The sequence below is a fragment of the Bombina bombina genome, chromosome 4, assembly GCF_027579735.1.
Source record: "Bombina bombina isolate aBomBom1 chromosome 4, aBomBom1.pri, whole genome shotgun sequence".
Taxonomy (NCBI): domain Eukaryota; kingdom Metazoa; phylum Chordata; class Amphibia; order Anura; family Bombinatoridae; genus Bombina; species Bombina bombina.
This window is the reverse complement of record NC_069502.1, coordinates 641857897-642002075: the sequence shown is the minus strand read 5'-3', so window position 1 is coordinate 642002075 and position 144179 is coordinate 641857897. Positions and strand designations below refer to the sequence as shown.

The 144179-nt window shown below is 38.2% G+C and overlaps 1 protein-coding gene across 2 annotated transcripts; it reads left to right on the top strand.

Moving 5' to 3' along the window:
* The first annotated feature begins 31430 nt into the window (after nucleotides 1–31430).
* LOC128656660 (uncharacterized) lies at nucleotides 31431–142325 on the top strand. 2 transcript variants are annotated; one of them, XM_053710683.1, is made up of 11 exons: nucleotides 31431–31460; nucleotides 42801–42881; nucleotides 50876–51142; nucleotides 64414–64560; nucleotides 68151–68284; nucleotides 74681–74817; nucleotides 76776–76936; nucleotides 92557–92669; nucleotides 93484–93631; nucleotides 138228–138392; nucleotides 138487–142325. In XM_053710683.1, the coding sequence occupies exons 2-11, from the start codon at nucleotides 42875–42877 to the stop codon at nucleotides 139326–139328; spliced, it is 2121 nt and encodes a 706-aa protein (XP_053566658.1). In that variant the 5' UTR covers nucleotides 31431–31460; nucleotides 42801–42874; the 3' UTR covers nucleotides 139329–142325. The 2 variants fall into 2 exon arrangements, with proteins under 2 accessions (XP_053566658.1, XP_053566659.1); XM_053710684.1 differs by lacking the exon at nucleotides 31431–31460 and having other exon boundaries at nucleotides 42801–42865.
* Nucleotides 142326–144179: the final 1854 nt, after the last annotated feature.

Genomic DNA, 144179 nt, shown 5'->3' with positions numbered 1-144179 from the left:
CTTCAGTTCATAAGGATTTCGTTTCAAAACAAGTGTAATGTTTAAAACATACACACCCAAGTGCATGATAGAAAATGATGGAATTATCTGTTCCTAATTCTAATGAAAGAAGGGGAAAATGTGATTGCCAAAGATTCATTCTCACTCAAACAAAGAAAAAAATGCATCAAACTGTCTCTTTATGTTTCAAATTTCATTTACAGTGAGAACTTAAAGGGATAGGAAAGTCAAAAGCTAGTGGGTGGACTACAAAAAAGCTTAAGATACCTTTGTAATTAAAATTAGTTAGAAGTATATAGAATCTCAGCAGATCGTAAAAATCTCAGCAGTTTATAAAAATGGAAGTCTCCCAAGCACAATGATATCACAATAAAAGATAACACAATAAAAGATAAGTTTCTCAGGGACGCACCGGAATTGGGTCCATCATTTTCTGATATCCATTTTGCCACTTTTACTGTGTTTATCGTAATTTTATATATTCATTTTATTTCAATTGGTATTGCCTTTTACTGTTCAGAAACTTATCTTTTATTGTGTTATCTTTTATTGTAATATCATTGTGCTTGGGAGACGTCCCATTTTTATAAACTGCTGAGATTCTTTATACTTCTAACTAATTTTAATTATTAAATATCAATTATCAACTACAAAGGTATCTTAAGCTTTTTGTAGCGCACCCACTAGTCATTTCATAACTAGTTGTATCTTCCCTAATAGAGGAGTTAGGTTTTGTGAGGTGTGTGATACCCTCAGCTTAGCAAATTCTCTACTTTTTTTTACGAAAGTCAAAATCAAACTTGCATGATTCAGATGAAACATGTAATTTTAATACATTTTTAAATTCACTTCTATTTTCAAATGTGCTTTGTTCTATTGGTATCCCTTGTTGAAAAAGAATACACACATATCCTATACTTGTGGGAGCTAGCTGCTGATTGGTGCCTGCACACATTTGTTTTGTTGTGATTGGCTAACTAGATGTGTTCATCTATCTGCCAGTAGTACAAATTAAATTCCTTCAGCAAAGGATAACAAGAGAATTAAGCATATTTGATAATAGAAGTACATTGGAAAATTGCTTAAAATTGTATGTTCTATCTAAATCAAAAAATAAAACTTTGGAGTTTCCTGTCCCTTTAAATTCTGGTATTAAAGGGACAGTATAATTGAATATGTGTATTGTTTTGTCTGTAGAGCATGGCTTTACATGCATCCTGGATCCATACATAATATGAAGCACTAAATTGTAATAATTAAAGATCACCTGTAAGTATGCCTCTTAGCAGGCTCCACGGCTGCCCCCATGCCCGCATCATTTTTCCTTCATCTTTGCTGGCAGTTGTTCAGACAATAAAAAGTTTACCAGTTGCTGCGGTCTTGGGGGTGGAGTCTGCTAGAAGGCATATTTCATAGGTGATTATTTTTTATATAATAAAAGGTAGCTCTTCATATTAATTATACATCCCAGATGCATTTACAGCCATACACAACAGAAAATAATTACTTCAAAACATCATGTTTACTGTCCCTTTAATGTCCCATTAAATTTCTGTTGTTTTTAAAAAAGATATTTAAAAACAATAATCTCCTAATGTTCCTAATGGCTTGCGTGCAACCCATTGCTACATAATGCTTTGTACCCTAGTGTAAGTGACATGAACCAAGAAGTTTCTATGTATAAACCACAGAATTAAACACTTGCACTACTTTCTTTGAAAGTTTGGGGATTTTTGTATATCTGAACAATGAAAATAAACACTGTATTTAAAAAACAACAACATTTATTATACTTGCATTAAAAACATTATCCTAGCAAAACAATTGGCTTTATTGAGCGCTATCACCATCAAGTTAAATCAGTAGAACTCGTAATACAAATTGATAGTATAAACTTTTCCCAAGAGCTAACGTCTGGACCTTGTAACTCCCTTTCCCCATAGAAGTCTGCACTATAAAAGTCTCTTCTGATTTTAGCTCATGCGCCACCCTGAAGGTGCGCTAGGACAACGAAACCCAAAGGGTGCGTTAAGAAATACTTGAAATATCTTTGTTCTTCAGTTAGAAGAAAACTTTATATTTAATCTTTAATTTTAAAAATATATATATTTATATAGATATAATGTCAAGGTATTTGATTCAAAGGTGCATGTATATAGCTGTATATATATATATATATATATATATATATATATATATATATATATATATATATAATACACACACACAGATATATATATATATATATATATATATATATATATATATAGCAGAGGGGAAAGGAGACTTCAGTCCACTTCCCCATCACTGGCTTTAGTCAGAATGCCCCCTGATGTCACCATGTGCATGGCTGACAATGTGACAGAAACCAGGAAGTTACTGCAGAAGAATGATCTCTCTATACCTCCAACAATGCAACAATTATGTGCTGGAGAAATATGGCAGCTTGTGGGCCCACCCCAGCCTTCAGCTGGGTATCCAATACGTTGTGTCTTCAATGTCAATGGGATTCCGCACATGTGGTGCTTCTACTGATCAGCTGATACTACATAGCTTCATAATGGGAGCCAAGATCTCTGGTTTGATGTGGTCAAAGTATCTATAAAAAAGAAAAAGAGAGAATGGGACTAGACAGTTTCAGTGTCTTTCTTTAACTATCACATTTTACATTAAATGTAAAATATATGTTAATTAATCAAATAAATGGATAAAAAGGGGTTTAAACCGATAGGATCCAGATTGGAAGGGATACCCCTAGGAGGATGATAGTTTGTCATCTGCCACACTGAATTTAATGTATTTATAGAGCTTTAATAAAGGTTTGTATTGTGTTCTCTAGATAATTCTAAACAGTCACATGTAACATGTCCAATAACGAGCTAACACCACTAGAAGTAAGCTTTTTGCACGCATCAGGTAGTGCTTATATTACAAATTGAAAGTAAAACGTTTTTACACAAACAATAACCCATCACGCAAAAAAGTCGAACTTAGAATATTGAAACCTCTCTATCGTATTCCCCCATAGACTTCAACGAAACATGAAAACTGGGGAAAAAAATTACACCCTTACTTGAGCGTAAACCCAAAACATGTTTTCTCACGTGTGCTAACACAAAATTAAATTTTAATATTTCACAATCCAATGTTCTTCACGTAGAAGAATATGTTCTATTTATTCTTAGAAGAATATGTTCTATTTATTCTTAAACACACACACACACACACACACACACACACACACACACACACACACATATATATATATATATATATATATATATATATATATATATATTATAAAAGATAGAAAAAGAAGAAAGATTAAGATTAGGATTGAATAGGGATAAAGATTGGGAAAGGGAAAAGATAGCCCTATCCAGCACTAAATCATTAGCCCTTAAATAAGCTATATACTTAAAAGTTTTGGATTAGTATCACAGATAATTGTACACAGAGGATTGCTACAAACTAAACAAACTTAATACACTTGTTTCATCCATTAGGCTTAGGGCTTCTTCTGGCAAATCAGTTTGTGATGTCATCAGGAGGATTCCCTTTTATTCCATTTTTAGAACCTCCCTTGTCACTCTTCACAGTTTTGCTATTTAGGAAGCGGGTAAATTAGTTTTGCTTCTGTACATCAATTCTATGTTTTCAATTGATTCGTTTAATCATCATAAGGATATTGTGAACATATTTATTAATTAATCTCCACACAATTGATCATTATAATTACCATTACAACATTTATATATAATATTAAGAAAGAATATATATATATTGATTCTAGTCTCCCCTAACTATCATACTTCTATTAGGAAGAAATAGAAACTATATTTTTCCCTTAATATAATGGAGAATATTGAAAAAATGTATTTTTACTAGTAGAATTGTGGGGGACTACAGGAGTAAACACTTTTGGTTAAGATATTATGAACAGACCTTAGGGACAGCCATGGGCACCTGTTGTGCACCAACCTATGCCTGTCTCTACTTAGGCCATTGGGAAAATAATATAATTTTGGATAGTGAATTAAGTGAAAATTTGTTTAGTGTTTGGATACACTATATAGATGATATCCTGGTGTTATGGCAGGGATCAGTAAAGGAATTGGAAATGTTTATGGAAAAATTAAATATAAATGATTACAATTTGAAATTCACTTTTAATTACAGTACCAGTGAGGTAAGTTTCCTAGACTTAAACATAATGAAAAATGAAACCAAATTAAATACTGCCACACATAGGAAAATAACGGCAGGTAACACCCTTTTAAGAGCAGAAAGTCACTATACACCCAATACCCAATACCTTAGGCACAAAAGAAATTGCTCTGAACACAGTCAACTTAAAAAGGAGCTAGAGATTTATAAAATAGATTCAGAGAGAGAGGCTATAAGGATAGCCAATTAAAAAGGCATATGTAAAAGCAAGGCACATTAGCAGAGAAGATTTACTTTACAAACCAAAAGTAAATGAACGAACAGAAATAATAAGATTCATAACAACTTATAATAATAATTGGGAAGAGCTCAGATTAATTTTAAGTAAACATTGGCACCTTTTAAAAATAGATCCAATTTTATCAAAACTTATAGGAGAATATTCACAGTTAACAGCTAGGAGGGCCAGTAACTTAAAAGACAAACTTGTTACAAGTCACTACATGAAAAAGGAAACAAACGGGCTGAAACAACTAAAAGAACAAAATGGTCATTTTAAATGTAGGAAATGCTCAGTATGTAAGAACATACTTACAGGTAATTCATTTTTGGATAGAAACAATAAAAAACAGTTTGTAAAAGGGAATATTAATTGTAGAACAGAAGGAGTAGTATATCTAGTGACCTGTAGCTGTCCGATGTATTACGTAAGGTATTTATGAAATATAGATGATGTCCGATTTTCCTTTTAAACTCTATGTTTTGTTATGGCCGGCTTCTGTTGTAGACAGGCTTCTGTTGTGGACAGACTTCTGTTTAGGACAGATTTCCTTCAGTTTCCTTCGGTGCTGCTCTTACCCAGCCAGGTGATCCCTTGCTTGGCTCAGTTAATGGACACTGTAGAAGACAAAAGAGAGACAGAAGCGCACACAAAGTACCAGACAAGGGGGTGAAACGCGCGTCAGCATTGGCTGACTGGTCTATGTGATGTGTGCATCAGACTGCAAAGTACCCCTATGAAAACTCTGGCGTCCTATGGAGCAGTTCTCCTTTAAAGCTCGGCTAAAGACAAGAAAAGGATTTCTTATATGGATAAGCAAGGTTCCTTTCGTCTAGACAACAGACAGTAAGGTCGTATGCACCTCTCATATGTGAGCCACTGACTGGTTTTTGAAAGTTGGAGTAAACTTTGTTTTTTCACAGAAACAGGCATAAGTATCCCTGTCGAGGGTTTGCTACTACGTATATGTTTACAGAACTGTGATTTGAGTAAATACCTACTACTAACTCACGCTAAAAACCCAGCTTAACTCTCTGCATAACTGTGCATACTAATGCTTTGAATGCCACTAAACCATCATTATGGCACCATTACTAGAAGTTTGCTTACTAATCCTTGTATGCCTAAGTCTTGTATGCTTTACTATCTGTTGGCTCATTATAAATAAAGAATAATAATAATAATAATAATATATATATATATATATATATATATATATATGAATATCTATTTAAAAAAACCATAGAACATATTCCCTTATGTTAAGAACATTGGAATGTGAAATATTTACATTAAGTACATAGTTAAACACTTTATTAAATATGAATATTGCATATATATGATTTTTCATGTTTTCAGCTACTTGACTGCAAAGTGCTCCAATGCACATATATATGTTTATATATGTTTACATATGTATTGTGTGGTTCCCTTATTAACTGTTTCACTGCTGGGCTGCTCACAAAACTGGCCTTAGAGGGAACAATAATTGTGACAGAGAAAAGGGAATTGTGAGTGACCAGCTTAATATTTCTCCTACATTGTTGAAATGTGTATTTGATTTCTAAATCTGAGGGAAATGTATTGTGTAAAATGTGGCTAGGAATGAACTGCTGTATTTTTGGGTCCCTGGAGAGAGAGAGGGCGGGCCAGTGTTCCACTCCTCACTTGTGTTCAATCAAATGAGTTTAATTAATTATCCAACTGCTAGGTGGAGAGAGAGCCTCCAGAGTGTTTCTGACTTTGAAAGAAGCACATTGCTGTTGAGTTGAGAAAAGCTGCTAAATAGTGAGGTTGGTAAAAACAGCATGTTTTAATAAGTTTAGTTTACCTTGGTTTAGTAATGTATGAAAACTATGCTAGTTAGAGCTCAAACTGAGCTAGGATTTTGTTTATAGGATTAGGTTTGTTGAATTGTTATAAACACATTGCTTTTGTTTATAGGATCAAGTGTGTTTAACCTTTTAATGCTGTTATGGCATTCTATTCCATCCTAACTGTGCTGGGCTTTAGCGCCGTTAGGACGGAATAGAACGTCCTAGCCGCTTGGCTGTCCTGAAGCCAACGGCGCTTCCTGGATACGATCGCGGTCTGGAGGGCTTGCCTAGCATCATAGGGACGCCCCCTGACCCAATCCCATAACTAAAATCTCGCGATCACGTGCATCATTGCGGGATTTCAATTTGTCTACATCAGAAAAACTGACAAATTGACCCTGTCATGAAAGGGTTAATTGTTATAAACACACATTGTTGTAATCTGCACTTGCACAGTGAAAATAAAGCAGACTGTTTAAATTTATCAAGGATGTGTCGTTTATACAGAGGACCGTGCTATTTCCCTGAAACCAGGAGTGGGTGCTGGATTACAATATATACACATACATATTTAGACATGTATATATATGTTACCTTTTATTTCTAAGAGGAGAAGTTTTACAAAATAGAGGAGCTGCTGAAATCTTTGGTGCAAGCTACTGCTGTACAGCAAGAGACAAATTGCTTACTGACTGCACAAGTTAGCAGCATAATGGATGCCCAGTGTGAGGATAGAGCTACACTTGTTAATGTAATGCAGCAAGTTCTAAAGCCATCTGCAGCTACCCCCACTGTGGATAAGGGGCGCTATATCCGAGCAAATTACTTTCTGCATTAGTTGTCAGAGATGGATGATATTGAGGCTTACCTCACAACTTCTGATAGGATTGCTGCCAGGGAAAAGTGGCCACCTAACCAGTGGGCAGAGCTACTCACCCCATGTCTTAGTGGAGAAGCACAGAAAGCATATGAGGATTTGTCTCACAGCCAGGCTCAAGATTATAAGAAACTAAAAACTGAAATTCTAACACGCTTGGGAGTAACACCTGCAATTCGCACCCAACGATTTAACAATTGGGTGTTTGAGATGGGAAAAAAAGAGCACAAATGTATGAACTGATGAGACTTGCTCAGAAATGGCTGCAGCCAGACATTAATTCAGCCACAAAAGTCATAGAAATGGTTGTAATGGATTGTTTTTTCAGGAATCTGCCAACTGGACTTTGACATTGGGTTAGTCAAGGGGATCCTAGAAGAAATGATGAGCCTGGTTAAGAGATATTTGACTGCTAAGGAATTGCACAGTAATGATTCTAAACCTACATTGAAGCTGCTTTATAAAAAAACAAGTGGAAAAACAGAAGCACAGAGGTCTGTACATAATCAGGGACAATATGACTATTGTGGGAAATAGCTACCTAGGGAACCATTATGGCTAAGAGGCCAAACTGATGTTTTAAATGTCAAGAGTTAGGACATATTGCACGTAAATGTACACAAAGTAATGCTTGTAGAGAAGACATAGAATTTGAGGATCTAGGAATTAATTCAGGTAATTTTAGAGCTGCCCAATGGCAGGACCCAACCTTGATAGTGGCAAGGGAAAATATTATAGATCCTTTAAAAACAATATGTTTTCCATATTTTAAGGTGAAAAATAACCTGCTTTATAGAATAGAAAAGAAAGGTGTTGAAGAGGTGGAGAAATTAGTGGTTCCAAAGTCTTATAGAAATACAATTTTTTAAATTAGCCCATAGTCATGTGCTATGGAGGCACCTTGGTATTGAAAAGACCAGAGAAAGAGTTCTTACACAATTTTATTGGCCTGGTATTTTCATTTCAATAAAGAGATTTTGTAGATCCTGCCCAGAATGTCAGTTGAAAGCTCCATTCAAATGTTACCATAATCCACTAATACCTCTTCCTGTTATAGAGGTTCCTTTTGAGTGAATAGCAATGGATTTGGTAGGGCCTTTACTAAAGTCTGCTAGGGGACATGAATATATTTTAGTTGTGGTGGACTATGCAACCCGCTATCCTGAGGCAGTTACTTTATGATGATGTTCAGCAGGGTGGGCATATTAAAGGAAGTCCTTACAGATCAGGGGACCCCTTTTATGTCCAAAATTATGAAAGAGTTATGTAAACTTCTTAAAATTAAACAATTAAAAACATCTGTGTAGCACACCCAAACTGGCCGGCTGGTTAAGAGGTTTAATACAACTCTAAAAACATGTTACGTAAAATGGTAGACAAGGATGGAAAGAACCGGGATTGTTTGCTACCGTACCTTATGTTTTCATTTAGGGTAGTGCTCCAAACTTCCACAGGATTGTCACCTTTTGAATTGTTATATTGTAGGCTACTGAGGGGTATACTTGATATTGTGAAAGAAACACGTGATCAGGAAAATACACCTCACTATAGTGTTATAGAGCATGTAGCACAAATGCAAGAAAGAATGGAAGCTATAATGCCAATAGTAAGGGAAAATATGCAGAAAGCACAGAGAGATCAGGAGGCCACTTATAATAAGAATGCAAGGCATAGGGTTTTTAAACCTGCAGATAGAGTTCTAATTCTTGTCCCTACAGTTGAAAGTAAATTCCTGGCAAGTTGGCAAGGGCCGTATATGATTATTGAACAGGTCAATCACGTCAGCTATAAAGTGAGAAGGAAGCCAGAACAGAATATATAAATAAATTTACTTAAACCGTGGGTAGACAGAAAAGTCTTTTTTTTTTTATTTATTTATTAAATCAAATAAACAATTTTACAATAAGAAAATACATATTAATTATAAGCACAAAATAGAGGCTTCAGACAATACATGTATGATATTAAATCTGTAACAGCAGTTGCGCATCTTATTAGGGACATACAACATATTACACTGACATATAGACATATGCAGATTACATAGATATGTCTTAATGATAATAAAAGATAATAAAATATAAATTTACTTATGCTACAGTTGAGAGCAAAATAGAAAACAACCTTTTTTACACCTGAGGGCCTATTTCAATATAAAGTATTCCCATTTGGTTTGCATGGTGCCCCAGCATATGATGGATAAAATACTTAGGCCTCATAGAGCATATTCACAGTGTGGACTGGAAACAAATCTTCCCTGTGTTCAGACTGTTGTGGATGCCAACCCTGAAAAATGTGTTCTAGGATTAGAAAAGGCAAAATATTAGGGCTACACAATAGGTAGGGGGCTTCTTAAAGTTGAGTAAAGTTGAGGCTATTGTCATGGATCCGATCATTGCCGTGTTACCGTGGCTCCCGGATCTGTCTGCTCTCCTCAGTAGTGACACGTTGCCTAGCAATGTTATGTGGTCTCTCTTTATATCTCTTTATATCTCCTGCAGGACTGTACATCTGGGTCCATTTGTTGGGTTGTTCCTGTTTCCTGGGTTCGTGCTTTTGTCCTGTGTGACTGTTCTATCTGCCTGCATTATTTACCGACCTCTGCTTTGCCTGACCACTCTATCGGATTACCCTCTGCCTGCCTAAAGTGACTCTGACCTCTGCCTTGCCTGACCACTCTATTGAATTACCCTCTGCTGCCTAAAGTGACTCTGACCTCTGCCTTGCCTGACCACTCTATTGGATTACCCTCTGCCTGCCTAAAGTGACTCTGACCTCTGCCTTGCCTGACCACTCTATTGGATAAACCTCTGCATGCCTTAAAGTGATACTGACCTCTGCTTTGCCTGACCACTCTATTGGATTACCCTCTGCTTGCCTTAAAGTGATACTGACCTCTGCTTTGCCTCATCACTCTATTGTATTACCCTCTGCCTGCCTTAAAGTGATACTGACCTCTGCTTTGCCGGCTCTCAGCTTCCTGTCTCTTAAAATACAGTACTCAGCTTTCCTGTGTTCCCGCATCTTCTGTATGTACTCAGTTCAGTGTTTTCTACATTATTTATTCTTATTTCTGAGTGGGTCACATCCTGGGTTTCTCTCAGTGTGCTAGTGTGTGTGATATATTCACTCTAGCAATTGGGCCTAGTCCAGGTCCGTGACCCACCAAGGACAAATTGGACCAGATTGCTGCTTTGCTACACACTTTGGTTGCCCCATTGCAACCCAACCTTGCCACAGTGGCTTCTTCCAGTTACAGTCCTACCATCCCAGCTGTCCACCCTGAAGGGCATCCTAACCCCAGGATACCCCTTGCTGACAAATATGATGGCAACCCTGAGGACTGTCATGGTTTTTTTAACCAGTGCCACCTTCATTTCTGTAACAGCCCTGCACTGTTTACTACACCCTCTTCTATGATCACCTTTCTTATTTATTTAATGAAAGGTAAAGCCCTGGCCTGGGTATCTCCATTATTGGAAAAAGATGACTCTATTCTTCAAGATGTGGATTCTTTCCTTTCCACATTCTCCTCTGTTTTTGACAAGCCTGGTAGATCTTCTGCTGCTGAGGCTGGCTTGCTAGATTTGCGTCAAGGTACCCTTTCAGTAGCTCAATATGCCATCAAGTTTTGCACTCTAGCTGCCAAGACCTCATGGAATGAGGGAGCCCTAAGAGCAGCTTTTCGTAAAGGGAGTCTCTGAACGTCTTAAAGACGAACTTGTGTTTCGGGATCTCCCGGAGTCCTTAGAAGACCTAATCAACCTCTGTATCAGACTTGACGCTAGGTATAGCGAACGACAGCAAGAAAAAGAGAGAAGTCGCAAACCTATGTCCAGGACATCATTCCTCCTTGCTCCTCATTTCTCCAATCCAGTGTCCTTTTCTACCTCCTCTCTGGAACAAGTAGAACCTATGGAAGTTGGAACCATTAAATTGATGGAGACTGAACGCCTGAGAAGACGGACACTTGGTCTGTATTTATATTGTAACCTTAAGGGTCATTTATTGAGGGAATGTCCCAGAAGGCCAGTAAAAGCTAGGGCTTAACTCCTGTTCGAGGGACTGAGGTAAGTCAGATAGAATTTTCTTCCCTCAACAACAAACTCTTTGTGCCTGAAACTATCACCCTCGGAGATCGTAAGATCCATTCCCAAGGCCTCATTGATTATGGGGCAGGAGGAGTTTTCATCGACTCATCCTTTGTATCGTCCTACAAAATACCTCTTCGTTCTAAAGACTATTCTGTCAAGGTTTCCACAATCAGCGGTGATCCGTTGGGTTCAAGACTTATTCAGTTTTCCACTAAGCCTCTACGTTTTTCTGTTGGAGTACTCCACTACGAATTAATTAGCTTTGACTTTATTCCAACTCCTTAATTTCCCATAATCTTGGGTCTTCCCTGGCTCCAATTGCACAACCCAACGTTTTCCTGAACTCAAGGTAAACTTTCTTCCTGGGGTTCTACATGTTTTCACAATTGTTTACACAGTCCTGCCAAGCCATCAGTCACTGTAGCACTTGCCTTGGAAACACCTGATTCCTTACCAGTATCTTATCAGGACTTTCTTGATGTGTTTTCCAAGAAAGAGGCTGAACGCCTTCCTCCTCATCGTTCATTTGATTGCCCCATTGACCTCCTTCCTGGAGCACCTTTGCCCCATGGCAACACCTATCCTCTGTCCAGGCCTGAAATCCTTGCCATGGAGGAATATATCAAGGACAATCTGGCTAGAGGTTTTATACAACCCTCTTCTTCTCCAGTCAGGGCTGGGTTATTTTTTGTGGAAAAGAAAGACGGGGGCCCTCGTCCCTGTATTGACTACAGAGGTCTGAACCAGATTATGGTAAAAAAACAGCTATCCCCTGCCGCTTATTCCTGAACTGTTCATTTACCTTCAAGGAGCTACAATTTTCACCAAATTGGATCTGTGGGTGGATACAATCTCATCGATAATTTGCAAAGGGGACGAATGGAAGATGGCTTTTAATACTTGATTCAGACACTATGAATATCTGGTCATGCCATTCGGACTCTGCAACACCCCCGCAGTATTCCAACATTTCGTAAACGAAATATTCCGTGACTATTTGAACACCTCTGTAATTATATACCTTGATGATATTCTCATTGTCTCTCAATCTCTTCAAGACCATATATCTCATGTCAGGAAGGTACTCCAATGTCTCAGAGATAATCATCTCTTTGCCAAAATAGAAAAATGCTCTTTTCATCAGGATACTGTCCCCTTCTTGGGTTACATTATTTCCAAGACAGGTTTTGAAATGGATCCCACTAAATTGTCAGTCATTATCGAATGGCCCAGACCGACCTCCCTTAAAGCTCTCCAACGTTTTCTGGGCTTCGCTAGTTATTACAGGAAGTTTATCAAAGGTTTTGCCACTATTTCTGCACCCCTTACTTCCTTGACAAAAAAAGGACAGAATTGCAAAGAGTGGTCCTCTAAATCCATTCAGGCTTTTGATACCCTCAAAGTGCCTTTTTTTTCCATCCTTACGTCATCCCGACCCTGAACTTCAGTTCATCTTGGAAGTGGATGCTTCTTCTGTAGCTGCAAGAGCAGTTCTTTCCCAACGCATCCCCGAATCCAGTAAAATCCGTCCAGTGGGTTTTTTCTCTAAAAAATTCAACTCATCCGAATTAAAATATGATGTTGGAAACAAAGAGTTGTTAGCTATCAAGATGGCTTTGGATGAATGGAGGCATTGGTTGGAGGGTACTACTCAGTCTTTCTTGATCCTAACTGATCACAAAAATGTACTCTACCTCCAAACAGCCAGATGCCTGAACTCTTGCCAGGCTAGGTGGTCGCTGTACTTTTCCAGATTTCATTATGTTCTCTCCTACATCCCCGCTACCAAAAATATCAAAGCTATTGCCCTTTCCAGACAGTTTCAACCAGTCAACTCTGTACAACAAGAACCAGGCAGTATCCTCCATCCCTATGAAATAATAGCTCAGCTTTCAGTCTCTACTCTGCAAGATTTGCATGCTGCTCAGGAGAATCTTCCATCTCATTGCAAACCTCCTGCAGGCCTTCTTTTTATTCCCGAGCACCTCTGCTCTAAACTTCTTCATTGGGCCCATGACAACATCCTTGCTGGACATACAGGAATCAGCAATACTTCATGGAAACTGAAGCAACATGTCTGGTTGCCTTATTTAGAAAAAGATGTTAAGGACTATGTTTCTGTCTGCACTGTATGTACATCCAATAAAACCTCATATCATTTTCCTTCGGGTCTACTTCAGCCTCTGCCCATTCCTCATCAACCTTGGACTTATTTGTCCATGGATTTTATCACTGACCTTCCACTCTCAGCCAATAACAATACTATTTGGGTGACAGTTGACAGATTCACTAAATCTGCTCATTTTGTTCCTTTATCTGGATTACCGTCAGCCAAAAAACTCTCCAAACATTTTATTCAGCATATTGTAAGATTGCATGGTTTTCCACTCGATATTGTATCAGACAGAAGTGTACAGTTTCTTTCCCAGTTTTGGAGATCTTTTTGTAAGCAGTTAGGTACTACCATATCATTTTCTACATCTCACCACACTCAGTCTAATGGTCAAACCAAGAGGGTCAACCAGTGTTTGGAAACATACCTTAGACACTATTTGGATCATCATCATTCAAATTGGGCCCAGTTGTTGCCTCTTGCTGAGTTGGCTCATAATTCCCATTGTAATGCTTCTCTGAAGACCTCACCCTTTAAAGCGACTTAAGGATTCAAACCCCGAATCTTTCCTCCAACTACCTCCAATGCTTCGAAATGGTATAAATTCTATGCTGATCGCAAAAATCCTGCAGAATAACATCTTGAAAAGCCTTGTCAAATTATTTAATTATTACTATATGGAAGGAGCGAGTTTCTAGAAAGAGTTCACAAAATCAATAATTACCTTAATCCCTAAAAAAGGTAAAGACCCTGAAGCTTTAGACGCATACCGCCCAATATCATTGCTCAATTCAGATTATAAAATCTTAACATCAATAATTGCGGCGAGACTACAGAATGTGCTACCTAAATTGATTCACCCTGATCAAACAGGGTTTATGAAAGGCAGATCGTCCTTCACTAATTTAAGGAAACTGCTCCTAACAGTAGACTATTATCGTACTCAGGAGACAGAGATTATGCAACTAGGTAGTGATAAGGCAGTGATCACTATCGATGCCAAAAAGGCATTTGATGCAATTGATTGGCATCATCTTTTTGATTCCCTAGAACGATTTGGCTTAAAGGGTTATTTCTTGAAATTTATCCACAAGTTATACGATAAGCCATTCTCGGCCCTGGTAGAAAATGGTCTACTTTCAGAGAATTTTCAATTAAATAAAGGGACTAGACAAGGGTGCCCGTTGTTGCCGTTGCTCTTCAATTTAAGTATTGAACCTTTGGCAGTTGTCTTGAGAAATAATTTGTCTGGTATCAAAGTAGGCCCTAAAGAATTTAAAATATCCCTCTATGCGGATGACCTCTTGGTGTTTATTAGTAATGCAAGCGAAAATATTCCAAAACTTATGAAGATCCTTCATAGTTTCAGTACTTTTTCAGGGTACAAGGTGAACTCACAAAAATCTGAAATATTATGGGTTCAAAAGACTGAACATTATAGAGGAGAAAGTCCTTTTAAGGAAGTTAAGAGCCTAAGGTACTTGGGTATTAATGTTAACATAACTCCAAAAAAGTGGTACGATGAAAACTGGGCAGGATTAATAGATAAGGTGCAAAATGACCTCCAAAGATGTATAAATTTCCCCCTTACTTTAGCAGGTAAAATTAACTTGGTTAATATGATAATTCTTCCCAAACTGTTATACATTATGCAGAACATGCCATTGTTTCTAAAACCCACCGATATAAGAAGGCTAAATAAAGCCTTCAAAACTTTCTTATGGGGGAAAGAGAAAGTTAAACTGTCCCTACATAGATTCTCCCAAGAGAGTAAATCGGCAGGCTTTAACTTCCCTTGTCTTCAAAAATATAATTGGACGTGTCTAATGAAAATCATCCCAGATTGGTTGTTAGATGTGGGTCACTTTCAATTAAAGGACTTGGAACAGGATCTCTTTTCTCCTCTTTCTCTTAAAGCTGCAATTCACTTAGAGTTGCCTAAGCTACCGGTATTACTGAAGAAGATGGTCACTTTTAAAAACCCTATTCTTGCCTGGCAAAAAGTCTGTAAAACCTTAAAAGTTGACTTTAGATATTCTAAATTTTTACCTATTATAGGCAATCCTGAGTTCTCAGAAGGAATAAACAGCAAGGTCTTTAAAAATTGGAAATCAAGAGGTCTAGAATACTTATCTCAGTGCATAGATTCAGATAGTGGTAGCATTTATTCATTTGAAGACATCAAATATAGATAATAAAGACTTTTTTTTGGCTATTTACAGATCAGACACTTCTTGAATACTAGGAAAAATGTCCTTTTCGTTGCAAATTTGGAGGGCCTTTCTACAGGGATTGCCCTTTTTCGCGCTGGTATGCACTCCATCTCTTACTAGTACAAGTTAATATTGCAAAGAGAGGGGGAGGATAATTTTGCATTATTGACACAAAGGTGGGCAGCTGATATTTCAGGGATTAATAACAAGGCGTTAAACAAAAGTATTATGAGAGCCTGGTGTGCTACACCTTTACTTGCCTGGAGAGAGTCACAATTAAAACTGATTAATCGCACTTATGTAACGCCCCACGTCTTAAGCTTATGGAATAAAAATCAAAGTTTTGCCTGTTTGAGATATAACTTTCCAAGTGCAAACTTAATCCATTGTGTCTGGAGCTGCCCAAAGGTGTTTTGCTTTTGGGCCAAAATATCCTTTTGGCTCTCAAAAATTCTTAAACAACAGTTGTATCTAAAGAAAGAAGATATAATTTTGCTATATGAAAATGTGCCTTTGATACCTAACCTGAATCCTGTTTTCATAAATTTTACAATATTATGCGCCAGGAACATTATCTTCTCTTCTTGGAAATCTAAAAAATATGTATTAATAATATACATACGAAATTAGTTATTGAACAATATGATACTTCTATTGATTCTGAACAAGAAATTAAGAGATTTTTTAATAAATGGAGCAACTTTATCCAAAGCCTACCAGTCGGTATTCAGAAACAATATATTTTTCCATTTCGTAATTCAATTTATGTACAAGAAGCATGTCTTAGAGGAGAGTTGCCTAATTAGAAGAGGTCGATTTCACTGGCGGGGGTGAGTCGGGAGGCACGGAGGGGGGAGTTCTGTGGGGTTTGGTTTCCCTCCCCTTTGTTTTTGTTTTTTTTTCAGTTTTTTTTTTTTTCCTTTGTTTTTGTTTTGTTGTTTCGTCTTCTTTTGTTTTGTCTGTTATTGATGTTTAGTGCAATGGTGTTAGGTTATAAAACTATAAAATTCCCCGTATCAAGGTACATATGTATTCAGACTAGATAATATTTTAATGCACTGATAACTTCTGTAATGTTTATTATGACTATGGTTTCTAATTTTCAAATGACACTGTATTTTGTTTCTATATTTTCAGTTAAGTGCGCCTTTGTTTTTTCACCCTGCGTGGTGTGCAAAGGACACCAACCTTATTGTTTGTACCTGGTACTGGTTGTAAATAAAGATTTAAAAAAAAAAAAAGGATTTGAACCCAGAATCTTTCCTCCAACTACCTCCAACGCTTCAAAACGGTATAAATTCTATGCTGATCGCAAATGGAAAGAGACACCCAAGTACCATTGTGGAGAGAAGGTTTGGATTTCCACACGACATCTACATCTCAAACAACCTTCAACGAAACTAGGCCCTCGCTATGTGGGTCCTTTTCGTATCATGAACCAAGTCTGGTCTAATGCTTATCGCTTAGCTCTCCCCAAGAGTCTCAAGATCCATCTGGTTTTCCATGTCTCTCTCTTCAAACCTGACATCCACAATAAGTACTCGAAACATAAAACATTTCCTCCTCCTTTGATAGTCGATGGACAACCCGAGTTTGAAGTAAGCCATATCCTGGATTTAAAATTTTGTGGCAAGGTATTATATTATCTCATCCACTGGAAGGGCTATCTGGTCACCGACCATTCTTGGGAACCATTCCGTCAGGTCCATGCTCCTGCTATGATCAAGGCCTTCCATAAGGCTCATCCATCCAAACCAGGTCCTATCCCCCTGAGGGGTCTTTAGAGGAGGGGGTAATGTCATGGATCTGAACATTTCCGTGTCACTTCGGCTCCTGGATCCGTCTGCTCTCCTCTGTAGCGTCGCGTTGCCTAGCAACATGACGCGGTCTCTAAGCTGACCCGCTCTGATGACGTCAGACAGGTTTTTAAATCTCAGGCTGGACTATTCATCTGGGCCCGTTTGTTGGATTGTTCCTGTTTCCTGGGTTTCTGCTTTTGTCCGGTGTGACTTCTGTGTGCCTGCATTATTTACCGACCTCTGCTTTGCCTGACCACTCTATTGGATTACCCTTTGCCTGCCTAAAGTAACTTTGACCTCTGCCTTGCCTGACCACTCTATTGGATTACCCTCTGCCTGCCTTAAAGTGATTCTGACCTCTGCTTTGCCTGACCACTCTATTGGATTACCCTCTGCCTACCTTAAAGTGATTCTGACCCCTGCTTTGTCTGACCACTCTATTGGATTACCCTCTGCTTGCCTTAAAGTGATACTGACCTCTGCTTTGCCTGACCACCCTATTGGATTACCCTCTGCCTGCCTTGAAGTGATACTGACCTCTACTTTGCCTGACCACTCTATTGGATTACCATCTGCCTGCCTTAAAGTGACTCTGACCTCTGCCTTGTCTGACCACTCTATTGGATTACCCTCTGCCTGCCTAAAGTGACTCTGACCTCTCCCTTTGCCGACCACTCTATTGGATTACCCTCTGCTTGCCTTAAAGTGATACTGACCTCTGCCTGACCACCCTATTGGATTACCCTCGGCCTGCCTTAAAGTGATTCTGACCCCTGCTTTGTCTGACCACTCTATTGGATTACCCTCTGCTTGCCTTAAAGTGATACTGACCTCTGCTTTGCCTAACCACCCTATTGGATTACCCTCTGCCTGCCTTGAAGTGATACTGACCTCTACTTTGCCTGACCACTCTATTGGATTACCATCTGCCTGCCTTAAAGTGACTCTGACCTCTGCCTTGTCTGACCACTCTATTGGATTACCCTCTGCCTGCCTAAAGTGACTCTGACCTCTCCCTTTGCCGACCACTCTATTGGATTACCCTCTGCCTGCCTTAAAGTAATACTGACCTCTGCTTTGCCTGACCACTCTATTGGATTACCCTCTGCCTGCCTTAAAGGGACAGTCTACCATAGAATTGTTATGGATTTAAAAGATAGATAATCCCTTTATTACCCATTCCCAAGTTTTGCATAACCAACACAGTTATATTAATATACTTTTTACCTCTGTGATTACCTTGTGTCTGGGAGCCTTCTTCCAGCCCCCTGATCACATGACTGTGACTGTTTATTATCTATTGTCTTGCATTTAGCATTGTTTTGTGCTAAATCTTAAATAACCCCCTGTGCCTGAACACAGTGTTATCTATATGGCCCACGTGTACTTTCTGTCTCTTTGTGTTGAAAAGAGATTTAAAAAGCATATGATAAGAGGCAGCCCTCAAAGGCTTAGAAATTAGCATATGAGCCTACCTGTGTTTAGTTTAAACTAAGAATACCAAGAGAGAAAAGCAAATTTAATGATAAAAGTAAATTATAAAGTTGATTAAAATTAAAAGTCCTATCTGAATAATGAAAGTTTCATTTATACTAGACTGTCCCTTTAAAGTGATTCTGACCTCTGCTTTGTCTGACCACTCTATTGGATTACCCTCTGCTTGCCTTAAAGTGATATTCACCTTTGCTTTGCCTGACCACCCTATTGGATTACCCTCTGTCTGCCTTGAAGTGATACTGTCCTCTGATTTGCCGGCTCTCAGCTTCCTGTCTCCTAGAATACAGTACTCAGCTTTCCTGTGTTCCTGCATCTTCTGTAAGTATTCAGTTCAATGTTTTCTACATTATTGCTTCTTATTTCTGAGTGGGTCACGTCCTGGGTTTCTCTCATTGTGCTAGTGTGTGTGATATATTCACTCTAGTAATTGGGCCTAGTCCTGGACTGATTCTATATGACTGACAGCTATTTCAGGTTGGCAATGTCCTGTGACTAAGAAACAAGTAAGGGCATTACTGGGAATAACAGGGTATTGTAGCAGGTTTCATCCCTAATTTTGCTACTATTACTAACCCTTCGATAGAGTTCACTAAAGCTAAAAGATCTGTAATGGTGAAGTGGAACCCTGAAGCAGAGCGTGCATTTTGTGTTTTAAAAGAGGCTTTGTGTGGTGACCCAGTATTGATGGCTCCAGATTTCTCTAAAGAGTTTGTAATATAAACAGATGCATCTGATGTAGGCTTGGGAGCAGTACTTTCTCAAATGCATGGAGGAGAAGTTATGTACTTAAAGGGGCACTAAACCCAAATTTTTTCTTTCGTGATTCAGATAGAGCATGCAATTTTAAGCAACTTTCTAATTTACTACTATTATCAATGTTTCTTCGTCCTCTTGCTATCTTTATTTGAAAAAGAAGGCATCTAAGCTTTTTTCTTGGTTCAGTACTCTGGACAGCAGTTTTTGATTGGTGGAGGAATTTATCCACCAATCAGCAAGGACAACCTAGGTTGTTCACCAAAAATGGGCCGGCATCTAAACTTACATTCTTGCATTTCAAATAAAGATACCAAGAGAATAAAGAAAATTTGATAATAGGAGTAAATTATAAAGTTGCTTAAAATGTCATGCTCTATCTGAATCACGAAAGAAAAAAATGTGGGTTCAGTGTCCCTTTAAGTAGAAAAATGAATTCCGATGAACAGATGTACTCCGTAGTAGAGAAAGAATGTTTAGCCATCAAATGGGCTTTGGAAACTTTGAGCTATAACCTGCTTGGGAGACAGGTTAGACTGGTTACTGACCATGCTCTGTTAACATGGATGAGGCAAAACAAGTAGAAAAATGCCACAGTGACCAGGTGGTTCCTTAGTCTTTAAAGGGACAGTCAAGTCCAAAAAAAACTTTCATGTTTCAAATAGGGCATGTAATTTTAAACAACTTTCCAATTTACTTTTATCACCAATTTTGCTTTGTTCTTTTGGTATTCTTAGTTGAAAGCTAGACATAGGAAGGCTCATATGATAATTTCTAAGCCCTTGTAGGCCGCCTCTAATCACATGCTTTTGTATTTGCTTTTCACAGCAGGGGAGAGCTAGTTCAGGTAAACCCTATAGATAACATTGTGAGCACGCCCGTGGATTGTGGCAGACACTGCACTAATTGGCTAAAATGAAAGTCAAAACATAATAAATCAAATGTCATGTGATCAGGGGGATGTCAGAAGATGATTAGATACAAGTTAATCACAGAGGTAAAAAGTGTATTAATATAACTGAGTTGGTTATGTAAAACTGGGGAATGGGTAATAAAGGGATTATCTATCTTTTAAAACAACAAAAATTCTGGTGTTGACTGTCCCTTTAACCTTTTAATCATACTAGAGCATAGGGCTGGTAAAGAACAAGGTAATGCAGATGGTCTTTTTCAAGTTCATTGTTTATGGTCTGAGGCCGCTCACACCAATAGGTCTGAGCTGGAAGGGGGGGGGGGGGGGGGATGTGTGACTGTCAAAATGGGAATTGTAAGTGACCAGCTTTATATTTCTCCTACGTTGTTGAAATGTGTATTTGTTTTCTAAACCCAGAGAAATGTATTGTGTAAAATGTGGCTAGGAATTAACTGCTTTATTTTTGGGTCAGTGGAACAATGGAGAAAGAGTGGGCCAATGTTCTACTCCTCAGTTTACACATAGTTGAAGGTGAGAAATCGGGAATGGATTTTTCCTCACCTGTGTTCAATCAAATAAGTGTAATTAAAGGGACAGTCTAGTCCAAAATAAACTTTCATGATTCAGATAGGGCATGTAATTTTAAACAACTTTCCAATATACTTTTATCACCAATTTTGCTTTGTTCTTTTGGTATTCTTAGTTAAAAGCTAAACCTAGGTAGGCTCATATGCTAATTTCTTACACTGTGAAAGCCACCTCTTATCTGAATGCATTTTGACAGTTTTCACCACTAGAGGGCATTAGTTCATATGTGCCATATAGATAAAATTGTACTCACACCCATGGAGTTACCTAGGGGGTAAAATGCAAGTCTGTCAATAGAACTGAAATAAGGAGGCAGTCTGCAGAGGCTTAGATACAAAGTAATCACAAAGGTAAACAGTGTATTAATATAACTGTGTTGGTTATGAAAAACTAGGGAATGGGTAATGAAGGGATCATCTATTGTTTAAAACAATAAAAATTCTGGTGTAGACTGTCCCTTTAATTCTCCAGCGGCTAGGTGGAGAGAAAGAATCTGACTTTGAAACAAGCACATTGCTGTTGAGCTGTAAAAAACTGCTAAAAAGAGAGGTTGGTAAAAACAGAATGTTTTGTTAAGTTTAGTTTACCTTGGTTTATATGGGATGAAAACTATGTTATAGTAAGAGCTCACATTGAGCTAGGCTTTTGTTTATAAGATTACGTGTTTTTAATTGTTATAAACACACATTGCTGTAATCTGCACATGGAAAATAAAGCTGACTGTTTAAATTTATCAAGGCTGTGTAGTTCATACCCTAGACTAGAGGACCGTGCTATTTCCCTGAAACCAGGCACCAGGAGTGGGTGCTGGATTACAATATATACACATACATATTTAGACCTTTGCATGCTTTTTTTTGCCTCTAACACCTGAGATATCTTTGAGTCTTTATAACTTTTTTATGCATTTTTTTAAAATAATTTTTATTAGACAGTGTTATTATGAGTGTAAAAAGTGTTAAATGTAATTTTGATGTGCTTTGTGCAACTTTTGTGCCTAGTGTAACGGTTAACCAAGCTCTGAAGTTGTGCTATCCTGACTCACCTTAAATTAAATTGCGCTCAAGCAAACGTTTACTTTCAACTTGTAATACGCATGTTAAGTGCCGCAATAAACTCCTTAATAATTGCGTGCCACTTGTAAACTAGCCCAATGTTTTATAGCTTTTCATTGTAATGTAACATCTAAACTATCACCATGGGAACAACAGAAAGCAAAGAAAGTAAAATTTTGTCAAAAGAAGAAATTTGATATTTATGTTAATTATCCTTGAAATCACGCTACACTGTCATTTTCATAACAGATATTGCTAGGAGCAATACTGAGTGTGCAGTTTATATGCGTATATCAGCATTTTCAAGGTTTGTGCTAACATGAAACCATATCTTTCAAAAGTAATACTAACAGTTCCTATGCTATTTCTTAAAGGGAAATTCTATTGAGAAGCTTAATCGGTTAATAGAAAAAAATACTAGATCGATTTTAATAGTCAAATACAAACACAGTTTTGAATACATTTCACTAGTTATGTTGGGTGGAATCTAACGCATTTGGCAGTTGTATAGTTGATAGAAATGTGAAGCCCAGGACCACATGTTCAATTTCCAAAGTATTCATTGCATGGGAATACTCTCAGAGCCACATTGCTAACAATTTGTAAAGATGAACACTTGCTTATGACCTCAATTTGTTTTTTCTTCTTTTCACTTGAGAGCAGAAAAAAAAACTTTAACTTTAACCTCTTAAAATTTTAACATTTAAAAAAAATAAGGTTTTGAACATTTTCTTTTTATGCATTAAGAAAAAAGTGTTTGCTTATATTTCTTACTATTGTAATATAATTTTTACCAACATCCGAAAAAATAATTATTTCAAGGTGCATTGTGCTTTCTATTCTTCTGTCAAAAAGAAGCCAAATGCAAAAATCCCCCCAATAAAGACTTTGTTTCTCCAGTTTGTGACGTAGGGAGTGGTCCCAAGCGAAAACAGTCTGTGCATCCGCCATTTTCCGTAATCTCCCACAATGTAATGTGTAGCCCAGAAGTAAGTGACTGCATGATGTAAGTAACAGCTTTTTTTTTCCAGTTAAACATGCCACTTGGCTAGAGATCTGATTGGCCTGCAAAGAGATTTTCATAAAAAAAAGTGCACTTCAAAGTAGGATAAAGCGTGTATATCTGACAGAGGTATTTAATACAATAAAATTGTATACACGCATAATATCTGCATATTAATGAATAAACCTCATATTATTTTGCATTCTATTAAATGCAGCGTTGTGGTAGCTGCAAGTTTACCTTCACTTTAAAGGAATAGTATAGTCAAAATTAAATTTTCATGATTCAGATAGAGCATGCAGTTTTAAGAAACTTTCTAATTTACTCCTATTATCAATTTTTCTTTGTTCTCTAGGTATCTTTATTTAAAAAAGCTGGAATGTAAGCTTAGGAGTCGACACATTTTTGGTTCAGCTCCTGGGTAGTGCTTGCTAATTGGTGTCTAAATGTAGCCATCGAATCAACAAGCGCTACCCAGGTGCTAAACCAAAAATTGCCGGCTTCTAAGCTTACATTTAAGCTTTTTTAAATAAAGATACCAAGAGAACGAAGAAAAAATTATAATAGGACAAAATTAGAGAGTTGCTTAAACTTGCATGCTCTACCTGAATCATGAAAGTTTAGTTTTAACTAGACTATCCCTTTAACAATATAACAGTATAAAATAAACACATGGAAAACGGAACCACAACATGGTGCATGGTCATAGCAAAAGTGAAACATGGCAGATATTTATATTTAACTATATCTGAATCATGAATGCTAAAGAAATAATAATAATAATGTCACAATAATATGAACCTGCCAGGAGTGCCAAGTTACTGACATCTGACAGGAAAGGGTAAAGCAAGAAAGTAGCTGGTTAGAAAATCATCTTAAAGGTCCATCAAAATGTAAAAGAAAGTCCTTTCAATTCTATTATTGCATATCCGCTCCATAACAGCAATGCACTACTGGGAGCTAGCTCTGGTGAGCCAATGACAAGAGGCATACAGTATGTGTGTAGCCACCAATCACCAGCTAGCTGAGCTCCTAGTAGTGCATTACTACTACTGAGCCTACTTAGGTATGCTTTTCAACAAAGAGAAAATATGATCACTGGAGTAAACTGAAAAGTCTCTTAAAACTGCATGTTCTGCCTGAACCATACCAGTTTCATTTATCTTTAAGGTCAGTGGGTAGCTGGGGGTGGTAATTACTCATTTTCCCCCACCCCTCTGCCTGGCCACACCAATGAGACTCCTTAACTCTATCCATTGCCCTATTGCAGCCCTGCCCACAAATCACTGGTGAGCTCCCAGAAAGTGATCCCTGCAGATGTCATTTATGGAAATGTCACTTTTTAAAGGAACACTAAAGTGAAAATAAAACTTTCATGATTCTGATAGAGCATGCAGTTTAAAAAAAACCATTTCACTTTCATTAGCAAAATAGCCTTTTTTTAAATGCAACCTTTCTGAGGCACCAGCTCCTACTGAGAATGTACAACAGTTCAGAGTATATTCAAATATGCATTTTTGTTATTGGCTGATGACTGTTGCATTATACAGAAGGAACATGGAAGTAGCTGAAAAAAATTAACTACTTATTTGAAATTCAGATTGTGTGCTATTGCATTTGGTGATCATGTAATCACTGGTTTTCAAACCTGTCCTCAGGCCTCCCCAACAGGCCAGATTTTCAGGATTACCTTGGATGAGAGCAGGTAAAATAAACATGTTCACTAATCAGCTGATTGTTTCACATGTGCTCTAGTTCAGATATCCTCAAAACCTGGTAGAAAAGGTCATATTATTTCTACCCTAAAAACATATATAATAAACAAATAAAATAATTATGCAGTTTATGTAATTAGCTTTGGCATAATGTGTGTACATCTCTGACACTAAAAATAATATGACAATGAAATTACATAATTTGAGTTATATAGTGAACTTCAAAAAGTATTTTACAAACAACCCATTCTGCACGATTCTAATAAGAACCTTATTTTAGCTTTATACTTCATTATATGCTGGTTAATGTGCAAATATGGGACAGATAATATTCTTGAAATGTAGGAAAAATTGTCATTCTAGATACTTTCCAGATGGATTTGGAAACTAGACTTCTTATACCCTAAGGGGCCGATTTATCACGGCCCGAATGGGGCCGTATACACCTGTTTCCGTGCGAGCCTTCAAGCTCGCCAGAAAAACAGGAGTTAAGAATCAGTGGTCTTAACTCGTCCGCCTTCTCTGAGGTGGCGGACAGCAATCCGCCCAATCTCATACAATCGGGTTGATCGACATCCCCTGCTATCAGCCTATTGGCCGCAAATATGCAGGGGGCGGCATTGCACAAGCATTTCTAGTGAAATGATTGTGCATTGATAAATGCCAACAGCGTATGCTGTCCACATTTATCGATGTGCGGCGGACATGATCGCTACAGTGGATCATGTCCATTCACACTTTCATAAATCGGCCCCTAAGAGTTTCAATAGAGAATGTGACAAACCCCTTTATTTAATTGTTGATTTAAATATTTGGTGACTGTTACCCTGATGTTGAGCTTTTTCTTCCGTTACTTTTAATTTACCTTTCCCTCATGTCCTTGGTTTGGGCTTTCACAAAAGGCCTATATAAATAAAAGACTTACATTTGGCATTCCGTGAGTTTTGAGGCTAGGCCCATCCCCCATGAATGATTGTTTTTTTCTTAATGTATATGAATATATAGGTGTGTGTAATTCCTTGTGTTATCAGCTTGACAAAAGGGCAGGAGCCCTACAACGTTGCTGTAATTGAAGAATAAAGATTTTCCACTTTTTTCTACCAAAGAGTGCAGCATACTTATTTTGGATATTATCTTATTTGCTTGTAGAAATTGGGTAAAATTCCCCTAGTAGCTGACACCCTGCATTGGGACTTATTTTTTTGCTATATTGGGAGTGCTAGTCTCAGTTACTTTTGAATGCCAACTCTCTCTTTGCTCACAAGCCGCCTGCTCTCACTCCCAATAAGACACCACGAAAAAGGCGCATAGACTTCTCCTGCCTCCTCTTACACATGTCCACCACCACAGAATGCAGGGAAGCGTAGTTCCTTGGCTGCAGAGCTGCTGAAATAATTAAACAGCCATGATTAATAAATGGGATATTCTTTCAAAAAGTTCTGGGGTCAAAGACACAGTGTGTTAAAAAACGGGACAATCCCGCTAAAAATGGGGCATCTGGCTACACTAAGCTACTGGGATCTGCAGGGAAAGTGGGAAATATATGAGAATTAAAGGGACAGTAAACTTAAAAAATAATGTTATATAATTCTGCACATTATCTTAACAGCAGCTTTCAAAATCAAAAGCTTTCAGAGATTTTTGCTCTCAAAGGGCGCGATCCGATATCGATCGCAGTTTGCGGCGCAAGCGAGGGAACCGGCGTCGCCCGCAGTTTCAGCTCGCAACTCGAGCCATCCCATATAGGTCGCCGTCAGATGCTAACGTGCCGTAAGTCTGACAAACCAGCGATGTCCAGAAATCTGCGCAAGTACAAATTTCTGGCGTCGCCAGTGACTTGCGCCACGTTAGAATTTGCCGGCGCCTATAAAACCTGACTAAAGTCTAAAACACCCGCACTGTCTAACACGCCTCCCTAACATAGCCCGCACTGTCTAACACGCCTCCCTAACATAGCCCGACACGTCTAACCCTCTATCCGCTATCCCCCCTCACTAGCCTAACAATAAAAATGCTATTAACCCCTAAACCGCCGCTCCTTTACCCCGCCGCAACCTAATAAAATTATTAACCCCTAAACCGCCGCTCCCGTACCCCGCCGCCAGCTATATTATATCTATAACCCCCTAAAGTGAGCCCCTAACACCGCCGCCATCTAAATTAAAATTATTAACCCCTAATGTAAGCCCCTTACACCGCCGCCATCTCTATTAAAATGATTAACCCCTAATTTAATCTACCTACCCCGCCGCCAGCTATATTATCTATATTAACCCTAAGTATATTATAGTTAATATAGGTATTACATTATATATATTAACTATATTAACCCTAATTATATTAGGGTTAATATAGTTACTATAGTATTTATATTAACTATATTAACTCTATCTAACCCTAACTAAATTTATATTAAATTAATCTAATTCATTTATAAACTAAAATGTTCCTATTTAAATCTAAATACTTACCTATAAAATAAACCCTAAGATAGCTACAATATAATTAATATTTACATTGTAGCTATGTTAGGGTTAATATTTATTTTACAGGTAAATTGTTAATTATTTTAACTAGGTATAATAGATATTAAATAGTTATTAACTATTTAATATCTACCTAGTTAAAATAATTACCCAATTACCTGTAAAATAAATCCTAACCTAAGTTACAAATACACCTACACTATCAATAAATTTAATAAACTACTAACATCTATCTAAAAATACAATTAAATTAACTAAACTAAATTACAAAAAAAAACAAACACTAAATTACAAAAAATAAAAAAAAGATTACAAGATATTTAAGCTAATTACACCTATTCTAAGCCCCCTAATAAAATAATAAACCCCCAAAATAAAAAAAATTCCCTGCCCTATTCTAAATTCAACAAATTTCAAAGCTCTTTACCTTACCAGCCCTTAAAAGGGCCTTTTGTGGGGCATGCCCCAAAGAATTCAGCTCTTTTGCATACAAGAAATACAATACCCCCCCCCCATTACAACCCACCACCCACATACCCCTATTCTAAACCCACCCAAACCCCCCTTAAAAAAGCCTAACACTACCCCCCTGAAGATCTCCCTACCTTGTCTTCACCACACCGGGCCGAACTCCTGATCCGATCCGGGCGATGTCTTCCTCCAAGCGGCAAAGAAGAATTCTTCCTCCGGCGACGTCTTCCTCCAAGCGGCAGCAAAGTCTTCATTCTTCCGGCGGCATCTTCAATCTTCTTTCTTCGCTCCGCCGCCGCGGAGCATCCATCCCGGCCGACTGCTGAACTTGGAATGATGTACCTTTAAATGACGTCATCCAAGATGGCGTCCGCCGAATTCCGATTGGCTGATAGGATTCTATCAGCCAATCGGAATTAAGTTAAAAAAATCTGATTGGCTGATTGAATCCTATTGAATCCTATCAGCCAATCGGATTCAAGTTCAATCCGATTGGCTGATTGGATCAGCCAATCAGATTGAGCTCGCATTCTATTGGCTGATCGGAACAGCCAATAGAATGCGAGCTCAATCTGATTGGCTGATCCAATCAGCCAATCGGATTGAACTTGAATCTGATTGGCTGATTCAATCAGCCAATCAGATTTTTTTAACTTAATTCCGATTGGCTGATAGAATCCTATCAGCCAATCGGAATTCGGCGGACGCCATCTTGGATGACGTCATTTAAAGGTACATCATTCCAAGTTCAGCAGTCAGCCGGGATGGATGCTCCGTGGCGGCGGAGCGAAGAAAGAAGATTGAAGATGCCGCCGGAAGAATGAAGACTTTGCTGCCGCTTGGAGGAAGACGTCGCCGGAGGAAGAATTCTTCTTTGCCGCTTGGAGGAAGACATCGCCGGAGGAAGAATTCTTCTTTGCCGCTTGGAGGAAGACATCGCCGGAGGAAGAATTCTTCTTTGCCGCTTGGAGGAAGACATCGCCCGGATCGGATCAGGAGTTCGGCCCGGTGTGGTGAAGACAAGGTAGGGAGATCTTCAGGGGGGTAGTGTTAGGCTTTTTTAAGGGGGGTTTGGGTGGGTTTAGAATAGGGGTATGTGGGTGGTGGGTTGTAAAATGGGGGGGGGGGTATTGTATTTCTTGTATGCAAAAGAGCTGAATTCTTTGGGGCATGCCCCACAAAAGGCCCTTTTAAGGGCTGGTAAGGTAAAGAGCTTTGAAATTTGTTGAATTTAGAATAGGGCAGGGAATTTTTTTTATTTTGGGGGTTTATTATTTTATTAGGGGGCTTAGAATAGGTGTAATTAGCTTAAATATCTTGTAATCTTTTTTTTATTTTTTGTAATTTAGTGTTTGTTTTTTTTTGTAATTTAGTTTAGTTAATTTAATTGTATTTTTAGATAGATGTTAGTAGTTTATTAAATTTATTGATAGTGTAGGTGTATTTGTAACTTAGGTTAGGATTTATTTTACAGGTAATTGGGTAATTATTTTAACTAGGTAGATATTAAATAGTTAATAACTATTTAATATCTATTATACCTAGTTAAAATAATTAACAATTTACCTGTAAAATAAATATTAACCCTAACATAGCTACAATGTAAATATTAATTATATTGTAGCTATCTTAGGGTTTATTTTATAGGTAAGTATTTAGATTTAAATAGGAACATTTTAGTTTATAAATGAATTAGATTAATTTAATATAAATTTAGTTAGGGTTAGATAGAGTTAATATAGTTAATATAAATACTATAGTAACTATATTAACTATATTAACCCTAATATAATTAGGGTTAATATAGTTAATATATATAATGTAATACCTATATTAACTATAATATACTTAGGGTTAATATAGATAATATAGCTGGCGGCGGGGTAGGTAGATTAAATTAGGGGTTAATCATTTTAATAGAGATGGCGGCGGTGTAAGGGGCTTACATTAGGGGTTAATCATTTTTATATAGGTGGCGGCGGTGTAAGGGGTCAGATTAGGGGATAGATAAGGTAGATGGCGGCGGTTTTAGAGGCTCACAGTAGGGGGTTAGTTTATGTAGATGGCGGCGGGGTCCGGGAGCGGCGGTTTAGGGGGTAATAACTTTATTAGGGATTTCGGGGGGGGGGGGATCGCGGTTGACAGGTAGATAGACATTGCGCATGCGTTAGGTGTTAGGTTTATTTTAGCAGATCGCGGTTGACAGGGAGATAGACATTGCGCATGCGTTAGGTGTTAGGTTTATTTTAGCAGATCGCGGTTGACAGGGAGATAGACATTGCGCATGCGTTAGGTGTTAGGTTTATTTTCTAGTTAGTTTAGGGAGTTACGGGGCTCCAATAGTCAGCGTAAGGCTTCTTACGGCTGCTTTTTGTGGCGAGGTGAAAATGGAGTAAGTTTTCTCCATTTTCGCCACGTAAGTCCTTACGCTGCATATTGGATACCAAACTGCGCGGGTTTGGTATACCTGCCTATGGCCCAAAAAACTGCGGGCGACGGCAGAAATATACGCGCGTAACTTCTAGGTTACGCCGTATATGTGATACCAAATCCGCGCAAATATTGGCGTCGCCGGCTTTTGCGGGCGACGCTTTATATCGGATCGACCCCAAAGTTGTACTTACCTGGTCTCCTCTCCAGGCTCTTCTGATCAGGTCTTGGTTTTTCTGCTCTTAACATTATTTTTTAAGTTTACTGTCTCTTTAAGCAAATTTGATAAAATAATTAAATTGGAAAATTGTTCAAAATGGTATGTTCTATCCCAACCATGAAAGAAAATGTTGGGGTTTCCTATCCCTTCAAATGTGATTTTAATGCAATAACAATTTGCTTTTAGCACTTATTTTTCAATAGCTAATCTAAGAACCAATGTGAGCTTTAGTACACAGACAAGGATAGATAGCAACATCATAATGCTAGCAATAAAGTACTGTTTTCCACTTGTTATCTGATAAATCCAATTAGGGCAGATATGAGGAAGAGTTAGCCTTAAGAGGTCAGCAGGGTGTATTTCAAGCTCTGAGAATTAGAAATTGCTCAATTTTCAAAGCTAAATTGCATGGAAATGGGACACAATAAATAATGAAAAATTATTACAAATTAGTTTAATTACTTATAACTAAGTATTTTATATACAAATCGGTGGTTACTATCGCTTTAATAGAAAAAAAAACACACGATATACAGTGTCTATAGATTTTTTGTTGTTCCACTGTCAATGACACTGAGAAAATACTGTTAAGATGGTGCTTATGAAAATTAATCTGTTAACTCATGTAAATAAACACAGCCACTGATAGGTCATAACATATAAGTAGCTACTACACATTTTCAAGAACACACACACAACCAGAGCCATCTATCAGGAAAGGGGAACATCACATGAGCAATACTCCTCAGCAGAAACAAAACACGTGTTTTGAAGTAATACCAGTGCAATGTAAACATAGCAGGCTTCACAGTGCGGTGCAGTACTTAATACTACCTCACATCCTAGAGCAGCGCTGTTACCTCGAGTGAGCTACAGAAACTCCTAGGAAATGGGAGCTGAAAGAATTGCATTAAGGGAGTTGTAGTTTTATTGCAGTGTGGGAGGAGCGCCTTACAGAGCTGTATACCAGTAAGTGTGTTATATTATTGCTATCTAATAGAAACAACGTGTTTGCAGAATTGGAAACTGTGAATTGTGCAATAATTTGCTTACTAGGAATACATTCGTTTTTAATTGTGCTGATGATGGGGTTAGACTTGTTTGTTTCTAGTTGTGGCCTTGCAAGTTTCAGTACTCAGTACTTTACATAAATCAAGTGACTTCTAAAGTGAACTCTGCAACTAATGCAGCAACAACATTAGTTAATTTAACACACGCACACCCTTTTGTTTATGTTTCCAAGCCTTTCATTTAAAAGGACATTAAACACAAACATTTTCTTTTATGATTCAGCTAGAGCATACAGTTACACATGCAAACAACTGTCCAATTTAATTATTTTTTCAATTTTGCTTCATCCTCTTGGAATCCTTTGTTGAAGCAGCTGCAGCAGCAATGCACTACTGGGGAATAGCTGAACAGATTGGTTAGCCAATCACAAGATATATGTAGCCACCAACCAGTAGTTAGCTCCCAGCTTCTGAACCTATATAGATATGCTATTCATCAAAGGATACAAAGAGAATTAAGCAAATTAGATAAAAGAAGTACATTGGAATGTTGTTTAAATGTTTGTGTTCTGTCTGAATCATGAACGATGTCCCTTTAAGAAAGTTGTGTTTATGCCATTTGGGTCATATAGTCCAAATTGATCGGTAGGGCTGTAAACAAGTTAGCTGCATGTAAAATTATGGTGAGACACAGCATGAGAACCTAGCGCAGTGAAGGGGGTAGTTTGTGCCGCTATAGTCAGCAGATATAAATATATATGAATATATACATAAATATTTATGTGTTTATATGTGTATATACACATATAAACGCATAAATCTATATGTTTATAAGCATATACATATATATTTACTGGGAACGCACAGTCCCCATAGACCACAATGTAAAGGCTCTTTTCAGGGCCGGTTTTCTTCTAACACCCCACTCCCACCAACGTAACCTTTTGTAACTTTGTACAGTTTGTTTTTATAAAAAAAGCAACATTTTTTAAAAAATAAAAACCTAAAATATTCTTTATTTTACTTTAACATTATGCAATAATATAGAAATTTATATTTAATAATAAAAATATTGTTTTTCTATGTGAAGAACATAAGAATAGAAAATATGCGTAACAAGATTTGAGTTTTGCGATTTAAGTCTAACGCGGTGTTGGGTTAGCTCAAATGAAGAATTACTAGTCTTAAAGCACGTTTTTGAAGTATTAAATACAGAATATAATTTATTTTAGTAATAATTATTAAAGTATGCATACTGTAGAAAATTCTAAATAATCCATAGAATATATATATATATATATATATGTGTGTTTTTTTTCTTTACAGTATGTCACATTTTTAATAATTAATATTTTATATTTACTATTTCAAAAACACGCCTTAAGATTAGTAATTTTTCATGTGCGCCATTACCCCCTTAGACCTAAATCGCAAAACATGAATCACATTATGCATATTTTCAATTCCTATGCTCCTCACATAGATTTTTTTTTAAATTTGTATTTAATATACAGTATATTTATTTGCATATTTGATAATGTTAATGTAAAATAGATATCTATACCTATATATCTATAGGAATAGATGTATAGGTATATACATATATTTATAGAAATATATATTTACCATAAAAATAACATTGTTCTGTAAGTGAAGAACACTGGAATGTGAATAATGAATAACTCCTGTTTGGATAACGTGCGAGTGATAGTTGTTAGGTTTTTTTTCTTCTGCGCTCTCTGACGACGTCTAAAGGGAGGCAATATACAAAAATACAGCGCTAAGTACCTAAAGTATTTATCCTAGCCAATCCCACATCCACTTCCCCAAAGTGGAGTTAAACACATAAACAAAATATATAAGATGGATGGGATGGCGCTAAAAAAGCTTGATAAAACACCACACCTATTTCTGTATATTAAAGACTAAATAGTGAACAAATATATAGAAACACTGGGTTAATAATATAATAAAGTTATTTATTATCTAACATGAAATCAAAAGAGTATAAAATTTAAAAAAAAACATTTAATTTATAATAGGGGCGTCTCCCCAAATGTAACCAAATTTCCACCTTATGTCCGTAATGTAAATTCGTGTCAACTTTGTGTTGTGTTATTCCCAGATAAAACAATGTCTCAATTTGTTTCAAAGATGATAATTTAAGGCAAGGATGAGACTTCAATGACTGTACTCAGACATGTATAATGTTAAAAACAATCCCAGGATTGTAAACAGCCAAAATGTACCAAGTTCACAAGGCTTTGGTTATAGGGCACTTTATCGCTCTTTCTTATACAGCTTTATCGGTCTGTTCAAAAGTCAGGAGCTAATCTTACCTGCATCCAGCAGGTCCGTGCTTACAGTACAATTGTTTGCTCTGCTGGCTGTTCAGAACCAAAGTGTTACCTTTTTAGGCATGTATCCGTGACTGCCGTGGTTCAATCTTTATTTGGCGTTTTCCTGCGTCTGTTGCAGGTCTCTCCTTCCGACTTGTTTGTGTTCCTATAGAAGGCTCAGAAGCCCGGTGGTCTGTGTCTGGTATTTACCTGTATCAGTAGCAGGTCTGTCCTCCCAGCACAGCTCTATTCTTTTTTTTTGTTCAAATAATTTTTATTGAAAGTCGGTACAATGACAAACATTAACATTTGCATTATCAATACAAAAAAATATCATCATAATATATTTAGTGAAGGTTATTGTCTCGTTCTGTCAAAGACCAAACTTTCTGGGTATTTTCCAAGCTATTAGTAACAACAGAATTTGTAGATATTGTTAATTAAGTAGGAATGCAGTTACAGAGAGAGGTGGAGAAAAGAAAAGGTTAGTGGATTTAGGGAAGGTGGGAGGGGGTAGGTCTCCTTACTGGTTGTTCCCGTACGACCATTTATTCAGGAGTAGTTTATGTGAGATTTTAACAGTTTTGTTCCCAGATGAGTTGAATGTTTAATATTGTGTCTGGTTTACCCTGATAACAATAGTGCATTTTCTCTAGCGTGAGGACATGAGTAACCTCTGATCTCCATTGCGCAATAGTGGGTATGTCTTGTGTTTTCCATAGTCTAGGTATTAATTTTTTTGCACAGGTTATCATTAAGAGTAAAAGTTTCCTGCGATAAAGACAGGTAATTTTTGGGATGTGGTTGAGAAGAACTATCTGTGGTGAGAGCGCAATGTCTGTACCTAGTGTTTCGTTTATGTGCCTTTCTATCTGGGGCCAGAAGTCCCCCAAGTTTGGGCATGTCCACCAGATGTGTGTTAAGGTACCCATATCTCCACATCTCCTCCAGCAATTGGGGGAGGCTGAGGGGTAGATGACTCGTAGTCGCTGAGGGGTTAAGTACCACCTGGCTAGTATTTTGTAATTTAGTTCAGACATGATTAGTGAGGTGGAAGAGGTGTGGGTATGGCGAAACCCGCGTTTCCAGGACTCAGGATCTATCTCTGTGTGAAGTTCGTCTGACCATCTCATTAGGTATGTCGGGCGTTTCTCAGGAAAAGAGCCTCTAAGGATTTTATATATCTGTGAGAGGTGAGCTCTAACATTTTTCAGGTTAGTGCACAGCTGCTCAAATTTAGTCAGTGGTCTTAGGATTTCTACTCTGTGTGGGCTGTGGTTAATCGCATGTCTAGTTTGAAGATATGCGTACCAGTTGTGAAATGGAGGTCCCAGTTCTTCACTAAGTGAAAGTCTGTCTTTTACTCCCTCTGGAGTAGTTATTAGGTATATTGGTAGAATTGTAAAGAGTCTGTTTTCGTTGACATGGGTGTGTAAGCTATGTTTTAAAAATATATGATAGTGTAGAATAGGGGTTAAGGGGGATACTGGTGTTGATATTCCTTTTGTATGTGTGATCAATTCGTCCCATATTGCTAGGGTAGTTTTAATATATTCATTGTGTTGTGTAATATGAGGTCTAGAGTCTTTAGGGATCCAGGGCAAATCTCTCATGAGATTATTTTGTGATAGATGGCTCTCTATTTGTATCCATATATTTGAGGGTGCGGAGTGATTCCAGGCCACTATTCTAGTTAGATGTGTCGCTTTATAGTAGTTCGCTAAGTTGGGGACATTAAGGCCTCCGTCCTCTTTACTAAGGTATAATGTGTGTTGGGCTATTCTCGGACGTTTATGTGACCAGATAAAAGTATTTATCATCTTTTGCTGTGTTTGAAGATAAGATTTAGGTATAGTCATAGGTAGGGTTTGGAATAAATACAGGTATTTGGGTATAATCATCATTTTTACCGTATTTATTCGGCCTAACCATGATAGATGTCCTTGCCTATGCCATGAGTCTAACAAGCTCTTGATTCTGTTGTGGAGGGTAGTATAGTTATCAGAGAATAGTTTGTGTGTGTCTTTGGGGATCACTAAGCCCAAATATTTAAGTTTGTATGTTAGTGCGAAATTTGTTTGCTGTGATATGGACTCTATTTCCTCGGATGTTAGATTAATTGGCATCAGTCCCGACTTCTCCATATTGATGGAGAAGTTGGATACTGTTTTATATCTTTCTAGTGTTTCTATGAGGGCCGGTAGGGAGACATTTGGAGATTGTAATGTGAGGATCACATCATCGGCAAACAGAAGGCATTTCTGAGTAATATTACCAAATTTCAATCCTTGAATATGTTGATTGTTTCTGATTTGTATCGCCAGGATTTCAACCGTAAGAGCGAATAGCAGTGGGGAAAGCGGGCATCCTTGGCGAGTGCCATTGGAAATAGGGAAGGGCTGCGAAATGGTGTTGTTTATTCTAACTTTGGCATTTGGATTGTGGTATAAGGCCTGTATTCTAGTAATAAATATTTCTGAAAGGCCAAATTTTGACAGGGCGGACCACATGAACTGCCAGTCTACCCTGTCAAAAGCCTTCTCAGCATCAGTGGAGAGCAAAACCAGTGGTATATTGTTATAGGCTGCATGGTGTAGTGAATGGAGCAATCTTATGGTATTGTCTTTCGCCTCCCGTCCTCTAATAAAGCCCACTTGATCAGGGTGTATTATATCAGGTAATATCATGCTCAGACGGTTGGCTAAAATTTTCGCATAGATTTTCATATCTATGTTTATGAGCGATATCGGTCTATAGTTACCTACTATGTCTCTGGATTTGCCCGGTTTGGGAACAACCGTAATCATTGCCTCCAGAAGTGAACTAGGGAGAGTAATTCCGCAATCTATATCAGTGTAGAGTGATAGGAGATGAGGACTTATCTGTTTCTGTAAGAGTTGGTAGAATTTTGCTGTAAGGCCATCTGGACCCGGGGATTTGCCGTTCGGCAGTGATTGTATTACTAAAGTAATATCACGATGGGTGATAGGGGAATCTAGCAAATGTTTATTCTCATCAGTAATGTTCGGTGTATCTATAGCGGATAGAAATGACCTTAAGTTTTCTGTTTTGTCTATTGTTGTAGTGTCTTGTATGTTGTATAAGTTCGTGTAATAAGAGACAAACGCTTTAGTGATTTCTTCGTTTGTATGAATGTTCCTCCCTGTGTGGTCTCTGGTTGTTTTAATAAAATTGGAGATTCTTCGTTTTTTGAGAGATCTGGCTAGCAATCGACCTGCTTTATTGCTCTCTACAAAGAACTTAGACTTAGTAGTCATCGCTCTCATATGGGCTTTCTGTATAAGAAAATTATTAAGGTTTTCTCTTGCCTTTGTTAAATTAGTTAGGTTAGGGGTAGAGGTGGGGTCTGCTCTAAGAGCCGCCTCGCAGGTGGAAAGTTCTCCAGTCAGAGTGATGTATTGGGCCGTATGCTTTTTACGTTGTTGGGCATTGTGTTTCATTATAACTCCACGGATGAAGCATTTGTAAGCCTCCCAGTTATTTGCCATGGATGTATCTTCAGGTTTGTTTAGTAAAAAATATTCGTCTGTGTGTTTACTAATGTCTTCTACAGTTTCCTGGTCAGTAAGTAAGTGGTCGTTCAGTCTCCAGTTAAATGTATTACGTGGTTTATTAGACCATTTAAAGATAGTAGAGACCATGCTATGGTCCGACCATGAGGTATGAGTGATCTTTGAATGAATGAGAGTTGAGAGGAGGGTTTGATCGCATAGGATATAATCTAACCTGGAGTAGGAGTGTTGTAGATGTGAGAAAAAGGTATAGTCTCTCTTGTCTACGTGTACTATTCTCCAAGTGTCAAAGAGGTTAATGTTTTGTAAAGCCGTGTAGTTGGCTTTGAGGGTGTTGTTCCGTAGATAGGATCTCCCAGTTGATGTGTCTAATATTGGATTTAAGGGAAAGTTGAAGTCTCCTCCAACAATAATCGGGCCTTTAGCTATATCTAATATTGAGTTGATAAGAGGTTTATAGAAATGCGGGGTAGGTTTGTTCGGGGCATAAATGTTAACTAGAGTTACTGGGGCTCCATAACATAAGCCTACTAGGATCAAGATTCTATCTTCTTTATCAGAGTGTTTCTGTAGTAGTTCAAAGTGAAAATTTCGTCTAAATGAGATGCTAACTCCATTCTTTTTTGTGTACCTGAGCTGCAAAAGTGTTGATCAAAATATCTTTTAGATAACGTAGGTTCGTGATTTTTCTTGAAATGGGTTTCCTGAGTCATTGTAATATCTATTTTTCTTTTGTAAAAGTCATGAAATGTGATCGATCTCTTCTCTGCTGAGAGGAAACCTTTGACATTTTGTGTAGCTATGTGTATATTACCTGTTTTGAAATGAGGTGACTGAGTCATCCTAGACTTTGGTACTATGTGTAGAGAAGCCGGATGTTTTGTGGGGACCCACTAGGACACTGGGGGGTATTGATTATATTCCTGCCTACAGTCTGGGTACGTACAGGACCAAGAAGGAAACCTATGAGAAAGGAAGGGATTTGGGTGGGTAAAGGAAAAGGAAGGGTATAATGTTAGAGAATAAGATTAGTATAGATAAGAGTATTTATAGCAATAACAATATCAGCTGTATTAGCAAATCTGACAATAGCTACTTTTTCAAATTTAGTTTGGGAGCTATGTTTTACAGACCGGGTGTTTGAAGAGTGTGGAGCTGTATAAAAATTCTACATTCAGTCTATTAGTGATCTGCTATCTGATATCCTGCATTAATCTAAAATTGAGCAATAGGAAGTAGGTCTTTATCTACTTCACGGTGCATTTACTGTGTTTCTTAGCCGTGCCGTTTCCTGGATTCGTATCTCAATAGGCAATCATTATAATTCTTGCACTAGTGACATAGACAACAGTATTTCTATAACAGGGTATTATAAGGGAATAATATAAGGGAATTTAGTAGTTATTACAAAATATGTAAGTGCTGAAACAACCACACATTTGTTCTGTTTCTGTTTAGGGTGATAAGATTAGGTAGTGATCATCAAATTGTAAAGGAATGATTATTGGACTATGAGTGGCGGTCTAGGGAGAGGTATGAATATCTGCTTCTATACGTGGTGTTTGATGGACCAAAGTGTGTTAATGAGGTGTAGGGGAACATCTATATGAGTATCATAATACTGTAGTGAAGTGATAGGTATCTCGTATAGCATATTATCATTTAAAACCTATTGGTCAGCATATAGTAAATTGAACTCAATTAAATTTGCTAAGTGTTAATAAACTTGAGAAATTACATTCAAATAAACTTTTCAACATAAAATGCATAAAACTTTTTTTTTTACAGTTCAAGTAAATTCGTTTCAACAACATTGATGTGCCTGTGTTTTTCTAATAGGACCCTCATTTTAATTATCAATGAAGAAATAGTCCTCTATCCCCTCTTGGCTAGTTCAAAGAGGTGTGGTATTATCAAGTCTCTATAATATAACTATTGATTTGTAAGATGAACTATAATTATAAAGAAAACAATTGGACAGTTATAGTTACTCATCCTGGAAAGTCTGTGTCCACGTTGCTAGTGTTGTTTTGAGATATCTGTCGTCTTTTGGATTGTTTATTGTTGGTATCAGGCCCTGGCCTTCTTTGAGATTTGGGATTTTCCAACTTGTCTTGTCGAGCATGGGGAGATGAAGAGCTCCCGCTATCAGGTGGGTTGATGTTTAGTAGGTTGTAAAATCTGTTGATTTCTGTCATAGAGGAGCATTCAATTTTCTTACCATTCTTCATAACTATGACCGAGGTGGGGAAACCCCATCGATATGGAATGTGTAGTGACCTTAGATGTGATGTTAAAGGCTGAAAGTCTCTTCTCTTCTGAAGGGTTCTTTGGGATAGATCTTGAAATACTTGAATTTTGTGGCTTTGGAAGTTGATGATTTGGTTTTTCCTTGCAACATTGTATATTTCTTCTTTTTGTCTGTAATTCTGGAAATGGACTATAATGTCCCTTGGAGGCAGATCATCTGGAGGTTTTGGGCGAAGTGCCTGGTGCGCTCTGTCTAGGGGGATCTCCTCATTATCTGATGTGTCATTTCCTAGGATCTCATTAAATAGTGCTTGCAAATAGTCACTAATTTCGTGGTTTGTAACTGCTTCAGGAATTCCTCGGAAGCGAAGATTTCCTCTTCTTGTACGATTCTCCAAGTCATCAATTTTATCTTCTAAGTCAGTCAGATGCTGGAGTTGTTGTGTTTGGTTGGTGGTAAGATTCGCTAGTTTTTGTGAGACCACATATTCATGCTCCTCTAGAGTGTCTACCCTATGACCAAGGTCTGTTATCTCTTTTTTAAGATCTGCACACTCATCTTTAATACATGCTTTGACCTGTTCAATTACAGCTGCCATTGCTTGATATGTGATTGGAGTGTCGTCTTCAGGTGTCTGGTTAATAGTTGTTCTATCATCCATTTTGGTCTGTGTGGTATCTTGATCTGGGTCTTCTGCTATAGTAACTTGTAGATCCTCAGCTTCCTTGGATTTGGAATTGAGGTCTGCTTGTTTAAAAAAGGTGTGAACTGTGCTTTGGCTGTTTTGCGGTGTCTTTTGTGGTCTGTCCTGTCGAAGATTTTTTCTTTGTGACATTGTGGCCTATGTTGCTATTTATTTTTATTTTTTTTGGTGGTTAGTATTGTAGTAGCGGTTGGCACTATACTTCCAGGGGGATTTAACCCTCACAGGGTGATAACGGGAAAAGGTAATGGGGATATGACCCGTGACCACTTAGTGTAACGGGAAAAGGGATGGTGGTAAGTGCCTGATGAATAAATAGGAAAGGTAGCCCAGATGGTAGTTATTGAGGTATACAGTGGTGCGATTTGATTAGACTGTAGTTCTGTGGTATTTGAGAACTATATCTTTGATGACTCCTTATCAGCTGCTTAATAAAAGCTTCTTTTATCTTGTCCCAAAGAGTCAGTGGGATACCAGCCTGTAAAGTGTAGCTTGTAAGCAACAGGCCTTGTGCCTAAATTATAAGTGCGTCACTGTATTGTTATCTGAAACTCCTGATTAGGCTTTTTGTCCATCTACCCTTTTACTGGAGTATATGCTGTTTCAATCCTCTGCTGGCATGTTCAGTTCTGCCTGTAATTGCTGTTGGGCTAGTTAGGACCTTGTGGGCTAAGCGTTTTTGAGCATGTAAAAGGGGATGGCAAGTGCAGTGTTAAAGCGCTCATGTGAAATAATTGTTAGTGGCGCTATTAATGTCTTTCGTTTGTCCTTCTGCAATATAGAGTCTATTATGAAATGTAATGTCCCTTAGTGCGATCAGACTATTTTTTATCTTGGTGTGTATGATATTGCATTCAGCACTTTTTACTCACCGGATGCTGCTTGTGTTGGTCACTACTTGTGCTGTTCCAAATGGGACATCGGCCGCCAGTTCCATTAAGGTCCCGCACTTAATGTGTATCACGCGCGGTTCAGCTAGGTACCTAGATATAAGATAAAGCAGAAAAAAGGTTCGTTCTTTTGACAGGAAAATCAGCTGTTTTTTCTACGCGTTTCACCCGTTCCTCTGGGCTTTTTCAAGATATTCAAGCCCAGAGGAACGGGTGAAAAGCGTAGAAAAAAAGCTGATTTTCCTGTCAAAAGAACGAACCTTTTTTCTGCTTTATCTTATATCTAGGTACCTAGCTGAACCGCGCGTGATACATGCTAAGTGTGGGACTTTTTCTTTCCAAAAAGCGGATACATACAGACACGCCCACGGTGACCATCGGGCTTCTAAGCCGTCCATAAGAATAGAGCTGTGCTGGGAGGACAGACCTGCTACCGATACAGGTAAATACCAGACACAGACCACCGGGCTTCTGAGCCTTCTATAGGAACACAACCAAGTCGGAATGAGAGACCTGCAACAGACGCAGGAAAACGCCAGATAAAGATTGAACCACGGCAGTCACGGATGCATGCCTAAAAAGGTAACACTTTGGTTCTGAACAGCCAGCAGAGCAAACAATTGTACTGTAAGCTCGGACCTGCTGGATGCAGGTAAGATTAGCTCCTGACTTTTGAACAGACCGATAAAGCTGTATAAGAAAGAGCGATAAAGTGCCCTATAACCAAAGCCTTGTGAACTTGGTACATTTTGGCTGTTTACAATCCTGGGATTGTTTTTAACATTATACATGTCTGAGTACAGTCATTGAAGTCTCATCCTTGCCTTTAATTATCATCTTTGAAACAAATTGAGACATTGTTTTATTCGGGAATAACACAACACAAAGTTGACACGAATTTACATTACGGACATAAGGTGGCAATTTGGTTACATTTGGGGAGATGTCCCTATTATAAATTAAATGTTTTTTTTAAATTTTATACTCTTTTGATTTCATGTTAGATAATAAATAATTTTATTATATTATTAACCCAGTGTTTCTATATATTTGTTCACCATTTAGTCTTTTATATACAGAAATAGGTGTGGTGTTTTATCAAGCTTTTTTAGCGCCATCCCATCCATCTTATATATGACGTCTAAAGGGAGAATATGTTAACGCTGTAGAAAAAGTCCTTTGGTCAGTTAGCGTTGGGTTATGCTCGCGTTCTATCTTTTTACTTTCAACTTGTAATATGTGCACTACAGTACGCATGCAAAACCTTAGTTCTATCGAAGTTTATGCTCAAGCGTTAAATAGGGCGCCACTTGTATTCTGGCCCATAATGCGTGTTGCTGGCTTATTTTAACTAAACCTGACCTCCCTCTTTGGATCTGATTGGTCATCCCTGGTTGTAGACTGAAGTTAAAAAACCTGGCTTTCAGAAATCCTGCCCTCAGTGCAAATTTGATGCAAACTCTTCCTTGTAGTTCTGGTCTATAAAAGACAGCTTTTGTTATTTCTGGCTATATACAGTTTTTATTTTAGAAAATTTCTTTCTCTTTTCTTTAACTCCTGATTTTTATTTCTTTATTTTGTAGGAATCTAAGAAAGCGTCCATCCGCAAATGGAATGTAAAATCAAAGAGCAGACATAAGCAAGAAACGTATGTGAGATGAGAGGTAAATGTAGATCCCTTTTCATTGCTGACCATTTTTAACTTTAGACAAAGTAGTTTGCCCTCAGAAGTTGCAGAGCTAATTTGTACACAAATTATAGGACAGAAAATGTTTGCTGTTGATTCTGGCCTATATGCAAATATTACGTAGGAAGTAGATTAAAAATAGACCCCGTAAATAGTTACCATTAGTGTTAATTTCTACATTTGACACCCCCTATCTCCATGGCATTCAATTTAAAAGTATGATGGAAGTTGGCCTATAAAAGCTTCTAAGGTTATTTCCCATTCAAAGAGTATACTCAAGCCACAAATAAGAAATAAACAATTTTAAGTTTCAAAGTGGTATGGAGTACAGTTTTCCTTGACAAATCCAGGAAGCTGTGACTTATCATTAAAGGGACAGTAAACCACTTTAAATTGTCATAGAAACATAAAATTTGACGGTAGATAAGAACCAGAAAAAGGCCCATCAAGTCTACCCATATTACTTGTTACTTTTTTCTTACGATAGCCTTATTCATGTCCCAGGGATTTTTGAATTCCTTTACAATCTTTGTGTTTACCACCTCAAATGGAAGCTCATTCCATGAATCCACCACCATTTCTGTAAAAAAAAAATGCTTCCTCAAATTCCTCCTGACAGAAATGTTATGTAAAAGTTATGTAAAATATTGTAATGTATAATGAAATAACTTTTGCAGTATACTTTCATTACGTATTTGTCCCCCTTTTCATTTAATTTAGCTCTGAAATTTGTGTGTTTTTGTGATCTCAGAACTTGAAATGCACCCTGCTGGCTTATCAAGGCTAACCCTGCTACATGCATGTCACTGATTGGCTTTAACAGATATCAGACTGCAAAACAATATACTTTACGCTAACATTATGACCGGGGCTAGCCTTGTCTGCAGGTTCAAGCCTAGAATGGCTCCGCTAACTAAACCAAATGGTGGGTGAAGTCTGGTTATTGAAAAACAATTGCAGTAAAAATTTGGACTTGGCTTATATTTTATTCTATAGCAACACATCAGAAATGTATTGTAATTACAAGGTGTTTGCTGTCCCTTTTTTTCCCCAAAGAACTTTATTGAAATATAAGTTTCACAGACATCTTGATTGCGGATTTGGGTTTACATTATGTACCCTTACAATATATATCGTAAAGAAAAAATTACAAAAACACAGGGTTCACAACCAAATATGTCACAATCTTGACTAATCCTGTATAGAGAAACCTTAGAGCCTTTATTGGCTACCATTGTTAGTGTCTTTCCGCTAAGATCAGTTCTACATTTTCCTTTTTTCAATGTTATAATGAAAACAATTTAAATATTGTAATTAGAAGCCCTAAAACATATTATCAAAAAATTATAAATAATAAATTTCCTAAGACAATATCACCTTATTTGAATTGAAATTAGAAGAAGAAAAAGTTGTGAGAGACAGGGTAGGGAAGAAGGGGTGTTATGTACTCCGATCATAGAGTCGCAGGTGGATCTGGCAAATTGGGGTTGGAACCCCCTGTACGGTGGCTATGCGGGAGACTGAGTGTATGTCTCCATTCGTGTCAATTGCTATGGACTCCAGTGACCCTGTTATGGACTATCTAAGAGGGTGTTTCAACTAATGTGCTGTTTGATATTGTTTCTTGAATGTGTGTCTATGTATAGTGCAGCGGTGAAGGAAGGGAGACGAGGGTATTTCTTAACTATCTTTATTTGCATTCCACCTCATTATCATGTATTCATGTTTTTCTAGACTGCCCGTCCTGAGAAAGTAGTATCTCTCAAGGACAAGCATATTCTCAACCTGTGCCTTCCAGGCAGTAATGTTAGGAACTTCAGGTGATTTCCATTTCCGGGGTATCAGGATTTTGGCACTATTTAGCATTACATATAGGAGTAATTGTTTTATGTCGTCCCTGGTGTTTGGTAGTTTGTGGAACAGTAACAATCCTGGAGTCACTGGCACGTTGGTTGCCAGTATTTTATTAATTTGTGCAATTACCTCCTCCCAGAACGGTCTCACTCTGTCACATCCCCACCAAATGTGCTTCATATCAGCCAACTCGCCACGCCCTCTCCAGCATAGGCCATTAGTGTGTTTATATATTTTTTTTAAGTCGCAATGGAGTGAGGTACCATCTTGATAAGAGTTTATAGTTCATCTCTTGAATTTTAGCTGATACCGAGGCTTTTTGTGGTTACTGAATATCCCTAACCATTCTTTGTGGATGATATTTAAGCCTAACTCTGTGGACCATTTGTAGCAGTAGGTTGGGAGAGTGTCTGATGAACCAGACGTGAGGATCTGGTATAGGGATGATAAAGTATGCCTTGGATAGTTAGTTGATGTACATAGTGTCTCAAATGATGTTAATTGACGCACCATGTCCTGATGTTGTTTGTGAGTAGCTAGGAAGTGAGCGGTTTGTGCACGAGTGTACCAAGTCATTGGGTTGTCGCCAAATTTATTTATCCAGTCATGTTGTGTTAGTAATTTTCCCCTTGGGGCTATGCTCCTCAATATACAATCTTTTAATTGCATTAAGTTTGGTTTATCCGCTTTGATTATTGGTAGGAAGGGTAGATCTGGGTTATGTATAAGTGGAGTTAAAGGTGAGGGCCTTGATGTGATGTGTGTGCTTGTGTTAGTTATCATTTCCCATTGGGCGAAAAGCTCTTTTAATAGTGGGAAATCTTGAATAGCGTCTGGTCTTTGTGACGGGTGTAGCCAAGCCAAGATCCCCACATTTTCTATCTTTATAATCTCTCTATCTAGTTGCACCCATTGCTTGTTGCTAGAGTTGTGGCTCCAGTCTATGATTCTCTGTAGTAGAGCTGCCAATCTGTATATTTGCATGTCGGGTAATCCCAATCCCCCCTCTCTCTGGGCAAGTAAAGAGTTTTTCTTGACACTCTAGGTTGTACACCATTCCAGATGAATTTATCAATGTTGCTCTATAGCTGATTTATGTATTCTTTGGGCAGAGCTATAGGTAGTGTCTGTAAAGTGCATAGTATGCGGGGGAGGATATTCATCTTTATTACATGTATTCGCCCTATCCATGACAGTGTCTTATTTTTCCAGCCTGACAAATCACTCACTATATTTTTTGGTAACGTATTGTAGTTTGCCGTGAACAGGTTTGAGGGATTTTTGGTCAGAAATATACCCAGATATTTGATCTGCGTTTATTGGATACGAAGAGAGCTATTGCATTTAATTTTGTCTATGGTCTGTGTCGTGGCAGTTATGTTTAGTAGCTCTGATTTGGAGAGATTAAGGTGAAAATTTGATACCCCTCCATAGTCTGCTAATGTTGCTGTCCCTTTTTATATTTATGAGACTTTAACCCCTTAACGACCAAGGACGTACGCCATACGTCCTCAAAAAAAATACACTTAACGCCTGAGGACGTATGGCGTAAGTCCTCTGTCTGGAAAGCAGCTGGAAGCGATCCTGCTCGCTTCCAGCTGCTTTCCGGTTATTGCAGTGATGCCTCAAAATCGAGGCATCCTGCAATAACCCCCCTTGGCCATCCGATGCAGAGAGAGCCACTCTGTGGCCCTCTCTGCACCGGACATCGATGGCCGGTTTTGTTGGTGGGTGGGAGCCAGTCTGGGAGGCGGGTGGGCGGCCATCGATGGGCCGTATGATGTGGAGGGGGGCGGGATAGTGGGCGGGAACGCCGGGTGCGTGCGGGTGTGCGCACGTGCACGAGTGGGTGCGCACGGGCGCGCGCGGGTAGGAAGCGGGTGGGAACCGATACACTACAGAAAAAGTATGTGAAAAAAGTTGCAGTGAGGGGCAAAAAGATCGAAAGTATTTTCGATCTAAGAGATCTGGGGGTGGGGTGGGGGGTTGGTCTTTTGGGGGGGCAAGCTACACTACAGAACAATATTTATAAAAATAAAAAAAAACAAATATTTTACTATAAACTGGGTACTGGCAGACAGCTGCCAGTACCAAAGATGGCTACTAATAAGTTAGAGGGGATGGTTAAAGAGCTGTCTGGGGGATATCAGGGAGGTTGGGGGCTAAGGGGGGATCCTCCAGAGCAGCATATGTAAATATGCCTTTTTTAAAAAATTTTTTTATCAAGGATAGCTTTTTTTTTTAGTACTGGCAGACTTTCTGCCAGTACTTAACATGGCAGGGACAATTGTGGGGTGGGGGAGGGAAGAGAGCTGTTTGGGAGGGATCAGGGGGTGTAATGTGTCAGGTGGGAGGCTGATCTCTACACTAAAGCTAAAATTAACCCTGCAAGCTCCCTACATGCGACCTTATTAACCCCTTCACTGCTAGCCATAATACACGTGTGATGCGCAGCGGCATTTAGCGGCCTTCTAATTACCAAAAAGCAACGCCAAAGCCATATAAGTCTGCTATTTCTGAAGAAAGGGGATCCCAGAGAAGCATTTACAACCATTTGTGCCATAATTGCACAAGCTGTTTGTAAATGATTTCCGTGAGAAACCTAAAATTGTGAAAAATTTAACTTTTTTTTTTTAATTATTCGCATTTGGCGGTGAAATGGTGGCATGAAATATACCAAAATGGGCCTAGATCAATACTTAGGGTTGTCTACTACACTACAATAAAGCTAAAATTAACCCTACAAGCTCCCTACATGCTCCCTAATTAACCCCTTCATTGCTGGGCATAATACACGTGTGGTGCGCAGTGGCATTTAGCGGCCTTCTAATTACCAAAAAGCAACACCAAATCCATATATGTCTGCTATTTATGAAAAAAGGGGATCACAGAGAAGCATTTACAACCATTTGTGCCATAATTGCACAAGCTTTTTGTAAATAAATTCAGTGAGAAACCTAAAGTTTGTAACAAAATGTGTGAAAAAGTGAACAATTTTTTTTATTTGATCGCATTCGGCGGTGAAATGGTGGCATGAAATATACCAAAATGGGCCTAGATCAATACTTTGGGATGTCTTCTAAAAAAAAATATATACATGTCAAGGGATATTCAGGGATTCCTGGAAGATATCAGTGTTCCAATGTAACTAGCGCTAAGTTTGAAAAAAAGTGGTTTGGAAATAGCAAAGTGCTACTTGTATTTATTGCCCTATAACTTGCAAAAAAAGCAAAGAACATGTAAACATTGGGTATTTCTAAACTCAGGACAAAATTTGGAAACTATTTAGCATGGGTGTTTTTTGGTGGTTGTAGATGTGTAACAGATTTTGGGGGTCAAAGTTAGAAAAAGTGTGTATTTTTCCATTTTTTCCTCATATTTTATATTTTTTTTATAGTAAATTATAAGATATGATGAAAATAATGGTATCTTTAGAAAGTCCATTTAATGGCGAGAAAAACGGTATATAATATGTGTGGGTACAGTAAATGAATAAGAGGAAAATTACAGCTAAACACAAACACTGCAGAAATGTAAAAATAGCTTTGGTCCCAAACGGTCAGAAAATGGAAAACTGCTGTGGTCATTAAGGGGTTAAAGGAACACTGTACTGTAAATGTTTCCTCTTAATGTTTTCCAAATTACTTCTTATACCTACTGCAGACTATAAAATGTTTGGGAAATTGTTCTTGTGCTTCATTTTTTATTTTAAACAGATATTTTTGCTCACTAAAACCATCACCTATTGTTCTCAATGACACAAGCATATAAATGGGCTGAGCATGCAGAAAAAGCAGACGTGCAGTTTTTTTTTTCTTCTAAACATGCCGCATAATAATTTATTGCAATGCTAATTCTGCCTGGGGTTCAGTGAGCACAACCAGCTATTTCAGATACAAAGTCTCTCATGCCCCCTACATGCAGGTTACTTAATAATATTGTCTACCTGTTTAAATAACTTTTGTACAGAGAATACATCGGTATTCATATTTTCAGTATAGGGGGGCAGTTTCAACAGGCAAAATTGGCTATTTGAAATAACAAAATAAATGTAAAGGATACATGTGGAAATAATTAAATATACTCCAGGAGGTAAAATGGACCATTGTGAACACATTAAAGGATAGAACATTTTAGAGTACAATGTATCTTTAAGTTTTATCAAGTTTGTCTCCCCCCCGTAGTACAAGTTAACATTCCTTATTGGTGCTTGTAAATTGGTATTAATTTATAGGGTTTAGTGAGTGAGCTTTTTACAGTGTGGTTTCATATTCCTGATAATAGGTTTGTTAGTGAAAGAAGACATAAACAGTAACTTTTATTATTATTATTATCAGGTATTTGTAGAGCGCCAACAGATTCCGCAGCGCTGTAAACATAGTCGGTGTACAGGATAGCTTTTGTAGGGGTCAAGTGGGTAGAGGGCCCTGCTGAGAGTTTCACTGTTGTAGTCGGCTCTTATGAAGCGATCTGTAAACAGCTGGGCCCATAGGCTTACAATCTAAGGGGTTCAAGGGGAAAGCAATGGAGTTAGGAAAGGTTAGTGTTGGTTGTATGTATCCCTGAATAGTAGAGTTTTTAGGGAGCGCTTGAAGCTGTTAAAACTAGGGGAGAGTCTTATGGAGCGAGGCAGGGAATTCCACAAGATGGGGGCCAGTCTGGAGAAGTCCTGTAAACGTGAATGTGAGGAAGTAACAAGAGAGGAGGAGATCCTGAGCTGATCGAAAGGGACGGGAGGGAGAGTATCTAGAGACAAGTTCTGAGATGTAGGGCGGAGCAGTGCAATTGAGGGCTTTGTGTGTCAGGGTGAGGATTTTGTGTTTAATCCTAGAGGCAAGAGGAAGCCAGTGAAGGGATTGGCAGAGAGGTGCAGCAGATGAAGAGCGACGAGTAAGGAAGATGAGCCTGGCGGAGGCATTCATAATGGATTGTAAAGTAGCTATGCGGCAGCTAGGTAGACCAGAGAGGATGGAATTGCAGTAGTCGAGGCGGGAAAGGATGAGAGAGTGGATTAAAATCTTGGTTGTATCTTGTGTGAGGAAATGTCTAATTTTAGCAATGTTTTTAAGGTGGAAGCGGCAGGCTTTAGCCTAGTAACTTACATTTTACTGCTCAGTATTTAGTAGTGTTGTGTGTAATGTTGCTGCACACGTCACGTGCAGCTGTCACTGGAAGCACTCGTCACTAATAAACAGGGAATAGAAAGCTACTTTCTATTCTCAGTTTTACTTGCAGTGACAGGTGCATTGCACATGTGCAGTAATAAAACAAGAAAATGAGATTGTGATCTGCTCTTTATTAATGGGGTGGTGAGTAGGACCTGTTATTAGCTGTACTGCACACTGAGTTCAATATAGTTCAATAAAAACCACTTGCACAAACATCTACAAACACCTCATATAACGTGTTTATCTGTCCATCTATGCACAATAGACAGTATAATGAGGAGGTAGCAGGCAACAGATCAAAAGAGAATAGAGGAATGCATAGTAGAATAGCTCCATGGTAAGAGGTACACTGTCAGCTAAAAGCAGGAATGAAACGCCACCAATAAGCAAGCGCTATCCCGAGTGCTGAACCTAAAATAGTCCGGCTCCTAAGCTTTACATTGCTGTTTTTCAAATAAAGATAGCAAGAGAATGAAGAAAAAATGATAATAGGAGCAAATTAGAACGTTGCTTAAAATTGCATGCTCTATCTGAATCATGGAAAAATATGTGTCTTTAGTATCCCATTAAATGAAGTCTATGTCTGTTAACATGAATTATGTATATTCTCCCAAATCCCATGATTGCATAAACTTTCAAAACAGCAAAAATACTAATTGGATTGGATTTAGTTTCCCTTTAAAGACAGCTGTATACTCTAGGCTTTACAAATCCTGTGAGCTAATGAGCCATGGCTCTTATAATTGTTTTAAAATGATTCTACATATATAGATTTCAATTACATGTTTTTACTGACATTGGCTTCTAAGTGTTGTATAAACGTGCCAACCCTAATGACTTATTTATTTCTGTGATTTAATATTATGCATACAAAATGGCAAATTGTATGCAGGTTTAGATATCATTAACACAGACACAAGCTAATGTAATCATTATCTCTTATTTTCAGTTTGCTTCTTCTGTGGCTTACTTCGTCCTCTTCTGCTCGAGCGGCACATAGGTTGGAAGCGACACACTCTCTTCCGCTTCTTTTTAAGTGTCCCATATCGTTATCCAAGGTCTTGGCCACACTGCAACATTGCCCAAAGCCTCACTTCAACCTTCAGCTTTCCCTGGGGGTTTGTAATGGAGCTATCCCCTCAGACTGAGACCCTTGCAGTGACTGAACAAGATGAGATGGAAGAACAGCATGGCACCATACACCAAAAAGAAACAGGTCTGACAATGTGGCCACAACTGTAACATTTATATTAGTTAAAACACAATAAGGAACAATAATTAAATGTGTTAGTGTTCTAAAGCATTTTAATATTGCGTTATTGCTTGACCAGAACTAGCAGTGCACTACTGATCCAGAGCGGACTATTTGTTTAACCTGTTTGCAGGGTTTATACAGATAGTTCTAGTCAAGCAATAGTGCAATACTAAAATCCTCTTGCATATAAGTGCATTTTATCATTCCGCTTTATGTCCCTTTAACATGACTGTGACCTTATAGAGATCAGTACAATTATTTGAGCATTGGTTATAGGCTGTATAATGCCTGTTTGTCACAGACATATTTTGTTTTTCAAAAATACCAAATACCCCTTTTTGTTTTACGCATTTGTAATATTGGTCTTATAATGGAACATTTATTTAAACTCATAGGGTGGTAGTGCTCTAGTAGGGTAAGAAATATACGTTTTTAAAATATTATAGAAGTCAAATTTGAGATGTACAGTGGTGCATTTCAGTTATGACTAGAAACATGCATTTTTTCCCCCAAATATGCTTTTAGTAAGAGCTAATAACAAGTGCATTGGGGACATAAAGCTCAAATTGAATTTATTATTTTATTTAATTATGTGTTGTGATTTTTTTTTTTTTGCATTTTAATTTAATTGTTTATTTTCCCCCCTTTTCTTGTAATGTAACTCTAAAACATTTTTTTTCAGTTTCTGTATTTATTAAAAAGTGTATTATCTAGGTATCAGGAATCTAACAGTTACATTCTACACAGGGATTGTTTGTCCAGTGTAGTAACTCTGTTATATCTATAGCTATTTAGCCTCAGCAGAGGAGATAAGGTAAAGAAATATTGAAGTGCTTTTCAAATAATATGTCCCTGGAAAGTAAAACAATTCAAGTTTTCCTAGCAAAATTACAGTTACATTTCTTTTTAATAAATCCCTTTTTTGTAGCTCTTTTGTAATGATTGCTCAATTGAAAAAGCGTTTAGCAGAAAACAGACGCTATTATAAAATTCTATTATTATTATTAGCATTTATTTATAAAGAATCAATATATTATGCAATGCTACAACATTAGGTAAAAATTGCTTGGTTAAAATCATCACAATAGATTTACATGAATCATAAAGGATTGAGGGCCCTGCCAATGAATCACTGATAGCTGTAAACCAAGTTTACATGAGATGACCGACAAGACTTGTGAACCTACAATCTAAAGGACGTACATGGTAGAACTGAGGGGGAGGGATCAATTCTTTCCTCTCAGTACCTTTTAGCTGCACCCTCTGTGTTTGCTAACTAGGCTTGTGTAGATGCAGTACCTACTATAACCTGAAAATGTGTCTAGTGCTGTTTTACTTATCGTTGTGAACTACACAGGGGAACCATAGTGCACTGTGGGAGTTGTAGTCTTCTAGGAAACTGCTCTGTTCTGTAAGTGTATATGCGCTGCTATTTTTAAAGGGACAGTCTACTTGAAAATTGTTATTGTTTACAAAGATAGATAATCTCATTATTACCCATTCATTAGTTTTGCATAACCAACACTGTTATATTAATATAATTTTTACTTCTATGGTTACCTGAGCTACTGTAGACTGCCCCTTATCTCAGTGTTTTTTTGCAATCTTGCATTTTAGCTAATCAGTGCTGGTGCTTGCCATTATCATTCTCCACGGGAGTGAACACAATGTTATTTAAAGGGACAGTCTAGGCCAAAATAAACTTTCATGATTCAGATAGAGCATGTCATTTTAAACAATTTTCCAATTTACTTTTATCACCAATTTTGCTTTGTTCTCTTGGTATTCTTAGTTGAAAGCTTAACCTAGGAGGTTCATATGCTAATTTCTTAGACCTTGAAGCCCACCTCTTTCAGAATGCATTTTAACAGTTTTTCACCACTAGAGGGTGTTAGTTCACATATTTCATATAGATAACACTGTGCTCGTGCACGTGAAGTAATCTGGGAGCAGGCACTGATTGGCTAGACTGCAAGTCTGTCAAAAGAACTGAAAAAAGGGGCAGTTTGCAGAGGCTTAGATACAGTATAATCACAGAGGTTAAAAGTATATTATAATAACTGTGTTGGTTATGCAAAACTGGGAAATGGGTAATAAAGGGATTATCTATCTTTTAGAACAATAAAAATTCTGGTGTAGACTGTCCCTTTAAATGACATACATAAAGTAGCACTGTCTAGCTGTTCTGCAAGATTTAAAAAGTACTGATCTAAGGGGCGGCCTGATGGAGCTTAGAAACAGGCAATCTTTAAAGCTGGGAAATAGGCAATAAATGCATTATCTATCATTTTAAACAATAAAAAAAAATCAAGCGGACTCTCCCTGTAACTTTGTTTATCGGAATGTTTTTCTGTATATTATAGAACTCTGACAATAAAGTATATTTTAATTGTATTGATTTATACTCTTAGGCCTAGATTTAGAGTTCGGCGGTAAAAGGGCTGTTAACGCTCCGCTGGCTTTTTTCTGGCCGCACCATAAATTTAACTCTGGTATCGAGAGTTAAAACAAATGCTGCGTTAGGCTCCAAAAAAGGAGCGTAGGGCATTTTTACCGCAAATGCAACTCTCGATACCAGAGTTGCTTACGGACGCAGCCGGCATCAAAAACGTGCTCGTGCACGATTCCCCCATAGGAAACAATGGGACTGTTTGAGCTGAAAAAAAACCTAACACCTGCAAAAAAGCAGCGTTCAGCTCCTAACGCAGCCCCATTGTTTCCTATGGGAAAACACTTCCTACGTCTGCACCTAACACTCTAACATGTACCCCGAGTCTAAACACCCCTAACCTTACACTTATTAACCCCTAATCTGCCGCCCCCGCTATCGCTGACCCCTGCATTACACTTTTAACCCCTAATCTGCCGCTCCGTAAACCGCCGCAACCTACGTTATCCCTATGTACCCCTAATCTGCTGCCCTAACATCGCCGACCCCTATGTTATATTTATTAACCCCTAATCTGCCCCCCACAACGTCGCCGACACCTACCTACACTTATTAACCCCTAATCTGCCGAGCGGACCTGAGCGCTACTATAATAAAGTTATTAACCCCTAATCCGCCTCACTAACCCTATCATAAATGGTATTAACCCCTAATCTGCCCTCCCTAACATCGCCGACACCTACCTTCAATTATTAACCCCTAATCTTCCGATCGGAGCTCACCGCTATTCTAATAAATGTATTAACCCCTAAAGCTAAGTCTAACCCTAACACTAACACCCCCCTAACTTAAATATAATTTACATATAACGAAATAAATTAACTCTTATTAAATAAATTAATCCTATTTAAAGCTAAATACTTACCTGTAAAATAAATCCTAATATAGCTACAATATAAATTATAATTATATTATAGCTATTTTAGGATTAATATTTATTTTACAGGCAACTTGGTATTTATTTTAACTAGGTACAATAGCTATTAAATAGTTAAGAACTATTTAATAGTTACCTAGTTAAAATAATTACAAATTTACCTGTAAAATAAATCCTAACCTAAGATATAATTAAACCTAACACTACCCTATCAATAAAATAATTAAATAAACTACCTACAATTACCTACAATTAACCTAACACTACACTATCAATAAATTCAATAAACACAATTGCTACAAATAAATACAATTAAATAAACTAGCTAAAGTACAAAAAATAAAAAAGAACTAAGTTACAGAAAATAAAAAAATATTTACAAACATAAGAAAAATATTACAACAATTTTAAACTAATTACACCTACTCTAAGCCCCCTAATAAAATAACAAAGCCCCCCAAAATAAAAAATTCCCTACCCTATTCTAAATTAAAAAAGTTACAAGCTCTTTTACCTTACCAGCCCTGAACAGGGCCCTTTGCGGGGCATGCCCCAAGAAGTTCAGCTCTTTTGCCTGTAAAAAAAAACATACAATACCCCCCCCCCCCAACATTACAACCCACCACCCACATACCCCTAATCTAACCCAAACCCACCTTAAATAAACCTAACACTAATCCCCTGAAGATCTTCCTACCTTGTCTTCACCATCCAGGTATCACCGATCGGTCCTGGCTCCGATATCTTCATCCAACCCAAGCGGGGGCTAGACATCCACTGAAGAAGTCCAGAAGAGGGTCCAAAGTCTTCCTCCTATCCGGCAAGAAGAGGACATCCGGACCGGCAAACATCTTCTCCAAGCGGCATCTTCGATCTTCTTCCATCCGGTGCGGAGCGGGTCCATCTTGAAGCAGGCGACGCGGATCCATCCTCTTCTTCCGATGTCTCCCGACGAATGACGGTTCCTTTAAGGGACGTCATCCAAGATGGCGTCCCTCGAATTCCGATTGGCTGATAGGATTCTATCAGCCAATTGGAATTAAGGTAGGAATTTTCTGATTGGCTGATGGAATCAGCCAATCAGAATCAAGTTCAATCCGATTGGCTGATCCAATCAGCCAATCAGATTGAGCTCGCATTCTATTGGCTGTTCCGATCAGCCAATAGAATGCGAGCTCAATCTGATTGGCTGATTGGATCGGCCAATCGGATTGAACTAGATTCTGATTGGCTGATTCCATCAGCCAATCAGAAAATTCCTACCTTAATTCCGATTGGCTGATAGAATCCTATCAGCCAATCGGAATTCGAGGGACGCCATCTTGGATGACGTCCCTTAAAGGAACCGTCATTCGTCGGGAGACATCGGAAGAAGAGGATGGATCCGCGTCGCCTGCTTCAAGATGGACCCGCTCCGCACCGGCTGGAAGAAGATCGAAGATGCCGCTTGGAGAAGATGTTTGCCGGTCCGGATGTCCTCTTCTTGCCGGATAGGAGGAAGACTTTGGACCCTCTTCTGGACTTCTTCAGTGGATGTCTAGCCCCCGCTTGGGTTGGATGAAGATATCGGAGCCAGGACCGATCGGTGATACCTGGATGGTGAAGACAAGGTAGGAAGATCTTCAGGGGATTAGTGTTAGGTTTATTTAAGGTGGGTTTGGGTTAGATTAGGGGTATGTGGGTGGTGGGTTGTAATGTTGGGGGGGGGGTATTGTATGTTTTTTTTTACAGGCAAAAGAGCTGAACTTCTTGGGGCATGCCCCGCAAAGGGCCCTGTTCAGGGCTGGTAAGGTAAAAGAGCTTGTAACTTTTTTAATTTAGAATAGGGTAGGGAATTTTTTATTTTGGGGGGCTTTGTTATTTTATTAGGGGGCTTAGAGTAGGTGTAATTAGTTTAAAATTGTTGTAATATTTTTCTTATGTTTGTAAATATTTTTTTATTTTCTGTAACTTAGTTCTTTTTTATTTTTTGTACTTTAGCTAGTTTATTTAATTGTATTTATTTGTAGCAATTGTGTTTATTGAATTTATTGATAGTGTAGTGTTAGGTTAATTGTAGGTAATTGTAGGTAGTTTATTTAATTATTTTATTGATAGGGTAGTGTTAGGTTTAATTATATCTTAGGTTAGGATTTATTTTACAGGTAAATTTGTAATTATTTTAACTAGGTAACTATTAAATAGTTCTTAACTATTTAATAGCTATTGTACCTAGTTAAAATAAATACCAAGTTGCCTGTAAAATAAATATTAATCCTAAAATAGCTATAATATAATTATAATTTATATTGTAGCTATATTAGGATTTATTTTACAGGTAAGTATTTAGCTTTAAATAGGATTAATTTATTTATTAAGAGTTAATTTATTTCGTTATATGTAAATTATATTTAAGTTAGGGGGGTGTTAGTGTTAGGGTTAGACTTAGCTTTAGGGGTTAATACATTTATTAGAATAGCGGTGAGCTCCGATCGGAAGATTAGGGGTTAATAATTGAAGGTAGGTGTCGGCGATGTTAGGGAGGGCAGATTAGGGGTTAATACCATTTATGATAGGGTTAGTGAGGCGGATTAGGGGTTAATAACTTTATTATAGTAGCGCTCAGGTCCGCTCGGCAGATTAGGGGTTAATAAGTGTAGGTAGGTGTCGGCGACGTTGTGGGGGGCAGATTAGGGGTTAATAAATATAACATAGGGGTCGGCGATGTTAGGGCAGCAGATTAGGGGTACATAGGGATAACGTAGGTTGCGGCGGTTTACGGAGCGGAAGATTAGGGGTTAAAAGTGTAATGCAGGGGTCACCGATAGCGGGGGCGGCAGATTAGGGGTTAATAAATGTAATACAGGGGTCGGCGGTGTTAGGGGCAGCAGATTAGGGGTACATAAGTATAACGTAGGTGGCGGTCGGCAGATTAGGGGTTAAAATTTTTAATCGAGTGGCGGCGATGTGGGGGGAGCTCGGTTTAGGGGTACATAGGTAGTTTATGGGTGTTAGTGTACTTTAGGGTACAGTAGTTAAGAGCTTTATAAACCGGCGTTAGCCAGAAAGCTCTTAACTCCTGCTATTTTCAGGCGGCTGGAATCTTGTCGTTAGAGCTCTAACGCTCACTGCAGAAACGACTCTAAATACCGGCGTTAGAAAGATCCCATTGAAAAGATAGGATACGCAAATGGCGTAGGGGGATCTGCGGTATGGAAAAGTCGCGGCTGCAAAGTGAGCGTTAGACCCTTTAATCACTGACTCCAAATACCAGCGGGCGGCCTCTAACGCTGGTTTTGACGGCTACCGCCGAACTCTAAATCTAGGCCTTAGTTTGCCTAAATTAACAACTTAAAACAATGACACACAGGATCGTTAAACCTCGGGATCGTTAAATTTATGTTTTTTTGGTCCTGAATCAAAAATTTCTAAAACGGACAATCGAATATTTTGAAAAACGTATGACGTACTTTCTCTTGTAAGGTGTATCCAGTCCACGGATCATCCATTACTTGTGGGATATTCTCCTTCCCAACAGGAAGCTGCAAGAGGATCACCCACAGCAGAGCTGTCTATATAGCTCCTCCCCTACCTGCCACCTACCAGCCATTCTCTTGCAGCTCTCGACAAGATAGGAAGTAGCTAGAGAGATGTGGTGAATTTATGTAGTTTATCTTCAATCAAAAGTTTATTATTTTCAAATTGTACAGGAGTTGTACTGTTTTAGCCTCAGGCAGAAAGTTGAAGAAGAGTCTGCCTGTGGTTTTTGATGATCTTAGCAGGTTGTAACTAAGATCCATTGCTGTTCTCACACATAACTGAAGAGATGAGGTAACTTCAGCTGGGGGAATGGCGTGCAGGGTCTCCTGCTATGAGGTATGTGCAGTTTAATTTTTTCTAGAGAAATGAATATGCTAGAAAATGCTGTTAATGCCGGATTTATTTAAGGTAAGCCTGATTACAGTGATTTAATAACGACTAGTATCATGCTTGCTGTAAAAGGTAATATTCTTATTACTTTCTCACATTACTGAAAATAAGATATCGTTTGCTGGAAGTGTTTAAACATTTTTTTCTACATATTGGTGATAAAACTTTATTGGGGCCCAGTTTTTTCCACATGGCTGGCTAGATTTTGCCTAGGGATAGTTTTTTATGGCCCTCTCACTGTGAGTACAGGTTGGGAGGGGCCTAATTTCAGGCCTAGATCGTGCAGTAGTTTTTGCAGCTTGAGACTTCCAGCTTCCCTGAAGGAGTCCCCTGAACACTTAGGACCTCTACAAAGGGTTTTTGTGCCTTCAAAAGTCGTTGTATGGGCAGGTAGGGCCACAGCAGAGCTGTGGCAGTTTGTTTTGACTGTTAAAATACGTTTATATCGGTTTTTTTTTTATCCGGTTTTGAAACTAAGGGGTTAATCATCCATTTGCAAGTGGGTGCAATGCTCTGTTAGTCTATTATACACACTGTAAAAATTTTGTAAGATTTACTGCTTTTTATCACTGTTTTTCAATTTCTGACAAAATTTGTTTCTCTTAAAGGCACAGTACCGTTTTTATTTTTTGCTTGTTTACATTTATCAAAGTGTTTTCCAAGCTTGCTGGTCTCATTGCTAGTCTGTTTAAACATGTCTGACATAGAGGAAACTCCTTGTTCATTATGTTTAGAAGCCATTGTGGAACCCCCTCTTAGAATGTGTACCAAATGTACTGATTTTACTTTAAGTTATAAAGATCATATTCTGTCTTTAAAAGATTTATCACCAGAGGAAATTGACAAGGGGGAAGTTATGCCGACTAACTCGCCCCACGTGTCAGAACCTTTGACTCCCGCTCAAGTGGTGCCAAGTACATCTAGCGCGCCCATGGCGTTTACTTTACAAGACACGGCGGCAGTTATGGATCATACCCTTACAGCGGTATTGTCCAAACTACCAGGGTTACAAGGAAAGCGAGACAGCTCTGGGACTAGAAAAAATACAGAGCCCTCTGACGCTTTAGTAGCTATGTCTGATATCCCCTCACAATATGCAGAAGCTGAGGCAGGAGAGCTTCTTTCTGTGGGTGATTTTTCTGACTCAGGGAAGATGCTTCAACCTGATTCTGATATGTCTACATTTAAATTTAAGCTTGAACACCTCCGCGTGTTGCTCAGGGAGGTTTTAGCTACTCTGGATGACTGTGACACCATTATAGTGCCAGAGAAATTGTGTAGATTGGATAAATACTATGCAGTGCCTGTTTACTCTGATGTTTTTCCAATACCTAAAAGGTTTTCAGAAATTATTACTACCTATTTTTAAGAAAATGTTTCCAATAGATGCCGCTACACGGGACTTATGGCAAACGGTCCCTAAGGTGGAGGGAGCAGTTTCTACCCTAGCTAAGCGTACAACTATTCCCGTCGAGGACAGTTGTGCTTTCCTAGATCCAATGGATAAAAAGTTAGAGGGTTACCTTAAGAAAATGTTTATTCAACAAGGTTTTATTCTCCAGCCTCTTGCATGCATTGCCCCGGTCACTGCTGCTGCGGCCTTCTGGTTTGAGTCTCTGGAAGAGGCCTTACAGGTAGAAACTCCATTGGATGATATACTTGACAAGCTTAAAGCGCTTAAGCTAGCCAATTCATTTGTTTCTGACGCCATTGTTCATTTAACCAAACTAACGGCTAAGAACTCAGGTTTTGCTATACAGGCGCGTAGGGCGCTATGGCTTAAATCCTGGTCAGCTGACATTACTTCAAAGTCTAAGCTTCTCAACATTCCCTTCAAGGGGCAGACCCTATTCGGACCTGGACTGAAGGAGATCATTTCTGATATTACTGGAGGAAAAGGTCATGCCCTTCCTCAGGATAGGTCTAATAAATTAAGGACCAAACAAACAAATTTTCGTGCCTTTCGAAACTTTAAGACGAGCGCGGCATCAACTCCGTCTAATACAAAACAAGAGGGAAATTTTGCCCAGTCCAAGCCGGTCTGGAGACCTAACCAGGCTTGGAACAAAGGTAAGCAGGCCAAGAAGCCTGCTGCTGCCTCTAAGACAGCATGAAAGATCAGCCCCCAATCCGGTAACTGATCTAGTAGGGGGCAGACTTTCTCTCTTTGCCCAGGCTTGGGCAAGATATGTCCAGGATCCCTGGGCGTTGGAAATTGTGTCCCAGGGATATCTTCTGGACTTCAAAGCTTCTTCCCCAAAAGGAAGATTTCACCTCTCACAATTAACTGCAGACCAGATAAAGAGAGAGGCATTCTTACATTGTGTTCAAGACCTCCTAGTTATGGGAGTGATCCACCGAGTTCCAAAGGAGGAACAGGGGCAAGGCTTCTATTCAAATCTCTTTGTGGTTCCCAAGAAAGAGGGAACCTTCAGACCAATCTTAGATCTCAAGATCCTACACAAATTTCTCAGGGTCCCATCTTTCAAGATGGAGACTATTCGAACCATCCTACCTATGATCCAGGAGGGTCAATACATGACTACCGTGGACTTAAAGGATGCTTATCTTCACATTCCGATACACAAAGATCATCATCGGTTTCTCAGGTTTGCCTTCCTAGACAGCCATTACCAGTTTGTGGCTCTTCCCTTTGGGTTAGGTACGGCACCAAGAATCTTTACGAAGGTTCTGGGGTCACTTCTGGCGGTCCTAAGGCCGCGGGGCATAGCAGTAGCCCCTTACTTAGATGACATTCTGATACAGGCGTCGAATTTCCAAATTGCCAAGTCCCATACGGACATTGTTCTGGCATTCCTGAGGTCTCATGGGTGGAAAGTGAACGAAAAGAAGCGTTCTCTATCCCCTCTCACAAGAGTTTCCTTCCTGGGAACTCTGATAGATTCTGTAGAAATGAAGATTTACCTGACAGAGGCCAGGTTGTCAAAAATTCTAAATTCCTGCCATGTTCTTTATTCTACTTCTCGCCCTTCAGTGGCTCAGTGTATGGAAGTAATCGGCTTAATGGTAGCGTCAATGGACATAGTGCCGTTTGCCCGCCTACATCTCAGACCGCTGCAACTCTGCATGCTCAGTCAGTGGAATGGGGATTACACGGATTTGTCCCCTCTACTAAATCTGGATCAAGAGACCAGGGATTCTCTTCTCTGGTGGCTATCTCGGGTCCATCTGTCCAAAGGTATGACCTTCCGCAGGCCAGATTGGACAATAGTAACAACAGATGCCAGCCTTCTGGGCTGGGGTGCAGTCTGGAACTCCCTGAAGGCTCAGGGATCGTGGACTCAGGAGGAAGCACTACTTCCGATAAACATTCTGGAACTAAGAGCGATATTCAATGCTCTTCAGGCTTGGCCTCAGCTAGCTGCGGTCAGGTTCATCAGATTTCAGTCGGACAACATCACGACTGTAGCTTACATCAACCATCAAGGGGGAACAAGGAGTTCCCTAGCAATGTTGCAGGTTTCAAACATAATTCGATGGGCAGAGATTCACTCTTGCCATCTATCAACTATCCATATCCCAGGAGTAGAGAACTGGGAGGCGGATTTTCTAAGTCAACAGACTTTTCATCCGGGGGAGTGGGAGCTCCATCAGGAGGTATTTGCACAGTTGATTCAACTTTGGGGCAAACCAGAACTGGATCTCATGGCGTCTCGTCAGAACGCCAAGCTTCCTTGTTACGGTTCCAGGTCCAGGGATCCCAAGGCAGCACTGATAGATGCTCTAGCAGTGCCTTGGTCCTTCAACCTGGCTTATGTGTTTCCACTGTTTCCTCTGCTCCCTCGTCTGATTGCCAAGATCAAACAGGAGAGAGCTTCAGTGATTTTGATAGCACCTGCGTGGCCTCGCAGGACTTGGTATGCAGATCTGGTGGACATGTCATCTTCTCCACCATGGACTCTGCCTCTGAAACAGGACCTTCTACTTCAGGGTCCTTTCAACCATCCAAATCTAATTTTTCTGCGTCTGACTGCTTGGAGATTGAACGCTTGATTTTATCAAAGCGTGGTTTCTCCGAGTCGGTCATTGATACCTCAATACAGGCGCGAAAGCCTGTCACCAGGAAAATCTATCATAAGATATGGTGTAAATATCTTCATTCGTGTGAATCCAAGGGTTGCTCATGGAGTAAAGTCAGGATTCCTAGGATATTATCTTTTCTCCAAGAAGGATTGGAGAAGGGTTTATCAGCTAGTTCCTTAAAGGGACAGATTTCTGCTTTGTCTATTCTTTTGCACAAACGTCTGGCTGAGGTTCCAGATGTTCAGGCGATCAAGCCTGTTTTTAAACCTGTTGCTCCGCCATGGAGTTTAAATTTAGTTCTTAAAGTTCTTCAAGGGGTTCCGTTTGAACCTTTGCATTCCATAGATATTAAGCTCTTATCTTGGAAAGTTCTGTTTTTAGTAGCTTTCTCCTGGGCTCAAAGAGTTTCAGAGTTATCTGCTTTACAATGTGATTCCCCTTATCTCATTTTCCATGCAGATAAGGTAGTGTTACGTACCAAACCTGGTTTTCTGCCTATGGTGGTATCTAATAAAAATATCAATCAGGAGATTGTTGTTCCGTCACTGTGTCCTAATCCTTCTTCAAAGAAGGAACGTCTATTACACAATCTTGACGTGGTTCGCGCTTTAAAGTTTTATTTACAAGCTACTAAAGATTTTCGTCAAACATCTGCATTGTTTGTTATCTACTCTGGACAGAGGAGAGGCCAAAAGGCTTCGTCAACTTCTCTATCTTTTTGGCTAAGAAGTATAATCCGCTTAGCTTATGAGACTGCTGGCCAGCAGCCTCCTGAAAGAATTACAGCTCATTTTACTAGAGCGGTAGCTTCCACATGGGCTTTTAAGAATGAGGCTTCTGTTGAACAGATTTGTAAGGCGGCGACTTGGTCTTCGCTTCATACTTTTTCGAAATTCTATAAATTTGATACTTTTGCTTCTTCAGAGGCTATTTTTGGGAGAAAGGTCTTACAGGCAGTGGTGCCTTCCGTTTAAGCGCCTGCCTTGTCCCTCCCTTCATCCGTGTCCTATAGCTTTGGTATTGGTATCCCACAAGTAATGGATGATCCGTGGACTGGATACACCTTACAAGAGAAAACAAAATTAATGCTTACCTGATAAATTTCTTTCTCTTGTGGTGTATCCAGTCCACGGCCCGCCCTGTCATTTTAAGGCAGGTGTTTTTTATTTTTAAACTACAGTCACCACTGCACCCTATAGTTTCTCCTTTCTCTTGCTTGTCTTCGGTCGAATGACTGGTAGGTTCCTGTTGGGAAGGAGAATATCCCACAAGTAATGGATGATCCGTGGACTGGATACACCACAAGAGAAATAAATTTATCAGGTAAGCATAAATTTTGTTTTTATCAAGAGAAGTTACTGCTACAGGTTTTTGTGTACAGAATGCTTATTTAAAAGTTAGAAGCCCTTGAACTTAATTATAGTGTACACAAAACCCAGTAGAGACATGACAGTAGGTATCATATACTGAGCATTTCCCTTCAGTTTTGCACAGAATGCTGGGAGGGGCAACGTATGACACTGTTTTTTTTCCCACTTAGAGCAGACATCCTCAAACTTGGCCCTCCAGAGGTTTTGGAACTACATTTCCCATTATGCTCAGCCAGCATATCAACTGGCTGAGCATTATGGGAAATGTAGTTCCAAAACCTCTGGAGGGCTAAGTTTGAGGATGTCAGGCTTAGTGAAATGCATATCATGTACATGTGCAACAGGTCACATGACCTCTAAAAAGTATGATGAAAATACAACAGTTAATGAACATGAAAAGGTTGCAAAATATCTTTAGCTTAGTATACCTGAAGCGTGAGTGCCACCAGCTTCCTGTTTAGCAATGATTATTTAGAGTTTTACATTTGTAAAAACACAGTCCTATCTTTTGATTATTATTTTTTTTTTCTATGCAACAAGTAATTATATGAAATCTGATTACATTTTTATTGTTTATTTCCAGTGACAATGGATTCTATGCAGCAAGTTGAGACAAAAAAGAAAAAACAAACAAAAGAAAAGAGACAAAAGGCAAACAATTCTGAAGTGCCTGAGAAATTATTAACTGAGCTTCCATTTGCAAATGTGGATATCGGAGCCTTGTTTGATAGTAAGTTATTTGTAAATTTCTGATTTCTTCAAAATGTAGTTATCAGTTGTTTGCAGAAACAAATATATAACTGTTAGGAGCAATATAGATTTTTAAGGTAGGAATGTATATGTCAATTCTGATCCCACCCACACCACACCCACTACTCCATCTCTCTGCATTTGTTTAGCCATTGTGAAATACTGTTTATTGTGCAGTAAGTATTAACCTTTTATCGCCGTTATGCCGTTGTATTCCGTCCAAACGGCACTGGGCTTTAGCGCCGTTAGGACAAAATACAACGTCATAGCTGTTGGATGTCCTGAAGCCAACTGCGCTTGCTGGATTTGATCGCGGTCTGGAGGGCGTGCCCAGACCCAATTCCATAATTGAAATCTCACGATCGCGTGCACGATTGCGGGATTTCAATTTGTCTACATCGGAACGTTTTTTCGATGTAGACATTATGACCCTGTCATGAAAGGGTTAATATATATTTTCTTTTATACCATCCATAACAAATGAAATAATGCTACATGCAGTAGTAAATTAACAACAATAAGTGCATAGAAGTTCAAGCGCATAGAGATATTATATGACTGATACCTCATTTTTCCCTATATAACTTATAAGAGGCATCTTCCAAATTTTGAAAACAGACTGTAGACATAAGAAAGTTATGAAGCATATAAACAGTTAACAGACGCCCACCTAATGTCTGAGGATAAGTCAAGGACAGTTGTAGATGATACCGATACCCATGGTAAGGAGTCAGTAAGGACAGTTAAGGCACTTAATGGTAGTTATGTAATGCAAATCAGCTTAAGGCAGGAAATGCTTATCAGCCTAAGGCCTCCGTTGAGATCTTAGTATAGACTGTTAGGGGGTATGTTTTTGCGTGACAAATCGTAGAAAACTAGAAATTCAATGGGTATCAGAGGTGTGGAGATAAAGTCTAGATAATCACCCAATGTAAATGCAGGTGAGGAGTTGTCCAATCAGAGTTCAAGCGGGGGGAGAGCAGAGAAGCTAGGGTAGTAAGGGGAGGAGAGAGAAGGGGAGGAAGGAAAAAAAAAAAAAGGGAGAAAGAACACCCCAGTGGGGGGTTGGGGGTGGGGCACATAATCTCTACCCCCCCCTCAGAACCAGGCACGGGGAGGGGGAAATGACACATTCCCCTCCCGTAAAGGCCTAATGTAAGTGGTTTAGTATATTCCCTCAAATAGAGAGAATCCTGTCCTCCCCCAAGGAGTCCCAGGGGCCCCAGGTCATGGCGTGGAGGTCCATTTGCTGGCTTGCACGATATATGTGGACCAAAAGTATTTTTTACAGTTTCTAGCGATTAGCAGTTTGACGGCCATCAAGATTGTTATCAATAAAATGCGATTTGATGTAGAGAGAGGCCGCAGGCCAGCGTGAATCAGGGCTGTCTCCGGGGGTAGAGACACGATGAGATCAAGGCGACGGCAGAGAGATTAAACTCTGCCCCACAAAGGGGCAATAATGGGGCAAGTCCACCAAATATGTTGGAGGTCTCCCATCTGTTGGCAACCTCTCCAACAGAGAGGGGAGCTGCCCGGGAACATTTTGTGTATTTTTGTAGGGACATAATGCTATCTAGTCAGCAACTTGTAGAACAGCTCAAAGAGCGTCATACAATGGATGGAAGACTTAGTGTGCTGGATAGCATCTGACCACACTTCCGTCGGCAGGTCCACTCCCCAGTCTCTCTCCCAATCCTCCATTTGTCTGGACTTAATAAGTTTAGCTGAATCTAGGAGTATTTAATAGTGGGAGGACAAAGGAGAGATGTGTTGAGAGTTTGAGGATAATCGGTTTTCCCAAGGTGTCAATGGTCTGGGAGGGGCATCAAAGAAGCCCCATGATTGCAAGATCGAGGAGAGCCTTAGAAGTTCGAACCTGAATTTAGTTGGAATGTTATGGATTTGTGCTACGGATTCAGGGGTCCTCTGGTTGTCCCCTGACAGAAAATCCGAAATTTTGAGAGAAGAGAGGGCACGACGTACCACCATCCCAGCAAGTGGGAGGCCTAGTAGTAGGCCTGACATGTATTGGAGATGGGTGCGGGGAGACCAGATTGTGGTGGCGAAGCCGCAACCAGGAGTTCCTACAATGCAATACAATTTTGTTGTGAATCTGAAAATCAGAGGCACAATGAGAGGGGATCCAAAGCAGGTCCATCAGCGTCAAGTAGGCCGGTATAGAAGCTTGCTCCAGGACTAGCCAGCGGGGAGCATTCTTCTTTGTGTTCCATTCCGAAACGTGCAATAACAGGGCGGCTTCGTAATAGACTCGAATGTTCGGGAGACCCAGACCGCTGGCCAGGATCGGGCGCTGGAGTAGGAAGGCTGCAATTCTGGGCCTCTTCCCATTCCAGATGTATCGGTTAATTACCGCCTGGAATTTGTTAAGTAACGAGATTGGGACCTTAAGTGGCAAGCAGCGAAAATAATAGGTTAATTTGGAGAGCTGCATCATTTTGACTGCAGCTATTCTCCCAAACCAAGAGATTTCGTCATATCTCCTGGAGCACAGATCTATTTGGAGCTGGGAGAGTAGAGCGTGAATTTTTTTGGCTAGAATGACACGAATGTCATGGGAAAGAAACACTCCAAGGTGTCTTAGGCCCAAAGGGGACCATTGGAAGTGGTACCTCCTTTTTGAGAAAGGCCAGCTCGGACTCCGATAAGTTTAGAGGATAGGCCTCTGTTTTACTAAGATTCAACTTATAATGGGAGATGGTACCAAACTTGTTCAATAGGTCAAAAAGTGCAGAGATTTTTTATTTTTTAATAATTATCATCTCTCTCCCCTCTTGCTCTTAACTATCTTTCTCAACTCCCTCCTCTCTTCAATCTCTTTTTTAACCCTCTCCCTTCTCTATCATGACATATCTTCTCTTTACTCTCTTCTTTCCCCTCGCTTCACTCTTTCTTTCTTTTTTTCTTCACACTCTCTTAACTCTATCTTCTCCGTTCTCACTTTTCCTCTCCTATCTCTCTCTATCTGCCCCGTTTTCCCTCTCAGAAGTAACAGTCTAAGCACTAATGTGTTTCCTATAGCCTAGACGAGGAATAATATATACTTGCCCTTTTCATGGATATATAATATCCCTTTAGATATTTTTTTTTACCACAAAGCCCAAATAATTGTTTTTATCAATGCTGCAATAGTATTGTAGATTTTTCAAATACAATGTACTAACTTTGCTACTTACAACATGCCACCAGACTTCGGATAGTGAGTGAATGTTGATTCAACAGACCGTTAAATTTTCACTCGCCCATGGCGAGTATATGTGTGTGTGTATATGTATATTGTGAGCATTTCTTAGTTTATAAAGTGATTTTCACAGATATTTTTTTTCATTAGATTCATGTCATCATTTGTATTGCAGTTTATCCTGTTAAATTGGGAAAGACTTTTTTTTTTAAAAAGAATCAAGTTATACTGAAATAATGTCTGGCTGTTTTTATTTGGATTATTCCTCTATGAATTTATTTTACAATACATTTTAAACAAGAATTTTTATATTCTGTAAGTCCTTTTGTGTACAGTGTTACAGCAATCCCTAATATAATTTGTTTCAGTTACAAGAAAGTCTGAAAAGACAGTAAAAAAGAAAAGGAAAAGAAAACTACTTTTGGAAGATGAAGATGATGACACAAGTAAAAAGAAAACAAGAGCCAATTATTTTATATCCATTCCCATTTCAAACCCTAAGGTAATATTTTATATTTTAAATTTATTTAACAAATCAGTGACTTAAAGGGACAGTAAATTCATAATTAGACATTCATGATTTTGACAGCTCATACTAGTTTAAACAACTTTCCAATCTACTTATATTGTTTCATTTACTTCCTTCTCTTGTTATCCTTTGCTTAGAGGTTTATTTAGGTAAGCTCAGGAGCAGCAAAGAACCTAGGTTCTAGCTGCTGATTGGTGGCTGCATCTATATACCGATTGTCATTGGCTCACCCATGTGTTCAGTTGGAAACCAGTAGTGCATTGCTGCATCTTCAACAAATGATGCCTTGAGAACAAAACAACTTTTCTAATAGAAGTAAACTGGAAAATTGTATGTTCTACCTAAATCACGAAAGAAAAATTTTGGGCTTCATGTCCTTTTAAAGCCAATTGATATATTTGTAAATTAATGCAATGGTGTGAGAATGTTATGCTTTGTGTACACATTACAGTTCAAATTATTTAACCCCTTAAGCCAAATGGATGTAGGTGCTACATCACACAGTATTTTGCCCAGCGTACTATGCTGGCGTAATACCTATGTTCATCACTCTGGCTCATGCAGCAGCCAGGGGAAGAAGGCATCTGCCTTCAAATGGTTAGGAAGAACCGATCATTCTTCCTTTACCATGTGAAGGAAGACCTCTGATACAGGCAATGACATTCTGTGTCAATGTCTGTTTGGGCTTGCTGTGATACCGTGCCTGGTGTGGGAGGGAAGAAGGGAGGCAGGCGGGTGGCACATAGCGGGAGAGAAGGAAAGAGAGGGTTTCTAAAGCTACAGAAAAAGTATTTTGTGAGGGGGAGGGATGGGCCACTATGCTACAGAAAATGGTTATGACAGATTATCACTGGGTCCTATAAATGATCGGCTAGAGGGGAGAGGGATCGCTGCACTACAGAAAAAGTGATACAATTACTATAAACTTGGTACTGGCAGACAGCTGGTTTAGTGCTGGTTTGCATTTGACTTTACAGTTTGATGTAAAGTGCGTCCATTGAATTTTGTGGGCTAACCAAGTAGTTAGGATTACAAATGCATATGTGTTTAGCTAACTTATAATATAATATAATAAATAACAAATTTGCTAATTTTTTATATTTTGTGTGCAGATCTATATTTAAAAAAGTTTATAAAATATTAATAAAAGGTTCCCCTTGCATAGAGTATCCACACTATATTAATCATACTGCAAATGGTGAACATATTCTATAAACTGAATGACTTCAGAGCTCATAATATGATTAATAGAAATGATCATGTTAAGATGTTATGTTTATAGAAGACCTTCTGTATTTACAAACTTTTATCTGCATAGCTTTAATGAAAATATTGATGTATCAGTTATTTATTAATTATAATTGACAATTAGAATAAGTTTGCCTTTTTAGGTAAATTAGTTCTAAGGTCAATTTGTTTCTAGTCTCTTCAAATTTGTATGCTGGATAGATACTTTGTATTCTTATTTTTTTACTTATGCTGAATTGTTGTTTTTAACAGTTTCCTAATTATTTTAACATTGTTTTATTTTAAAACTTTCTATGGACACTTTAAATAAATGAATTTTATAAAATGTCCATGTTTAGATGCTGCTCTGTCATATTGGTAAGGGATTATTAATAGGGACAGTAAAGTCAAAATTAAAGTTTAATGGTTTAGATAGAGCATGTCATCTTAGACAGCCTTTAAATTTACTTATTTTATCAAATTTGCTTTATTCTGTTGGTATCCTTTTGTTAAAGAGTATACCTAAGTAGATTCATAGGAGCGTGCACCTCTTTACAACTCTATGGCAGCAATGTATTTAGTAATTTTATATAGTCCTTGAAACACTGCTACCATAGGCCTAGATTTGGAGTTTGGCGGTAAAAGGGCTGTTAACGCTCCGCGGGTTTTTTTCTGGCCGCACCATAAATTTAACTCTGGTATCGAGAGTTCAAACAAATGCTGCGTTAGGCTCCAAAAAAGGAGCGTAGAGCATATTTACCGCAAATGCAACTCTCGATACCAGAGTTGCTTACGGACGCGGCCGGCATCAAAAACGTGCTCGTGCACGATTCCCCCATAGAAAACAATGGGGCAGTTTGAGCTGAAAAAAAACCTAACACCTGCAAAAAAGCAGCGTTCAGCTCTTAACGCAGCCCCATTGTTTCCTATGGGGAAACACTTCCTACGTCTGCACCTAACACTCTAACATGTACCCCGAGTCTAAACACCCCTAGCCTTACACTTATTAACCCCTAATCTACCGCCCCCGCTATCGCTGACCCCTGCATTACACTTTTAACCCCTAATCTGCCGCTCCGTAAACCGCCGCCACCTACGTTATCCCTATGTACCCCTAATCTGCTGCCCTAACATCGCCGACCCCTATGTTATATTTATTAACCCCTAATCTGCCCCCCACAACGTCGCCGACACCTGCCTACACTTATTAACCCCTAATCTGCCGAGCGGACCTGAGCGCTACTATAATAAAGTTATTAACCCCTAATCCGCCTCACTAACCCTATCATAAATAGTATTAACCCCTAATCTGCCCTCCCTAACATCGCCGACACCTACCTTCAATTATTAACCCCTAATCTGCCGACCGGAGCTCACCGCTATTCTAATAAATGTATTAACCCCTAAAGCTAAGTCTAACCCTAACACTAACACCCCCCTAAGTTAAATATAATTTTTATCTAACGAAATAAATTAACTCTTATTAAATAAATGATTCCTATTTAAAGCTAAATACTTACCTGTAAAATAAATCCTAATATAGCTACAATATAAATTATAATTATATTATAGCTATTTTAGGATTAATATTTATTTTACAGGCAACTTTGTAATTATTTTAACCAGGTACAATAGCTATTAAATAGTTAAGAACTATTTAATAGTTACCTAGTTAAAATAATAACAAATTTACCTGTAAAATAAATCCTAACCTAAGATATAATTAAACCTAACACTACCCTATCAATAAAATAATTAAATAAACTACCTACAATTACCTACAATTAACCTAACACTACACTATCAATAAATTAATTAAACACAATTCCTACAAATAACTACAATTAAATAAACTAGCTAAAGTACAAAAAATAAAAAAGAACTAAGTTACAGAAAATAATAAAATATTTACAAACATAAGAAAAATATTACAACAATTTTAAACTAATTACACCTACTCTAAGCCCCCTAATAAAATAACAAAGCCCCCCAAAATAAAAAATTCCCTACCCTATTCTAAAATACAAATATTACAAGCTCTTTTACCTTACCAGCCCTGAACAGGGCCCTTTGCGGGGCATGCCCCAAGAATTTCAGCTCTTTTGCCTGTAAAAAAAAACATACAATACCCCCCCCCCAACATTACAACCCACCACCCACATACCCCTAATCTAACCCAAACCCCCCTTAAATAAACCTAACAATACCCCCCTGATGATCTTCCTACCTTGTCTTCACCATGCCAGGTTCACCGATCCGTCCTGGCTCCAAGATCTTCATCCAACCCAAGCGGGGGCTAGACATCCACTGAAGAAGTCCAGAAGAGGGTCCAAAGTCTTCCTCCTATCCGGCAAGAAGAGGACATCCGGACCGGCAAACATCTTCTCCAAGCGGCATCTTCTATCTTCTTCCATCCGATGACGACCGGCTCCATCTTGAAGACCTCCAGCGCGGATCCATCCTCTTCTTCCGACGACTAGACGACGAATGACGGTTCCTTTAAGGGACGTCATCCAAGATGGCGTCCCTCGAATTCCGATTGGCTGATAGGATTCTATCAGCCAATCGGAATTAAGGTAGGAATTTTCTGATTGGCTGATGGAATCAGCCAATCAGAATATAGTTCAATCCGATTGGCTGATCCAATCAGCCAATCAGATTGAGCTCGCATTCTATTGGCTGTTCCGATCAGCCAATAGAATGCGAGCTCAATCTGATTGGCTGATTGGATCAGCCAATCGGATTGAACTATATTCTGATTGGCTGATTCCATCAGCCAATCAGAAAATTCCTACCTTAATTCCGATTGGCTGATAGAATCCTATCAGCCAATCGGAATTCGAGGGACGCCATCTTGGATGACGTCCCTTAAAGGAACCGTCATTCGTCGTCTAGTCGTCGGAAGAAGAGGATGGATCCGCGCTGGAGGTCTTCAAGATGGAGCCGGTCGTCATCGGATGGAAGAAGATAGAAGATGCCGCTTGGAGAAGATGTTTGCCGGTCCGGATGTCCTCTTCTTGCCGGATAGGAGGAAGACTTTGGACCCTCTTCTGGACTTCTTCAGTGGATGTCTAGCCCCCGCTTGGGTTGGATGAAGATCTTGGAGCCAGGACGGATCGGTGAACCTGGCATGGTGAAGACAAGGTAGGAAGATCATCAGGGGGGTAGTGTTAGGTTTATTTAAGGGGGGTTTGGGTTAGATTAGGGGTATGTGGGTGGTGGGTTGTAATGTTGGGGGGGGGGTATTGTATGTTTTTTTTTACAGGCAAAAGAGCTGAAATTCTTGGGGCATGCCCCGCAAAGGGCCCTGTTCAGGGCTGGTAAGGTAAAAGAGCTTGTAATATTTGTATTTTAGAATAGGGTAGGGAATTTTTTATTTTGGGGGGCTTTGTTATTTTATTAGGGGGCTTAGAGTAGGTGTAATTAGTTTAAAATTGTTGTAATATTTTTCTTATGTTTGTAAATATTTTATTATTTTCTGTAACTTAGTTCTTTTTTATTTTTTGTACTTTAGCTAGTTTATTTAATTGTAGTTATTTGTAGGAATTGTGTTTAATTAATTTATTGATAGTGTAGTGTTAGGTTAATTGTAGGTAATTGTAGGTAGTTTATTTAATTATTTTATTGATAGGGTAGTGTTAGGTTTAATTATATCTTAGGTTAGGATTTATTTTACAGGTAAATTTGTTATTATTTTAACTAGGTAACTATTAAATAGTTCTTAACTATTTAATAGCTATTGTACCTGGTTAAAATAATTACAAAGTTGCCTGTAAAATAAATATTAATCCTAAAATAGCTATAATATAATTATAATTTATATTGTAGCTATATTAGGATGTATTTTACAGGTAAGTATTTAGCTTTAAATAGGAATTATTTATTTAATAAGAGTTAATTTATTTCGTTAGATAAAAATTATATTTAAGTTAGGGGGGTGTTAGTGTTAGGGTTAGACTTAGCTTTAGGGGTTAATCCATTTATTAGAATAGCGGTGAGCTCCGGTCGGCAGATTAGGGGTTAATAATTGAAGGTAGGTGTCGGCGATGTTAGGGAGGGCAGATTAGGGGTTAATACTATTTATGATAGGGTTAGTGAGGCGGATTAGGGGTTAATAACTTTATTATAGTAGCGCTCAGGTCCGCTCGGCAGATTAGGGGTTAATAAGTGTAGGTAGGTGTCGGCGACGTTGAGGGGGGCAGATTAGGGGTTAATAAATATAACATAGGGGTCGGCGATGTTAGGGGTAGCAGATTAGGGGTACATAGGGATAACGTAGGTGGCGGCGATTTGCGGTCGGAAGATTAGGGGTTAATTATTTTAAGTAGCTTGCGGCGACGTTGTGGGGGGCAAGTTAGGGGTTAATAGATATAATACAGGGGTCGGCGGTGTTAGGGGCAGCAGATTAGGGGTACATAAGTATAACGTAGGTGGCGGTCGGCAGATTAGGGGTTAAAAATTTTAATCGAGTGGCGGCGATGTGGGGGGACCTCGGTTTAGGGGTACATAGGTAGTTTATGGGTGTTAGTGTACTTTAGGGTACAGTAGTTAAGAGCTTTATAAACCGGCGTTAGCCAGAAAGCTCTTAACTCCTGCTATTTTCAGGCGGCTGGAATCTTGTCGTTAGAGCTCTAACGCTCACTGCAGAAACGACTCTAAATACCGGCGTTAGGAAGATCCCATTGAAAAGATAGGCTACGCAAATGGCGTAGGGGGATCTGCGGTATGGAAAAGTCGCGGCTGTAAAGTGAGCGTTAGACCCTTTAATCACTGACTCCAAATACCAGCGGGCGGCCAAAACCAGCGTTAGGAGCCTCTAACGCTGGTTTTGACGGCTACCGCCGAACTCTAAATCTAGGCCATAGACTGCTAAAGTTACGTGCATGCTTCTAAGCTCATATCAGCTTACCTAGGTTTACTCTTTAACAAATTATACAAAGAGAACCAAACAAATTTGTTTAAAATGGTATACTCCTATCTAAATCATGGTAGTTTAATTTGGACTTTACTGTCCCTTTAAATAATTACTGCTAATAATGCTAAATATGACAATTGAGTGGCGATAATTCTAACTGAATGCTCTATTTTATATTTGTTTCTTGTATGAAATAAGTGCTTATATTTCCTGTTCCTTATTAACAGATTCTTCAGGACATTCAGACTTTTCAGAATGCTGTTTTAGAGAAAGATGAAAGACTTTCCAAGGTTATGATTCCAAAGGGCTCATTCCATATTACACTTTTTGTGATGCATTTAGCTACAGAAGAGGAGACTAACTTGTAAGTACCTATACATACATTTAAAGATCATTAAAGTCAAAATGTAAGGGCCATTATAGCTATAACAGCCCTTTTAAACTTAAACTTTCATGATTCGGTCAGAGCATGCAATTTTAAACAACTTTCCAATTTAATTCTGTTATCAAATATGCTATGTTCTCTTATTATTCTATTTGAAAAGCATACCTTGGTATGCTCAGGAACAGCAATGCACTACTGGATCTAGCTTGTAATTGGTGGCTACACATATACGCCTCTTGCTATTGGCTCATTCAATGTGTTCAGCTAACTCCCAGTAGTGCATTGCTGCTCCTAGGCTTACTGTTTAAAAAATATACCAAGAGGGCTAAGCAAATTTGAAAAGAGAAGTAAATTTTAACATTTTTTAAAATTGCATGGTCTATCTAAACCATGATTTGAATTTTAACTTTACTGTTCCTTTAAAGAATTTATAACTCACTCATATACCATTTCTATTCTCTACCAAAAATGACTACAACAAAAGCCTGTTTAAAAAAGATCCAAGGTCACAGGTTCAAATCCCGGCAGGGCCGACTCAGCCCTTCATCCTTCCGAGGTCGATAAAATGAGTACCATTAAATTGGGTAATAATAACAACTATTACTATTCAGCTGCCGATTTGGTGAATTCCGAGAGCGAGCGCTGAAAAAGCCCTTTGAGTCCCACTGGGAGAAAGGCGCTATATAAATACTAGTTATTATTATTATTATTATTATTATTATTATTATATGTTTGTGTGTGTGTAGTTCATTTTATTGTATGTCACATTAAGGCACTTTCCTCTGTTTTGTATCTTTTCTACTTTCAGTATATTATTTTCTCCATGTGTTTGATGGGTCTCAATATAAATGTTAAATTGTGCATATTAAAACACTTTGCAAACTTATCATTATTTATTTTGCTTGTTTTTTCCGTAAAATACCTTGCTTTTATATGAAAATATGTTTGTCCCATTCTTCATAGTGTGGCCAAAAAGCACATTCTTTTACCTTGGTTTTCATTAAAATGCTGCAAAGTCCTTAAAGGGACATTAAACACTAAATAAATGTCAGATAGAGTGATGCATTCAAAGAAAAGATAAGTCTGAGAATAACAAGTAGATGTATTTTTTAAAGTTTAATTAGCTGTTTCAATATTGACAAAATAAGTGCAAAGTTTTAGTGTCTATAAAACAATGAAAGCTGCCATATTGTAACTTAGGTTACCTTCTCTGCTGTGAACAATTAATTAGGGCTAGTTATAAATAGGTCACTAGAGTGTGCAGCCAATGAATGTGGGGTATATAACAGTGTTCTGCACTTCATTTTCTAACAGGAACTGAAAAGCTCACAATTTCAGAATTAAATTACAGGAAAAGGGGACAAAATAAATAATGAAAATATATTGCAGAGATTTGTTTTCTATACAATTTATCATTTTATATTACCATCTCATAGTCTTTAGTGTCCCTTTAAACCAGCTAGTACTAAAAAGTAATTGCTTAGAGAAGTATTTCTCACCATGGTCTTCAAGTATCCCAAGCAGGCCAGGTTTTCATTATAGCTGAACTAGAGCACATGTGAAATAATCAGCTGATCAGTAACCATGGTTACTAACCTGCTCTCACCCATCAGCTGATTTTTTCATCTTTACACTGGTTCAGCTATAATGAAAACCTGGCCTATTGGGGGTATTTGAGGATCGCCGTTAAGAAACACTGGCTTAGAGCAGCCGAGAAACTAATTTACAATTGGCCATAACTGACCATAGTTAAAGGAGATAAGATAAACATACTAACCAGAGTTTTCAAGTAGTTTTGCAAATCTTAATTGACAGTTTTAAAATATTTAAAATACATATTTTATTTTTAGGACATTTTGCAGTTTAATATTTCCTGACACAAACTAAATGTATTTACTAATATTTTGTTTTCAAATTTACAAAAATTTTTTCAACAGGGCCATCTCAGCACTTTTAGATTGTAAAGAGCCAGTTGGAGAAATCCTACAGGAAAAAACATTGATATTCGGTTTTGACGGAGTGTCTGATTTTAAAAACCAGGTGGTGTATGGGAAGATAATAGAGAATGACTCTGTTTCTACTCTTAAAGAAATGACTGGTTAGTACCACACCGTACTGTCCGATGAATGTTGTTTCATCCATGATGTAATTCACATTTTCAGTTTTTTTTATTAGTGTATCAATTCCCAGTATAATCACTGTTTAGTTTGAAAGCCATTTGAAAATTTTATTTTTAATTGCTGTGCTGCTTTATTATAATACAGTATATTTTTATGCGCAGCACAAGCCGAACAGGTTTAACCACAGTCAGTATAGTTTTTCTGTTCTAAGACTTCCTGCCTTTGTTTTGAACATTAAATCTAGTATCAAATATGCCTACCATTTAATTAGTGACCAGACAATTTTTCAATTTTCTTACCGTTGGGGACCAGGGCTATTTTTACATTTCTGCAGTGTTTGTGTTTAGCTGTAATTTCCCTCTTACTCATTTACTGTACCCAGACATATTATATACCGTTTTTCTCGCCATTAAATGGACTTTATAAAGATATTCACCTGACACATCCGACCCCCTGATCTCTCTGTCTGCCAGTACTAAAATAAAAGGCATTTTTTTATATTTATTCTGCAGTGTTGGATCCCCCTCCTTAGCCCCTAACCTCCCTGCCGCCCACTAACAGCTCTCTAATCCTCCTCCCTCTACCTATATGCCGCCATCTTGGGTACTGCCAGCTGTCTGCCAGTACCCAGTTTGTTCAAAATGTAGCTTTTGTAATATAAATACCCCATTTTTCTGTAGTGTAGCTGCCCACCCTCAATACCCTACCCCCTCCCAGATCCCTTTCCCAACACTGATTAGGCCTTATTTCCCCTCTCCCTTTCCCTCCTTCCCAGAGACTGTCAGTATATAATTTAATAGCGCGCACTACTGTACACTCTGGCACAGAATCCGGAACTCCCTCCAGCGATGGACCACCCACCCGCCTCCTTGCTATTGCTCCCACCCACCATGATCAGCACCATCGCTGGCCGATGCAGAGAGGGCCACAGAGTGGCTCTCTCTGGATCGGTGGGTAAAAAAGGGTAGTGCAGTGATGCCTCAATATCGATGCATCACTGCAATCCCTTGAAACCCCAGAGGACATGTCAGGCACGTCCCTGGTCCTTAACTGTATTTTTTTGTAGCGCGTTCCTGGCATTTCCTTAGTCGTTAAGGGGTTAATTTAATTTAATAAATTCCTTTCTAAAAAATAAAAAAACAAAAACACTATTTTATGTGTTTTTACCATGTATCTAGTAGATAACAGTCAGCCAGATTACGAGTTTTGCGTTATGAGTGAAAAAGCATCATTATGCTTCATAACGATGCTTTTTCCCTACCGCCGCTATTGCAAGTCTTGTCAGAATAGGTATACTGCACACTTTTTTGGTCAGTACCGCACTTTTAAAAAAGTCCTTTCAATGGGACTTCCATAGCGCCGGTATTACGAGTTTTGCTGTGAGGTCAAAAAGTGAGTGGTACAGCCTATAATGACAAGATCCGTACCGCCATCTAAAGTCAGTAGTTATGAGTTTTACGCTACCCCCCCTAACTTAAATATAATTAAAATAAATCTAAATAAAACCTACTATTATTACCTAAATAATTCATATTTAAAACTAAATACCTGTAAAATAAACCCTAAGCTAGCTACAATATAACTAATAGTTAAATTGTATCTATCTTAGGTTTTATTTTTATTTCACAGGTAAATTTGTATTTATTTTAACTAGGTAGACTAGTTAGTAAATAGTTATTAACTATTTACTAGCTACCTAGTTAAAATAAATACACATTTACCTGTAAAATAAAACCTAACCTGAGTTACACTAACACCTAACATTACAATAAAATTAAATTCATTAAATTAACAAAATACAATTATCTAAATTACAAAAAAAAAAGAAATGATCAAAAATCAAAACAAATTACTCCTAATCTAATAGCCCTATCAAAATAAAAAAGCCCACCAAAATAAAAAAAAATAAAAAACTTGCCTACACTAAACTGCCAATGGTCCTTAAAAGCGCCTTTTGCGGGGCATTGCCCCAAAGAAATCAGCTCTTTTACCTGTAAAAAAAGTACAAACAACAACCCCCCAACAGTAAAACCCACCACCCACACAACCAAACCCCCCAAATAAAAACCTAAATCTAAATAAACCTTAGCTAACCATTGCCCTGAAAAGGGCATTTTGATGGGCATTGCCCTTAAAAGGTCATTTAGCTCTTTTACATTGTCCAAAACCCTAATCTAAAAATAAAACCCACTTAATAAACCCTTAAAAAAACCTAACACTAACCCCCTGACGATCCACTTACAGTTTTTGAAGACCAGACATCCATCCTCATCCAGACGGCAGAAGTCCTCATCGAAGCCGGCAGAAGTCTTCATCCATCCGGCGCGGAGCGGGTCCATCTTCAAGACATCTGGCGCGGAGCATCCTCTTCTTACGATGGTTGCTGAAGAATGAAGTTTCCCTTTAAATGACGTCATCCAAGATGGCGTCCCTTACATTCCGATTGGCTGATAGAATTCTATCAGCCAATAGGAATTAAGGGGGAAAAAACTATTGGCTGTTGCAATCAGCCAATAGGATTGAGCTTGCATTCTATTGACTTATTAGCATAGCCAATAGAATGCAAACTCAATTCTATTGGCTGATAGCATTTTTCCCCCCTTAATTCCTATTGGAATGTAAGGGACGCCATCTTGGATGACGTAATTTAAAGGGAAACTTCATTCTTCAGCAACTATCTTATGAAGAGGATGCTCCGTGCCGGATGTCTTGAAGATGGACCCGCTCCATACCAGATGGATAAAGATAGAAGATGCCGTCTGGCTGAAGACTTCTGCCCGCTTGGATGAAGACTTCTACCCGCTTGAAGACTTCTGCCGGCTTCGATGAGGACTTCTGCCGCCTGGATGAGGATGGATGTCCGGTATTCAAAAACTGTAAGTGGATCGTCGGGGGTTAGTGTTAGATTTTTTTAAGGGTTTATTGGGTGGGTTTTATTTTTAGATTAGGGTTTTGGGCAATGTAAAAGAGCTAAATGCCCTTTTAAGGGCAATGCCCATCCAAATGCCCTTAAATTCAGATTGAACTGATGGCACCACTCATTCAGTGTGATATTGGGTCTGTTACCGTTCTTTAATAGGGTTGATGGCCCAAAAAATGCACAATTATGTGTGGTTAAGGTGCTATGTATCCAAACAGATGCGTTACATACTGGTTAGTTTAAGAAACTAACCACAAAGTGATACTAAATAAGCACTCAAAAAGGACCCCTAAATAATGGAGTTTAGGAAAAGAATCATATCAATTAAAACATAAATCTTTATTAGAATAAGTTAAAATCAGGGTGAATTAAAACTAAAATGCTAGCACAAATTCCCAGTTGTAAGACTGAATATCTAAGACTGAGACCTAATATAATAAAGAGTATACTGTTCAGTAGCAGTTTGGTAGGACATAGGCTGAGATTAATAATCCCTCAATATCCGGCTATGATCAAGAGGTTCAGAGATGTAATGATAAATTATCTCTAAAATAACAGATTCAATACACTATTATTGTTACACTATTATTTGTACAGATTCAACACCCTATTAATAATTGGCATAGAGCCAAATATTTCATAAATGATTCAAGTGTTATCCAAATAGTGTGTGATACATTAACGGTGAAATAGATTATAGCTGCAATGATTTAACAAATAGCCTCATAAAAATAATGTCAGTGTTAAACACATAGGTAAAGCAGTATGAGCGGAGCAGCTATGTTAGTTAATATAAATAAGTTGTTCACCTCTAGTGGTGAATCTGATATCCTAATTGTAGTATATAGTTAGCTGTGGTAGAAAACTAATAAGTAATGACGCATTCATATGCCTATAGATGGTATATAAAACTATTGTTACACTATTATTTGTACAGATTCAACACCCTATTAATAATTGGCATAGAGCCAAATATTTCATAATTGATTCAGGTGTTATCCAAATAGCGTGTGATACATTAATGGTAAAATAGATTATAGCTGCAATGATTTAACAAATAGCCTCATAAAAATAATGTCAGTGTTAAACACATAGGTAAAGCAGTATGAGCGGAGCAGCTATGTTAGTAAATTTTAATAAGTTTTTCACCTCTAGTGGTGAATCTGATATCCTAATTGTAGTATATAGTTAGCTGTGGTAAGAAACTAATAAGTAATGAAGCATTCCTATGCCTATAGATATGGTATATTGTAATCTCATGTAAAGGAATAGTTCATCTCTTCTTAAATAGTGATTATATTTTATTATTTTTAATGAGAGTTAGTTCAAATTGTTACCATACTATCACTCATCCCTATATTGGGGATTATATATAATATAATTAGATGTAACTTATCCTATACAGATAATTTCCATAAAAAATCTCTTAATTGTGCATTTGTTATAAATTAAAGTGAATGTAAATTTTCTCTACTTTGAACGTTTATCTTATTTGCTTTTTGGTGTACAATTCAAACCGCCACTTTTTTTTTTTTTTTAAATGTAAAATAAATATTATACTTTTATTACCAATTTGGTCCGTTTTATGGACCAGCTCCTCCCATCCACAACTTCCTGATTTTGTTCCATGTTACATATACAGCGGTCCCACCCGCTGTTTACGTAGAGGAAATGCGTGCTCCCGGCTATCGGCACATCTGCGCATGCGTTACACGCCAATGTAATTGTATAGTAACATAGTATTCAATGAATGAAAACATTCATTGAATACTATCGTTGAAGACAGTACAGCAGCGATCGAGCCAGCCCCTGTATGATCGCTACATACCTTGCGATCCAAAATTGGGGAATAAATTACTGAGACCCAAAATCGTTGAAGAGCGCATGCGCAAAATGTGAACGCGTGTCTGAGATCAGTATTAGAACAGCGCTCTAATGCAAGCACATTACGGACGCATGACGTAGAGAAAAAGTTTTGGTCCCCTTGTGGTGGATTCACTGATTGGTTGACAAGATCGAGCCTACTATGTCAATCAATCATCAAAGATGGCGGGCGGAGGATTAAAAGTACGATCACAGCTATCTAAATACAAAATACTCGGTAAATACAAATTTATTACAAAAATCATCAATTAAAGTATACCTATTTTCAAATACATTTTAATGCTGTGTTTAGCAGCCAGAATGACTTTACATTCACTTTAATGCTGGTATTACTGTGTATACTTTGCATAAATTATGTTTCTCAAGAGATATAATATAAGGCAACAGGGATAGTAATTTTGGTGCTTAGTGTTAACTTTCCAACTTTGCTATATCTGGGTTTTTCCAAACTTAGACCCGGATTTATTTACCCAATTAAAAGTAGCACAACAGGTACAGCAGTATAAAATTATTATATTGAAAGAGCTAAAGATAAGCCCAATAATAACTTCTATATTGTTTGTATTTAAATACTGTTTGCCCTAAGTGCTTGCAAACTACATTAAACAGCCAATGCCTGCTTTAAATTAGTGTCCTTGCAGCAATATTCAAATGAGGATCACTGCTAGATTTTGCATATTGCGCTGCTTAGTCTCATTTACTTGTAGCATATAATACTGTATTAGCTGCTTAATGCAGTTTTAAGTAAGTATTGAGTTATAATATTCACAGAGTTGCCACAAGGAATTTAAATCTTAGAGCTAACAGCGCTCTCTGGTTAATAACATAATGCTGTCGCTACTAAGTGTCCGTTGTATGGGGCACAAAATGGTTTGTTAACTGTTTCACTGCAGTCTTTAATAAATATTAAGATATAGTTATAATTGTGCCACCATATGGTCTCTGAAACTTAGAACGAGCTATGAATTATCACTAAATGTGCTAGCAAGTATAGACTAGTTAAAACACACAACGAGCCCCCATCAGCTCCCCCTCCTCCCTTGACATGTTTCGCCGGGTTTTCCGGCTTTATCAAAGAATTCTATCAGCCAATGTATTGGAATGTAAGGGACGCCATCTTGGATGACGTAATTTAAAGGGAAACTTCATTCTTCAGCAACCATCGTAAGAAGAGGATGCTCCGTGCCGGATGTCTTGAAGATGGACCCGCTCCATACCAGATGGATAAAGATAGAAGATGCCGTCTGGCTGAAGACTTCTGCCCGCTTGGATGAAGACTTCTACCCGCTTGAAGACTTCTGCCGGCTTCAATGAGGACTTCTGCCGCCTGGATGAGGATGGATGTCCGGTATTCAAAAACTGTAAGTGTATCGTCTGGGGTTAGTGTTAGATTTTTTAAGGGTTTATTGGGTGGGTTTTATTTTTAGATAAAGAAGAGGATGCTCCGTGCCGGATGTCTTGAAGATGGACCCGCTCCATACCAGATGGATAAAGATAGAAGATGCCGTTTTTAGTGTAGGCTAGGTTTTTATTTTTTTTTATTTTGGGGGGCTTTTTTATTTTGATAGGGCTATTAGATTAGGAGTAATTCATTTTTATTTTTGATAATTTCTTTTTTTATTTTGTGTAATTTAGTGTTTATTTTTTTTTGTAATTTAGATAATTGTATTTTGTTAATTTAATTTATTTCATTTTTTTGTAATGTTAAGTGTTAGTGTAACCCAGGTTAGGTTTTATTTTACAGGTAAATTTGTATTTATTTTAACTAGGTAGCTAGTAAATAGTTAATAACTATTTACTAACTAGTCTACCTAGTTAAAATAAATACAAACTTAGCTGTTTTACAAACGCTAGGATTGACTATTGAAACAAATAAAGGGCACTTTCATTCATGAAGTATAAGATACTTCATGTAGAAAGTTCCTTTATTTGTTTCAATTGATCAACGTTTTTAGCTGCTACAGCAGCCCACGGCTAAAAACTTTTTTGGATAAGAGGTGACGTTTTCACCTCTTAGCCAATAGCCGTGAGGTAAATCCGGCTTGGCGCCCATGGGAGCCTGTCAAGGTTATCTATGGACCAGATAAAGAGAGTGGCCTTCTTTAACTGCGTAAAGGATATATCCTCCCTGGGAGTGATTGATCTAGAGGAACAGGGTCTAGGATTCTATTAAAATCTTTTTGTAGTTCCCAAAAAGGAGGGCACTTTCCGTCTCATTCTGGACCTAAAGTGTCTCAATCAATTTCTCTAAGAGTTCTGTCCTTCAAAATGGAGACCATCTGTTCCATTCTTCCTTCGATACTAGAGGGTCAGTTCATGATGCGTATCTTCATGTTCCCATTCACAGGGATCATTACCAGTATCTGAGATTTGCCTTTCTGGATAAACATTTCCAGTTTGTTGCCCTTCCGTTTGGCCTTGCTACAGCTCCCAGAATTTTCACAAAGGTTCTGGGGGCTCTTCTGGCAGTGGTCAGGTCCCAGGGCATTGCTGTGGTGCCTTACTTAGACGATATCTTGGTTCAAGCGCCATCTTTTCATCTAGCAAAATCTCATACAGGGATGTTGTTGTCTATTCTACGTTTCCATGGGGGGAAAGTGAATCTGGGAAAGAGTTTGTTTGTACCAAATACAAGGGTGTGTTTCCTAGGAACAATTTTAGATTCCTTGTCCATGAAGATTTTTCTGACGGACGTCAGAAAATCCAAACTTCATGCTTCTTGCCTTTCTCTCCAGTCTGCTATTCGTCCATCTGTGGCTCAATGCATGGAGGTGATTGGTCTGATGGTTGCCTCCATGGACATAATTCCTTTTGCTCTGTTCCATCTGAGACCTTTGCAACTGTGCATGCTCAGTCAATGGAACAGGGATCACTCAGATCTCTCACAGAGGATAAATCTGGAGAGTCTCTCGTGGTTGATTTCTCAGGACCATTGGTCTTGGGGCACATGCTTTCTGAGACCTTCCTGGGTGATTGTGACCATGGACGCCAGCCTGTTGGGCTGGGGAGCAGTTTGGGGTTCCTTAAAAGCACAGGGCCTGTGGACTCCGGTATGAGTTGTCTCTTCCAGTAAATATCTTGGAGTTGAGAACAATTTTCAATGCTTTGATAGTTTAGCCTCAACTAGCTTTGGTCTGGTTTATCAGATTCCAGTTGGACAACATCACTTCGGTGGCTTATATCAACCACCAGGGGGGAACTCAGAGTTCCTTGGCAATGGAGGAGGTGACTCGCATTCTCCAGTGGGCGGAGTCTCACGATTGCCATCTCTCTGCCATCCACATTCCAGGGGTGTACAACTGGGAGGCAGATTTTCTGAGCAGGCAAACTTTTCATCCCGGAGAGTGGGCTCTCCACCCAGAGGTTTTCACAATGATAACTCTCAGGTGGGGGATTCCGGAATTGGATCTGATGGCGTCTCGTCAAAATGCCAAACTTCCAAGGTACGGTTCAAGGTCAAGAGATCCTTAAGCCGTTCTGGTAGATGCTTTGGCGGTTCCTTGGAACTTCAATCTAGCATACCTGTTTCCACCGTTTTCTCTACTTCCACGAGTACTTGTTCGCATCAAGTAGGAGAGAGCTCTGGTGATTCTAATAGCTCCTGCATGGCCTCGCAGGATCTGGTTCGTGGATCTGGTGACAATGTCATCTCTTCCTCCTTGGAGGTTATCTTTGAGGAAGGACCTTCTTTAGGGTCCCTTCCTTCATCCAAGTCTGGTTTCTCTGAAGCTGACTGCTTGGAGATTGAACATCTAGTTTTGGCTAGACATGGCTTCTCTGAGAAAGTCATAGATACTATGCTTCAGGCTCATAAACCTGTTACTTGCAGAATTTTCCATAGGGTATGGTGTAAATACTTTAATTGGTGTGATTCAAAGGATTTTTCTTGGAACAAAGTAAAGTTCCTTGAATTTTGGCTTTTCTTCAGGAGGGCCTGGAGAAAGGTTTACCAGCCAGTACTCTGAAGGATCAGATTTCTGCACTATCTATTCTTTTGCATAAACATCTGGAAGTTCTGCCAGATGTTCAGTCTTTTGTTCAGGCCTTGGTCAGAATCAGGCCTGTGTTTAAATGTGTTGCTCCTCCTTGGAGCCTTAACCTAGTTCTTAAAGTTTTGCAGCAGGCTCTGTTTGAGCCAATGCGTTCTGTTGACATTAAATTACTTTCTTGGAAGGTTTTGTTTCTCATTGCTATTTCTTCTGCTCACAGAGTTTTCGAACTTTCGACTCTGCAGTGTAGTAATTTTAGTGTTTTTTTTTTAATGTTAGGTTTTAGTGTAAGGCAGGTTAGGTTTTATTTCACAGGTAAGTTTGCATTTTTTTTAACTAGGTAGTTAATAAATAGTTAATAACTATTTACTTACTAGTCTACCTAGTTAAAATAAATACAAACTTACCTGTGAAATAAAAATAAAACCTAAGCTAGCTACAATGTAACTATTAGTTATATTGTAGCTATCTTAGGTTTTATTTTACAGGTAAGTATTTAGTTTTAAATAGTTATTATTTAGTTAATAATTGTAACTGTAATTTAGCTGTATTTAAATTATGTTAAAGTTAGGGGGTGTTAGGCTTAGGGTTACATTAGGGTTAGGTTTAGGGGTTAATATATTTATTTAGTGGCATTGATGTGGGAGGCCAGAGGTTTAGGGGTTAATAGTATTATGTATGGGGCGGCAATGTTAGGGGCAGCAGATTAGGGGTTAATAACTGTATGTAGGTGGCGGCGATGTTAGGGGCAGCAGATTAGGGGTTAATTGTATTATATAGGGATGGCGATGTTAGGGGCAGCAGATTAGGGGCTAATAACTGTATGTAGGTGGCGGCGATGTTAGGGACAGTTGATTAGGGGTTAATAACTGTATGTAGGTGGTGGCGATGTTAGGGGCAGTTGATTAGGGGTTAATAACTGTATGTAGGTGGCGGCGATGTTAGGGGCAGCAGATTAGGGGTTAATAACTGTATGTCGGTGGCGGCGATGTTAGGGGCAGCAAATTAGGGGTGTTTAGACATGGGGTTTATGTTATGGTGTTAGGTTTTTACATTAAAGTTATTTTCCCCGTAGACATCAGTGGGGCTGCGTTACGGAGCTTTTCATTCCACGATCGTAGGTGTTAGACTTTTTTTTGGCCAGCTGTCCCCATTGATGTCTATGGGGGAATTGTGCACAAGCACGTAACAGCAGCGCTTGTTTTTGGTGCGGTATGGAGCTCAACACCACCATATCGCCCGCACAAGCCTGCTTTTTTTAAACTCGTAATACCAGCGCTTTAGGGGTTTGAAATAACGCCACTTTGTGGCGGTCGTTAAAAACCCTATAGCGCTCAAAACTCGTAATCTAGCTGTTTATCAGGTAAGCAATTTTGTTTTTCACACTATGCTTTACACATACACCATTTCCCCTTCAAAGTTGTATTTAATCGGATAACCCTTTATTTGAATGGTGACATTCCCCACTTAAAGGGACAGTCTAGTCAAAATTGAACTTCATTATTCAGATAGGGCATGCAATTTTAAACAACTTTTCAATTTACTTTTATCGTCAAATTTGTTTTGTTTTTGTGGTATTGTTGAAAGCTAAAAATAGGTAGGCTCATATGCTATTGTCTAAACCCTTGAAGTCCGCTTTTTATATCACTGCATTTTGTCAGTTTTCCACAGCTATACAGCGCTAGTTCATGTGTTCCATATAGATACTATTGGGCTCAATCCTGTGGAGTTATTTATGAGTCAGCAGTGATTGGCTAAAAGGCAAGTTTGTTAAAAGAACTGAAATAAGGAGGCAGTCTGCAGAGGCTTAGATAAAAGGTAATTACAGAGGCAAAAAGTATATTAATATAACCATGTTGGTTATGCAAAACTGGGGAATGGGTAATATCTCTTTTTAAATTCTGGAGTAGACTGTCTCTTTAAGGTAGAGAACAAGTAAACTTCAAAGAATGATCTGTAAAACAGAACAATAAACTGCACAAGTGCACAGGCGATCTAAGTGCAGTTTATTGTAAAAAGTTAAAAAATGTACACTTACAAGTATACCCTCAAACATTTATGAGGTATGTAACAGCGATGATTAAAAGTTGTCTGCAATCAACGATCCACTTATAACCATATATCCCTTGTTTCCCTTTATGTCAAGATGTGTTCACTTAAAGGGATACTAAACCCAATTTTTTTCTTTCATGATTCAGATAGAGCATGAGATTTAAGCACCTTTCTAATTTACTCCTATTATCAATTTTTCTTTGTTCTCATGCTATCTTGATTTGAAAATCAGTACTGTAAGCTTTTGTGCTGGACCATTTTTTGTTCAGCACCTGGGTAGCACTTGCTGATTTGTGGCTAAATGTAGCAAACCAATCAGCAAGCTCTACCAAGGTGCTGAACTAAAAATGGGCCGGCTCCTAACCTTTTATTACTGCTTTTTCAAATCAAGGTAACATGAGAATAAAGAAAAATTGATAATAGGAGTAAATTAAAAAGTTGCTTAAAATTGCATGCTGTATCTGAATCATGAAAGAAAAAAATGTGGGGTTAGTATCCCTTTAAGTTTGTTTAGGGTATTGACAGCGTACTGTCTCTGTGTTAGTCCCTCAACACTAAAGGCACCTCGGGCAGACAGGGTAATGAGTTCCACGAATACAGACAATAAACAGAGGTGGTACAGGCTACAGGTAGCGGTTACTCTGTCATAAAGAAGCCGGCTTTGTTTATGGTTATCTTCTTGGTAGCTATTACTTTTCCAAGACTTTTAGGACTGCAAGGGCTTTCATGAAAATAACTATATTTAGTATTTAAGCAATATTATGCAATATATCTCTCTCTTTTTCTTGTCTTTGTTTCCTTCCAATTTTGTACTACCTTGTATTTGTCTCGCAGGTGAGTATTAGCTAGGTTGAGTCAAGATAACTAAAATTAAATTCAAAACACAGCAATTTCTGTGTCTGATGAGTATTATCTCGATCTGTGGTTTCCAAAAGTGGGTCATACTGTCCCCTGGGGGGCGTGGGATTACTGAGTGGGGCACTAATAGGCATAAGAGGTGGAAGTGTGGCACTGGGATTATTAGTAAGAAAGGAGAGGAAGAGGATGCAGTCACTTGTACTGTAGGTTTGCACTCTTAGTTTTGTCAGCGCTTTACATTAGCAGGGATTATTAACATTAACTGCACGTCTGTGTTATAGCAGAAAACACATCGAAGGCCTGTTGTGCTCATCTGTGTAGGTTTGTTCACATTCAACCATCTAAGGTTTTTAATAGACTTGTGCAGCACTGAATTATTCGCTTTGGACAAATCATTCAGAACGAATATTCGGAAAAATTATTTTTTCAGAATATTCATGTGCTGCACTGTTTGGTATTTGAAATACTGAATATTAATTAACATTTACATTCATATACGTTAAAACGAATGTAAATGTTACTTTGTGGTAGGTGACACAGTGTCACCTGTAGGTCTTAAATACTTACCTATAGAGTGATAGGGGGCCCGCTCTAATCTGACCCTTCTTCATAGAGTCCAGGGCAATGCTAATAGGAGGATAAGTGGGGTGGGATCTTTGAGCCCCCGCTAAAGGAGAAGGTCCTTTAACGCAGGCTCTAGGATCCACCTGATTAGCACGGCTTCCCACATCGCTATAGGTTAATATTTAACCTTGTTAAACCTAATTTTAAGGATAATAAAAATATAATAATGAATTTTGTTGGTATATATTCTTTATTCTTTAAATTAGTCACTGCATTCATTCGGATATTAATTTAATTAAAAAAGTGAATATCCATATATTTGTCACAAATGCGTATATTTGTGACCAATCAAATGCTCATCTCTAGTTTTTAAGTCTTCTGTCCTCAGAAATAATCTAGCGGTGCACTACATAACACTTTGGGGCGCGATCCGATAAAGATCGTAGTTTGCGGCGCAAGCGAGGGAACCCCCGTCGCCCGCAGTTTCAGCTCGCAACTCGAGCTATCCTATATACGGCGCCGTCAGAGGCTAAAGTGCAATAAGTCTGACAAACCAGCGATGTCCAGAAATCTGCGTAAGTACAAATTTCTGGAGTCGCCAGTGACTTACGGCACTTTAGAAACTGCCAGCGCCTACAAAACCTGACTAAAGTTTCTAAAATCACCCGTACTTTCTAACACTCCTCCCAAACATAGCCCGACACGTCTAACCCTCTATCCGCTATCCCCCCTCACTATCCTAACAATAAAAAATGTATTAACCCCTAAACCGCCGCTCCCGGACCCCGCCGCCAGCTATATTAAATCTATAACCCCCTAATGTGAGCCCCTACCCCGCCGCCATCTTTCTTACCTACCCCTTAATGTGAGCCCCTACCCCGCCGCCATCTATCTTACCTACCCCCTAAAGTGAGCCCCCTACCCCGCCGCCATCTATCTTACCTACCCCCTAAAGTGAGCCCCCTACCCCGCCGCCATCTATCTTACCTACCCCCTAAAGTGAGCCCCCTACCCCGCCGCCATCTATCTTACCTACCCCCTAAAGTGAGCCCCTACCCCACCGCCATCTATCTTACCTACCCCCTAAAGTGAGCCCCTACCCTGCTGCCATCTATTTTAAAAATATTAACCCCTAATTTAATCCCCCTACACCGCCGCCAGCTATATTAACTATATTAACCCTAATTATATTAGGGTTAATATAGTTAATATAGTTATTATATTATATATATTAACTATATTAACCCTAATTATATTAGGGTTAATATAGTTAATATCGTTATTATATTATATATATATTAAGTATAATAACCCTATCTAACTCTAACATCCCTAACTAAATTCTTATTAAAATAAATCTAATTAATATTAATATTATTAATTAAAATATTCCTATTTAAATCTAAATACTTACCTATAAAATAAACCCTAAGATAGCTACAATATAATTAATAATTACATTGTAGCTATTTTAGGGTTTATATTTATTTTACAGGTAACTTGGTATTTAATTTAACTAGGTACAATAACTACTAAATAGTTAATAACTATTTAATAGCTACCTAGTTAAAATAATTACCAATTTACCTGTAAAATAAATCCTAACTTAAGTTACAAATACACCTACACTATTACTAAATTAAATAAACTACAAATATCTAAACTAAAATACAATAAAATAATCTAAACTAAATTACAAAAACAAACAAACACTAAATTACAAAAAATAAAAAAAGATTACAAGATTTTTAAGCTAATTACACCTATTCTAAGCCCCCTAATAAAATAATAAAGCCCCCCAAAATAAAAAAAATTCCCTACCCTATTCTAAATTAAAAAAGTTCAAAGCTCTGCGGGGCATGCCCCAAAGAATTCTGCTCTTTTGCCTGTAAAAGAAAAACACAATACCAACCCCCAACATTACAACCCACCACCCACATACCCCTATTCTAAACCCACCCAAACCCCCCTTAAAAAAACCTAACACTACCCCCCTGAAGATCTCCCTACCTTGTCTTCACCCAGCCAGGCCGAATTCTTCATCCGATCCGGGCGATGTCCAATCAAGCGGCAGTGAAGTCTTCTTCCATCCTGGCGATGTCTTCAATCAAGCGGCAGTGAAGTCTTCTTCCATCCGGCGATGTCTTCAATCAGGCGGCAGTGAAGTCTTCTTCCATCCGGCGATGTCTTCAAGCAAAGCGGCATCTTCAATCTTCTTTCTTCGCTCCTCCGCCGCGGAGCATCCATCCGGCACGACGACTTCCCGACGAATGAGGTACCTTTAAATGACGTCATCCAAGATGGCGTATGTCGAATTCCGATTGGCTGATAGGATTCTATCAGCCAATCGGAATTAAGGTAAAAAAATCTGATTGGCTGATTGAAATCAGCCAATCAGATTCAAGTTCAGTCCGATTGGCTGATTGGTTCAATCCGATTGGCTGATCGAGCGACGGCAGAAATATACGAGCGTAACTTATAGGTTATGCCGTATATTTGATACCAAACCAGCGCAAATTTCAGCATCTCCGGCTTTTGCGGGCGACGCTGCATATCGGATCGGGCCCTAGGTCAGTAGAATCATTTTTCTATAAAGTTGATTTTTTAGTGCAGTAGTACAACTATGCTCCAAGCAAAGAAATCATCTCCAACTATGGCGATTTAAGACCCCTGCTAAGGGAAATGAAACCAGAGCTTGGGAAATTGGTTTCACTTCATCAAGCCTATCCATTGGATTAACAGTTTTTGAACAGTTAAATTATTACTAAATGGGATTTATAAGACTCTTGCACAGTGGCTATCAACTTTAAAAAGCTGGTATCAGAAGATAAAGATAATACAGTTTTAATAACATTTAAACATTTTCTTTCAAAATTTTAATATGTTTACTTGTTACTCCTTTAGAATGCATTTTACCATTATCTTTATTTTGGGTTAAGCACTGCTGGTCTGAATATTATTTTTATGGGTTTCGTTAGGGCCGCGTGCTGATGGTGATTTTATTGAACAAAGCGGGCAGTGACCTGAAATAGTTTGGGAACCACTGATCTAGATAATATAAGATATGAATCATTTAATAGTTTTTCAGTCTATTCTACGCACTCACTAAGAATGGAACGGGTCAGTAAGGTAACACACCCTTTTTAAGATGGTAAAAGAGAGAGAGGGCATTTTTGGCCATTCTCCCATAGGGAACTCTCAGTTGATTGTAACATCATTTTGTGCCAGGTAACATAATTTAACTTTCTGTTTAAAGTATTTTCTTCTGTATAAACCACTCTTTTGAAACTGCCCTGAAAAGCTTTAATATAGATGGCTTTATATTTTCTAGACACACTGGTGAAGATTTTTAAAGAAAAGGGGCTCTCTCCTATGGGTTTAAAGAGTTTTGTTCCTCATTTAACCTTCATGAAGCTATCAAGGGCACCAAAGCTTCGTAAACAGGTGAGCTATGTTTACTAATTTGATGTACTTCACTAGAAAATAATATACATTGTTTATAAAATGCAAGGCTCAGAATATTGTCTGTGAGTGTTTGTATTTATTTACTTCTGTTATAACATATTCTGATTTCCCAATTACTTATAACAATTAGATTAACTGTTGAATCGTTTTTCTGGCCCTCAGGCCTTTGCGGAAGATGGTTTTAAACTTCCAACTCTACATTTTAACACCAGCAAGTTCATTTGTATACATGTAGTAAGGCTACAACTGAAATTACAAATAATTATTTTTTTATGTAAACAATAGTGTGTTCCTTTTTATTTTACTTTATATAAAAGCTTTATAGTTCAGCAGTAAGCGTTAGCCCGTTCTTCCAAAAACTCCTAAATATTTGAATATTGACTTTTTCCAATAACAATTTACAATGAAAAATACAAGCTATGATGTTTATGTTCTCTTATTTGAAGTATTTTACAATTAGGCTTATTAGTCTTATATACACAGCTATGTATCATAATAATTTCATACTGGGTCATTTACTATGATTATACCCTTCAAGAAAACCTGGTTTAGCATAATAAGGTCTGTCTATATCTATCTATCTATCTATCTATCTATCTATCTATCTATCTATCTATCTATATATATATATATATATTATATATCTAAAAACATTTTTTAGATCAACATTATGTTACTTGTTTTTATATAGTATAATATACCAAAATATAAGAGATATATTAGCTAATGGAAGGTACTTGATTTTGTCTCGGTATTTAGCAATTAGTTTACAATAGGTTTTTTTTCTGTTAAGGGGCTGAAAAAAATTGACCCTGGCCTCTATGAGAGCTTCAATTATCATAACTTTGGAGATGAAGTATTTCATCAAATTGATCTGTGCTCTATGGTAAAGAAAAGACAACCGAATGGCTATTATCACACTGAAGCAACAATTTATTTTGGTAAGTTAAAAATAAGTAATCAGTGTTTAATAGAATTAAGCGTTCTTATCAAATCTACTTCTTAGTCTAATGTTATGCTTTGACTAAATATGAATGAATTCATTATTAATGGGATATTACGTTCAGTCTACTGAAATGTGTAGTTTTGTTTGTGCCTAAAAAAGATTAAAATAGTGAAAAAAAAGTTACTGCTATATTATTTCAGCTATTCAAAAGTTCTAAGGATTTGAAATGGTTGAATCCAGTTTCCATTGATAAGAACATGCTCACATCAACATTCACTGATTCAAATAGTCTTCTCTTTATTTATGGCCACAAATGTAAGCTTCTGTCTTTGTTGCAAGTTTTGGAGATAGTTTGTCCTGCTTATGATTACTATTACTGTGGACCTGTTGAGTCATTTGTTCTTGCTGGACATTGATGTTGTAAGAGGTTACGTTTTTATCTGGTTTAGTATTGTAGTAAAACCCCTTAAGATGCTCAGTCCGTGTAGTAAACACACGTGAACACGTCTGCCCTCTTCAGACATCATCTACTGGGGCTCATTTTTGTTTCAAAAGTTTGTTTTCTTTTTCAAAAACATTTATGCAAAAATACCATGGAATGGGACACAGAAACGTAAAAAAGGATGAAATAGGAGGGTAATAATGCAATCAAACAAGGTACATAAACTAGATGTACTTAATATCCAGATATAATCTAAATCCTGATGGACATAATTAAAGAGATGGTAGTTTGCGTCCAGTAACATAGTAACAGTATATAGTGTTAGTCATAAGGATTATATGGGCCTAATGGCCTGAGAATGGTATTGTATAAAGTATAAACTTCCAGTAGCAAAGGTAATCAGCAATATATAACCACAGAAATAAGAATATAATAACAGTAAAACTAACAATAAGTGAGGCTGCCTCAAGAAAGAGATACAATAAGAGAAGCAAAAAAAGCTTTTTAGAACAAAGATTAGATATAGTCCTTCTATTGTACCACAATTCTAAATTCTTCCTGAGTGTGCAGGCTCAATTTGGTTTCAAGATTCGGTGTAAGTATGGGAGGAGACCCATATTAGCTGTTACAGTCTCCCAAAAGAATTCCGTTTATGGAAAAAATAATATATACCAGTAACAGGGAGTAGGACTCTTCGCACAGATATTCAGTATTAAAAAAGTGTCACTCTTTTTCTGGATTTCCGTTTCTGTTTCAGATGTTTATATACTTGCATATTGCAGCACCAAGCCGGATTTCCCGCAATGTTATTGGCTAAGAGGTGGAAACATCACCTCTCTGCCAGATAGAGAAAATAGCGTTCTGCCGGTGGGCTACCTTAGCAGCTCAGTGCAGTGATCGCTTGGAATAAATAAAGGAGCTTTCAGCATGAAGTATTTTATACTTCATGAATGAAAGTCCCCTTTATTTGTTCCAATGGTAAATTCTAGCGTTTCACAAACACTAGGATTGACTTTCACTTTAAATTTCCTAAAAGTATTAACCCAAGCCTCCCTGGGAGAAAGAAAGTCTTGCAAGCACAACGTTTATACAGTATGTAATTTACAGCAAAAGACTGCAAAATAAATAATGAATGTATATTGCAATATTGTTTCACTTGCAAGAATTAAATATTTTATGCGTTGTTGAAATGTCAAGTTCAATGGTCCTTTTAAAAAATGTGTTCATTTAAGTATCTGTGAGATTTAGACTGTGGAGTTTGTCTTCTGTATTTAATATGCCTTTCATTTACACATTACAAGTTCTGGCATTTATTTTTACACTGCTAAGTGAGGTCTTTTCTGAGTGTACAGGTATACCTCACGTTACAGCGCTTTACTTTACAGCTCTTCGCTAATACAGCGCTTTGTGGCGCTGAAGTTCAACCTCCAAGGATTTTGAAACAGTTCTGTAATCATCGTGAGATTGCGAGAAAAGTGACTGGCACCATTTTGTTATGCTTAGTTCACTTTGTTTACAGCATTACAGTGCAATTTGTGTCTCAGTTTTATAGTCTGGCAATATGTACAGGTACAGTATTTATTGAATACTGTGCTGTGCTAGTGTTAAACTAAACATAGCACTATTGCACCCCTAATATATGTTAGTTCAAACATTTTTTCAAGTTTTTAAACACACTGGCAAGTGAAAAGAAAGCTAAACCTGCCTTGTTTCACTTTAAGGCGGTTTTCACTTCGCTCCGGTCCCTAACCCGCTGTATGAGCGGGGTATACCTGTATATGCCCTAACCCGCTGTATGAGGGGGGTATACCTATATATGCCATAACCCGCTGTATGAGGGGGGTATACCTGTATATGCCCTAACCTGCTGTATGAGGGGGTATACCTGTATATGCCCTAACCCGCTGTATGAGGGGGTATACCTGTATATGCCCTAACCTGCTGTATGAGGGGGGTATACCTGTATATGCCCTAACCCGCTGTATGAGGGGGTATACCTGTATATGCCCTAACCCTCATACAGCGGGTTAGGGCATATACAGGTATACCCCCCTCATACAGTGGGTTAGGGCATATACAGGTATACCCCCCTCATACAGTGGGTTAGGGTATATACAGGTATACCCCCTCATACAGCAGGTTAGGGCATATACAGGTATACCCCCCCTCATACAGCGGGTTAGGGCATATACATATATGCCCTAACCCGCTGTATGAGCGGGGTATACCTGTATATGCCCTAACCCGCTGTATGAGGGGGGTATACCTGTATATGCCCTAACCCGCTGTATGAGGGGGGGGTATACCTGTATATGCCCTAACCCGCTGTTTGAGGGGGGTATACCTGTATATGCCGTAACCCACTGTATGAGGGGGTATACCTGTATATGCCCTAACCCGCTGTATGAGGGGGGGTATACCTGTATGTGATCATTAGTCCTGATTCATCAAGCAAGATAGATGTTTGAATAGAGATGAGAAATATCATTTACTGTATTTGAGAAATTTGTTAGTATGTTTTTGTCACAGTAACATCCATTTTATTATAATGATGGCATACAACCAATCTTCTCTTTTTATATGTTATATATATTATAAAGTAGAGGCTGCAGACAATATTCAGAGTGATATGTCTGTCTAGATTCCCCACTTCAAAATAAAGTTCCTTAGGTCATAGGTCTCATATTTTGTGCATCAAGATTCTCCAGTTCATTGTGAAAGTTTGAACAATATCCTAGTAAAGGCTGTGGTAAAGAAGTCAGCAGTCAGCTCCCAGACTGTTCAGTCTCCCAATAAAGAAAAACATTTTGTTTCTGGAACATCTATTCATTAACTCCTTGACTGCTAGAGTGACTATATTATAACTGTAATATGTGTAATACGTCACTTACATATGATATAAAGTAGAAGTCCAATTTGTTATATTTTGTGGACTATATAGACTCTGTATATAGCACAAAATTGCAGTGTATGCAAATATGTGGAACTTAAAGGGACAGGTTACCCAAAAACTTTCTCTCCTTTAATTTGTTCCTAATGATCCATTTTACCTGCTGGAGTGCATTCGATTGTTTACAAGTAGCTCTATAGCCTTTATATTGGCATTATAAAAAGCTGAAGTTTCTATACCTAGGTATAGGCTATTGAGAAACTATGTTAACACAGGCAGCGGAAAAAATTACACTCTCAGTGGGAGGTGAAAGAGATACAACTCTAAAAGTTAATTTTCAATTGTTCTTTCTAAGTATTGTAAGAAAGGGAAGCAGTTTAGTTAGAGCCTATTTTGATATAACAATTCATGGGGAACACATTTAGGGAAAAAAGATTTTTACAGTGGACTGTCCCTTCAACAAAAGACAAAACAGGTTAACTTCTTCATTGTGCCCTAGATAAGCCCATCTTTCATTTAGTCTTTCTCCCAAATCTCATTAAGAATAGAACAAGCAGCCAATGTCTGTGTGTAAATCTAGATGGCATGAAAAAACTTTTATCTAAATAAATTTCTTCTGGCAAAAAGTAATTTAAAATGAATGTAATAGAGCAAATGTATTTCCTACTATTGCATATTGGATGATAATGACAACTCCTACAGATCCACTGCTGAAGAGGGATAGAGATACTGTATGCAATAAAAAAAAATGTAATATTTTTTTTTTTTTAAATGCACTTCTTTACATGAAAAATGAAGTTCATTTAGCACTCCCCCTAATATATTTCTCCTAATTGCATTTAGAATAAATCCATTTCTGTGCTTGTAAAATGTAGTCATGTGGAGATGTGCATAAGTAAGATACAGTTTGTTTACCTTCCTATTTGTAAAACTACACAACTAAGCAAATATGAACTCAGGCAACAGGTGTTTTGCCCAGATGGTCATTTCCCAAGTTTCCTTCAAACCTAGGGGAAGAGTGTGCTGTTGCCAACTGTATACATAGATCAAAGTATGATCTTAGGAATAATAAATCAATGAGGAACTTATTTGAAATACTAGCAACGGGCACAATTTCAAAAGAGCTTACAATGAATTCTAGCTTGTGCCAAAACACCACCAATACAATCAAAGATATAGTTTTTGTAATTGAAATCATCTCTTAATATCCTGTTCGTCAGGCATCTGGTCACATGTACATAGTAGACCAGCTGTTTAATTTGCAGGAATAAGAACAGACTTTGGACAGTACAGTAAAAGTGCTCAGCTCTCTGTAGTCCCTGACTTATTACTCGTTTCAACAAAACACATTGGGGAGTTACCATATCAAATATTACTAGCTATCTATGCTAATTGGGTTCACCCAGTAGACATACAATTTCTCTAGAGAGGGGGAGAATAACATTAAGATTAGTAAGAAGAATTCATTGTGTTTCTTTGAGTTTATAGGAAGATACATAATATAAGTTTAGGTTTGGTTATGCAGAGCCTTTGGGGATCTGCATAGGAGATCTGTTTTAACATAGTAACATAGTAGATAAGGTTGAAAAAAGACCGAAGTCCATCGAGTTCAACCTATACAAATCTAAAACTTACAAAAAGCTCCAGTTAAGCTTAAATAACCCCACTAAAAGGTGACCCATTTAATACTAGCAATCATATCCATGAATTTTGTTTATTTACAGAAATGTATCCAGACTATTTTTAAATGAATCTAGGGTATTGGCATTCACTACCTCCTTTGGTAATGAGTCTTGTTTGGATACAGGTGTAAGAGGGTAAACTGTGGTACTGTTAGTCTTCTTCAGTTTGACTTAATTTTAAAGGGACAGTTAATCATAACCGCTTCAATTTGATCCCAGTGATCCGTTTTACCAGCTGAAAGTGTATTGAATTGTTTACAGATAGTTAATTTGCCTTTATATTGGCATCTGAAATAGCTGATTTTGCCTGTGTTATCCCTACCTACACTGAAAGTTCCTATACTTAAGTAGAGACTAGATGCGGAAGAAATTACACTCCCAGTGGGAGGTAGGAGAGATGAGAAATAAAATGTTAATTTTCAATTGTTCTCTCCAAGTATTGGGCTTTGGTATACAGAGATAATATAAACACGCATGTGTTTGTACATAAAGTGATGCAATAAGGAAATCTGATTTTTATGGGTTGTGGTTTCAAAGAACTGACCCCCAGCTATTTCATATACAAAAATAAACCAAAATAAGGCAATTTGTATGCATTTTTTACTCTGCAGCTAGTATATCAAGTAATTGGAAGCACATTAAGGGATGTGTAAAACAATTTTACAGTACACTGCCTCTTTGAGCTGATGTTTTGAGACCAGTTCTTCTGCTCTACATAGTTTAAATGTAATATCCCATTAGTAATGAATTTCTTGCTGTGTTGTCACATTTAATACTAAGAATGATGCTTATGGTTAAGTAAACTGAAATATATTGTAATAAAGGAAAAGTGCATGCTAACCATAGAACCAGAAGAAGATAGATGTATAAAAAGCATTTGGAACAATTGAGTTGTTATTTTTCTGTTGTAAGTAATAGAATTTATTCACATTGCTCTTCTGAAGTCTTATAATATTTTGATCTGTTGCCCAGTAAATAAAAACTTGATGCTGCTATATTTTGTGCGTGAAATTAGCTCTCTCTTTGAAACAATTGCCTTAGATGTGTGATCTCATTAATCAGCCAATCAAATATGTTCTGAATTGCCAGAATATAAATATTTCAGTTTCATGCTGATTTGGCACTGGATACAAACTCTATCAGTCTCTCTCTTTTTCTTTGGATCAGCAGTTCATGAGAAAAAAGCTTCAATGCATTAAACCCCAAAAGGCTAAAGTCTCATCAAATTGTAATACGTTACATTTGTTCTGACAGCGGAGTTGCAGTCATCTCATTTAGGGCCTGCTTATCAAAAGCTCGTCGAAATGGATACAAATTACGCAAACATATTTGTTTATCATAATATATGTGTCTCTCCTTCACATCCAGAACCTGCATAGTGAGTAATAGGTCTAAATCTTGGATTGTTTCTGATACAAATTCAACCATAATATATAACTGTTTTGTGCTATAGATGCAATTGCTCTTGGGCAGATATGTAATGAATGGATAGCGGTAACCACATGTTAGTCTTTCATCATGGTTGACTGAGGTACATAAGGTAACACAGTTGTCAAATATAATTACAGGTGGAATGACTAATCACTTGTAGTGTGTTTAAATATTACAGTTACTTTTTATTTATTTTTACAAAGTTTTTATGTAGTAGATAAAGCCAACCTCTGTTAAATCGTTTTCCCAAAACTCAAAAAGTGTAGAACTGGAAGCCATTATTGACATAATAACAAAGAACTTCCTGGAAGGCATGGTAGCCACATAATTTAGAACTCTTTTGGACTTGGTGAGATCTGGCGGCCCATATGCTCTGAACATCAAATACTGGAACCATTCATTTCAGTGGGAGTGTTTCTGTTGGACTCTCGTGCCATAGAAAAAAGTTTTGAAGAGCTACCCAGAAAGCATGGCCTATCTACTAATAGCTGTGAGAAGAAGAAAGGATTGTGTAGATTAACGACGACTATGCATGAGGTGAAAACAGCTCAGCTAGTCTTCTTATTTCCACAGTTACTGGTGTTCTAATAGTTTGTAGGAGGTGACAAATCTGGCTTCAAACCTGCTGTGCAAAAACTTGCTCGAACCTTCACATTCCAGTGTAAATAGGGGCGGCATCATGGAAATTTAGATCCTCTTATGCCAGCACAGTATTGTGGATTTCTTCGCTGCAACAAGTATCCTCTGATATTTGCTAATCAGAGTTGTGACAGAAGTGATGGACGGCCACAGAAACAATAAATAAACTGTGCTACTAGAACTAGCCAAGACTAAAAGATCCCACACAACCAGTGCAATAAATACTTTATGCAATAACCAGTGCGGCATTTTGTTGTCTGTAAACTCTTCCAAAACCCCTTAAATAATTTTATTTCAGGTGGCTGCTCGGTTTGTCTAGGACCTTGCTACAGGTAACCACTTCTAAGCATTTGCTGAAGGTGTACTCTTTCTAGGACTAGGTAGCCTCTGCATCACCCATTACCCGTACTAAAAGCAGCAGACATTTTGGCACATTATAATATGCGCTTTATTGGTCTCATTAACCTCTGATATACAGTTTTAATGATTTTACTTGTACGATTACTGAAGCTATCACCATTTTACAGAACAGCAGTATACTTGATGAAAATGAGTATCTCTAATGCATCTTAGCAGCCAGCTTGCATAGTTCTAGTTTTTACGTAGCTGTACTCATAATATATAGCGGGTATATTTTTACTTTTAAGTTGTGTAGATTAATTTTACTGTCGCTTTCACAGCCTGTTGTTTGTGAGATGGGGTTTACAGTTTGATGAATACATTAAGCCTTATTTTTTCTTGCATGTTAAAATGAATGAGAAGTCACAATCTATTCATCTTAATCTTGTTGTAAACATAGCTTTATGTTTCTCTCTATGGATAAAGCAACACTATTATTATTATTCCAGCGTATGAATGTGAATATTTAAGTTTAATTCTTAAAGGGGCATGAAATAAAAAATGTTTCAGTCATGATTCAGATGGAGCATACAAATTAATATTACGTTTCCAGTCTAACTTGCTTCTTACTTTTAGTATTCTTTGTTGAAACGCAGGTAGGTAGGCTTAGAAGCACGTGTCTGGATCAATAGATAGCAGCATATTTGTTGTTAAAGTCAATGTTAAATATTTGCAAGGGCATTAGAAGGCAGCAGTGTTAGCTGCCGTTTAGTGTTTCAGACATGTGTACGTTACCTACTTATGTATGCGCTTCAGCAAAGAATACCATGAGAGGAAAGTTAACACAAATATGTTTTTTAAAACAGTTTTCTCTATCTGAATAACAAAAGACAAATGTGGGGGTTCATGTTACAACACATTTATACACAATAATATTTTGCTGTTTTTTAAAATGCATTAAAAATGTTTTCAAGATGAAACTCTCTTCTTGACGGTTTGAAAACCTGTAATTTGGATAATTAGCCAGGAGATGGCAGCAGATCCTTGATTTCTGTTTATACAAGAAACAAAATAATGTTACAATGCAAAATTTATTTGTATGTGGAATATTTTGCTGTTGAATTTTAAGGAATATAAAAAGTAAAATTAAAGAATCTCTATATACAGTAGAATTTAATAACAAAAAAGACAATGCAGTAGAACGTAGTTTGAATTTGAAATGAGCAGTAGAATATTTTCTGTCAAATATCAAAGTTTTTCCAATTCCCCACTGAATCATGTGACAGCCATCAGCCAATCACAAAATGCATATACATATATACTGCGCTTATTTGCACATGCTCAGTAGGAGATAGAGCCTCAGAAACTGTGCACGTTTTGATAATGGAAGTATATTGTAAAGTGCTTTTTTAATATAAAAAAAAACAAAGAGAAAAATTTAGAGGGCGCTATGGTTTAGCTAAAGATATCAAAGATTATCCTCAGATACATTAATATTCGTGTTGTGATGTATTAAATAAAAAAGGACCTCAATATAATATGCAGAGTTTGTAAAATCCTTACATTTTAATGTAAATAAAAGCAATCAGAATGCAGATTATGTATGTAAGTTACCTTAATACATTTATGTTATTATCCAATCTTATCGAATGTGTAATATTACAATCTCATACCACCACACAAAAACAGAGCAAAAATATTGCCACTTTAAAAAGACATTTTAAACATTATCCACTTGGGACTCAGTGAGTTATTAAGGTGTCTACGTAAGACTTTGTATTGTGATAGAGGAAAGGTCGTTATGCCTCTTAAGGGAGCCAACGTTTGTATACTGTCTCTTAGTGCCGAGTCTCCTTTTTCAGGGTGCAGTCGTTAGTATCAGTAATGTTAGCATACAGATTTTACTGTGAAATTGCGTGTCCGCTGTCCCACTTATTTGGTGACATTCGGTAACAATGTTTACCTGCGTGAGCTATGCTCTCAGCTTCTATTTCTTACCGCAGTACTTCAAGCGTGTGTTTGGCGTCTTGCCAAGCTCCTCTGTAGCGGTCACGTGACTTGATCTTACGTCACAGCTTCTGTATAGCGGTTTTTCTTAGAGCTGATTTTAGATACAAAGTTTCTCTTCTGGAAATATAGCAAACTTAGGTAGAAGGTTGCAATATAAATCTCCTTGCACTTAGTGCTTATAGCACGCAAGTTATATCGGTTGTTGCATAGGTTATAACCCGGGTTATTTGCTAATATCCTTCAATGTCCCAATGATTTAAACACTGGATCAGATGTTGTTAGTATAGTAGTGCTAATCCTTTAGCACAATTATATGTCAGCCTGTGTACCATCAACGCGTTTCACCCTGCAATGGGCTTTTTCAAGATAGAATCCAGGCATGAATAGACACCCTTTTAAAGGTCCTCAAAAGACTCCATTGGTTCAGATGATTATTGGCAATTTATTAAGGTGGTTTACTTCAGATACATTTCTTTAAACACTAACGGCTAGATTTAGAGTTTTGTCGGTAAAGACCCGCGTAGCTAACGCTGCTTTTTTTCCCAACGCACCCTTCCAACAACGCTGGTATTTAGAGTTGTCTGAGGGGCTGCGTTAGGCTCAGAAAAGGGAGCGTTGAGCCTAATGTAGCTCCACTTCAACCCTCAATACCAGCGTTGCTTACGGTAGCGGTAAGCTGGAAAAACGTGCTTGTGCACAATATCCCCATAGGAAACAATGGGGCAGTTTGGGCTGAAAAAAAAACCCTGCAAAAAAGCAGCGTTCAGCTCCTAACGCAGCCCCATTGTTTCCTATGGGGAAACACTCTCTAAGACTGCACCTAACACCCTAACATGTACTCCGAGTCTAAACACCCCTAACCTTACACTTATTAACCCCTAATCTGCCGCCCCCGCTATCGCTGACACCTGCATTATATTATTAACCCCTAATCTGCCGCTCTGGACACCGCTGCAACCTACATTATCCCTATGAACCCCTAATCTGCTGCCCTTAACACCGCCAACCCCTATATTATATTTATTAACCCCTAATCTGCCCCCCCAACATCGCCGCTACCTTACCTACACTTATTAACCCCTAATCTGCCAACCGGACCTCGCCGCCACTATAATAAATGTATTAACCCCTAAACCGCCGCACTCCCGCCTTGCAAACACTATAATAAATAGTATTGACCCCTAATCTGCCCTTTCTAACATCGCTGCCACCTACCTACAATTATTAACCCCTAATCTCCCACCCGCAATGTCGCCGCTACTATAATACATTTTTTAACCCCTAAACCTAAGTCTAAACCTAACCCTAACACCCCCTAACATAAATATAATTTAAATGAAACAAAATAATATTCCTAAAAATAACTAAATTAATCCTATTTAAAACTAAATACTTACCTATAAAATAAACCCTAATATAGCTACAATATAACTAATAATTACATTGTAGCTATTTTAGGATTTATATTTATTTTACAGGCAACTTTGTATTTATTTTAACTAGGTACAATAGCTATTAAATAGTTAATAACTATCTTCAGGGGGTTAGCGATATGTTTTTTTAAGGGGGATTTGGGTGGGTTAGAGTAGGGGTATGTGGGTGGTGGGTTGTAATGTTGGGGGGGTATTGTTTTTTTATTTTCAGGTAAAAGAACTGATTACGTTGCGGCAATGCCCCGCAAAAAGCCTTTTGAAGGGCTGGTAATAGAGCTGATTACCTTGGTAGTTTAGAATAGGGTACGGAATTTTTTATTTTGAGGGGCTTTTTTATTTTATTAGGGGGCTTAGATTAGGTGTAATTAGTTTAAACTTCTTGTAATTCTTTTTTATTTTTTGTAATTTAGTGTTTTATTTGTATTATAGAATAGTTTATTTTATTGTATTTTATTTTAGGTAATTGTAGGTAATTTATTTAATTAATTTATTGATAGTGTAGTGTTAGGTGTATTTGTAATTTTGTACTTATTTTAACTAGGTAGCTATTAAATAGTTATTAACTATTTAATAGCTATTGTACCTAGTTAAAATAAATACAAAGTTGCCTGTAAAATAAATATAAATCCTAAAATAGCTACAATGTAATTATTAGTTATATTGTAGCTATATTAGGGTTTATTTTATAGGTAAGTATTTAGTTTTAAATAGAATTAATTTAGTTATTTTTGGGAATATTATTTCGTTTCATTTAAATTATATATATGTTAGGGGGTGTTAGAGTTAGGGTTAGACTTAGGTTTAGGGGTTAATAAATTTATTATAGTAGCGGCGATGTTGCGGGTGGGAAATTAGGGGTTAATAATTGTAGGTAGGTGGAGGAGATGTTAGGGAGGGCAGATTAGGGGTTAATACAATTTATTATAGTGTTTGCAAGGCAGGAGTGCGGCGGTTTAGGGGTTAATACATTTATTATAGTGGCGGCGAGGTCCGGTCGGCAGGTTAGGGGTTATTAAGTGTAGTTAGGTTGCAGCAACATTGGGGGGGCAGATTAGGGGTTAATAAATATAATATAGGGGTCGGCGATGTTAGGGGCAGCAGATTAGGGGTTCATAGGTATGATGTAGGTGGCGGCAGTGTCCGGTCGGCAGATTAGGGATTAAATTTTTTTATTATAGTGGTGGTGATGTGGGGGAGGGCCTCGGTTTAGGGGTACATAGGTAGTTAATGGGTGTTAGTGTACTTTGTAGCACAGTAGTTAAGAGCTTTATATTCCGCCGTTAGCCCATAAAGCTCTTAACTACTGACTTTTTTTGGCGGTAGGAGTCTTGTCGGTAGAGGGTCTACCGCTCACTTCTCCCAAGTCTCCAAATACCAGCGTTAGGCAGATCCCATTGAAAAGATAGGATACGCAATTGGCGTAAGGGGATCTGCGGTAGCCTGGAATCGCGGTAGGGAAGTGAGCGGTAGACCCTTTCCTGCCTGACTCTAAATACCAGCGGCCGGCCAAAAGCAGCGTTAGGACTCCTAAAACAGAACTCTAAATCTAGGTGTAAGAACATTAAAAACATTAAAGGTGGTATGCTTATATATTGCACAATTTTGGCTATTCCTCTGTGGTATTCAGGTAATTATATTAGTGCCATAGTGATTCAGATCATATTCACTTGACATAAACGTCATTGCTTTATCTTAGTAAGGCTCTACAAATGAAAAAAATACCTCAATAGTTATACAACTTTCTTATATTCTTATAATTATTATATATATCCTATTAGGATTACTTTTTTCATAGAGCATATTTAGATATCTAAAGGTCTATAATCATCTCTTCCCAAAAAATGTTATAATTTTTGGAGTTTTTATTATTTAGGATTAGGTCTTATATATACATATAGAGATTTTGTAGACTCCATTGGTTCAAATAATTATTGGTAATTTATTGAGTTGGTTCACTCCAGATATATTTCTTTAGACACTAAGAACATTAAGAACATTAAAGGTGCTTCTATCAATTGACTTGAATTGATATATTCTATCAATTGACTTCGCTTTCGAGACTGCTGTATTAATGATATCTTCTCCATATCCCCTTGAGCTTAATTTCTCTATTAGGGTGATGGCTTGATTTTCAAAAATCTTCTATCCTTGAGAATTTTTTTCTTATTCTGATACATTGTCCCATGGGTATGTTCTCTTTCCATCTGCTAAGATGGCAGCTCTCTGCAAGAATATAATTGTTGGAATCAACATCCTTAAAATGAGTTTTTGTTTCTATCTTGTTATTTACTACCATGAGGTCTAGATCTAAGAATGGTATCATTACTGTACTATAATTGTATGTAAAAATCAGTCCTTTATTGTTATTATTCATGTTGTTAAATAGCTGTACTAGTTCTGTCTCAGGGCCTTTCCAAATTAGTAGGAGGTCATCAATATATCTCTTGTAGAGTTTTGCACAATAGCTATAGCCAGAGAAATTTTTTTCAATCCCAATCTCCCATGAAGAGATTGGCATAGCTTGGTGCAAACCTCGTACCCATGGCTGTTCCTTCTATTTGAAGGAAATATTTGCCTTCAAATGAAAAATAATTATTCTCCAGAATAAAATTAATACTTTTAAGAATAAATTCAATTTGCTCTTTGGACATTGTGAGGTATTTCTTCAAATATTTATCTACTGATTTTATTCCCATTTTTTGATCTATAATACTGTGAGAAGAAGAAAAGATTGTGTAGATTGACGCATGAGGTGAAAACAGCTCAGCTAGTCTTCTTATTTCCACAGTTACTGGTGTTCTAATAGTTTGTAGGAGGTGACAAATCTGGCTTCAAACCTGCTGTGGAAAAACTTGCTCGAACCTTCACATTCCAGTGTAAATAGGGGCGGCATCATGGAAATTTAGATCCTCTTATGCCAGCACAGTATTGTGGATTTCTTTGCTGCAACAAGTATCCTCTGATATTTGCTAATCAGAGTTGTGACAGAAGTGATGGACGGCCACAGAAACAATAAATAAACTGTGCCACTAGAACTAGCCAAAACTAAAAGATCCCACACAACCAGTGCAATAAATACTTTATGCAATAACCAGTGCTGCATTTTGTTGTCTGTAAACTCTTCCAAAACCCCTTAAATGATTTTATTTCGGGCGGTTGCTGGGTTTGTCTATTTTTACTTTTAAGTTGTGTAGATTAATTTTACTGTCGCTTTCACAGCCTGTTGTTTGCGAGATGGGGTTTACAGTTTGATGAATACATTAAGCCTTATTTCTCTTGTTAAGTGTATCCAATCCACGGATCATCCATTACTTGTGGGATATTCTCCTTCCCAACAGGAAGTTGCAAGAGGATCACCCACAGCAGAGCTGCTATATAGCTCCTCCCCTCACTGCCATATCCAGTCATTCTCTTGCAACTCTCAACAAAGATGGACGTAGTAAGAGGAGAGTGGTGTATTATAGTTACTTTTTTAACTTCAATCAAAAGTTTGTTATTTTAAATGGTACCGGAGTGTACTGTTTCATCTCAGGCAGCATTAGAAGAAGAATCTGCCTGTGATTTCTATGATCTTAGCAGAAGTAACTAAGATCCACTGCCGTTCTCACATATTCTGAGGAGTGAGGTAACTTCAGAGGGGGAATGGCGTGCAGGGTTTCCTGCAATAAGGTATGTGCATTTAACATATTTCTAGGGATGGAATTTGCTAGAAAAATGCTGCTGATACCGGATTAATGTAAGTTAAGCCTTAAATGCAGTGATAGCGACTGGTATCAGGCTTATTAATAGAGATACATACTCTTATAAAAGTGTAATATAAAACGTTTGCTGGCATGTTAATCGTTTTTATATATGTTTGGTGACAAAACTTATTGGGGCCTAGTTTTTTCCACATGGCTGGCTTGTTTTTTGCCTAGAAACAGTTTCCTGAGGCTTTCCACTGTTGTAATATGAGTGGGAGGGGCCTATTTTAGCGCTTTTCTGCGCAGCTAGAATTACAGACTGAGACACTCAGCTTCCTTCTGCATGATACAGGACATCTCTGAAGGGCTCAAAAGGCTTCAAAAGTCGTGTTTGAGGAGGGTAACAACCACAGTAGACTGTGGCAGTTGTTGTGACTGTTTTAAAAACGTTTTTGTCATTTATTATTCCGTTTTTGGTATTAAGGGGTTAATCATCCATTTGCAAGTGGGTGCAATGCTCTGCTGACTTGTTACATACACTGTAAAAATTTCGTTAGTGTAACTGCCTTTTTTCAATGTTATTTCAAATTTTGTCAAAATTTGTTTCTCTTAAAGGCACAGTAACGTTTTTTATATTGCTTGTTAACTTGCTTTAAAGTGTTTTCCAAGCTTGCTAGTCTCATTGCTAGTCTGTACAAACATGTCTGAAACAGAGGATACTTGTTCATTATGTTTAAAAGCCATGGTGGAGCCCCATAGGAGAATGTGTACTAAATGTATTGATTTCACCTTAAACAGTAAAGATCAGTCTTTATCTATAAAAGAATTGTCACCAGAGGGGTCTGTCGAGGGGGAAGTTATGCCGACTAACTCTCCCCACGTGTCGGACCCTTCGCCTCCCGCTCAAGGGACGCACGCTAATATGGCGCCAAGTACATCAGGGACGCCCATAGCGATTACTTTGCAGGACATGGCTGCAATCATGAATAATACCCTGTCAGAGGTATTATCCAGATTGCCTGAATTGACAGGCAAGCGCGATAGCTCTGGGGTTAGACGAGATACAGAGTGCGTAGATGCTGTAAGAGCCATGTCTGATACTGCGTCACAATATGCAGAACCTGAGGACGGAGAGCTGATTCAGAGATTTATAATTTTAAATTTAAGCTTGAGAACCTCCGTGTATTGCTTGGGGAGGTATTAGCTGCTCTGAATGACTGACACAATTGCAGTGCCAGAGAAATTGTGTAGGCTGGATAAATACTATGCAGTGCCGGTGAGTACTGATGTTTTTCCAATACCTAAAAGGCTTACAGAAATTATTAGTAAGGAGTGGGATAGGCCCGGTGTGCCCTTTTCCCCACCTCCTATATTTAGAAAATTGTTTCCAATAGATGCCACTACACGGGACTTATGGCAGACAGTCCCTAAGGTGGAGGGAGCAGTTTCTAGTTTAGCAAAGCGTACCACTATCCCGGTTGAGGACAGTTGTGCTTTTTCAGATCCAATGGATAAAAAATAAGAGGGTTACCTTAAAAAAATGTTTATTCAACAAGGTTTTATTTTACAGCCCCTTGCATGCATTGCGCCTGTCACTGCTGCGGCGGCATTCTGGTTTGAGGCCCTGGAAGAGGCCATCCATACAGCTCCATTGACTGAAATTGTTGACAAGCTTACAACACTTAAGCTAGCTAACTCATTTGTTTCTGATGCCATTGTTCATTTGACTAAACTAACGGCTAAGAATTCCGGATTCGCCATCCAGGCGCGTAGGGCGCTATGGCTCAAATCCTGGTCAGCTGATGTGACTTCAAAGTCTAAATTACTCAACATTCCTTTCAAGGGGCAGACCTTATTCGGGCCTGGTTTGAAAGAAATTATTGCTGACATAACTGGAGGTAAGGGTCATACCCTTCCTCAAGACAGGGCCAAATCAAAGGCCAAACAGTCTAATTTTCGTGCCTTTTGAAACTTCAAGGCAAGTGCACCAACTTCCTCTGCTTCAAAACAAGAGGGAACTTTTGCTCAATCCAAGCAGGCCTGGAAACCTAACCAGTCCTGGAACAAGGGCAAGCAGGCCAGAAAGCCTGCTGCTGCCTCTAAGACAGCATGAAGGAGCGGTCCCCTATCTGACAACGGATCTAGTAGGGGGCAGACTCTCTCTCTTCGCCCAGGCGTGGGCAAGAGATGTTCAGGATCCCTGGGCGTTGGAGATCATATCTCAGGGATATCTTCTGGACTTCAAAGCTTCTCCTCCACAAGGGAGATTTCACCTTTCAAGATTATCTGCAAACCAGATAAAGAAAGAGGCATTCCTAAGCTGCGTACAAGATCTCCTTGTAATGGGAGTGATCCATCCAGTTCCGCGGACGGAACAGGGACGGGTTTTATTCAAATTTGTTTGTGGTTCCCAAAAAAGAGGGAACCTTCAGACCAATTTTGGATTTAAAGATCCTAAACAAATTCCTCAAAGTTCCGTCATTCAAGATGGAAACTATTCGAACCATTTTACCCATGATCCAAGAGGGTCAGTACATGACCACAGTGGACTTAAAGGATGCCTACCTTCACATTCCGATTCACAAGAATCATCATCAGTTCCTGAGGTTTGCCTTTCTAGACAGGCATTACCAATTTGTAGCTCTTCCATTCGGGTTGGCTACAGCCCCAAGAATTTTTACAAAGGTTCTGGGCTCACTTCTGGCGGTTCTAAGACCGCGAGGCATAGCGGTGGCTCCTTACCTGGACGACATCCTGATACAGGCGTCAAGCTTTCAAATTGCCAAATCTCATACAGAGATAGTTCTGGCATTCCTGAGGTCGCATGGGTGGAAAGTGAACGAAGAAAAGAGTTCTCTATCTCCTCTCACAAGGGTTTCCTTCCTAGGGACTCTAATAGATTCTGTAGAAATGAAAATTTACCTGACGGAGTCCAGGTTATCAAAACTTCTAAATGCTTGCCGTGTTCTTCACTCCATTCTGCGCCCCACGGTGGCTCAGTGCATGGAAGTAATCGGCTTAATGGTAGTGGCGATGGACATAGTGCCATTTGCGCGCCTACATCTCAGACCGCTGCAATTATGCATGCTCAGTCAGTGGAATGGGGATTACACAGATTTGTCCCCTCTACTAAATCTGGATCAGGAAACCAGAGATTCTCTTCTCTGGTGGTTATCTCGGGCCCATCTGTCCAAGGGTATGACCTTTCGCAGACCAGATTGGACAATTGTAACAACAGATGCCAGCCTTCTAGGTTGGGGTGCAGTCTGGAACTCCCTGAAGGCTCAGGGTTCATGGACTCAGGAGGAGAAACTCCTCCCAATAAATATTCTGGAGTTAAGAGCAATATTCAATGCTCTTCTATCTTAGCCTCAGCTAGCAACGCTGAGGTTCATCAGATTTCAGTCGGACAACATCACGACTGTGGCTTACATCAACCATCAAGGGGGAACCAGGAGTTCCCTAGCGATGTCAGAAGTCTCCAAGATAATTCGCTGGGCAGAGACTCACTCTTGCCACCTGTCAGCGATCCATATCCCAGGTTTAGAGAACTGGGAGGCGGATTTTCTAAGTCGTCAGACTTTTCATCCGGGGCAATGGGAACTCCATCCGGAGGTGTTTGCTCAATTGGTTCTCCGTTGGGGCAAACCAGAATTGGATCACATGGCGTCTTGCCAGAACGCCAAGCTTCCTTGTTACGGATCCAGGTCCAGGGACCCAGATGCGGCACTGATAGATGCTCTAGCAGCGCCTTGGTTCTTCAACCTGGCTTATGTGTTTCCACCGTTTCCTCTGCTCCCTCGTCTGATTGCCAAAATCAAACAGGAGAGAGCATCGGTTATATTGATAGCGCCTGCGTGGCCACGCAGGACCTGGTATGCAGACCTAGTGGACATGTCATCCTTTCCACCATGGACTCTGCCTCTGAGACAAGACCTTCTAATACAAGGCCCTTTCAATCATCCGAATCTACTTTCTCTGAGACTGACTGCATGGAGATTGAACGCTTGATCCTATCAAAGCGTGGCTTCTCCGAGTCAGTAATTGATACCTTAATACAGGCACGAAAGCCTGTCACCAGGAAAATTTACCACAAGATATGGCGTAAATATCTTCATTGGTGTGAATCCAAGAATTACTCATGGAGTAGGGTTAGGATTCCTAGGATATTGTCCTTCCTCCAAGAGGGTTTGTACAAAGGATTATCAGCTAGTTCTTTAAAGGGACAGATTTCTGCTCTGGCTATTCTTTTACACAAGCGTCTGGCAGAAGTTCCAGACGTTCAGGCATTTTGTCAGGCTTTAGTTAGAATTAAGCCTGTGTTTAAACCTGTTGCTCCTCCATGGAGCTTAAACTTGGTTCTTAAAGTTCTTCAAGGGGTTCCGTTTGAACCCCTTCATTCTATTGATATCAAACTTCTTTCATGGAAAGTTCTTTTTCTGATGGCTATTTCCTCGGCTCGAAGAGTCTCGGAGTTATCTGCCTTACATTGTGATTCTCCTTATCTGATCTTTCATTCAGATAAAGTTGTTCTGCGTACAAAACCTGGGTTTTTACCTAAGGTGGTTTCTAACAAGAATATCAATCAAGAGATTGTTGTTCCATCATTATGTCCTAATCCTTCTTCAAAGAAGTAACGTCTTTTGCATAATCTAGACGTAGTCCGTGCCTTGAAGTTTTACTTACAGGCTACTAAAGATTTTCGCCAAACATCTAACCTGTTTGTTGTTTACTCTGGACAGAGGAGAGGTCAAAAGGCCTCGGCAACCTCTCTTTCTTTTTGGCTTCGGAGTATAATCCATTTAGCCTATGAGACTGCTGGACAGCAGCCTCCTGAAAGAATTACAGCTCATTCTACTAGAGCTGTGGCTTCCACCTGGGCCTTTAAAAATGAGGCCTCTGTTGAACAGATTTGCAAGGCTGCAACTTGGTCTTCGCTTCATACTTTTTCCAAATATTACAAATTTGATACTTTTGCTTCTTCGGAGGCTGTTTTTGGGAGAAAGGTTCTACAGGCAGTGGTTCCTTCCGTTTAAGTTCCTGCCTTGTCCCTCCCATCATCAGTGTACTTTAGTTAGGTATTGGTATCCCACAAGTAATGGATGATCCGTGGACTGGATACACTTAACAAGAGAAAACATAATTTATGCTTACCTGATAAATGTATTTCTCTTGTAGTGTATCCAGTCCACGGCCCGCCCTGTCCTTTTCAGGCAGGTCTAAATTTTAATTAAACTACAGTCACCACTGCACCCTATGGTTTCTCCTTTCTCGGCTTGTTTCGGTCGAATGACTGGATATGGCAGTGAGGGGAGGAGCTATATAGCAGCTCTGCTGTGGGTGATCCTCTTGCAACTTCCTGTTGGGAAGGAGAATATCCCACAAGTAATGGATGATCCGTGGACTGGATAACACTACAAGAGAAATAAATTTATCAGGTAAGCATAAATTATGTTTTTTTTCTCGCATGTTAAAATGAATGAGAAGTCACAATCTATTCATCTTAATCTTGTTGTAAACATAGCTTTATGTTTCTCTCTATGGATAAAGCAAAACTATTATTATTATTCCAGCATGTGAATGTGAATATTTAAGTTTAATTCTTAAAGGGGCATGAAATAAAAAATGTTTCAGTCATGATTCAGATGGAGCATACAAATTAATATTACGTTTCCAGTCTAACTTGCTTCTTACTTTTAGTATTCTTTGTTGAAACGCAAGTATGTAGGGTTAGAAGCATGCACGTGTCTGGATCAATATATAGCAGCATATTTGTTGTTAAAGTCAATGTTAAATATTTGCAAGGGTATTAGAAGTCAGCAGTGTTAGCTGCCATTTAGTGTTTTAGACATGTGTATGTTACCTACTTATGTATGCGCTTCAGCAAAGAATACCATGAGAGCAAAGTTAACACAAATATGTTTTTTAAAACAGTTTTCTCTATCTGAATAACAAAAGACAAATGTGGGGGTTCATGTCACAACACATTTATACACAATAATATTTTGCTGTTTTTTAATATGCATTAAAAATGTTTTCAAGATGAAACTCTCTTCTTGACGGTTTGAAAACCTGTAATTTGGATAATTAGCCAGGAGATGGCAGCAGATCCTTGATTTCTGTTTATACAAGAAACAAAATAATGTTACAATGCAAAATTTATTTGTATGTGGAATATTTTGCTGTTGAATTTTAAGGAATATAAAAAGTAAAATTAAAGAATCTCTATATACAGTAGAATTTAATAACAAAAAAAGACAATGCAGTAGAACGTAGTTTGAATTTGAAATGAGCAGTAGAATATTTTCTGTCAAAGTTTTACCAGTTCCCCACTGTATCATGTGACAGCCATCAGACAATCACAAAATGCATATACATATATACTGCGCTTATTTGCACATGCTCAGTAGGAGATAGAGCCTCAGAAACTGTGCACGTTTTGATAATGGAAGTATATTGGAAAGAGTTTTTTTTTTTTAAACAGAGTGGAATTCATATAAATCAAATTGATTTCAATCACAATTTAAATCACAAGTCAGTAAGACTGATTTATATCGATTTAAATAATGGTTTTTATTTTTATGTTGAAATAATTCTTTATTGAGTTTTTCAAAATACAAAAAGAAAAGAAAAGGAGAGATGTAAAACAATCCAATATAAACGATCCATTCTTGGATCTACCCATTGACAGAAAAAGGCGTGGGCCCTCAAAGATAAGAATCATTATATAAATCTACAAGTTACAAAAGCTGGTTTGTGAATTTCTAAATCAACTAATCTATCAAAGGGTCACATACCCCTCCATTTGCGTCCCTGAAAATAAATGTAGTTAGTACCTCAAGGTAAAGGACATGAAATACAAATACAATGACTAAATCATATCACTTCAGCGAGGTACAGGTCACTGCCTGACTTTTAGAATATACCAAAGAAAAAGATTGAAGGAAGGAGAAAAAGGATATAGTAAAACTAGTGAGAGAAAGAAAAAGTGAATTACCAGGAAAGAAAAATAAGAAAAAGATAGTGATATTGGATGCTTATCTGAGTATCTCTTCCACGTTAATTCCCCGCCTTCGGACCACCGGAACTAGTATGTCTGTCATCACAAGAATAGCTTCTCGTTCTCATCTCTTCCTCACCTTAAGTAGTTTAGTCTGTTTGTTAGTCCGGTGCCTTGTACATTATCCAGTGGAACCATGTGTTCTGGAAAGTTGTCTGGGTATCTTGTATGTAAGCTGCTTGTTCATACATATTATAAAAATGTGTTATCTCATCTCGTGTACGTGGACCTACCCTCCAGTGACGCGCTATGCATATTCTAGTGGCTGTACATGTTATTTTAATAAATTGGTTTATATAGTTGTTACATTTCTTATATATATATCAGGACTCAAAAATTCTGAAGCTACTAGCCAGTCCAAAATGTTACTTGCCACTACCGATTCCACCCACTACCCACCCACACCACACCCACTACCGATTCCACCCCCTCTTTACAAATGTTTAGCCATTGCGGTACACCTTATAGTGTGGTAATTTTTAACATTGTTTTTATTTTATACCATAACAAATTAAATAATAATACATACTGTAAAAAAATAACAGAAATAAGTGCATAGCACTTTGCAACACTAACTAGAGGTTCTGGGGAAGACAACAGCTGGGTAGAAAAACAAAGTTGTTGAATTGAGAGAATGCAGAGAGAGCTGACAGTCATGGAAGGTCAAAGCAGACCCAGAGACTTTTTCTTTTAATTTAAATTTGTATTTTTCCGTTTTCTCTCTTAACTCTCTTTCTCCACTCCCTCCTCTCTTCGATCTCTCTTTTTACCCTCTCCCTTCCCTCTTAGACCATATCTCTCTTTACACTTTTTCTTTCCCCTCTCTCTTACGTTCTTCTCCACCTTTTCTAGTCTCTCTTTCTCTGCTCCCATTTACCCTCTCAGTAGTAACAGTCTAAGCACTAATGAGGTTTCTACAGCCCTAGAAGAATAATATATTCATGCACTTTTGTTGATATATAATATCTGCTTAGATAATATTTTTAGCACATAGCTCATGTTTGTCAGTGCTGCAATAGGAGTGTGCACTCTGCAAATGCAATGTGCTAACTTGCTACTTACAACACGCCACCAAATTCTGACCCTACCATCTGAATGTCGCAGCTGAAATCGAGACTCATCGGACCAGGCACCGTTTTTCCAATCTTCTATTGTCCAATTTTGGTGAGCCTGTGCGAATTGTCGCCTCAGTTTCCTGTTCTTATCTGATAGGAGTGGCACCTGGTGTGGTCCAATCTGCAACAAGGCTCGGCGTGTTGTGCGTTCAGAGATGGTATTCTGCATACCCTGGTTGTAATGAGGGGTTATTTAAGTTACTATTGCTTTTCTATCATCTCGAACCAGTCTGTCCATTCACCTCTGACATCAACAAGGCAATTTCGTCCACACGACTGCCGCTTACTTGATATTTTCTCTTATTTAAACCATTCTCTGTAAACCGTAGAGATGGTTGTGCGTGACAATCCCAGTAGATCAGCAGTTTTTGAAATACTCAGACCAGCTTGTCTGGCACCAACAACCATGCCACATTCAAAGTCACTTAAATCCCCTTTCTTGCCCATTCTGATGCCCGGTTTGAACTTTAGCAAGACGTCTTCACTACATTGAGATGCCTAAATGCGTTGAGTTGCTGCCATGTGATTGGCTGATTAGCAATTTGTGTTACCAAGCAATTGAACAGGTGTATCTAATAAAGTGGCCGGTGAGTGTATTGTATATTGCAATTATGTTTTATTTTTATTAATGAATGTAATTTTTTTATGGGTAATAACATTTGAGTTTGCCTAAAGACACTAACGGCAAGATTACGAGTTTTGCGGTAACAGGGGTGCGGTGCTAATGAGCCTTTTTTTTCACCTCTCCCTTAAGACAACGCTGGTATTACAGGTTTTTTTAAACCTGGCGTTAGCCGCAAAAAGGTGAGCGTAGAGCAAAATTTAGTTCCACATCTCACTTCAATACCAGTGTTGCTTAAGTCAGCGGTAAGCTGGCTAAATGTGCTCATGCACGATTTCCCCATAGGAAACAATGGGGCAGATTCAGGTGGAAAAAAAAACTAACACCTGCAAAAAAAGCAGCGTTCAGCTTCTAACGCAGCCCCATTGTTTCCTATGGGGAAATAAAATTTATGTCTACACCTAACACCCTAACATGAACCCCGAGTCTAAACACTCCTAATCTTAGACTTATTAACCCCTAATCTGCCGCCCCCGACATCGCCGACACCTGCATTATATTATTAACAATTAAAACACACCATTAAAACATATTTACTAAACATAATAAAACTACTCAAGAAAATATATATATATATATATATATATATATATATAAAAAAATAAAAAAAATATATATATATATATAGTTTTACAGTCTAAGGACACACCACTTGAAATTTAAACTAACACATAGGCCATTTTTATAAAGATTAAGATCATAAAAACCAAGCGATCACATTAACATACCAAGCTGATTAAATATAATAGTATTCTAAAATAAAATATATATATATTTGACAAAATCACCACTTAGTTTTACAGTCTAAGGACAAACAACTTGAAATTTTAAAATTCCTACAATAATTATAAAAATTCATACAAGATGGCTAATCTCTCATCAGATAATACTAATATCCACAAAAACTAGAAAAGTATTGGTACAACACACTCATTGGATCATACAGCTCTTTATTATATTTTTACAATACCCACTATCTGGTTATTGTAGCCCACAGATAACAAATAGAAACATTCAAACTAGAGTCAAAAGATTCACTTAAATTTATATTCTCTTTTGGCCCATCTAACTTTTATTTCACTAATTTTTATTTCACTAATTTTTATTTCACAATTGGCCCCATTTTATGGTTAAAATATCCATACAACGATAGGATTTTTCCTACTTTAATTCCGATTGACTGATAGAATGGATGAAGATAGAAGATGCCGTCTGGATAAAGACTTCTGCCGCTTGGAGGACCTCTTCTGGCCAGATTGGATGAAGACTTCTGCCCCTCTGGAGGTCCACTTGTGCCCGGCTGGGTGAAGACGTCTCAAGGTAGGGTGATCTTCAAGGGGGTAGTGTTAGGTTTTTTTAAGGGGGGATTGGGTGGGTTTTAGAGTAGGGTTGGGTGTGTGGGTGGTGGGTTTTAATGTTGGGGGGTATTGTTTTTTTTTTTTTTTTTTTACAGGTAATAGAGCTGATTACTTTGGGGCAATGCCCCACAAAAAGCCCTTTTAAGGGCTATTTGTAATTTAGTATAGGGTAGGCTTTTTTATTTTGGGGGGCTTTTTTATTTTATTAGGGGGATTAGAGTAGGTGTAATTAGTTTAAAAAAATGTAATTATTTTGTATTTTCTGTAATTTAGTGTTTGTTGTTTTTCGTAATTTAGTTTATTTAATTTCATTGTAGTTAATTGTAGTTAGTTTAGGTAATTAATTTAATGATAGCGTAGTGTTAGGTGTAATTGTAATTTAGGTTAGGATTTATTTTACTTGTAAATTTGTACTTATTTTAACTAGGTAGTTATTAAATAGTTAATAACTATTTAATAAATATTGTACCTAGTTAAAATAAATACAAACTTGCCTGTAAAATAAATATAAACCCTAAGATAGATACAATGTAACTATTAATTATATTGTAGCTATCTTATGGGCTATTTTATAGGTAAGTATTTAGTTTTAAATAGGAATAATTTATTTAATTGTAGTTATTTTATTTCGTTTAATTTTAATTATATTTAAGTTAGGGGGGTTAGACTTAGGGTTAGACTTAGGTTTAGGGGTTAATAAATTTAATATAGTAGCGGCAACGTTGGGGGCGGCAGATTAGGGGTTAATAAATGTAGATGTCGGCGATGTTAGGGACTGCAGATTAGGGGTTATAGTGTTTGTGAGGCGGGAGTGCGGCGGTTTAGGGGTTAATATATTTATTAAAGTGTCGGCGATGTCCGGTCGGCAGATTAGGGGTTTAAAATTTTATTTAAGTGTTTCCGATACGGGGGGGGGGGGCCTCGGTTTAGGGGTTAATAGGTAGTTTATGGGTGTTAGTGTACTTTTTAGCACTTTAGTTAAGAGTTTTATGTTACGGCGTTAGCCCATAAAACTCTTAACTACTGACTTTTAAGTGCGGTAGGAGTCTGCACAGGAAAGGGTCTACCGCTCACTTCTTCCAAGACTCGTAATACCAGTGTTAGGCAAATCCCATTAAAAAATAGGATACGCAATTGACGTAAGGGGATTTGCGGTAAGCTTGCGTTGCGGAATAAAAGTGAGCGGTACACCTGTACCTGCCAGACTCGTAATACCAGCGGGCGTTAAAAAGCAGCATTGGGACCTCGCTGCTTTTTAAGGCTAACGCAAGACTTGTAATCTAGCATTTAGTATTTTACAATCTTTATTGAAGATTCTTGAATCCTTGTGAGCTTTTTTTTTTATCAGTAGCAGTCCTATTCGTCAATGGGGTGCTTGGCAATGACTATGAGTATGAGTTAGTTCAGTGCATAAGTAAATTTAAACCCCTTTAAAGGGGATTCAAACTCAAACATGATGCATATGAAGGAGCACTAGTTAAACATAGTAAATATTTTTGTATGAAACAGGTTACAGAAATGTTACAATTCACAATTATACTAGAAGGAAATACTATTAGATTTAAAGGGACATAAAACCCAATTTTACTCCTTCATGATTCCGGTAGAGCCATGCAATTTTAAATAACTTTAAATAACTTTCCAAGTTATTTCTATTATCTAATTTGTATTGCTCTCTTTGTATCCTTTGTTGAAATGTCAGAAGCTGCTTATTTATGCCTGCACATATATGCTTCTTGTCAGTGGCTTTCAGCTAGCTCTTTGGTGTGCATTACTGTTCCTTCAACAAAGGATACCCAGAGGATGAAGCAAATTCGATATTAGAAGTTAACAGAAAGTTGTTTAAAATGGATCTATCTAAACCATGAAAGAAACATGTTGGGTTTAATGTCACTTTAAAACAGATTTAATGTCTCTAATTTAATCCAAAACATTGTCTCTTTTAACAGTTAACTAATTGTGACTTTTCTTCTAAAAGCCAATTGTCTCTTTCACAGATGTTTTCAGGCGACAAAAGCCATTTATACAGGGCCAAATGTTTGGCAGCTCATGGTCTGTGCATAAATATATATATATATATATACAGTATCCCAGAAAAATGAGTACACCCCTCACATTTGTGTAAATATTTTATTATATCTTTTCATGTGACAACACTAAAGAAATGACACTTTGCTACAATGTAAAGTAGTGAGTGTACAGCCTGTATAACAGTGTAAATTTGCTGTCCCCTCAAAATAACTTAGCACACAGCCATTAATGTCTAAACCGTTGGCAACAAAAGTGAGTAAACCCCTCACATTTTTGTAAATATTGTATTGTATCTTTTCATGTGACAACACTGAAGAAATGACACTTTGCTACAATGTAAAGTAGTGAGTGTACAGCTTGTATAACAGTGTAAATTTGCTGCCCCCTCAAAATAACTCAACACACAGCCATTAATGTCTAAACCGTTGGCAACAAAAGTGAGTACACCCCTAAGTGGAAATGTCCAAATTGGGCCCAGTCACCCATTTTCGCTCCCCGGTGTCATGTGACTTGTTAGTGTTACAAGGTCTCAGGTATGAATGGAGATCAGGTGTGTTATATTTGGAGTTATCGCTCTCACACTCTCTCATACTGGTCACTGGAAGTTTAACATGGCACCTCATGGCAAAGAACTCTCTGAGGATCTGAAAAAAAGAATTGTTGCTCTACATAAAGATGACCTAGGCTATAAGAAGATTGCCCTGAAACTGAGCTGCAGCACGGTGGGCAAGACCATACAGCGGTTTCACAGGACAGGTTCCACTCAGAACAGGCCTCGCCATGTTCGACCAAAGAAGTTGAGTACACGTGCTCAGCGTCAAATGAAGAGATTTTCTTTGAAAAATATACGTATAGGGGGGCGGAGCTGCCCAGCAACTAAGATGGTCGCATGATCTGGGAGCTCTGTGTATACAGCATCTAAGAAAGCCCTATTGACAGTAGGAACCCTAAAAACGAATATTGCAACTAAATGGTAATAACACAGGGAGAAGCCTAGGACATGCTGATAGACAATCAGTGGTTGTGTGTTTAATACTGAGCTGAACAACTGTCTCAGAGCTGCCCGCCACACACTGGAGCGCCATTTTGGAGGATTCGCACACCTAACAGGGGTAATCACTGCAGCACTTAAAAGCACATAATAATCATCCAAGCCTCTGCCATATCATAATGCCTAATGAGGGGTATAGTGCACTGCTGCCCAGCATGGAGACCCAAGCACTGTATACTGTTTTCAGGGACTTGCTGGAGGAACATGGGAAGAGGATGTGCGAGAGGCTTGATGCCCTTATTGACATAATTCAAGCAGCAAGTACAAGGAGCGACAACTGCGCAGAGGAGCTCAAAGAACTTCAGGAGTCACAGTGCGACATAGTACCTGTAGCTCTCCAGGCGCTCTCCTCGCCATTGATATCAGCAGTTACAAGCCTCGAGATGGAGCTTCACTCTCCCTCTGCCGATACAAGTGGATTGCACGCATGGAGGGGAACGCAATATGGCCGCTCACACATAGAAGCAGGCATCACAGAGCATTATAGTGCTCACGCATTTCCAAGCTCTCTCCTCTCAGTCATCAGCTTAGCACGCTTGCTACAACATTCCTGCTGGGAGCACCGTCGGATTCTGCAGATGTACTGGGCTATTAGCCATTACTCCCCCTGGGATCTCTGGATTGGTATGCGAACCATACTTAGACTGATACGTTCACTTAGAGCAGGTATTGGATGAAGGGAGTGCATGGAAGAAGGTGATTTTGGGCGCAATATACCCACCAAGACTGTCTAACATCTTGAGAACTCCCTCTGCTGTACTACCCCACAGCTCAAAAATCTGATGTTCTTCTTCCTTGCTCTTATATGCATATATACCAATGTAAATATTCTTTGATGTAGCAGTATTTTTTCTCTAGCCCTCTTAGGCGCATAGGGATATATGATAAGCCCAGAGTTATATATTGAAATTTACTTAATTTATAATAGACCCCTTGGTTACCTAGAAGTAAGCTAATTATATCCTTAGCTAAAGTATTTGTCATCTGTTGCACTCTCTAAAATAGGGGAAGATTATTTAGCATAGTACTATAACGTACTCATACCCTAGATACAGAGATGGCAGTAGTGGTCATTTATTGTAATCAAATTATTTTGTACCAAAGAATAGGAAGCAAGTTTTTTTTTAGGTGTCAACAATCTTATTACAGCAGAGGTTGCTAAGCGCTCACAATACCATCTTGCTTATCAAATATACTACCACTTGCAGTTCAGTTCTTGGACTTAACTCATTTTAGTTTAGTTGTAGCCGAAGAATCTACATTTATGAAGATCATTATCTGAGAACGTGTGGATTTTGGAACTAGACCCTCTTGATGTTTTTCCCACGTGCAGACTTAATGAGGACTTATCAGAAATAGTACTTAAGTTGAGTGTTTGGGTAACTAACCTTCTTTGTGACCCTTAATAAGTTCTCCAATACTTTTATCACATTACTATTTGGCCTTACTCTTTACTATGGCTTCCCCCAATAGCAGTTATCTGTTTTTACATGGGTAGGTAACTCCTACCGTTATGTCACAGTTTGAATACATTATTACTGGTTAGGGTGTGAGTTTGTGCTTTGAAACATTGTTTTTAGTACTTATTTTCCTTTTGTTTTTTTTTTATATATTAAACTTTGGCGATACACAAATGTACAGCAAGCTGAGATGCCCACAGTGATAATAGATTAATTGAAGTCAGCCCCACTGTACACAGTTGTGAATCTACCTTAGCTAGTACCCTCGTGAGAGTACCAAAAGATGTGCAGTGTATACCATTAGCTAGCAATGCCTCATCTTGTTAAGGCCGCACAAGACAGGCTTGAGCCTGTGTGGGGTTCATTACTCACTGTCACCATTTTTCTTTTCTTTTTTTATATATTAAACCCTGGCGATACACAAATCTACAGCAAGCTGAGATGCACAAAGTGCTAATAGATTAATTTAAGTCAGCCCCACTGTACGCAGTTGTGAATCTATCTTAAAGTGAAGGTAAAGTTTTTCGTTTATGGAGCCTGTATTCTATTATTGATCTACTATATACTATGATCGCTATTTTTTTTTTTAATATTTGTATATATATTAGTGTATTCTAAACACTTTATATTACTTTCTCGGCCGGTCTTCGCTCCTCCCTCCATTGATTTCCTGGTTTTTGACTATATTACATACAGAGCGGTCCCACCCGCTCTGTACGTAATAAAAAAGCGCGTTCCCGATTTCTGGACCACTTGCGCATGCGCACCATTCACCGTTCATTCCATTTGCGCCTGCGTGACAGTAAAATTGTAAATAGAGACTACTTAGCCTTATGAATCCTTATCTCGCATGCGCTAAACTGGAACGAGCGTTGAGAATAAAAGAAAGGAAGTGAATGCAACGCATGCGCATAGAGAACAGTAATGCGGTGACGTAATATGACGGCCGCCTAACGGCCAGTGTTTCAATTGGCTAGTAGAAAAACGTGACCGGGCTTAGAAAGAAAAAGAGAAAAACGGGTTGTTTTAGCAGTGTTCTGAATTGGATAAAGAAACGGTAAATAATAAATAAATATAGCGATTCTAAAAACTTGATGAATTAAAGTCCCATTTATTTTTAGATTATTTACAGGGGGAAAAGTATAATGCATGACACTTTACCTTCACTTTAACTAGTATCCTTGTGAGAGTACCAAAAGTGCAGTGTATACCATTAGCTACCAATGCCTCATCTTGTTAAGGCCGCACAGGACAGGCTTGAGCTTGTAGGGGGTTTACTACTCACTGTCTTACTAAACTACTAATATAATATATTATTTACTATAGACCCTAGCCAGAGTTAGATAGATTTATGTGCGATGGTACACCATGAATATGGGAATGTCTGTTTTGAGAGATGTTACTGTATTGTTATTTTATGTTTCTGAGGACGACAAGAATATAATAGTTTAAACATGTGTTTTTACAGGCCCGAAGCAACCGCTACAATAGTTTCTAATACTTATATGGATTCTACTATGCATTATATATCTGTTTAATGTTTCCCAGATGATGGTCTAGCCTAGGAAGCTTGTTTCTCAGTAAAATCTGTAAGCAGTTGTGAGGAATACTTTTGCCAGTTTATTGTCCGCCCCCCCCCCCTTCTTTTTAATTTTTTTTTATTTATGCAGTAGAGGTTCCCTCCGCATTACTCTATTTTGGCAGAGTTGCGTAGTCTCTGCTCTGTCTGAGGAACTTCTGAACTTGGCTTTTTCTTACTTTTTCATTACAAGGTTCCTCGGGCCTTAACCATAATCAATATTGTAGTGTCTACTCTTATGCTCTTTGTCTCCTACGGACAGTGTATGCCTGTATATTTTTATAATGCTTTACTTGAGTTCTGAAGTTTGTATATACCTTAGTTTGGTTTTATATTACAGAATGCTAATTATTATCACCTACATATACTGTACTTACAAAGTTATCTGAAGAATATTTTATTGCAACCTTTTTATCAGATCTCTCTGTATTTTGCTAACTGATGCTGTTTTTGGTAAAGCATTGTGTCATCCTTGTACTTATGGAGTATGATCCCACCAGGGATCTGACTGACATTGGTGACACAACAAAACCCTAAAATCAAAACTAAGAGCAGAAAGGTTTGGCTGTTTGGACTACTATGTATAGCCTCATCATGGTATGGTGGTTACCTTCTTGTTAGCCTTTGAGGCACCCTCTATTGTATTATTGCTTGCCATATATGTAATAATGTGTTATTGCTTCTTCAATAAAAAGAAAATTATTATTTTTTTTTTTTTTAAATATACGTATAGGTGCTGCCAGCATTGCTGCAGAGGTTGAAGGGGTGGGGGGTCAGCCTGTCAGTGCTCAGACCATACGCCACACACTGTATCAAATTTGTCTGCATGGCTGTCGTCCCAGAAGAAAGCCACTTCTAAAGATGATGCACAAGAAAGCCTACAAACAGTTTGCTGAAGACAAGCAAACTAAGGACATGGATTACTGGAACCATGTCCTGTGGTCCGATGAGACCAAGATAAACTTATTTGGTTCAGATGGTATCAAGCGTGTGTGGCTGCAACCAGGTAAGGAGTACAAAGACAAGTGTGTCTTGCTTACAGTCAAGCATGGTGGTGGGAGTGTCATGGTCTGGGCCTGCATGAGTGTTGCCGGCACTGGGGAGCGTCAGTTCATTGAGGAAACAATGAATGCCAACATGTACTGTGACGTACTGAAGCAGAGCATGATCAACTCCCTTCGGAGACTGGGCCACAGGGCAGTATTCCAACATGATAATGACCCCAAACACACCTCCAAGATGACCACTGCCTTGCTAAAGAAGCTGAGGGTAAAGGTGATGGACTGACCAAGCATTTCTCCAGACCTAAACCCTATTGAGCATCTGTGGGGCATCCTCAAACGGAAGGAGGGGGAGCGCAAGGTCTCTAACATCCACCAGCTCCATGATTTTGTCATGGAAGAGTGGAAGAGGATTCCAGTGGCAACCAGTGAAGTTCTGGTGAACTCCATGCCCAAGAGGGTTAAGGCAGTGCTGGAAAATAATTGTGGTCACACAAAATATTGACACTTTGGGCCCAATTTGGACATTTCCACTTAGGGGTGTACTCACTTTTGTTGCCAACGGTTTAGACATTAATGGCTTTGTGTTGAGTTATTTTGAGGGGACAGCAAATTTACACTGTTATACAGGCTGGACACTCACTACTTTACATTGTAGCAAAGTGTCATTTCTTCAGTGTTGTCACATGAAAATATATAATAAAATATTTACAAAAATGTGAGGGGTGTACTCACTTTTGTGGGATACTGTGTGTGTGTGTATTAGCCAATATTGGGCTAAAACAAATTTATGTTAAATTATTAAATTAATTTAACATAAATGTGTTTTTAGCCCAATATTGGCTAACTTTTTAGCTGGGTGGTCTTTAAAATCAGCCGAGTGGTACACCTGCTAAAAAGGGACTGGGAAGAACACTGATATATATAAAAACTGTTTTATTTTTCATTAAATCTAAAAAAAAAAATTTTTAAACCTCCAACAAATGTATATTGCATGAACAAAATGTAAAATGTTCTGTTTGTGTTGAGAGATCAGGTTGCATGTATATTGCATAAAAAATCCCAACAAATTAATCTATAACTAAATACAACAGAAGTAAACTTCCTCCTGAATCACATTAGGTACCTTTTCAGAGATGATTTATATTTACCATTAAAAAAATAGATTTTTTTTAAACAATTGCAGTGTTGTTTTAACACTGTATTGTAGGGATTACCAGCTGTGTTTTGAAAGGGGCATGTATGTCAGAAATTGTTTATTTGGGTGACAGATGAACTACATTAGTGTTAAACATTAATGTATTAAAAGCTTATTTCTATCTCTTAAGCAAATGCAGGATTTGAAAATAATTTCTTGTTCTATGATAAATCTCTTAAAATGTTTGCAGTTGTGTAAAAGAGATCACGTAAGGATATGAAAATGACAGCCTTTCAAGCTGTTTTTCTTTCTTTTTTTTGTATACGGAAAATTAGACGAGCAGTTTGGATGTTGTGTATATATAAATGCATTCGCTTTTTCTCTTATTTGTGACAACTAATTATTTTATCATTATAATAAAAAAATAGATATTTAATGAAAAATCCTTACTTGAAAATCTTCATACTTGTGCTGAGCTCAGCGTCCTCCAAATCAAGGCTCAGGACATTAGCCAATAGCGATGCTTGAACTAATGAGCACTTTGCATAATAATGATTAGGCAGGCTAGCTCCCGAATCACATGTACGTGTTATTCTTAGTTGAAAGCTAAACCTAGGTAGGCTCATATGCTAATTTCTAAGCCCTTGAAGGCCGCCTCTTATCTAAATGCATTTGACAGTTTTTTACATCTAGAGGGCATTAGTTCATGCGTTTCATATAGATAACATTGTGCTCACGCAAGTTATTTAAGAGTCAGCACTAACTGCCTGAAATGCAAGTCTGTCAAAAGATCTGAGATAAGAAAACAGCCAGCAGAAGCTTAGATACAAGGTAATTACAGAAGTAAAAAGTATATTTCTATAACAGTGTTGGTTATTCAAAACTGGGGAATAGTAAATAAAGGGATTAACTATCTTTTTAAACAATACATTTTTAGTGTTTACTATCCCTTTAAGTTTATGTCTTCTGTTGCAAGAAGGTACTGCATTATTATAAAGTTCTGCAAAGTGTTTTCTGAGAACTATTTTCTGCATAATTTATCAAACAGATACAAATCTATGCGTTCAACATATAAAGCGGCTTCTGTGAGCTTCCAAAGTTACTGAATTATTTCCCTAGTCATAGTCAAATTTGTCTCAGATGACTGTGATTCATGTTTAGGAACGTGACTTTATTTAAGGATGCTCTGAAGGGAAACATTGATAGTAGTTTTTGTGCTGCAGTTTGGCTGGCAGTGGCAGCCATGGGCAAAGCTACGGCTGTCTGCATGTGAATTGATCTGTCTGATTTAGGAAGAAGTATCATTTATTTGTAAGTCATACTTTGATGCTATTAATCTGACTATGCGGGTGTTTGTTGTTGACTGTTGCTAAAAAAATTGGTCAGCTGACAACCTAAGGGGAACAAATTTATCAAGATTGCAGACGGACTAGTTCTCAAGCAGAAAATCTGCACGATTGCAATCTCCACTTCTGATGCAACATTGTGTGGCAAAAATGTATCATTGCACAAGAGCAGTATATATTAATCACTGTGAGAGAGTTAGGGGATGGAGTTGCTATAGAAACGGTTTATGCTTTTTAAATTTGTGGTTGCTGGCTCACTCACGTGAGTCTGCACTTCATGGACTCAAAATCTGTGAATGCAGCTTAATAAATCTTCTTCTAGGTATAACTTACTCGCACTTTCTCAAGAAAAGGCACCTTACAAACATCCGAATGTGCTAAAAGTTTGTCTTCCTCAATCTAAAACTCCTCTCATCCCTCCAGGATTTTTCTATTGTTTCCCTTAATCAGGCTGAGGGGATCAAAATGCTGCAGAGCTGTAACTGTGTATGTTTAATGTATATGCATTTAAAGATGCATTTTAAAGAGAAGAAAATATGAAAGAAAAAAAATACTGATTTGAACAATTTTTCATAGAAAATCTATATCAAGTTATTATATGAAGTTGGTATAGAATAATATAGTTTATCAAGTGAGTGAGAGCTCCTATTCTAATAGTTATAACAATTAAATAACATAAATATATATATCCTATCATAGGTCGCTATCTACAATGGGAATAATTGCCTTAGAGATATTTGAATATTGACAGCGCCAATGACAAGGAACAAATAAGTTACAAGTATTTATTAAAACAATAAAAAAATCACATAAAAATGTGTACAATAGTTTGCTAAATAAAGTGGATAAAAAACAGTGAGTCAAAACACTCTGCTTTTAACAATAACTACTGAAAAGAACTATGAGGAAAGACAATAACACTGCTTGCCTTGCCAGGTTTAACAATCCACACAATAGAATAATATAGAATGTATCCACTGTTTCTAACCTTTTATTGTCTATAGGAAATTCTTCATATATAAATATTACTGTTTGTGAATAAATACATCTGTTTTCAAAAGGATAGGTATTATAGCCGTATATATTCTAATTATTATTTATACCATAAAGGGATAGTAAACACCAAAAATGTTATTGTTTAAAAAGATAGACAATCCCTTTATTTACCATTCCCCAGTTTTGCATAACGAACACTGTTATATTAATACACTTTTTACCTCTGTGATTACCTTGTATCTAAGCCTCTGCTGACTGCCCCCTTATCTCAGTTCTTTTGTCAGACTTGCATTTAGTGCTGACTTAAATCCACGTGCACGAGCACAATGTTATTTCTATGAAACACCTGAACTAACGCCCACTAGCTGTGAAAAATGCATTCAGATAAGAGGCTGCCTTCAAGGGCTTAGAAATTAGCATATGAGTCTACCTAGGTTTAGCTTTCAACTAAGAATACCAAGAGAACAAAGCAAATTTGATGATAAAAGTAAATTAGAAAGTTGTTTAAAATTACTTGCCCCATCTGAATCATGAAAGTTTCATTTGGACTTTACTATCCCTTTAATGATTTTGGTTGTGGACCAGTTTTTAGAATAAATGATGATTGTGATAGCCTCTGTCAATGCTTATCAGATGTTTCCATAGCCTTTTCTAATACTTGCCAACTCTTTTTTTCACTTAGATATATTACACACACATGCTCCGCTTTTTTGTGGGATTCAGATCAAACCTTTTCCATTTGTCAGGGTAGAAATATTGGGTATATCCTCAAGATCCCAATCTTGCTAAAGTAAATTTTCTCCAACATTGGTGTGTCCGGTCCACGGCGTCATCCATTACTTGTGGGATATTCTCCTCCTCTACAGGGAAAGGCAAGGAGAGCACACAGCAAGAGCTGTCCATATAGCTCCCCCTCTGGCTCCGCCCCCCAGTCATTCTCCTTGCCGCTCTGAACAAGTAGCATCTCCACGGGGATGGTGAGGAGTTTGTGGTGTTAGTTGTAGTTTTTTATTTCTTCTATCAAGAGTTTGTTATTTTACAATAGTGCTGGTATGTACTATTTACTCTGAAACAGAAAGAGATGAAGAGTTCTGTTTAAAACAGGAGTATGATTTTAGCAGCAGTAACTAAAATCGATTGCTGTTCCCACACAGGACTGTTGAGATGAGAGAACTTCAGTTGGGGGGAACAGTTTGCAGACTTTTCTGCTCAAGGTATGACTAGCTATTTTCTAACAAGACTGTGTAATGCTGGAAGGCTGTCATTTTTCCCTCATGGGGATCGGTAAGCCATTTTCTTAGACTTAGAAAGAATAAAGGGCTTATTATGGGCTATTAACTGGTGGACACTCTTAAGGGCTAAATCGATTGTTTATTTAAGTTTTTATTTAAAGTTTGAAGTGGATTTCACACTTTTATTATTTGGGGAACGTTTTTTATCACCAGGCGCTAGTTAAGACACCTTCCCAGTCAGGAAGGGCCTTTCACTGTATTAGGCAGAGCCTCATTTTCGCGCCATTATTGTGCAGTTTCTTTTAAGTACAGTGCATGCAGATGCATGTGAGAGGGTCTGGTGTCCACTGAAAAAGTTCCTAGAAGGCTTGAAATACCCCCCTGGGATAGTTGAAGTCACAACAAAGGCTGCGGCTGGGACTGTAGTGGGGTTAAAATTGCAAACGGCTCCGGTTTCCACATTTTAAGGGTTAACCGCTTGAAAATTGGGGTGCAATACTTTGAATGCATTAAGACACTGTGGTGAAAATTTGGTAAAGATTGGATAATTCCTTCATAGTTTTTCACATATTCAGTAATAAAGTGTGCCCTGTTTAACATTTAAAGAGACAGTAACGGTTTTGTTTTAAAACAGTTTTTGTACTTTATTAACCAGTTTAAGCCTGTTTAACATGTCTGTACCTTCTGATAGATCATGTTCTGTATGTATGGAAGCCAATGTGGTTCCCCCTTCAAATATATGTGATAATTGTGCCATAGCGTCCAAACACAGTAAGGACAGTATTGTCACAAATAGTAAGGTTGCCCAGGATGATTCCTCAGATGAAGGAAGTAGAGATAGTTCTACATCTTCTCCTTCTGTGTCTATACCAGTTATGCCCGCACAGGCGACCCCTAGTACTTCTAGCGCGCCAATGCTTGTTACTATGCAACAATTGACGGCAGTAATGGATAACTCCATAGCTAATATTTTATCCAAAATGCCAGCATTTCAGAGAAAGCGTGATTGCTCTGTTTTAAACACTGTAGAGCAGGAGGGCGCTGATGATAATTTTTCTGTCATACCCTCACACCAGTCTGAAGTGGCAGTGAGGGAGGGTTTCTCAGATGGAGAAATTTCTGATACAGGAAGAATTTCTCAGCAGGCAGAACCTGATGTTGTGACATTTAAATTTAAATCAGAGCATCTCCGCGCATTACTTAAGGAGGTGCTATCTACTCAGGATGATTGTGACAATCTGGTCATCCCAGAAAACTTGTGCAAAATAGACAAATTCCTAGAGGTCCCGGTGCACCCTGATGCCTTTCCGATCCCTAAACGGGTGGCGGACATAGTGAATAAGGAGTGGGAGAAGCCAGGCATACCGTTTGTCCCTCCTCCTATATTTAAGAAATTGTTCCCTATGGTCGACCCCAGGAAGGACATATGGCAAACAGTCCCTAAGGTCGAGGGGGCGGTTTCTACACTAGCCAAACTCACGACCATTCCCATTGAGGACAATTGTGCTTTCAAAGATCCTATGGATAAAAAATTGGAGGGTTTGCTTAAAAAGATTTTTGTACAGCAAGGTTACCTCCTTCAACCTATTTCGTGCATTATTCCTGTCACTACAGCGGCGTGGTTCTGGTTGGAGGAACTGGAAAAGTCGCTCAGTAGGGAGACTCCGTATGAGGAAGTCATGGACAGAATTCACACACTTAAGTTAGCTAATTCCTTTATTTTAGACGCCGCTTTGCAGTTAGCGAGATTAGCGGCGAAAAATTCAGGGTTTGCAATTGCGGCGCGCAGAGCGCTCTGGCTAAAGTCTTGGTCGGCGGATGTATCTTCCAAGACAAAATTGCTTAATATCCCTTTCAAAGGTAAGACCCTTTTTGGGCCAGAATTGGAAGAAATTATTTCAGACATCACTGGGGGAAAGGCCCTCCCACAGGATAGGCCTTTCAAGGCTAAGAATAAGTCCAATTTTCGTTCCTTTCGCAATTTCAGGAACGGACCGGCTTCTAACTCGGCAGCCTCTAGACAAGAGGGTAACGCTTCCCAGACTAAACCAGCTTGGAACCAATGCAAGGCTGAAATAAGGGTAAACAGGCCAAGAAGCCTGCTGCTGCTACCAAGACAGCATGAAGGGGTAGCCCCCGATCCGGGACCGGATCTAGTAGGGGGCAGACTCTCTCTCTCTTTGCTCAGGCCTGGGCAAGAGATGTTCAGGATCCCTGGACACTAGAAATAGTCTCTCAGGGTTATCTTCTAGAATTCAAGGAACTACCCCCAAGGGGAAGGTTCCACATTTCTCACTTATCTTCAAACCAAATAAGTAGACAGGCATTCTTACATTGTGTAGAAGACCTGTTAAAGATGGGAGTGATACACCCAGTTCCAACTGTGGAACAAGTTCAGGGGTTTTTACTCAAATCTGTTTGTAGTTCCCAAAAAAGAGGGAACTTTCAGACCAATTCTGGATTTAAAAATTCTAAACAAATTTCTCAGAGTTCCATCGTTCAAAATGGAAACCATTCGAACAATTTTACCTACAATCCAGGAGGGTCAATATATGACTACAGTGGATTTAAAGGATGCGTATCTACATATTCCTATCCACAAAGATCATCATCAGTTCCTAAGGTTCGCCTTTCTGGACAAACATTATCAGTTCGTGGCTGTCCCATTCGGACTAGCCACTGCTCCCAGAATTTTCACAAAGGTGCTCGGGTCCCTTCTAGCGGTTCTAGGACCAAGGGGCATTGCAGTGGCACCTTATCTGGACGACATTCTAATGCAAGCGTCGTCTCTTTCCAAGGCAAAGGCTCATACAGACATTGTTCTAGCCTTTCTCAGATCTCACGGGTGGAAGGTGAACGTAGAAAAGAGTTCCCTGTCTCCGTCGACAAGAGTTCCCTTTTTGGGAACAATAATAGATTCTTTTGAAATGAAGATCTTCCTGACAGAAGTCAGAAAGTCAAAGCTTCTAAACGCTTGTCAAGTTCTTCTCTCTATTCTGCAGTCTTCCATAGCTCAGTGCATGGAAGTAGTAGGGTTGATGGTTGCAGCAATGGACATAGTTCCTTTTGCTCGAATTCATTTAAGACCATTACAACTGTGCATGCTCCAGTAGACAGGATCACCTGTCTCAGGGAATGAGTTTCTACAGACCAAAGTGGGTCATTGTCACGACCGACGCCAGTCTATCAGGCTGGGGCGCGGTCTGGGATTCCCTGAAAACTCAGGGTTTATGGTCTCGGGAAGAGTCTCTTCTCCCGATCAACATCCTAGAACTGAGAGCGATATTCAATGCTCTCCGGGCTTGGCCTCATCTAGCGAAGGCTGGATACATAAGATTCCAGTCAGATAACATGACGACTGTAGCTTACATCAACCATCAGGGAGGAACAAGGAGTTCCTTGGCGATGAGATAGGTATCCGAGATCATCAAATGGGCGGAGGATCACTCCTGCCACCTATCTGCAATCCACATCCCAGGAGTAGACAACTGGGAGGCGGATTATCTGAGTCGTCAGATTTTCTATCCGGGGGAGTGGGAACTCCCCCCGGAGGTGTTTGCCCAGTTGACTCAATTATGGGGCATTCTAGACATGGATCTGATGGCGTCTCGTCAGAACTTCAAGGTTCCTTGCTACGGGTCCAGATCCAGGGATCCCAAGGCCACTCTAGTGGATGCATTAGTGGCGCCTTGGTCGTTCAACCTAGCTTATGCGTTTCCACCGTTCCCTCTCCTTCCCAGGCTTGTAGCCAGGATCAAACAGGAGAAGGCCTCTGTGATTCTGATAGTTCCTGCGTGGCCGCGCAGGACTTGGTATACAGACCTGGTGAATATGTCATCGGCTCCACCATGGAAGCTACCTTTGAGACAGGATCTTCTAGTACAAGGTCCATTCGAACATCCAAATCTAATTTCTCTGCAGCTCACTGCTTGGAAATTGAACGTTTGATTTTATCCAAGCGTGGGTTTTCAGATTCAGTGATAGATACTCTGGTCCAAGCAAGAAAACCTGTGTCTAGAAAGATTTAACATAAAATATGGAAAAGATATATCTGTTGGTGTGAATCCAAGGGATTCTCCTGGAGGAAGATTAAAATTCCTAAGATCCTCTCCTTTCTCCAAGAAGGTTCTGATAAGGGATCGTCAGCGAGTTCTCTAAAAGGACATATTTCTGCTTTATCTGTCTTGTTATACAAACGACTGGCAGCTGTGCCAGAGGTACAAGCTTTTGTACAGGCTTTGGTCAGAATCAAACCTGTTTACAGACCCTTGACTCCTCCTTGGAGTCTAAATTTAGTTATTTCAGTTCTTCAGGGGGTTCCGTTTGAACCCTTACATTCCATAGATATCAAGTTGCTATCTTGGAAAGTTCTGTTTTTGGTTGCTATTTCTTCTGCTAGAAGAGTTTCTGAATTATCTGCTTTGCAGTGTGATCCACCCTATCTGGTGTTCCATTCAGATAAGGTTTTTTTGCGTACCAAGCCTGGTTTTCTTCCAAAAGTTGTTTCCAACAAGAATATTAACCAGGAAATAGTTGTTCCTTCTCTGTGCCCGAATCCAGTTTCAAAGAAGGAACATTTGTTACACAATTTAGATGTAGTCCGTGCTTTAAAGTTCTATTTAGAAGCAACAAAGAATTTTAGAAAAACATCATCCTTGTTTGTTGTTTACTCTGGTAAGAGGAGAGGACAAAAAGCTATTGCTACCTCTCTTTCTTTCTGGCTGAAAAGCATTATCCGATTGGCTTATGAGACTGCCGGACGGCAGCCTCCTGAACGAATCACAGCTCACTCCACTAGGGCTGTGGCTTCCACATGGGCCTTCAGGAACGAGGCTTCTGTTAATCAGATATGTAAGGCAGCGACTTGGTCTTCTCTGCACACTTTTGCCAAATTTTACAAATTTGATATTTTTGCTTCTTTGGAGGCTGTTTTTGGGAGAAAGGTTTTGCAAGCCATGGTGCCTTCTGTTTAGGTAACCTGATTTGCTCCCTCCCTTCATCCGTGTCCTAAAGCTTTGGTATTGGTTCCCACAAGTAATGGATGACGCCGTGGACCGGACACACCAATGTTGGAGAAAACAGAATTTATGCTTACCTGATAAATTACTTTCTCCAACGGTGTGTCCGGTCCACGGCCCGCCCTGGTTTTTTAATCAGGTTTGAAAAATTTTTCTTTTTCTTTATACACTACAGTCACCACGGCACTCTATAGTTTTCTCCTTTTTCTCCTAACCGTCGGTCGAATGACTGGGGGGCGGAGCCAGAGGGGGAGCTATATGGACAGCTCTTGCTGTGTGCTCTCCTTGCCTTTCCCTGTAGGGGAGGAGAATATCCCACAAGTAATGGATGACGCCGTGGACCGGACACACCGTTGGAGAAAGTAATTTTTCAGGTAAGCATAAATTCTGTTTCTTTAGCAAGACTTAATAGTGTTAATACTGGCAGCTTTGTTTCTTATTTCACAATAGTATGGGGTTTTCTGACAGTGTTAACTCTTGCAATTATGTATGTATGATTTTTCTACCATGTTTGTGTTTTTTGCTTGGATTACTGTATAAACGCATATAAATATATTAAAGGGACAGTAAACCTTAAAAATAATAATTATATAACATTATATTTGCCAAACTTTATAAAACCTAATGTACCCTTTTAATTAAAAAACCCCCCGCTGTTTTACAGACCCGCTCTCTGTACTCTGCTGAGCGGGTCAGACAGAGCAGGAGCGAGCTGCACTTAGTCTTATGGCACGGTCGGGCCGGGCTGTGACAATACAGCTGGCCCGATGCGCTGAGTAAATATAACAGACCCGCTCAGTAGAGTACAGAGAGCAGGTCTGTAAAACAGCGTTTTTTAAAAAAAATTAAAAGGGTACATTAGGTTTTATAAAGTTTGGCTAATATAATTAGCCAAACTTTATAAAAGTAGGTTTACTGACACTTTAATGTGTGTATACATTTCTTCATTGGCATTCATATACAACAACTGTTTTATAGGTATGCTTTTCAAGAAATGATACCAAAGGAACAAAATAAGTTTGATAATAGAAATAACCCAACCAGTAAAATCTAACCTTAAAAGAAAGTTCCCTTAAAAAAGCCCACCCCTAAAAAAAAAAACCTAAACAAACACTAAAACCTACTTTAAAAATTGCCCGGCAGTGTTCTAGTTGAAGGAGTCTTTAGTTTTAGGATAGGTCTTTCAGGTTGTTTTTTTTAATTATTTTTGGTAACTTTTTTTTATTTTCTGTAATGGTAGGTTTTTAATTTTTTGTAATGGTAGTTTTTTTTTTTTTTGTAACTTAGGTGGCGTTAGGTTAGGGGTGTTGGAGGGATAAGCTGCTAGGAGGTTAGGGGGTATTTTGCAATGGAGGGCTGGGGTGGTAAGGAGGTTAATGGGTTACAGAATATTTTGCAATTGGGGGTATTGGTGGTTGGGGGTTAATAGTGTAGCTGCGTAGTTTGTGAAGGGGTATTGGTGGTTTAAGGGTTAAAAGTGTAGCTGGGTAGTTTGCGGTGGGCTGTGTGGTGGTTTAGGGGTTGTGTAGCAGGGTAATTTGTGGTGGGTAATTTGGTGTTTTAGGGTTGCTTACTGCAATTTTTTAAAACCCAAACTCTTTACATGAGCTTTAAAGTGATGGTAAACTTTGTTTGTATTTACAATGTTTGTAATCATAAAGTAAAAGATAAGGACTTTAATTCATGAAAGACTTTGTAAACGCTTAATTTTTTTAATAATTACACTTTCATGTCTTCATATATTCTGCCGTTCCTCTGCCCGTAACAGATACTCTATTTCTTACTTCTGTGATGATTCAGGCTGTTGCCAATTGTATCGTTCCCCCCAGGGGCATTATTATTTACTTGCTGGATGCCAAAGGGGACCCAATATGATTGGCTACAGCCTAAGAAATAGAGTATCCATTACGGGCGGAGGAACGACAGAATATATAAAGACATTAAAGTGTAATTATTAGAAAAGTAAGCGTTTATTAAGCCTTTCATGAATTAAAGTCCCCATCTTTTACTTTATGATTACAAATATTTTAAATACAAACTTTAAAGTTTACCATCACTTTAAGTTCACGTAAAAAGTTTGAGCATAAAATGTGATTGTGTTTGAGCAATCGCGACTTGTAATATGAGCGCACAATGACGCTCAACACCACCCAAGAAAATCTGGGCGTCGTAAATTACTGTAAGTTTGGGAAAACAAATTTGCGTTAATTTAAACACTGTGCCACTTGTAATATGGAGCCGAGTGCAAAAAATACTGAGATCACGCAATCGCGTTTGCGCTTATTGTACTAAAGATTTGCTCGATGCATAATCTAGCCCAACGGCAGCTAAGTGCAGTAAATTAAGATCATCATGCTTGGAGGTTACCAACTTGCATCCTCTTCCATTCCTTGTTTACTAACGCCCCCTGTGGCAATCCAAGCACCTTTCCAGTATTTACTGAATATTATGTCAGCATACACAATGAGAGGAAATGTTTATACTTACCCACAAACAAGTTTATTCACAATTGTTAGGTTACTTATGAAAGTTCTCCCACTATATCTGACCTTTCACAGTTTTTTTCTAAGGACAAAATTTCCTCTCTTTTTTTTTTTTTTTCTTCCACTCCTAATAAGTTCTTCTGGCTATTTGTAAACTGAGGCTAACTTAAATAGGTGGATCTGTTGGAAAGGGGTCTAGAAGACTTCTAGATGCATTTTTAACTGCTCCAAAAGGGCAGTATAGTGTACTAGTTCCAAAATATCTTTTCACCTAAGTATGAAAAAGTTTTTTTTTTCTGTATGAATAATGTAACTCTAAAAATATTATAAAATGTTTTTATAACTGAAATTATGATATAGATATTTCTGTAATTAAAAGATTTTATAAAAGCTTGTCCAGTTTTAGCTATAAATGTCTTAGATTTGCTTTTTCTTTTTAATTAGAGCTCATCAGCATTATATAAGTTATGAAGTTTATCATTTGCATATTAGTGTATGATAATAGAAATGTAATTTTCCCTTTCCAGTATGAGATGGTTTCTTCTTATTTAGGCTCTACAGGTAATCTGCAGTCGGCATTGACTCAATCTGATGGTGATCAACCTTTGGAACCATATGAGGAACCAGTATCGGAAAATCACCCTACATCTGTACCCTTTTCAGAACATGCAAATAGAGATATTGTAATTCAAAATGATTTGTCAACTAGCATTTTAAGTAAGTTGAGTATCATATTTTATAATAATATTTTCAGAAACATTTAAAATTCTGATTAATGCTATTTTACGTTTGTTTTCACAATTTTTAACAGCTAATGCAGATAACAGTGACAGAGCTCCTTTCATTATTCCTGGGGAGTGCAGTCTCACTGAATACCCAGAGTGCCTTAGAAAAAAGGACGTAAATGATGAGTCTAAAATGTTCACTTCCAACGATCACGGAAATACCCTTGAAGCAGAGAATAGAGACTTTGGACAGGATGGGTCAAAAGAACAAGATGAACATTTTGAATCTGCCACTTCTAAATTTAGTGCTGCTTTTGTTGACCAACCAAGTATTTCTTCACCAACACCAGTTGTAAACTTAGCCATATCTGATAATTTTCAACAAAAACCAGATAGAGATTGCACAGTATCAGATATCAAAAGACAAACGCCAGTGAAAGATCTGCCTGAACCAGCTCATCCAACCATTGAAGGGCAAGGCTATGTTTCCCAAACAGAAAGTGTTCAGCAAAACTCTCAGCCAACACATTTGCACAATCAAGCACAACTTTCAAGTCATGCATCAATTGCTGATCTTGTCTATCTACAAAGGCAAAGCATGCTTGCTGAACAAGAGCATTGGGAGCGTAATGAGCAAAATATGTGTCTTCTTCTTGAAAGGCTAACATCAATACAAGAACAGCAAAAGTACACAAATGTAAGTTTGATGGGCATAAGTAGTGAGTTATCATTTATAGGCAAACAGCTGAGCATGATAGCACAACATTTTCAACTGACTGCAGGTGTCTCCACAATGTGTCATCCAGTTCAAAGTAACCCTGGATTATATAACACAGAAGAGAAGATAGAACAGTCTTCAGCAAAAGAGGACTCGACTGAAGATGAAAATATATCTCAAGATTGTGTAAAGGACATTTCTGACAAGTAATTTTTTTTTTTTTTAAGTGAAAATCATTTTTATTGCCTTTGTATCATTAATTTACAATATTTATTTTACCTATTGACAAGAACTTTTGTGTGTGTTTGTGTGTATATATCTGTGTGTGTGTGTGTATGTATATATATATATATATATATATATATGTGTGTGTGTTTGTGTGTGTGTGTATATATATATATATATATATATATATATATATATAATGTACTGTATGTATAAATATATGCAAACAATTGATGGCTACAGTCTGTACAACTGTACTACTTCACCCCTCCTTATTTTAAGATACCCAACATTTTCAGATACAGGCAAAGAAAGTTCAACCTTCTATGAAATGTGGTAACTGTGAATCTTCTGCTGTTTTTTTCTGATTGTTTTTTTATATATTTTTATATATAATCAATTTACACTAAATTATAGAAAGGTAATTGTTGCTGATTTCTTTAGGAAAGTACAAGCTTTAAAGACCAGGTCACAGCATCCCAAATATTTTTACACTTTCAAACCTCTTAATCCTTGGGAGACAGTATTGGGCATGTAGAATTGATTGTAACACATTTGATGTACCAGATAAAGGGCCAGATTACAAGTGGAGCACTAATTACTGCTCCCACTCGAGAGTTAATTGCGCTAGAAGTAACCTTTTCGCGCTCGTCAGGCTGTGCTCGTATTATGAGTTGAAAGTAAACCGTTTTCTCTCTCACACTAACATGACAAGCGCAAAAAGCTGAACTTACAATATCGCGTGCACGTTTACGTGTTCCCCATAGAAGTCAATGGAGAAAAAAAAACTAAAACCACACTTGCGCAAAGACGATCGCATATTCTCATGTGCGCTAACCAGACATGAAAATATGAATATTTCACATCCCAATGTTCTTTACAAAGAAGAATATGTTCTATTTATTTATAAATACATACTTCTACGTATATCTGATGCTATTTTGGTACAATCTATACCTAAATATATATATATATATATATATATATATATATATATATACAGTATATATATTTTAAAATACATAGAACATATTCTGCTATGTACAGAACATTGGAATGTGACATTTTTACAGTAAATATAGTTAAAATCTTTATTAAAAATTAATATCACCTAAATATGTTTTTTCATCTATATATATATATATAGACAAGTCCCCGTAAACACTGAACATTTTGCTTTACTGCTGAGTAACTGGTATACAGTATTTACAATCTATCACAATGCAAGGGATACTGCACACGCCATTACTGAAAAGCCTGCACCTACACTGACAGGACACTTAAAAGGACGCTGAACCCAAATTTGTTAATTTGTAATTCAGAAAGAGCATGCAATTTTAAGCAACTTTCTAATTTACTCCTATTATCAATTTTTCTTCGTTCTCTTGCTATCATTATTTGAAAAAGAAGGCATCAAAGCTTTTTTTTTGGTTTCAGTACTCTGGACAGCACTTTTTTTATTGGTGGATGAATTTATCCACCAATCAGCAAGGACAACCCAGGTTGTTCACCAAAAATGGGCTGGCATCTAAACTTACATTCTTGCATTTCAAATAAAGATACCAAGAGAATGAAGAAAATTTGATAATAGGAGTAAATTCGAAATTTGCTTAAAATTTCATGCTCAATCTGAATCACGAAATTAAATTTTTGGGTACAGTGTCCCTTTAACGTTTTGACTCAAACGGCATGCACTAATGACAAAGGCACCAAAGCACAGACCCTAATATTGGTACTTCCCATGATGTCCCTTGTACATACACTAGTTGTCAGTTATACACGTAATGAGACCGCATTGTACAGTCTTATCGGCCCATTGCGCATGCGCAAAAAAACGTAGCGTGTACAGCCGAGAAATAACTGAGAACTTGAATACCATGAAGATCCTTGTGACGAAATAGGGAAGGGGGCAGGGGGACATTTTAAAGAGGCAGAAAAAGTAAGTGGTATTACTTATAAAAGATTTATGTGACAAATATGGCTATAGTGGAAAATATTAAGCGTTTGGAACTTTATAGGATGGACTTATGAAGCTTTTTGGGTTGACTGTCCCTTTAACTGCAAAGGGCTCCAATGCACTTCTATATATGTATACATATGTATTTGTGTTTATATTTGTATATATGTATGTAAATATATATATATACACATAAAAATACATAATACATATGTATATACAGTATATATATATATATATATATATATATATATATATATATATATATATATATACATACATACACATCTTTAGAGATGTATATGTATATATCTCAATGTTCCTTTGTCTGCCTTTTTTTTCTAACATCTGAGATAACAAATCTTTGAGCCCTTATAACTTTTGTGTGCAATATTTTTTTTAAATATGTTATGTGTTGTGTTATTATGAGTGTATTTTTGATGTGTTTTGTGACACTTTTTAGTTTTGCCAAACAGTTAAACAGAGCTCTAAAGTTGCCGTAATTATTCTAGCATAAATCGCGATTGTGCTCAAGCGACCGCTTTTACTTTCAACTCGTAATAAGAGCAGTAAGCCCGACAAGCGCAAACCCCCACGATGAACCCCTTATCGCTCAAGCACAAACGTTTGCGCTTAACTTGTAATTATGTCCAAAATCAGTGTTTACATTTACAAAAGTTTTCTATTTAGTAAATACATTTTTCAAGATTTGTATGTGAAGAACATAAAGCCTCCTATTAAGGAATGAAAGCCTCATTGTTTTGAAAGATTGGTTGGTGCAACCAATGAAGGGCTTCACTGTTTCATTTAAGAGAACTTTGGTGTGTTTTCAGTGCTATGCTGGTGCTTTTTTTTCTGTATTTTCTACCAATAGCAGTAACTGAAGTGGCTATTATATTATGTGATGTTGTTTTCTTTACTAGTTGTATTGTATAAAGAGGAAATAAAATAAATTAAAAGATACAATATAAATTCACGAGGAATACCTTAAAAGCACCATTAAACATGCATTTTCTTCTTTCGAATCCCTCAATTCTATTGTAATGTCTAATTTACATTCTGACTTTTAGGACTTGTTTGCAACAGATCAGAAAGCCTTGAGAGCTCTCCAAAGTGTTAACTATTTAAGTCAACAAAACTCACATGGTAAATGATTGATTACCATTCATATGGTAAATTAAATAAGCTTTTTATTTAATGAAAACTTTAATGAAAAATTGACAGCATTTCCAACCATGGCCATTAGAGATTGCTGAGCGGTTCAAGTTTTATAGCAGGCGCCAAAGGGGTACAAGAGACTGTATCTACATTTGCAATCAGTTTAAAGAAATTGGCTAGCACCTGTGCTTTTGGGGATTACCTGAATATGGCCCTTAGTGTTCAGTTCATTATGGGTATCAGTAAAGAATGTATTCAAAGGCGACTTTTGACAGAGGAGAACCTGATCTTCCATAAAGCACTAGAGATTGCTTCTGTTTTGGAACAGGCCACACGAGACACTAGTTTATTGCAGAAGCATTCCCACACTAAGGAAGAACAGGTATTTTTCTCCAATGTAAAGCAACAGACTAAACCAGCCAGTAAATATTCAGCAAAATCAGCATAGCCTATTAACTGTTACAGATGTGGAGCACAGAATCATGTAGCTTCTGAATGCAGATTTAAAAATGCTTGTTGTCATGGCTGTGGTAAAATATGACACTTAAAGAAGGCTTGCAGAGGATCTCAGCAGAGTGCCTCAAGCAAAACACATAAGAAGGGAAATTACCACATGGCTTATAGTGGAGCCACATCAAATTCAGAGGAGGAAATGACTGTTCAGAGTTTGACTGTATACACCATGGCAGCAGGGTCTGAGCCTTTGACCGTTCATGTTAATATTGAAGGAAAAGATTTGACCATGGACTTGGATACTGGGGCTGAAGTTTCAGTTATGACGATTAAAGATTGGAAACAGCGGAAAATTCCAGTATTGCTGCAGCCCACTACCTTGAAGCTACAAACATACTCCAGAAAAGTATTGACGCCACTGGGGTGTGCATCTGTATTTGTGTGTACAAACAGTAAAACCAATATTACACTATATATATATATATATATATATATATATATATATATATATATATATATACTAAAATCAGGTGGCCCACCTCTTTATGGAAGGGACTGGATACAGGCCCTTGGCATGCCTGAGAGCCTCAAAAACAGTGAAGTTCATCATATTTGAGTTGATCGTGCCCAGTGGATTCAGAACATTAAGACCAAATATGCCCCGGTGTTTGAAAATGCTTTGGGAAAAGTTAAGAACAAAAGGGTACGGTTACAGTTAAAACATGGAGGTAGGCCAATGTTTTTCAAAGCACGAATTGTGCCATTTGCTTTAAGGGCAGAAGTTGATGCTGAACGGAGAAGGTTAGAAGAGTTAAAGATCCCCAGTGCATCGTAGTAAGTGGGCTTCTCCTATTGTACCGGTAAGGAAGAAAGATGGACAGATCAAAATATGTGGAGACTTTAGGATTGTGTTGAATGAACAGTTAGCAGTGGATAAGTATCCATTACCTAGGACAGAAAAGGTTTTTGCTAACTAAGGCCTAGATTTAGAGTTCGGCGGTAGCCGTCAAAACCAGCGTTAGAGGCTCCTAACGCTGGTTTTGGCCGCCCGCTGGTATTTGGAGTCAGTGATTAAAGGGTCTAACGCTCACTTTTCAGCCGCGACTTTTCCATACCGCAGATCCCCCTACGCCATTTGCGTAGCCTATCTTTTCAATGGGATCTTCCTAACGCCGGTATTTAGAGTCGTTTCTGCAGTGAGCGTTAGAGCTCTAACGACAAGATTCCAGCCGCCTGAAAATAGCAGGAGTTAAGAGCTTTCTGGCTAA

Bases quoted from the DNA above. Each gene is read 5' to 3' on its own strand.
- LOC128656660 (XM_053710683.1), top strand. The intron at 64,561-68,150 runs GTAAGTTATTTG...AATTTGTTTCAG, and splicing joins TATCGGAGCCTTGTTTGATA to TTACAAGAAAGTCTGAAAAG. The intron at 74,818-76,775 runs GTAAGTACCTAT...TTTTTTCAACAG, and splicing joins ACAGAAGAGGAGACTAACTT to GGCCATCTCAGCACTTTTAG.